The sequence below is a fragment of the Ceratosolen solmsi genome, unplaced genomic scaffold (assembly GCF_000503995.2).
Source record: "Ceratosolen solmsi marchali unplaced genomic scaffold, CerSol_1.0 scaffold35, whole genome shotgun sequence".
Taxonomy (NCBI): domain Eukaryota; kingdom Metazoa; phylum Arthropoda; class Insecta; order Hymenoptera; family Agaonidae; genus Ceratosolen; species Ceratosolen solmsi.
The window spans coordinates 8,550,207-8,694,385 of NW_011948423.1; the positions used below are offsets into that span (position 1 = coordinate 8,550,207).

Below are 144,179 nucleotides of genomic sequence, written 5' to 3' on the forward strand. Positions count from 1 at the left end.
TATAGTATAACCTAAAAAATTAATTAAAATTTGTCTGAAATACACATATTCCAGGCTCGATGTGCATTCATTCACATATAATCAGTGTAGCAAGAACAATGCAATGCATATTCTAACATCTATATTCATTCCAAACGAGTTTGCTTTCTCTAGCTTGTTTATTCTCTTTCGAGCATTATGAATTTCTAGAATCTCATATAAAGGATAAACGATTATAAACATACATAAATTAACAGTATTAACAAGAACGCGCCAACAATACTATTGAAACTTTTCTTATATCACAAAGTGCAAATAAATAATATATATATTATTATATTTTCCTTATATTGCACTGTTTTACTTTCATTTATTCTTAGGTTGTTTATTTATAGAACTAACAATTAGTTTTTATTTTAAGCAAATTATATGCGCATAACATTTTAAATTTAAGTATTTATTTTTCTATATTTTTGATTTATTATTATCTAAAATCAGCAAACGATATTTACAGGTCAAATATAAAATGATGATTCATGAAAATATATTTACTTTCTGGAGACATTTTAATCTAACACTCAGTATATTGCCTTTAATAATTCATAATTAATTTTTAAATATTATTTTTATCAAAACCTGTGATATACTTTATGTTGAAATTGCGGCTCTTTTATTTGCTACGCTCACTCGACTGCAGCTGTTTGTTTCATCGTTAATACTTGCGAAAGATGAGTTAACGTTGTATTGGGCATTATTTCGTTCATTTCCATTCCGTGGCTCAAATGTATATCAGAGTGATCGTATTTTCGAATTATCATTTACTCACCGAAGCCTTTATCGTCATCTATATGCCTTAATCCCTACCATTAGATAACAACAAGTTAAATCAAATATATTGTGTACATGCCAGAATAATATGAGACCTGTAGAATATGCATTGTTTCTATTTATCTAGTCGAAATGACGTAATTTGTTTCAATAAACAAGAGACATAAAAATGCTTAATAAATAGATGCATCAATTCAACATATAACTCTTAAGAAGAAAGCATGTGATGACATGTGCTCATTCTTTCTAGATTTTGAATTTTCGATAATAATACGCGGTTTTTAAGTATTTAGAATGCTGGAGTGTCGGATGTGAAGAATGATCAAATAGATGTATTGAATGTTTATTAGCATTAAAATGTAAACATTCACAAAATCACACATAGACACTCGATCGTAACACAATATTGAAATATTTTTTTTAATTCACATATTTATGGAGTGTAAAAAAGATTCTAAAATACATAAAATAAATAAAGAAAAAATACAAGCATTTTCATGTTTTTAAGAAGTTACGGTGTATTGGATCCATGAAATAATCCTAAGAACTTCTCATCTCAAACACTTGAACAGATTTTTATATGTTCGAGTATAATAATTTATGTTTAATGTGAGTATTATCGGATGAAGCATAATAATTTGTATTTAACATGAAATAACGATGTTTCATTAAAATTGCTCAAATCAAAGCCATCAATAAATGGGGTCCAGCAATGGCAAAAACTTTGGCATAAGCAGCCAATCAAAATGACAATCATACGATTTTCATTTACAACTATTACGAGAGAATTACCATTAGCAAAATGAGTTTGAAGATGATCTAATGAGTCCTTCATACAAATTAAACAATTTGAGATTTTCTATATTTAATTTGAAACGATATGTCCATTATTTTATTGATTAAAAAATCTCTAAACAATTTCTCATAATTTTTATGTATTACAACACGTAAATATTTTAATATTATTATAATTAGATATACTAATTGCACATTAATTCTATCTGTAGTTTGATTTACATAAAATTTGATGTATAATGACATTATATAATATTATATAATACATATATAATTAATACATACAACTGCATCAATATTATACAAAAAATATATATAATTATGTAAACAATGCAAACATGATGTAAACTATATATTCAAATTGTATAAATTCTATTTAATGATTATGAATTTTCTAAGTTGATCTTATATTCATATTACCGTCAACAATGAATAATTATTATTTTCGTTACGTCATAAAACTATCAATTGTATAACGCAAATACGTATGTATCATCATATTTAAAATGATAGACATAACAACAATAATAATTTATTTTAATTAACTTATAGTAGTTTATACTTATATATATTTTTTTTAATTTTAATTTTGTAAGTAAATTAAAAAAAATCTTCTCATCTTTTCTTCTCAATTTTAATTTATCGAAGATACAAATTATTTGGGACAAGAAACGTCTTGTTTGTTTAAATAAAATATTCAAATTCAATAAATAACAGCATTTAAATATTACGTTAACGTTTCTATAAGAAAATTTAAAAAATAATATTAGATAACTTAAAGGAATCCTGGTTATTTCAATAATAAATTTAAATCATTTTACCAACTAAAATATTATTATTGTCACCTGAATCTTGAATGTGTAGAATAATAGTAAGCATAGGAGAATGTGGAATTAGACTGACTACGTGGTTTGGCAGAAACCACTTTAAATTTAATTGCTGGTTTAGAATTTGAAATGATTTTCATGGTTTGAGATAAATTTACTAAAATTACATAAATTATTTGAATTTAATGTACTGTGATATTTAATAATAGAATCATTCGTAACATTATTGTATATTATAGCGAAAATAAATTACATTTTAATAATAATCAGTTATTTTTTATTTAATTATCAAATATCTATATAATTTTCCATAATGCACTAGATAATATTAATTCTAAAGGGACTATAAATTTGTTTCAAGAACATTGTAATTGTTTTTTAAACGTTTCTATAAAAAGTTTTAAAATTTAATTGAATCACAATTCAGTTTCTCCCTCTATCCCTCTCTATCTCTCACTCTCTCACTCTCTCTCTCTCTCTCTCTCTCTCTCTCTCTCTCTCTCTCTCTACATAGATATTACTGCATATACTAGTTGAATTAAATAGGAAAACGCATACATAGTATTTACACACACGCATTTTTCAATAAAATTGATACATTAAATGGAAAAAAAATTATATAAAATTTTAAATATAACTTATTATAGTTTTATAAAAAAAATATAATAAAAACAAAATTAATAGTATGTATATTAGTATATAAATATTTAAATATTAGTACTCCACTTTACCAACTGATATCGTTTTTATAGAAAATACATTCAATAATATTTATCATATTAGTCATATGCTATTATTATTGTATAATTAATTATTATTTTATGGTAATTGATTATTTTTTACGAAAATTTGGGTCAGTATTTACTATATGTATAAATAAAGATTATATAAATATTTGTTTAGAAAATGAAGATGCTAATTATTTAAATAATAACAGAAATTACTGTTTTTTAAGAATACTATGATTCTTGAATATTACAATAAATTACAATAAATATTATAAATTAATTTTTAATACTATATATTAAAGTTAATCATTTGAGGAAGAATTTTATTTTTTACTTTTATTTAATCGAGTTTAATATATTTGATTTTCCTTCACAGTGTATTTAATTATTACAAAATATTATAAATGATTGAAACATTTTAAATTTATATATAAAAATTTAATCAAATGTTTAAGTTTATATATTGTTCTATTTAATAAATGATTTTTGTAATATTAAATTTATAATATTGTTATAATATTATTGATACATTATTTTTATTTTATTTATTAAGATATAATAGATATTACAAGTGCATATAGAATTATATATACATTATAAACAATATTGTAGAAAAAGAATGTATCTTAAATAATGATATAACTTAATTAATAATTTTATTGTAATTTTATTTTTAGTAAACAAAATCTAACAGGTGAAATTAAATTAATGAATTTTGAAGTTGACAATAATTATCCAATAGTAAAAGCTACTTGATGATAAAGTTATTGGAAATTAAAATATTAATAAATATATTAAACATTCATATAAAATAAAATGTAGCACGTAAAATAATTATAAATATGTATAATTTCGAAAAAATCAGTTACCTTATAATTGAATTATTCGACAGTAACTTAAATTCGAATAGCTTGAAAAAGGTAATTACGAAACGATTTAATCTCTTATATTTCTGATTAACATGGACAACATATTTTACTCAAATTCTTCATATATTTATACTCGATATAAAGTGTAAATATATTTAGTTCTTGTATGTAAATTATATGAGCGTATAATTAAGGAATATCGATAATAATATATTATACTTCTTGCCAATTGGACGAAATATTTATATTTATAATATCTATACGTAGTATCCTTAATTTTAACAGCTTTGAGTTTTATTTTATATTTACTTGATGGTTACGCGCCTGTAATTTACTTATTGGTATAATTTTGTTATCGAAAATAAAATTTCTTGGCCTACATTACAATATTTCATTAATTATATTCACCATTTTATATTCTTAATATTAATATTTCAAAAGCAATTTATAATGTAAAATGTCTTTGGTATTAAATTTTTTTTATTTTAACGCCAAGTATTTATTAAAATTTTCAATAAATGTAAAGTCAAATATGTAGATAAGGTCCATTCTCGTATATAGAAAGCTTGAAACTCGCTCGATATCTCCGCATAATGAGTTGGCTTCATCCAATTGAATTTTAGACTCGATGATTGCTCCCACACCCCTGCCAGCTATTCTACGACTATACAATGCAGGCCAGAAGCGATTACAGATGTTGGCTTAATTGTCAAAATACTCTTACTGGGTCAGACCACCGCAGTCATTTGCTTCAAAATGACGTACGTGTAATTTCACAACGTGGATAATTGTACGCAGGCCATTTTCCAGCAACGTACGTGCGCATCCCAATGCAAATTTGATTTCTCTTTTCTCATAATGTTTTAGATTATTGCATAATATTGTTATCGTCTATGCAGATTTATTTCTGAAGGATCTCCCGATGCACTAATGCATTGGATTTATCGAGCTGTGACGATCGGCGCGTTTTTTCAATGATGTGATTGTAAAAACAGACAGCCATTCCGTTGGGAAATTAAAATCGATGCTCTGTTGCTGAAGCAGCACTACATGCAGGATGTAAGTATTGATTGTAGATTCACTGATAATGTTCGCTGATTAATTATACATTGGAAGTTGAGATAATTTAATAATGATTTATCGTGATGAATTCGATACAAGATTTAATGTACATTTCATACGTACAAGATGACTTTCTTTATAGTGCGCTGTTACATCCGATCGTTAGCTTTATCGAATAAAAAAAAGCATTAATTAAATATTTCATAAAACATTCGTTGAATTTAAGAAGAAACAAAATAAAATAAGTCTCTCGAATGCCATTATGAATGCGCTAGTCACTTTTATTTGAAGAATAATTGACAGAATTAATCTGTTGAAACGCAGTAATAATAAACACGTTAAATATTATTAATTAATATGTATTCATTTATTACTACAAATTTTGTAAACATTACTATTGCAGTTCTACTATTACTACAGATAAGTTCATTTGTTTGAATAATTTTATTGATTAGCGTCATTCTGATTTATAAAAGTAATTTGACATTTAAGCTATTATAGCTCGTTAATGTAGAGAATTAGAAAATGGTGATATTATGATAGTAGTAATTACAATCTATTATTATTTTTATATTCATCATTATTATCGATTGTCATTAGATATTGCGTTAAATTTATAAGCAATGAAGAAGGGAGCGTATTATAATAACTGCCTCATAAATCCAATGCTTTTTGTGCTCTGGCAGTTCCATTGATTGGGTTGATCCCTATTTTAAATTTCCACTCAACACATCATGTATTCGAGCATCCGGCAGGTTTAGAAATACATCAGTATTTAGTTGTTCGTCATTTCATGCATTATGAAGCATAAAAGAGCGTATACGTAATAGAGTTCACATATTGTACACTTTACAGATAATCTATTAGCACTATAACTATTGGATGATGCAGCTGTGTAAAGCCAAATAACGGATTTCGACAATAATAATCGAACTAGTAGCTTTCGATAGCGAGTCACTCGAATTGCAGACAAATTAAATGAGTATACGAACAGCCAAATCCGTGAATCCCGGCTTATTTCGGCCTATAGTAATAATGTAATTAGATAAGATTTCTAATATATTAATATAGGTAATTTATCTCATGAATTGTATGTACGCATTCATTTTTTCATATAACTCAGTTATTCCTGTAAATTTCTATTTCTTCATTCTTCTCTATATCCTATATCTACCTCGCCCTTACTTATCTTTATACTACTCTCTGCCTCATTCACTCTATTCCCGTTTACCATTGTTATTTAAAAATATAAAGAGAACCGAATTGTCTAATTCTAATATAATAAATATTTGTTTTAAAAGCAGGCGACAGAGAAATCGCATTTGATCCACTGAAATTCATTCTAAATTGAAAAAGCAGTAAATTATTATAATATTACAATTAATTATTTTATTACAATAGTTTTATATATCGTTAAGTTAAAGTATTTCATGAGTTCAATATATTATATATTTTCATCGAAATATAATTTTTTTTTTTTTGAATTTAAAATTATTACACATATTTTACAATTTCCTTGGGATAGATTTCATTGTATTTTTATATTTCAAAAATAAGATTTGTCTGTAACTATAATATAATAAAATATATTTACATAATTAAATCAATTAATATTTATCGTTTATTAGCATATTTGTAATGCTTCAAACAGAAACTTAATCAATATATTTTTGTCACATCTCTCTCAATGAAATTTGATTTTTTTTTGTTGTAACTATCCCAATATTTGAAATCAGTCCCAATCAGCTATCGATGAGTTCTAAAATATCTAAATATTTTAAATGTATAAACATTTTATAAACATCACTGTAATAAACGTATATAGTAAACAGTAATTATACTATGGAAAAATACTTTCGAAATTAATTATAAGAATACTATGAATTATTTCTGTAGAAATAAAATATTTTGCCGCAAATAATATTTAAATAATACATTTAAATACAATCTGTAAAATTTTATCTATTATTAAGTTTCTTTTATTGATATTCTGGATTTAAATCTAAACAGTGACAGTATACATAACCTTTAATGATTTGTTTCAACAACTCAATTTAATTAACATTACTGTACAGTTATATCAAATAAACTATTTGTTAGTTATACAATTGTGTGAACTAAATCATAGAGTAGATAATTGGTGAAATTTTTTCTTAAAATATAGTATAAATATTTAATCGTTTCAAGTATTATAACTTCCGACTCTGATATAAATTGAATGTGAATAATATTTTTGAAGATTTTGTTATTTATTTAATTTACTTTTAATGGCCTCTATTTCGTTAATTGATCTTATTGGTTATCTGTACTTTATTTGATATTTATGAAATAAAATCTATTCTGTAATCTAATCTTACTATTATTTATAATTGGAGTGTATTTTCTCTCAAGGTACTTGAGAAGATCGTCCATATCAAGTATCAGATCATCTCTTAAGTGAAGTATTCTTGATCCATTTTAAATTGATTTTTGATAGTATTATAGTAGTCAGGAAATCATATTTAAAGATACATAAAAGTTATAAGTTGATGTAGTTGACGAACTGATAAAATTTATCTAAAAAGCTAGTTTACTGTTTCTTTAATAATAATACGGTACGTGATTTACAAAAATGTTGCAAGATAATTACATTTTAATATTATATATATTTTGAATAATAAACTTAATATTGACAAGTATTTGCATAGTATTGATGTTCAGCTTGAAGTAAAGTAATGTATTTTATTTTATTTCAGATCATATTTATTTTTATAAAATTTACTTAAAAGTAATTATTTTTTATAAACGTTATATGTAAATATATTCATTCATTCATTTATAACGTATTAATTTCTAATTAGGTACAGGTAGTAAATAAAATTACTTTATATTTTGTCATATGAATAATCTTTATCAGCATTTACAATACTGACATATATTATGGATAAATTAATGGATTTACAATTAAAAGAAAACAACAAAAAATGTTTTGGCATTACAGTAATGAAAAATAATAATAAAATCATAAGATGTTAAGTTTAAAAAATATTTAAATCTTTAAGATATTATTGTATATTGTATTATTATCGCAATCCATTACGTAATATTCAAAATACAATAACTACACAAATTATGTAAATTTATAAACCTATAATTATTTATAATAATTTTGAATGTAATGATATATTTGTTTATTCAATGATCCTTCATATTTTTTAATTTATCGTTGAAACTACGGTTTTTATTTTATATATAATCTATGTTAAGTTTATGAATATAGAAGTAATATTTAAAAAATCAATATTTAAATATAAATAATAAATGTATTATCATATTGTTTTATATTTTAACGTATTTTATTTCTAGTGTATATTAACTTGGACTTTTGTATAAATATTAAATTTGGTGCTTCTGGCAAAACGTATATTATTATAAAAATGTCTAAGTACATAATCTCGTATATTTTTGAATTATCATTTAATGAAACACTGCATTATTTTTAACGTTTGAATAATCCATTAAAAAAAAAGTAAAACATTATACATTTCAATAATCCGTAATTCCACAAGTGTCCTTCATTTAATATTTATGTATTCAATTTTTTACTGTTAATCTAGCAAAATGAAAGTCGGATTGATTACTTGGAAATTGATTTCCTTGTTCTTTATAGTACTTTATACTATATTCTTTAATGAATATGACAGTCATCGTAGTTTACTTGATAAAACGCCATCAGTAGAAGGTGATGAAGTCGACAATGAGGCAGTCAATGGTTATCATATTGTTTACTTTTCTTTTACTAATCAGTCGATTTTTTAAATATCGTTTATGCATAAGAATAACGTTAGACTAAAATTTTTGAACTTAAGTGTTGATATAGATTTAATAGCCTAGTCAGGAAATTATATAAAAGTGTATGCATTAATTAATAATTTTTCAAAGGGTTGCTAATAACGAACATAGTAAATGAATAATGTAAATTAACATGAATTTAAAGGAAAAAAAAGTATATAATCTTATTTACATATAAATTTAACGAGTTTTGATGCCCAAGATGGATTATTTAATTCTCATGGTTTAAAATTTTTGGTCGTTCATATAATATTATACTTCTATATTCATGAGATACAATGCAGAATAGAGAAGTTCTGACAATGTCGTGTAGTTATTCCATTGTAATATGCTGTGCAAATGCGTAGAGAAGTGAATATACATGCAAAATAATAAAAGCTGTCAACGTCTTGAAGGAAGTTTTCATACTTCGCTAACTTATTTGTTTAATTTAGTATTTTTGTCATAGAATAATGATTGATATTTAAAGTTTCGTTTAAAATAGTAATTAAAATTTTTAGTAGCTTACATCAATTTTTTAAATACATTTTACTTACATTGAATTCTTTGTTACTAATATAATTCCAATTTGATTATTTATCCATATGGTAAAGAAGTTTGGCCATAATATATGTTTAATTTATTAATAACATTTACTTAATATTATTAATTTTTATAATTATTTGTAATACTATGCTGTTCCTACATTACCACTTTAACTGAATTGTTAAATATTTAGTTTGCATTAACATTGAAGTAAACATTCAAAAATATTATATAAATACTTTTTTCATAAATTTATTAGCTTATATTGTATTTCTCTCATCAAAACATAATCATATTTATCATTTTCAATTAATAATCTCTCCGTATCGAATCCTTTTCATCAATTCATAAATGATATTAAATTTAATGACGAAGTATATCTCAGTACGTATGAGCTATATAAGTGCAAACTAAGTATAATTATATATTATAAATATATATATATATATATATATATATATATATAAATAAGATAACATCGAGTTTGTGTTTATATACAGAAAATACGACGTAGTTATATTTTCCTATTTTTATTTCTAAAAGCAACAATTATATTTTAGTAATACAGAATAATATATACTACATACAAATAATACATTATATATTTTTTTTATATTTTATATAATATAATGTTTAATATAAATATTTCGTACATTTATTATCGTCTCTTTATCAATTATGATTCTAAAAATTTAATTAACAAAATTCCAGAAAATGGTTGTTAATAGATCGAAGTGAAATAGATTTTGGTTATAGAAGAAAATTACAAAATTGAAATACAAACGAAAATACATCGAGCAAATGCCACAAATCAATTTTTATGAATTTAAAAAATATTCTAATAATAAAAATATTAATTACAAATTATTAAATAATGAATAGTAAAATTATAAAAAGAACACTGTGAAATAGTATAGTGCAGGCTTAGCCAAAAATTAAAAAATAATAATAATAACTAAAATCAGTAAACTGAAATACTAAATATGAAATAGTATCGTATACAATTTTATAATTTAAATATTATATTTAAATATTATATAGCTAGAGTAATGATTTTTATCAAATAATTAAGTTGTATTGTATTAAGAAATTGAAATTAATTATGATGTGATTGATTTTTTAAAATATATTATAAGAACTAAAAAATAATAGTATTTCGAAAAACTGTTAATCGAATTAAATGAAAATTATCTCAATAGTCATAGTTTTTTAAGTTCAGGAGCATATAAATACTATATGAAAGCAAGTAACCGTTTTTAAAAGTGCGTAATAGTAATTATTATATATATATATATTATATATGTTATAATGTTATATGATATATATTATAAATGTTTATTTTAAATTTATAATATTACATTATTATACAACATTCTTATCCACTACAATTACATATTTATCAATTATTACTATAATATTGATGCAGTTATATAACATTAAAAATTATTATATAGTACAATTTCATATCAACCTTTAAATAATTTATTGTTTATGTAATTTTAATTTGTTAAATTAGTTTCATTGTAATTATTAATACCGAAAAATTTTCAATGAATGATTGATTGATTCTATTCTTATATAAAAATTGAGCTTATAAGTAAGAATAAAAAAACATTATAATTAATTTGGTTTTTATTATATTAGTCGATTATATTAATTAAAACCTATTGTGTTAATTAATAATTATTCTATATCCTGTGAATATAGTAAAACTTTTAACTAATGGCGGTGCTATAATTTCTTTAGAGCGATTCCTTGAGAAAGCGGTAATAGGTAGGAACGGTTTTCAAGTGAGCAATTACTTGATGGCATATTAAAGTTTAAGAGAAGTTTAAGTGATGAAGATGTCATAAACGAGAAAGACTGAATCGTAGAAGAAACTATTCTAGCTTAGGAAGATAGTGCAATTGATATAGAGGTTATTTCTAGAAAACGAAAGTTTTAGGAAGTACAAAATTTTAACTTAAATTTATTATTATCACTGAAAATTATTAAATCATATGATTAGTTTGAAAAAATCAATTGAAACATAATTTTGTTGTATGAAGAATTTTTTTGTTGAAAACATTTAACATAAATATATTTGAACACTGTTCAACAAATTATCAATGTAATATCAAATAATTACAATTGTCGATAAGATAATGAAGAATAGATTTTGTGAACGATAGATTTTTAAATAGTAAAAGTTGTTTAATTAACTATTTCGTATAGCTTGCATAAGGTTCGAATAGAGATTTATTGAAATTAAAAAATTTTGACAATTATTCAGTTAAATTCTTAAAAATTCGAATCCTTTGAAAAATTACATTTTCTGTGTATGCATATTTATGAGGCAGTGTGCGAGCAATCTATCAATTCTTCGAAAACTATTCGAAAGGTCTTCTATTTGGTAAAATGCATTTGGTACTCAAATTCTTAAATTAAATAGCAAGTGCCCATATACAACAAGTGCACACATCAACTTTCACACTGAACGTCGCGCGAATAAAATAAGTACTATGCAGTTGGACGAGGATATATACAATTCGACTGAAGCGTACACTCGTTTCTTTGGACAACTCGATCAACTTTTCTTTAAAAGGACTTATATATATATATATATAATTTCCCCTGAAAACACATATATACATGGTAAATACTCGTCTTTAAGTTTCGGAATTTCAAAACTCGCACGCTCGTCGTCGTCGTTGTCGTCGTCGTCGTCGTCGTCGTCGTCGTCGTCGTCGTCGTCGTCGTCGTCGTCGTCGTCGTCGTCGTCGTCGTCGTCGTCGTCGTCGTCGTCGTCGTCGTCGTCGTCGTCGTCGTCGTCGTCGTCGTCGTCGTCGTCGTCGTCGTCGTCGTCGTCGTCGTCGTCGTCGTCGTCGTCGTCGTCGTCGTCGTCGTCGGCGAGTCTCAGCAGTTCTAACTGAGTTACTTAGGTGGGCTTTACTTGCTCGCGTTCTCTGCGCGCTGAATCGAAACGTTGGCGGCAACACTGAAGAGCTCCACCTATACTACGGGGTTACTGGCGCATGGAAATATTTATTCAAGAAATTTCCGACTTGTCCCTCCTCTTTCTTCTCCTCCTTGACTGAAGTCTTAGTGGCCTAGATTTTTTCTTCGTTCAACTAGAGACGCGCTCATCTTAGCAGCGGAAACATTATGTTCTCGAGACGTTTACTTTACACTCTTCAATAAATCGGCCTCTTATTTTTTCTACTCTGCGAGTCTTCCAAGCGAGAAAAATAACGAAAATTTAAAGTTCGAGTGATTGTTGATTGTGCTGTTTTTTTACTGCTTCTAGCATTTTTAGCGCGTAGTCGGAAATCGATTTATATGAATCAAATGGTACTTCGTTGTTTCTATAAGTTTCGTCTTTTCCCGGAACCAACCAAATTTCTCTCTATCATTCAAACGTTGCTCGGTGAAATATAACTTTTTCTTGATGCTGGCGTATCTTGAGAGAGTAAAAAATTGTTTTTGATATAGCGAAGCCTATCAATTGCGTTTTCCTATTTATTTTTACCTATCGATACATAATATATTACTTTGTGCTTCAGTACCCATGCATATGTGTATAGATGTACATCTGAGTATCTGTGCTTGTAAACGAACGAAATATTTTTGATATGTCAGTACGTATTTGAGTGGAGAATTATTTTGCATGATATCGAATGATGTAATTGTAAGCTTCTTTGACGACAAAATGTTGATTTTAATCAACTACGTTTCACATTCCTCTTTCTGCCGATGTTTTACCTACTGTCGAATTCATTGAATGTTTCATAAAAATGTTTTTATAACAATGAAGATAAAGCTTGTGACGTTAAGTATCAAGAGCTTTAATTTATACGCATAATTATATAAACTTTATATACGGAAGATAGATAACAACATTCATTTTTTATTTTAGTATACCTTTTTTTCTTTTTCTTTTCTTATCAAAAGATAAAAGAGAATCAAAAGCTATTATGTGTAATTAAATTATAATTATGCTTCATTGAAAGTAAATGGCATTAACAGAAGTATCAAGACATCGATGCCTATGTGAATTAAAAGTGTTGTTAGATATTATTTTTTCTTCTTGTTCTCAATCTTACGCATTGTTGATCTATAGGGTAAGTCCGTCATTTCATAAACTAAGTAAAGTCGCATTTTTCAGATCTATTCTTCAAGTCCTTTTATTTTAATGTGTTGGTTGCACAATGACATCCAGCTCAATTTGCTTATTTTAGAAAACTAGAGAGCTCCTTCGCTTTCTTGGTATAATAAAACCTTTCAGTTATTTTTGAAGAAAAGTACCTAGAAGTAAAATTCAGTTTCTTCCGATAAAAGTAAATTTATTATTTTGCTCTGAATTTTAAAAAGCAGAATGAGTTGATTGATTATTTTGTAGATAATTGTAATGATAGAGATACGGGCTCTTTCATATAAATATAAAAGCCAAACCTTATTATTATAATTTATCAATGCTTTCAGATTAAATAGGAAATACGCAGTCGGTTAAGAAATTAGAATAAGGAATTGGCTGTGGCATCCTGTCATCCGACTAACCTTGGATTCGGGTACTTTGTGCTTTGCCCCACTTCTTTATAGAGCTACTGTGCATAACTATACGACAATGTATGCTTCTTTTTTGAAAATCGTTTAATATTTTCTTTACACGCAGCACACGGCAACTTTTGATTGAATATTTATTAATTGCAGATGAGTAACAATATATACATCATTCATTCAGAACATTGACAGGGAAGGCAGGTATAATAAACCAGTGTTAATTATGAGAATTGTAATTTTATCGTTGACTCGACAAGTGAATAAATAATGGGACGCCGTTTGGTTGTCGAGGAATTATTTAAAAATTGCAGACACTAAAGATTACGATGAATTATGTTTAATTTGCAACTTTATGAATATATTGTTAATCTATTTTATTGAGTTCTGTATGGAAATAAAATTTTTTGATATTTACAAATGCATTCATAGACTTGAATAATCTAATCGTAAAAATGAAATAGGATTAGATTTTTATATATGCTATCTGTTTGATATATAAATATATATATATATATATATATATATATATATGTATATATATATATACATATATATATACATATATATACATATATCATGCTAACATAATTTGTATATATCTTTGGTCTATTTAGAAAAGTTTTATAGCTTGAATTAGTAAAAAAAAGTTAATATTATATGATGAAATAGTACGTCATAGACATTTTAGTGTAAAAATATAGTTAAAGTATAAATATATAATTAAAATTTTCTTAAATTATCTTTATAAACTTATTGTTATATCTTTTGTTTTTCATGAAGAAATCACGTATTTGTCAATTTTAGAGGATAAAAAAAATTTTAGAATGTCACTCTTTACCCAGAACTGTAAACTAGTATTTTAATAAATGTAACGTTGGTAAACAAAGTATGCGCTTCTATATTTCAAAACTGCTAAAAAAATTTCTTTATAATATTATTTAAAAGATGATTCAAAAAGTTAATTTAATTTGTTGAGAATTAATTGATAAATGATACTCATTCCCATAATATACTTTATGTTCTCTTCAGCGACAATAATATACTATGATAACAAAAATCTTACCCAAAGAAGCAGTCGAGCCTCTCCATTTTTATTCTCCCAAATATTTCAATTGCGGGATATTTTAATATAAAAAGCATAGCCAGCAAAGACATATACGGCAAACTATGCTATAGAGTAATCGGTAATTGACTTCCGTTTTAACATTGGCTGTCTCATCCTCCTTCCGTTTATTTTGTTTGGCACGCACACTTGGCCACAGTTTTCCTGGCACGCGAGGTCGCGACACGTAATACAACAATATTGGTGCCTTTCGGAGAAACAGCACACGTGCCGGCGCTCTTCTTTTACTCGAGGGTCACGATCAAGGCGCACGACTTTTACCTTTTGCCGAACGCTTTGTGCGAACTATAAAGCCGCTCCGCATACGACCCATTACTCCTCGTAGCGGATAACGCGTGCAGCCTCTCCTCCCCATATGTGCTCCTCTCCTTTATCTACCGGCAACTATGGGCTCATTTTCTTTACGGCACAACAATCGACCTCAATTGCGATGTTCGCGAATTTTCAATTTTCCAGATACGCCGTTTTTTCTTCCTGAAGCACTGCTCCGAGCTGTGTGTGCTCGTATAGATACTCTTTTTACCGACTCAATATGTTTACGTAGCTGTCCTAGCATTGGGTGTTCAGAAGAAAAATGTTTGAAAATAAAGTTGTAATTGGAAAGAGCTTCAAGCTTCCCTTATACTTCTTTTTTAGTTACTGATCAATACACTGCAAAAAAGTATAAATATAAAAAGTGTGCAAAATAATGATTTGGCAAATGTATTTCTCGATTGATCTCACATTTATTAATGAGATACTTCTTATATTATTATCTCTTCCCATATGGTTTAATTATTTAATACAAGTGCTTCTATCGCATACCAATCGCACATATTTCTCTAACGAGGCTTATATATAATCTTTGTAGATATCTTATATTAATTATGAAGTAATATCAAAATATAAAGCATTTTACGTTTGAAAACTTGCAATATAGAATTATGAATACTAGTACATCGTTTATTCACTCTTTATAGATTCTCAAAATATTATTTTTAGGGTTAGAAATGTTCAATTATTGTACATAATATGAAGATACCAATAACAATTTCATTACTGTTTTCATACTGTGAGACATAGATCTCATTGTTTACGTGGTAGATTATTAAATATAATATTATATGTACTCAAACTAATTTCACTATGAATTTTTCCTTTCTCTCATATTTTTAAAATGAGAATAATATTGCAAAATACGGGTTAAATTAATACGCATGAATTATTATTGGCATTAGTAAATAAAAACTAAAAAATGTTCCAATTAACAAAATTATTAATTTGAAATGAAAATTTTAGTCAATTTCACGTTTATAGAAATGTTATAATTATTTTTTAGGAACTTCAATTTTTTATAATTTAAGAGTACAGTCAATAGAAGCTTTCAATTTTAACATTTTTTTTAACGAATTCGTAAGATTAATTAAATAAAAATTAATTAGATAAATTTTATTGAATTTTTCCTCTATTATATATGATTAATCATTATTAATTTTGAATATTACTTTAACATTATTATCGAATTACTTAGTAAACACAATAACATATATTTATAAGAAATAGATAGAAAAAATTGATTGTTTAATTATTAATTCTATTATTGAAGATATTTATAAAAAAAATCTTTTTAGAAATTTTCAATTATTATACATATAATTCTAAGATTTTAATTTCTAAACGATTGAAAATACTATATTAAGCATTGAGTTTAAAAATGTCTAAGTTTCGAATTACGATTTACACTTAATTGTATTGTTTGAAATTTTTTTTATTATTCTTATGATAATTATTCACATATTTACTTTCTGCTGTATTATGTTAACATTTTCAGAGTCTTGTTTTCTGTAAATATTCTTATATTTGAAAAGCTCGCATCATATAATTAAACGTTATGCATTATACAACGACTATTGCCCATTTATTAGTCGTTTTCATTATTTATAATTGATATAAAAAAAACTCAGTTTACGATTTATTATCTATTGCACGTTTCCAAAATTTCGTATAGCTGGATTTACTTTCGCTTTAATCGTAAAGACTATTTTCTATGCGTGTCAAGGGATGAAATTCTGTATTTGTGCTGTTGAATCGGTGAGCGAGAAAACACCGAGAGGATTACAAATGGAGATGAAAGAAAAAAAGTTCTGCATCCTCTATATTTGCTATCGCTCGCAATTTTATTTAATCTTCTACTCCATAACAACAAATAAATCAATACTAACGGGCTGAAAGATGATCTATATATATTATATATATATATATATATATATATATATATGTATAGATATATATATAATTTTATAAATGTATAGAATTATTGCAAATATATGTTTCCATCTCGAAATGATTACGAGCATTATGTAACTAATAGCATACTTCAATTCTGTTAAATTTAAAAAAAAAAAGATATTTTTTTTAGAATATTTAATAATTCATTTCAAATAATAATAATTATTATAAAATTATATAAATAAAAAATTTTTTAGCATAACTGATATTATATAGTTATACTGTTAACGAAATTTAAAACTATTATCTTTGTTAAAATACGTATAAAATAATTAAATAGACCTTTCTTTTATCTCGTATTTTTCAAATAATTTTTTATCATTTTTTTTATCAATATATTTCTATAAAATTCCAAAACTATACAATTTGACATTATTTACTTAAGCTATATAAGGGAGAGATAATTTCGTATTTGATCTTTAGTATTCTATTAACACGTGCTTTGATGTATGTCTACTTTCAATTTTACTCTTCTAAACTTTCTTTTTATGGATATTTTTTACACATCACTTTTTGTCCCACGTATCTCAGTATTCATTGTGCAATATTGTTTACGATATAATTCAAAGACCTTCAAAGTATAAAGAGAGAGTAGAATAATTCAAAATAAGATTACGAGTGGTTGGACTTTTAAAGCTACTTGCCTATCTTTTCGCTTTCTACATTCTTGAGAGATTTTTCTATGAGTATCTCGGAGTGCCGGGATAGATAAAAGAAGTTACTTTGCATCGATGAGAACGTTGGGGGGGGGGGAGGTAACTTTTGAAGTAAAGCGGAAAACGATCAATCGCAGCTATGCACAATTCCTTGGACTACTTTTTTTATTGCCACGTAGAATAGTTCAGACATCTTAAAGTAATTTGTCTTCTATGAAGAGTATTTTATATATTTATAAAAAGTTGATTATTATTGTGTTGATGAATATTTTTCTATATATGTAATAAAGAATTTAAATACGTTGATAAATTGTATTAAAAATTCAATAACTCGTATTATGCATTGTTATCTAGTTAAACCAATTAATATGGTTCCTAATACTTAAAGGCTTGAATTAAAGACTTAAATTATTATAAAAAATAATTAATTCTTACATTTTATATTTATAAGATATGGAATATTTTTTATACATATATTAAACTAAGACTTAAATGCTAAAATAAAAAGAACGAGTAATATTAATATGAGTATTAAAAATTATTTCTTTTCATAAAATTATAATATCTTTAAATTTATATTTATGTTTTCATTATATTTTATATTATAAATGCTTATATTAATATTGTAAAATTCTATAATATTTTTTAAATTATTAAAAATATGTTTAAAAATTTATCATGAATTTTAATGAGAATATTAATCACAATATTAAAAATCATAGAAGGTTATACAGGAAAGTGTATATACTACATATTATGGTTCTGAAATAACTATGTGACCTCGATGTTAAATCTATACAACACTTAAAAGTGTGTTGAATGTGAATTAAAATTCTGAAAAAGTCCATACTATACAAATTATATTATCACTATAAATTAAAATTATTATTAATAAAATTCTGAAAATATTTGAATGAATTTATAACATCAATATTAATCAAAGTTTTTTAATAACTAAATCTTTAATTACTATTCAAACATCATTTTTCTATTATATATATTTTTCTATTAACTAAATGATTCAATAAAAAAATTAATTAAAAAAACACATTAAAATATATATTGAATTGATAAATAATTATTTAAAATGTTTTTAGCTAAAATATTACATTTATTTGAAAATGTAAAAGTAAAATATTTTTATTTTCAATAACCAAATATACTATTGATATTAGATTTTATTTTTAGAGTTTGTAAAATGTATAACTCTATAAGTAATCATATAATCATTTCATTGAATGAGTAATTGGTATTTTTATTGCATAAATATTGTATTTTGTTTTTATGAGAATAATTTTATTTGTTTATTCAAAGAATTTTTTAAAGTATATTATACATTTAAATGGAATATTGAAAATATTTCCAAATATTACATCAAAACATGAAAGTGTTGTTTCGTGTAGCTCTATTTCATTTTATGTCTAATCAAGTTTTATGAAAGATGAAATTAGAGTACAATTTAAACATAAATAATAAATATAATTTTATAATTCTGATTAATTTATGTAATAACTTAAATATTACGTATTATAATTAAAATTCTGATACTATAATTCTAAACAATGTAAGTGAAATGGATAGAAGCATTGTTTGTATAAAAGATAATTAATAATATAATTTACAATAAAAATCGTTATAAAAATTTCCTTGATAATTATAAAAGAGTGTTTTATTTTAAAAAGATTCATATGCTACAATTGAAATTGTATTGGTTGATAAAAAAAATTATAATTATTTATAATTAACTAAATATAAAGAATATAAAAAGGCGACAAAATTATTTATAATGTATTTATCTATAATAATGAGAAATCCGTTAAAATTAACAATAAAATTGAAGTAGTAAAATTTGAATTATTTATTAATTTTGTTATTTATACAAAATATAAAAGTTTTTTATTCATTTAATAAATTAAATTTAATTATCAGTCATTTTAAAACTAATTCCAATTGAATGCATTTGCTTTGAAATTCACCTTTATTAGTAAAGCAATTATGTGAGATTAATGATATTCCACTGATTAGAAAAGTTATAAAATTATAAGGATAGAATTTACTTTAGTTACGATCCATAATAGCATTTATATTAATTTTTTTATAAAACCAGTATTTTTTTCAATAAATTTTACATAAAATATAAAATTCTGACTAGAAATTGACTATTATCATTTTCTTTATTATTATGTGACATGCATTTATTTTACTATTCATAACCCATAGTTGTATTAAAATTGACAAATAATCGATATATTTTTCTCGTTCGAAAAACTATTTTTTTTATGTAGTTCGCTTAATGCGAATGATATATTTTTCAGAAAAATACAAAGATTTACATTTGTTTGAAGAAATAAATAAAATAATTCTTTGTCAACAGAAGAGTAGGGTGAAAAGTTTTAAAAGCTTAAGCATTATTGCAAACAAAGTTCTTCCTTGCTTAGCTTTGTAGTTTGTGTACCCGTTATTTTTATTTGCGAAAAATATTTTTGTCATAAAACAAATGTGATACATTTTAATGTCATCGGATAATAAATAATAATTTGAAAATGGAGAGCCTCTAAAATTTTAATTCGTCGTTGAAAAATGCTCCAGCCGTGTGCTCACGTATGACTGCGCTAAATTCGGAGCAATGAAAGAAAAAGAAATCTGTGCTTGTGGGGTTTCTTCGGCATGAATATATTTTGGAAATTGCTCCTCGAGCTCTGCCGACGTGCGATATTATTATAGTTGAATTTGCTACAAGAGCGAGTAATAGAGAGAGAGAGAGAGAGAGAGAGAGAGAGAAAGAGAAGGAGGGAGAGAACTTGAAACACGGTTCCCGTGTTTACGGAAGTACTAGGGCGGTAGATTCAGTCGCTTATATGTGTGAAGCCAAAGGCGTAGGGTTGGTTAGTAGCCCTAATAGAATTGCTTCCTGCGCACAAATTCTCTTGTCGGTGATGCAGGCTATAGGAAAGTAAGAGAAGGAGAGTTTAGAGAGAAGGAGTGAGAACGCTCAGCCAACTGTTCTAGTAGCCATTAAAGGGCGGCGTGCGTTCTCTTGTATTAATGATTATTCGCACGGAAAGCAAGCTCTTTTTTATTTTCTATCTCTTCTTTGGTGGTACATATCGCACTTGCATCCTCGACTCTTGCTCCGTGCCGTTATTTTATTCCCATTCTTTATTCTTCTTTGTCAATCAAGCTTTGTTTCATAAACGCACATATTTACAGTAAAATTACAGTTATATCGGAGAAAATGCGGAACTATGAATTTTATGCCTAATGTTCAAGCGATAACTGTTCGCGTTTTCACGGAATGGAAGAGCATTTATTTTCACTACTCTTTCTCATTCTGTATTTGACACATTGTGGTTAAAAGTTTCTTTTAGTTTGTAAAATATATTTGCAGCCTTCAAGGCATTTAATATTTAATACTTTTTTAATGCATGGCAAGTGCTTTATTCAATTTTTTTAAAATATAAATCATTTAAATAAATTTATAAGTTTTGGAATATTAAATATTGGTTTGTTCTTATTAATTTAATTTTATAAGATAAAATAAATATAAAATAAGCTTGGCATATTGCACTTTTATCTAAGTAAATATAAAATTAAATTACTTCATTGAATGAAAATCAATATTTTTTCCATTGAGCATTTCAACATTAATCATTGTTTACGATACGTATCGTACATATATATATATATATATATATATATATATATATATATATATATATATATATATAATTATACTTACAGTTCTGTAAAATGTAGAGAGTTGTAACGTAATAAAAATAAAATGAAAATTCTTCAGTTAAAAGTAGTTTTTAAATTAATTATTTGAAGTTTTACCATGTTATAACATTAATCGATATAATTACTTTTTTTTTACCATTACAGGTCTCAGTTGAGATTTAATATTTCTTCGTATTTTTACTGTGGACAATTTAGTTTAGTTAAGGAAACGCCGAATGTTTATAATTATAATTAAATTTTTTTTGTCAATAAGGTCTAAAGTCTTTAATAAAATTATAGTAAAATAAATTATGAAATTTATATATATATATATATAAATATATTGATTCTAAAGTTTTTTTTTAGCCAATACTAGCTGTTATTAATTTTAAACGTTTAAATCATTTAAGTAAAATAAGAATTTTTGAATACCAATTTAATATTTCTGTATAGACGTAAACTTTTATATATAACATGCATATTATCTAGTGTTTATTAAAAATTCAGCCAGTTTCATTAAAAATCAATATTATTTTAAATTGAAATATTACAAGAATTAAATTTTAGTTTCTGACTATTTGTAGGTGATATTTTAATCCCATAATCTTTTAAAATAAAAGCATAGAAAAACTATAATATTATTGTACATTATCAATAGCTTTACTTTACTTTTACATAGTAAGAAATATAAAAGACAAATTAACCTAGAAATTATAAATAAATTTTCTTGGGCCGTGAATAACTTATGATAATTAAGAAAGTATTAAAAAACTTTCTCGGCATTTCTACATAAAAATACCTGTTATTAATATATTCGTATCAAAAAAATTCATTTGCAATGAAGGAAATGCTTGAGTGACAAATGCAAGGAGGAAGGAAGGATAGGGGCGGTATATAGGGCGGTAGTACCAGACGAAGGGAAGAAAGGGATTTGGGAGGGATAACGAGAAAATACATGTATGTAGTTAAGCACTTTCAGTACAGACAGGTCTGCGACTGTTAACGAAACTCCAAGAATTAATTATTGTCCTCACCTCTTGCTATCCTAATTGCATCGTGAGTACTGTCTATTGATCTGAACTTGTACTATTTTTTTAATACTTTATCGCAATCCCCGTTGACCTTAATTAAAAGTCTTTTATTTTCTTTCTTTTTTTTTTTAATAAAAAGGAATAAATAAATAAAATGAAAATACGCGTACAATGTAAGGTCTTAAAAGAATGCTGCTTTGGAATGTAATTAAAATAATGTGTGAAATTTGCATGGTGATCAGGTGTGAACGAATTTGGCTGATTTATTGACACTTACGCAAGTACTTAAAAGGATAGGGTAAGACGAATTATGCCGTCAAATTAAACCTCAGAGATTTCTAAGTTAACTGAAGCTAATCTCTGATTATAATTAATTAATTCATTTATTAAGAGAGATTTACTACGATTAAGTGGAGCTTACGTAAACTGGATTGAAAGGAGATTTACTGCTAAATAGAATGTAAAATCTAGGGTGGAGATCAAGGACATTCAATGTGGGTTACTAAATTGACAGTGCTTCGTTTACCATCACTTTTTATTAACCGGATTCCATTATTTGTTTTTATACCTTTTCTCTTGTCTATCTATTTACATAAATTGTTTTAATCGCAAGTCGCGATCACAAATACACTTTTATTACTAATAAAATCTCTTAAGCGCATGATAACCAGTGTACTACATTAGAATAGTCACATTATTAACGCTTTGCGGTTAGTTTAACTTTACAAATTTCTTAATCACAAGAATTTGTTTCACGTGTTACGTTTGAATACATTAAATAAGTTTTAACGGCTATCTTGGCAGGAATTACGCCACGTTGTCAAATATCGTTTGTCTCGGTCACCTCAGCCCGCTTTATAACGATAAAATTCCTTTGTAATATTTTCGCGCTATATAGATATACACGTGCATTATACAACTTCGTGGTTTTTCTTAAGGCGTATAAAACATTTGCCACTCTCATTACAGTTCCTTATTTTTTACAATGTAAATATATATATATATATATATATATATATATATAATAATAATAATAATAATAATAATAATAATAACCTTAAGCTTAAAAAGAAAAGAAAACGCTTTAGAAAATCAGTCTTCGAGAAATGGATCGTATTCGATACCGTGAATAATCATTAAATTATATAGTGAAAATTTATCGCATCGTTGCTCGTATTTTGTGCACCCTCTTTTATCATCCGATAATTCGAAATTCTTCTCACACTCCGTGCTTATACCAGTCCTTGTCCGCACTTTCCCGACTCATACGACCCTGCCCGCCCGTTTACCGTCAGTCGTATCATCGTTCATCGTTCACTCCGCCCCACTACGCGCCACTCTCTAAACCTTGACAATTCACTTGTCTGTGTCCGAATCAGGCAAAGATGGTCCTACCCGCTGAGACGCTCTTGAGCTCAATGTCCTGCTCGTCATCGCAGGACTCGTTGGGCTTGTGCTACGAATTGAGGGCAGTAGTGCCGATGTTGCTGATAAAGCTCGGGCAGGTGTTGTCCGGGCGATCGCCGCTCTGCAGCGAGAAGTGCCGATAAGACATGTATTCGGGCGGATTTGGAGCTAGAGGTTGCTCCCTTTTGACAGCCGCGCGCTGCTTTTTCATTTTCATGTAGCCGAGCACGGATATAAGCACGACGAATACAACGAAGCCCATGCAGCTGCCAACGATAAGACCGAGGCGTCGGGTGAGGATACTGGCGAGGCTGCCTCTATCGCCTAGAGCCCCATCCTCCACTACTGAACTGGGAGCTTCAAGGGTGCGCACTTCGGTACAGCGACTCATTGCCGAGTTAACCATCACTGGATGTGCCGAACCTTCGATTACGTCGTCCTGCGAAGCGTTCCACTGCCAGTTGTTGATGTCCTCAGGGATGGGCGTGCCCCAGCTGCCGAGGCCCAGCACACAGATAAGATAGCGTGTATCAGGGACGAGCTTCGTCAGCCGCACTGAACGAGCTTTCGGATCCAAGAGCTTCCCGCGCACCTGCAACACATGTTTTTGCAATTTCTCTATAATTCTTCTATTGTTTAATTTGCGTTTCATATGGACGGCAGAAGAAATATATATATGAAAAGCCTATTGATATGAAGCTTTTTTTTTGGAGCGGTATACTCTTTATGCCATGTCTTTCACGTGCGTGAGTGTGTGCGTGTTGTGTCTGAATGGCGATCAATATATTTTGTGTAATTAGTAATAATTACTTCAGCGTGTCTGGATACTTTGATGGCAGAAATTATCATTTAATTCCCATTTCAGATGAAATTCAAGGCTTTTAAGAATTTTTAAAAATATCATTAATGTTATAGTTTTAAAATAACGATAATAATTTTGCTGTCGCTATCATATAAAAAAACATCTTATTTAATATTTTAATTGATTTTTAGCATAATATTGCGATAAATAAAGAAGTTAATGTTAATCGATATATATATATATATATATATATCAATGTAATTCAATGAATACCCGATGAACTTGTAAAAGACACTGGCTCGAGAATGGCTTTATTTTTTAATTTTTTTTCTTTATTTTTTTTGTTTTGAAAAACCAATTTTTGTAGTGGATAAGTTAGTAAAGGCTAAATGAAAAATAAAATTAAAAAGCAAACCAAAACATTACATATAGTATTATTATAAATCGTAAGAGACCATTTTAACGTGTTCGTATAATTGTATTTGATGTATGAGTATTATTAATTTTATGTGAAACAAGTGTTTTTGATTCACTCATAAATCTTGAAAAAAGTTGTATATTATACTTTTCATTATATGAATTTGCATTTTATATATTCATTATATGATGCATAATATATATTTTTCTTTTGTATTGCACGTAGAAAATTGCTTTAAAGCATTTGCTACTTAAAAGCTAATTCTTTATGCATAATCACATTCATTAAAGATGTAATATTTCATGTAGATTTATTTTAACAATAAAAAAATCGGACAGAAATTATACTTTAAAGAAAAGTTCATATGCATTGTGTCAGTGTTGTAAAATTTTATCTTATTAATAAAGTTGATAAAATTACCTATAAAAAATTTTTGAATTATAAAAAGAGAAATAAGGTAAGAAATATTGATGATTGTATCATAAAGATTCGGTACGCTGTAGTTTACATATGGATAATATTGAATAAATTTGAATTATAAATCACAACATTCCTAAAGTTATAAATTACATAATGCATCATATTCTCAGTAGTACAGTTGAATAGAACTTAGTATATTTTATATTCACTTAATCCTAATATAACCTTTATTATAAACTAAAATTTTATTTTTACAAGAAAATAAAACAATCCCAATTCACCGAAAAATAATAGCTTTCAAAAAATAAATATTCACAGAAAAATGAACAATTCTTATTTAAAAATGAAACATTTTTCAATGTTATATGACTATTATATACTCATGTAAAATTTGTATGCTTAGGCAATGTACTTTGAATGATAATTTACTTTTACTGCAGAAAAAATTCTAAAAATATTTTTAATTAACTATAAATAGAAATTTCAACAAACTTTATTTTCATTATTAAATCAAAATATTTGAAAACAAATTATATACTATATAAATATTATATAAACTATCATATAAATTATATGTTATTTTATATAGAATATTTTTAACCAACCGTTCTTAAAAGTAAAAAATAATTTATAAATCAAAATTTTACAAAAAATATAAATCTTTCTTGGGATCATAAATAATAGCTCACGTAGCAGACGTTAATTTTTAAAGAATCACAAAATATACGTTTGGAACAATTGTATTTTTTCTTTTATTTTTTGTAACACTAATTTCGTAGTACTAAATTATGATATATTATAAAAATATCTTTAATTCTTTACAAGATTAATGAGCAAACGCAAGTTACAATTTGAAAATTAATGATAATTTAGAAAATAATTATTTACGATAGTATTTACGGTGATTGTATTATAAATATGGGCACAAACTTTAAATATAAAAGTTACAGTGATTTATATTTAATTTAAAAATTGCATTTTATTATATAATTATATTTTATAATAAAATATTGTAATGTATCTGAATAAATACTAAAATTTATTTTAATTTCTTCAAATTTTTTGCAGCATAGATTTTCACTTAGAGTTAAAATTCTAACTCTAGCTAAATAAAAATATTCATGGACCAATTTTCAAAAATATCGAATGTAACAATTTAATACGTTTTTATTAATGCTGAATTCAATTTAGAACATTATTTGTGCAGAACTCAGTAATTCAAAATTATTGAAAAGAAATGCAAACATTATAATACATTCAACTGGAATGTATTCTTTTAGTTGGTAATGTTTTTCCGTTAATCGTATACAATTATACGCGTCAATTGTATTATAATTATATTATCTATTCAATTATTTAAGATATTGTACTATAAGATACATTCATTTTTTGAAAATATTCCAATTACTTTGTCCATCTAATTAAAAGCCTAAGACAATTCGTGAATTTATAGTTTTGAAACATCACTTACTTCATCTACGTTACCCAAAGCGTGATATGCAACTTGATATCCATGTAACCCAGAATGATTTCTGCTCTGCCAAGAAACGAGAACAGAAAAAGGCTGGATATCTTGAATAGCCAGCTTTAGTACTAATGGCGCTGAGCAGAATGCATGAGGATCCAGATCGAGAAATACTAAACCTCGAAGCTCAGGCGGCTGCTCACATCTTAACAAACCTCCTTCAACATCATTTATTCCTACGCTGCTTTTACCGCGACCTCGACCTACCCCGCCAACTAGTTTCTGATGGTCTCGCAGCCACTCCCAAAGCTCTTGAGATTCGCATCCGCAGTTCAAAGGATTTTCTATAATTGATAAACAAAAATATAAAATATCGAAATATATGAATATAGGTCATGAAAACCTTTTTGTCAATTAAATAATTTTGTTAAAATTTCAAAATAATTTTTAATATTTTTTACGAAACAATCGCTTGTTTTTTTTTATTATTATTATTTTTTTTATATTACTCTATGATAAATTCATTTATCAATTTAAACAGAGTTATCAATATCACAAATTAATCTTTAATGTAATTGATAAAATAATAATTTCATAACAGGTGTTTAACTAAATTCGATATTTATTTATGCATAAGTAAATATTATTACGTAAAAGCACAAAGAGACTTAGATAAAAAAATTTTCTAAAAAAAAAATAAATAAATTATCTATAAGAAGTATTATCCAATGGTTTGTTAACAATGGTTGAAAGTAAAATTAGACTAATGAAGAAAAAAATTAATTAAAAAATATTTCTCCGTCAAAGACGAGAATATATTTTACTTGCCTTCAGCTCGAAGGCTTCGTATCTGTGTCTCTAGAGGTCGAAAAGCATTCAATGGTAGATTCTCCAAGTAATTTCTACTAAGATCAAGGAGTCGAAGTTTCTTCAAAGGACGAAATGCTTCACTCGAAATCGTATTGATCCAGTTTCCATAAAGATGAAGCTCGACTAAATTGACCAAATTCTTGAATGTTACTTTGCCGACTGTACCGATCTGATTGAAAGAGAGATCTAGTATCTGTAATGCTTTTAAGTCCTCTGGAAATTCCTCCAGTTCCTTTAAACGATTATGAGTAAGATTGAGTATGCGCAGATGCTCCAGTCCTTGAAGCCGCTCTTGAGGTAAAATATCAAGAGTATTCATTCCAAGATGAAGGGTTAATAGATTCGGTAGACTACGAAATACGCCAGGTGATACTCGAGAAATACTATTTTGACTTATGAAAAGATACTGAAGCGCAGGAAAAGCTTCGAAATCCTGCGACGTAAGTATGGATAAATTAGTACCTGATATGTGTATCTCTTGTAATAGAGGATACATTGATTCCGAAGGTATTTCGTGTATTTTACTTAAGGGATTTTTTGTTAAATTTAGCCATGTTAATCCGGGGAGATTTTGTCCAGATAGAGCGATGGCAGGAATCTGTTTGAATTTATTTTCTGAGAGATCAATTCGTCGTAACATCGATGAGTGAGTAAAAAAATTTACAGGTAGTGCATTTAAATTATTATGGCTTAAATCGACTGAAAATAAGCGAGAAAGATTCGCCAATGCAAATCCAGACATTGATTCAATTTTATTATGGCTTAAATCAATTTCTCGTAAATTCTTTAATCCTGATAAGCTAGCAACATCTACAGTTGCTATATTATTATGCGATAAGGATAAAATTTCTAAATTCTTCGAACTTGCAAGAGCTGAATATGGAAGACCGATGAGTTTATTATAATCAGCACGCAATTCTCGCAGTGCTAATAAATTATTGAAAATACCAGGTGGTAATGTACGTAGATAGTTATGATTTAAATGAAGTTTTGCCAAGTTCACATTTAAAACGAAAATATTTTCGGACATTTGAGAAATTTGTACATCGTCTAATATAAGCTGCTGCAGCGCGGGTAATCCATTGAAGCTGTGTTCCGACAGCTGACTAAAATTATTTCCAGAAGCTGTAAGAATCTGTAATCCTGAAATTTGAAGTCTTTGAAGAGCTGGGGCGGTTAGCTGATTATTTTCTAAATTAAGATCTATTAGCTCCACGAGACCTAAAAATGCTTCATTCTCTATCGTTTGAATGGAACAGTTTTTTAAATTTAATTTACGAATTGGCAATCCCTTTTGAAATACAGCATCCTGTAAAACTGTTAACTGATTGTTTGCTAAATCTAAGACTTTTAGTTTTTTCAACGCTGTTAAGGAATATGGATCAAGTTTTTGCAAGCCATTATCTTGAAGATACAGTTCTTCAAGCTCATGCAGCTCGGAAAAGGTACGATCTGTCACGTGACTTAATTTATTCATACTTAGCTCAAGAAATTTCAGTGCCTGCATTGGTTGGAATGCAGCATCTTCAATTTTTGATATAGAGTTATTCGTTAAATAAAGACGCTCGACCAGTAACAAATCACGGAACAGTGGTGCTTGCAAATGCGTCAATTTATTATGGCCTAACCACATGATTCTTACAGAAGCTTGGCCGCGCAATGAATTGTTATGTAATATGGCAAATCCATTGCTGTCCAACTGAATAGAGACTAATGAACTACCACTTGATAATGTGTCCGATGACAATTGAAAAACGTCACCTAACACTGTCAGCTGATTTCCTTGGAGATTAACATGTTGTAAGCTGCTCAATGTACTTAATGCACCCGTTTCAATATTAACAATTGCATTATTCTGTAAATGAAGTTCTTGGAGTGCCGGCAGCGGTGAAAATACACCACGTTTTACTTCATTAATTTGATTATCCTGTAATCGTAGCTCTCGTAGTTTTTCTAATTTTGAAAAAGTACCAACATGCAATTCTTGTATCTTATTACCATCTAATGACAAGGAAGTAAGTTTATCACAATATTTGAAGAATTCTGTGGGAATCTTTTCAATGTAATTGTTGGTTAAATGTAATTGCTCAAGCTGATTGAGACTCGCAAGACCTTTTCCATCAATTCTGCGTATTGCATTTTGTTGAAAGTAAGCCACACTCAAACTAATGCTTCCTATAAATGCATCACTTGGAATTTCAAGAATATTATTTTCGGCTAGGTAAAGTTCTCTTAACTCTGGCAGTCCTGCGAAAACTCCACCAATATAATGTATATGATTATGACTAAGTTCAATTGTACGCAGACGTTCGTTGGCTTTAAATGTAGTGGCATCAAGGAATACTATTTTATTATGACTGAGATCAATAGACTCGAGATCTTTCAATGATATGAAAGCATTTTTATCAACATCTTCAATATTATTATAGTAAAGTGACAAAGTTTGTACAATTGGGCATGGCCTAAAACAATTTTCACCGAGTTTATCAAAATTATTACTGCTCAAATCTAAAATAAGTAAGGAGTTTAATAATGAGTATCCATCGTTTGGCAATTCTGATATCTCATTCCAAGCAAGTCTTAATGAATCCAGACTCTCAAGTCGCCTTAATGATGTCATTGGAAAGAGTTTAAGTTTATTCTCCGTGAGATCTAGATCTGTTAAGTAATTCTCAAGTCCAGCGAATGCATACTCTGATATTTTAGAAATTTGATTTCCTTTAAGACTAAGCTTCATTAATTTCAGCCCATAGAAGCAATATGATGAAAGATCCTGGATTATATTAGCCTCGAGATCCAAGGCCGCCAGTTTATGTAGTTCTGCAAGAGCTTTTTGTGGAACTTGAGTCAAACGACCGGAAATTAATGCTAGTGATTCCAAACTATTTTTTAAATTTTTAAAGGCAGATTCACTAATGTCGCGCAGCGACGAATGAGAAATTTGCAGATGCCCGATCTGCGAACCTGCGGGAAATGCACTTTCCTTTAATTCTTCTATAATCTTATCTAGCTCGTAGATACTAAGAGATTGTACAAATGCATCTTCTCCTAAAACAATATAGGTGCGTTAGTATAGTATTATTTGAGCATAATACAAATAAAATAACAAGAAATTTATTATATCTTAATAGAATTATTGAAATTCAAAATTTATAATTATTATTAAAGACTGTTATGTTAATATTTCTTGAACCAAATTTTTTTTTTATATTGTAATTGGATAGAAATTTAATGCAAAATTAAATATTAAATATTATCGTATGAATAATTAATTTTATAAAAGTAAATAAAGTATTTATACATTTATTATAATTGTTATTGAAATAAGTATGGAATCGAAAAAGTATTTATTTGTATTATTTGTATGGTTATTATATAATTAACTCACGATTAACTGCAAGTTTTTAATTTTCATTTAATGAAATTCATATTTTGTTATACGAAAAACTTCATAAAACATTAAAAATAAATATTAATTTTTATCTTTAATTCTGTATAGAATCGTCAATTAATCGTTTATTAATTAGCCAGAATGTTATATATTAAAAGTAAAGAACAATACAAATTTTAATCAATGTTTTATATATTTAATATTTTTATGTTGGAATTAATTTTGTGATTGACAACTTTTAAAAAAACTTAAAAATTCCCCTTAATATTATTTCATTATTAAATATAAATATTTGAAATAATGGTTAGTCATTATTTTTATGAATTATTTATGATTATTTAATAGATACATTTTCGAAGATAATTATCGGTAAATTAAAGAATTCAACTAGCCTGCTGAATTCATAACACCAAGTAGGGTTAATCTCAATGTTTCCTCTGACGCGCCGACGCATTCAAGAAAAAGTCCATCTTCGAAGTTGTAACAGGAGCATCCTGGAATTAACTCGGATGGCGGACATTCTGCTGCTTGGGCGTGAATTTCAGATATGAAGAAGGATGGAATTAAGAGAAGGAAGGATATTACATTAACGAGGCAACGTGCTTTAAAGCACACTCCTTCTCTTTGCAAATGTTGCGTCATCGTAACGTCACATCACATCCAACTCATGTAATAGCGTATCTTCCTTCGAAAGTCAAACCTATAACAGAAAATATACGTAGTCAAGTATTCATGTGATACTATAATATTGACTTCGAAAAAAGGAAGAAAATAATATCTTATTTATCTATCTATATCATTTAAATAGCCAATATAAATTTTATAATTATTCGTTATTAAGCTTAGTTGGATATAAATTATTACAACAAATAGTGTTTTGAAATATTTTCTTATTAAAAGTCTTAACAAATTTTTGTTTCCGATAATACACATAATTAATATATCAGTATTGATAAGCAGCTGTTGCTTAATCTACATCTTTTGGAGATGTAATAGATTCTAAAGCTAATCAGTTCTTATCTCAAAAGGATGCAAACTAAGAGTACATAAAGCAAATATGTAAATATCTAAACACCACCTGCGGCGCAAAAGTGACGTGCCGACAGATCGCTCGTAGCGCTATGTTGATAGGTTCTTGTTTGCAGTACATTCGCTTTTAATACCGAAAGTTGCGGTCTGACGCCCCCATACTATTACTACTACTACTACTACTACTACTACTACTACTACTACTACTACTACTACTACTACTACTACTACTACTACTACTACTACTACTACTACTACTACTACTACTACTACTACTACTACTACTACTACTACTACTACTACTACTACTACTACTACTACTAATACTACTACTAATACTACTACTATTAATATTATTATTATTATTATTATTATAACTAAAGATTATAAGCTAAAGTAGACATCTACTGCTCATGACTGTTGAGAATTAAATTAAATTTCTATATTCCTGTCTATTTAAAAACCGCGAATGTATGAGTGCAATCTTAATGATTTCTTCATCTTCCATTGAATAAGAATTAAACCATTTTTATTAAAAAAAAAAAAAAAATGAAAAAAGTATCACAGATCCTTACAAACTTAAATTCACTGTGGTTTAAAGCAGTAACATGAAATTTCAGATCCTATCTGCGTTTTCTCTGTTCCTTACGGACTTTACTCTTTGTCTTCATTCAGAAGAGATGAAAGAAAGAGGGAGGGTAAAAAAGAGAGATAGATAGATAGATAGAGAGAGAGAGAGAGTTAGTAAACGATTTTGTCAGCGTTCACTGCATTCTTGGCACAACTGCCATAAATGAATTTTATAGTTCTCTCTTCTATCGCACTTTCGTCTTTGTCTGTCTCTTAGCCATTAATAATGTGTTTTTCTACACTCAGATCGTTAACCAACAGTGCATGTGAATTATTGGTCGTTCTTCGAGCATTATTATGTAATGAAATATATGTCATTCATTATTAAATTGTCGAGATTTGTTCAAGTACTTTTATGAAGTGATTTCAAACACTTTTTCGAAAAAAAAACTTATTCTACGTAATTGCCGTAGTCTCATGTTTTAGGTTTTAGGTATATTTATGTTCACTATATCCTTGCGCAAGTACTATACGATGCAACGTCCTCGGAAATGGAAAGCTCTTTTTATTTACGATCATCTAGGATCGTAAGTGGAAATGGGCATAACGTGACTGCGAAACAGAGAAAGCTTCAATTTTGAAGCTTAAAAGACCCGTACGTGAAGCAATTTCTTAATGTTCTTCTCGAACGAGTAAACGAACCCCGCTTATCAAATGTGCCTGTCTTTTATTTTCTATTTTTCTGCTAATTGCTTACTATAAAATCACCATTACTCGTCTTTAATTCTATTTATTATAAATGTTTATATTACTGTATATTGAAATGATGCAAAATTTTATTAAATTCTACAAATAACAGTCTATTTAGAGAAATATCAATTATAAGTAATACAACAGGTGTGCATAATTTATTTGGAATTCTCTTTTAATTTTCTTTACAAATTTAAATATTCTTTAATAACTATTGTATATTTTTATATAATAACTTGATTATTACAACTATACTAATTTATTTGAATAGTTTCATTATAGTCACATATAAGCAGAAAATTTGAAACGATCGAGAACAAAAATGTGTAAAATGATTATTTAGAAAAATTGACGTTACTTATATATTTTTTCGAACTAAGACTAAAATTTCCAATAGTCTATATTATAATAAATATAAAAGAATATATGGCATAAATTATATAAATATCATATAGAATGAATCATGGAATAATGGTAGGCATATTATATTCTGATAAATTAAAATTACATTTATATCGTAATTTCAAAGGTAAATAAATTCTGTAGCATTAAGTATTTATAATTAAATCATTTGATATTAAAATAATTTCATCAATATATAAAAGTATATAAAAAAAACAATACATTTATTCTGTTTATGATATAAAATTATCATCGATGTATTTTACTTAAAGGTTTAGATTATAAAAGTTTTTACATAAAAATATAATTTAACATTAATTATAAATATAAAATATGTTTTATTTCTGTCATTTAATTTATTTAAAAATATATTGGAAACATAATATTGTTATATATGTATTATTATATATAATTTAAAGTATGACCATGTAATAATGACCATAAAATGAAGAACATGAGATATTGAAATACTTTAAGCATTAAAGTAAGAATTGATAATTCAAACATAAAAATCTCCAACACTTACTAAATATTTATCTTTTTTTATACAGAATCAGCACATAATGCGAGAAATACTAATGTACACCTCTAAGTGATTATTATTTTTGGCTTTGAATCAGAATATATTTATAATATTTGGATCTGGTTTTCTTTTTATCCATCTATTCTGACTTAAAATTTTCAACGCTCTTCTTCTTTCCAGTTTCACTCAACATTGTTTTCACAAAATTTTGGTATTCGGGCCATCTGCAGTTTTCAATTAGCTACTAATTACTACTATTGCTTTCGTTTCTTCGGATTCTATCAATTTATAATTCGTTGTTCAATTTTTCATTTTTCTGCGTTGACTGCTGATGTTGCAGCTAATTAGCTATCAAATTTGGCTCGAATATCACATCTTGAGCCGAAAACAATGTGAATTGCGAAAGTCTAGATTTAGGCGAATTACCGTCGTCATTTTTTTTCTATTTCACTTTAACGTTGTGTTTTAACTATTGCCATATTGATAATATATATTTTTTATTCGTATAATATTTTATATTATATTACTTTTTTTTTTATTAATAAATATTTGTAACTTACTAAAGTATATTATAATAATTATTAACTACATATGTCTAGATAATTCAATGTTTATTACATTTTTAATATTTGTTTGAAAAATAAAAAAAGCAATATAAATTACTATACACAATCTTATTGTAATAAATATTTTATGTTAAAAATGGAAGTATAGTAAATAGAATGTTAAATGAATATCATTATAACTTTATAATTTAAATGATATTTGTATTAATTAAATGATGATTTTTTCTATTTTTCACATAAAATCTATTAACCCATAGATTTATGAATATACTAAAATTATTTTAATAAATATTTATCTTAAGATTTATTATTATAATTATGTTATTTATGATAAAATAAAGTATTTTACAATTATAAAAGAAATACTCGATATAAGAAATTAAGATTTCTTTTGGATATATGATATTAATTTTAGATGAGTAAACTTAGAAAGCAGAATAACAATAATTATATACGTATTAATATATAGATCTTTTCAATACAAAAAGATATAACACCTAGCTTTGTAATAATTGTTTATTTTATTGATATTTGTTTATGTATTTATTGATTATGAATTATTTATTAATATTGATTTATGTTATTGAAGAACAAAAAGAAGTCGTTTTACTACACTTTTTATAGAATAATTTCAAACATTAAGTCTTAAGTAATTCAATTTATTAATTATAATAAAGTTAATTATTTAATAATTTTTTGCGCTTAATGTATATCCTATGAGTATATTAATTTTCACTATTTATAACAATGTCAATCAGGTATATAAATTAATATATCCGAATGAAGAAGAAATTATTTCTGAAGTAACTTTAAATCTAATAAATTATTCAATCTATGTTTCAATGCTTCTAATTCGTTTACATGTTTGGTAACATCGGATATTTTATTAATTTATTAGAAACTGAAATAATATAATTAATTACACAAAAGTTAATAATTCTTAATTATTATTAATAATATTAATGATACGAATTATAAATTAAATTATGATCTATTAATTACTTCATTGCAGAACTATATAAAAATAGTGAAACAGTACCGTACCATATTACTTGTATTCTGCATGAAATATTATTTGTTGAATACATTTCGGACAGAGATTATAAATATAGTCTATAAAATCATAACAAAAGAATATTAAACTAATCTAAGTAGTAAATCAAATAGTCACATAACTCCTATTATGAACATTTTTCTCTATCAAACACAATTTTGACATTAATAAACAATGCTGTTCTAAGTTTATAAAAAATTTTACAAACATCCTTTTTTGTTTTATTGACCACGAACAAAGAAAATAATTTGGATGTATCATCATGTTTTAACAAATCACTTACTACAAAGACTATAACCGACAAAAATGTTATGAATTCATTTGTCATACGAGTAATAAGACAATAAATGATTCCATTTTATTTTGATTGCACAGACAAATTTATAAACATATTTCCATTTAATTCTAATAGCGTATATGAAACAATATTACATCTGTACGCCACATAGTAAATTAAACGTTATTTTATACAAATAATTCTACAATTTTAACGCTTACTTATTGACACTATTGTTATGAAAATAGAAATTATTATAAATACACTAATTTAAAAAGTACAATTACATACGAATTATAAATAAGCTTTATAAATTATTGTATGAAAGTTTAAATCCGTTATATTGCGGTGAATTTAAAAGTCTACACTATAAGTCTATCAGATTAAATTGTCTTTGATATACACAGAGAAGCGATGCATGGAAAAAAGTTCTAGCACCGAAAGTGAGTATTTCTAACGACTTTAAAAGCAAGTTAGCTAATTATATTTATCTTGGCTTAGCATTACTGCTATATGATAATCTTAAGCAGTTTATGTTTCCGAGTGCACTAAACCATATGCCGAGTCAGGCCAGGTTATCGTCGACATCGTGACCCTCGCAGCGTATAATTCAGTCTGTTCAACTTTTCAAGCCGTCCCATGGATGCGACGGAGACACGCTATGAGTGGTGTATGTTCGCATGCTCATCGAGATACGTGATTTGAATAGAAGATGTACGTGTTTTCGCGAATGTCGTAAGCTCAATATGAACAAGAACGAGAGATAGGCACACTGCAGTTGCATACGGAAGTTCTGTATTTTCACACTGTCGCAGAAAGTTTTTGTAATCACCTCGATTCCTCTATCTCTTATTCCTTTGTTTCTTGTCCTTCATTTTTTACGTGGAAAACATTTTTTTATCCCAAAGCAGAAATCTTTTTTCATTTCTTTTCTTTATTCCTTCTCTCTTTGTACATACATCTATGCATACATACCCACGTACGTACATACATCTATACAAAATATGCACGCGCGCGCGCGTAAACGTATTTTAGAATTAAGATTATGAATTTCTACCAGATTCGTATAATTTTCATCTTGTTACATAATAAAATAAATGTCTATTTTGTATTTTTTAATAAGTAAGCCTATTAAACTCTCGAACTTTCTATTTTGTGTTGAATCACTTTCAAAATTAATAAATACTTTGATAAATTTTAACCTGGAAATCCCATACTATCGAATGCGTTTTAGAAGCTGTAAGTGTAGGTATAATATAAAAGGAAACTACTACTAAATGAATTAAATTGTAAACCCCATTCATTATTTAGATGTAAAAACTACTTATTAATAAATAATAAATTAATAAAGTTTCTCACAATACAACAAATATATATAATAGATTTCTAATAATATTCGATATTGAAATGTATTGATTAATTTTAAAAAATTCATATTTTTTACAAATGACAAAATTTTTTAATGTATTACGAATTTCAATATTTGTTTTATAGCTTCTGAAAGTAATCTTTTCACGCATACACAAAATATAAAAAGTAAAATATGTAATGTTATCAATAAAGGAATTATAATTTTTTTAATTATCACATATTATTCTATAAAATTTATTATATTACAAAATTTTAAAACATACTATTTATTTTACTATCTCTACTCTGTTATAAAACTAATTAATAAATGTTTATTTTGTGAGATAATAAATAGTCAAAGAAATTTAATTCTCTTATAGTGATAATGTTTATAATTGTACAGAACATGAAATTTCCAGTTTTTATTTTTCAAACAATAATAAAATTACCATTATCGTGTCTATATAAAAATATTCAACGAACAAATTATTTAATATTTATATATAGTTCGTCAATGCTTTTTTTAAATACTTATATATAAATAGAATGTATTAAAATTACAGTATTATGAAATTTTATCCGAATTTTATCATGTCAGTAAGTAGGTAATATAATTTACATATTAAATTATAATTATATATTCTTTATTAAACTCAATGATTACGTCGTTTATATTAAAATTGTACATTTAAAATTTATTGACATGAAAAATAGTCACTTAACATAAATTCACTCGGTTTCAATTATATAAATATTATTTAGCCATAAAAATACTCTTGTACTCATAGAGTGACAATAAAGTCAATAATTCTTAAAGAAATATAAATTAAAAATTTACAATGTTTCGACTGTAGGTGAGAAAAATATTAAGTGATTTTTATGTAAATTTCTAAATAGAAATATACTTTAGTAAATCAGACACTAATGAAATGCCCCGATAAATAAGATGGAAAGAAGGTTTTTATTTAATATTTACATTGAATATTTCGAAATATAGAGAATAAGAGCAGCTGATTAAATTTAAGTATGAATTTATCTGATAAAAATTCAAATAATATCCATACGTATTACATCTCTTATATCTAAATGAAGCACACTGTAAATATTTTATTTTGTCAATAAATATAAAAATATGTATATTTTTGTATATACACATAATCAATTATTTTTAATCTAACACGTAAAAATGTATTGTATAGGATAATAGTAAAATAGAGTAAACTATTTTTTCTGTCCTAAAGGAAATATTCTGAAGTACTTTCTTATTAGGTTTAAAAATTTTAACTTTTTTACTCTTTTTATAACAAATGCACATTTATTCCAATAAAATAAAAGTACACTGAATACAAATTCACAAATATATTTCTATATGAATTTCTTAATGTATTAAACAGATTAATTATTTACTTCTTGAAAAATATGAATTATATTGAATTATTAGATATTATAAATATTATTTATACATTACAAAATTTAATTATTAGCACTAGTATTTATTTATTTAATACGCAATACATATGTAAAAGCAATAGTCGTATTTTTAATTATTATAGTAAACGCAAAGAATTAGTTATTTTTCTTTTAATATATTATATTTATATGTTCTTTGTTACATATAATATTTTTATTATTATTTATAAATCAGTTTACTCCGGCAAATGAAAATTTATAACTTTAATGATAATATTTTCTTCTGCGTTTTATGTAAAATTTATTTTAAATATTTAATCATTCCGCAGTTTGCTTAAATCCAATTTAAATTCTTTCTTTTTTGTTAAATCTTACTATTCTATAATTTGCAGTTCACTTTCTCAAATTTTAAATTATTTTCTTGCCATTTCATCTACATGTGTAACTAATCTTTATTTACATGGTGTAATAATATTCATAATATCTTCTTTATTTTTAAATATTAGCTTTACTACGACAATAATATAATAATTGAAATAAAATGAAACAAAAAAAAAAACATAAAAATAACCTACTTATAAATTTATTATTTATACGAAAGAACAATTTTAATACTTCTAAGAATAATCTTGCCTTTTATATTATACTCAATATAAATTGAAGTAGAGTCACAACTATATGAAAATATAGATGATTAAGTAATTTTTTTGGATACGTGAAAGTATGAATTAATATCCATATATGTGCTTATTAATGTGCAAATGGGCAAAAAAACTATGCTTGTTATATAAGGCTGTGCATCGTTGTCAAGGGGTGTGGCCTGATCTACCCGTTGCTAGGCGAGAATTATAGTCTAAATTCATGTAGTTTAGTGCTTGAGATTTTTAAGCATGGTAATACTTGTTTTTAATTTTGTTTCTTGAATAAAGAGGTGTTTCAACGAGAACATTAAAAATGCGATAGTCAAATTTGTAGATAAAGGAATAAATCATATATGTGGATAATAAAAACTAAAACTAATACTGCACAGTTAAATTAAAAAACGTTCTTTTGAAAATCATTTTACTGTAATAATATAATAATAATAAAGCATTTAGGAATCAGGAGTTGGTTTGAACAAAGATACACAAGGCCTTACTCATTCCTCAATTAACTTGTTCATACTTGTTCCATTTCTTAAAATTATTTTCCGATTGCATAAATACATACTGATAATAATAAACATCAGTGCCATTAAATAGCTTTAATAAGTGAAAATATTTTAACCGAAACTGTATTTTTATTGTCTTCAAGATTTCATTATTAGTGTAATAGAGTAAAGAAAGGTACATTGTTTTATAAACGAGCGTCATCAATGTATGTAATAATTAGAATTGAAATTTTGAAAAACTATTGGTGTTTAAAAATAATAGACAATAATTATTCTCCAACGTTGAGATTATTGTCATATTCATCTAAATTATATGAAACATAATTCATTCAATATTTGGAACATATTAATAATTCAGATGATCTTACCGACATTCTGATGCATAAATGTTTAATATACTTTATTTATTTCGTCATTATTGAAAATATTTTTTTATAATTATAAAGTTTAAAATAAAAATAGTTTATTATATTTTTGGAATTATTGAATGAAGTTTTAGATTAAATTTTTATGTTAAATAATATAAAAGTAAAATACGATCACGTTTAGACACACTACGGCATCTGTTTTAATATACTCGCACTTTCTTCTATTAATTAATTAACGCATCCTGTTTACTCTAAAGTTCAAACTTCATAGTAACCAAAAAATTAACGTATTAGTGGCGGCATCAAATACAAGACTATATCAACTAAGAATAAATAAATTTTTTTAGATAAGGAATAAAAATTATAGTAATACGACTATATACTATATATAATCATAAAATATATAATATGTTGTTAATGATGAAAGTAAAGATGATATATTGTTTCTAAATATAAATGTTTTATTTAATGTTCGACTTAAAAATTGTAAAATTTATAATTTATTGAAATTGTATCAGAATCTTTTAAAACGATAAACTTTTTTATAAGTAAATATACTTGCATGTAATTTATAATAGATTTAATCATGATATTTATATTACATTATATACATTTATGCGATTGTACCTTTACGTTTATATTTTAATTAGTGGTAAAACAAAATGAAAATTATTATTTAATATCAATTGATCAATGTAAACAACTTTATTTAATATATTATTCGTTTTTTCTCAAGGGGAATTAGAGTTATGTACACAGCGTTCAGCCTTTAGATTAATTATCCTCGGCAATTGTCATCGGGAAATGTAATTTGAGCTCCACCGATTAGAGGCGACTCAATCGATTGCCAGAAAACAAATGTGGCACATCAGCGGTTCAAGCTTCCAAGCTTTTCATCACTAGACATGGCACGCAAGCTTGAAGTCCAGGGTATAAGTATTGACACATGCTTTTATAGATAGTGGATCGCAAGTCTTATTTGTACAAATACAGCGATCATTAGGACCAGAGATACTTCTTCCGACCGCGTGAGATTTATTCTTATCCTTTTCTCAATTAAATACTCGACATCCTAAATTAAATGTTATTTTTTACGAAAGATGAATTAGAAAAATTCAGGTTTGAAACTAACAATGTAAGCTTCAAGGTTTTTGTATGATTTTTTCATTTTATATCTGTTTAATATATCATCGATTGAATTTTAAGTTAAGATATTAAACTGTATATGCATTAAATATGGAAGAAATCCATATTTCAAAAAGAAAGTATTTATGTTAAATAAACTTCGATTATATATTTTGAATAGAACCTTGAGTGTAATAAATATTTTATAATTATATATTATATGTAATATTAAAATTTAATAAGATTGTGATTCATAATTTGTATTCAAGAAAATTTTAATGTATTTACAAAGTATATGTATTTTTTATATTACTCCGACATAATGTTCCTATAGTAATTATAAAGATTAGGAAGAAGTTAGCTAAAAATTTTTTGAATATTTTAATTACAAAGAATAACTGAATTAATACATTGTATGAATAAGTAAAAGAATTAAAACATTTTACATTTAATTAATACTTTCATTTAAATAATTAGTATGTTCCTAAAGATGTGAATTATCCGAATAATAGATAACACATCTTCTACGGCCAATTAATATTTAAATAAAATAATATTTCTTATCAGAGATTTAATTTGGAAAGGTTAAAAAAAAATTATTTGAAATAATTAAAATTTCAAATATCATCTATTTATATTATATTTATTTAATTAAGAATATTTGTTCAAACTTTTTTAAATTAATAGAAAATTTATCTTTATTATTGTAATTTAATGAATTGAATATATGACTTTGAAATATTCTGTGAAAATATTCTATATATATAAATAAATATATGAACAAGCACATATTTACATAATTATAATCTATAGCTACAATTATTATATATAATAATATATAAACATATTAATATTGAACAGTACAAATGTGTTTTATTTGTATAAAAATTTTTTCATCCTGCAATTTATTCATGAAATTTAGTTCAAAAACAAATATATAAATTTGATATATGTATTCTCATGTTTACATTAAAGCACGTATAAATTAAAATAAAATAGATTTAGTGTATCATAAAATAAAATATTCTCAAAATTAATTAAAAGTTAAGAATAAAAATAGAATGAATAATATATAAAATTATACGATAGTACATAGATTAATTAAATATACTTGAAATTGTAAGGATAAACAAATCACTGAATTTAAAACGGATAAAGTATATAGCTTAGATAAGCATAAAAGTAGCATATCAGACTTCCAAAGAAAACTGTTGAGGTCAAGACAAAAATAAAAAGATAATATAAAATTCGCATTAAAAGATGCAGAAAATAAGTAAATATCTTAAGTAGAATTAATAGAGTAGAAGAAAAAATTCATTCTTGTTTAAAAGTCAATAATTATTATATGTATAAAACGTATTAAAATATCAATTTATAATTGATAATTTATAATTTTTATTTGTGAATTTGATATTTTCACTTAATTTTATTTAAATTATTTTAAAAACCTAATAACAATGATAATAACAATAATAATAATAATAATAATAATAATAATAATAATAATAATAATAGTAATAATAATAATAATAATAATAATAAATGATAAATAGTACATAATTATTGATAAGAATTATCAGTATTTAGCAGTAATGAGATAAGTCGCAAATTAATTTTATTATCTTGTTATATATCAAAGTACGTAATATATAATATTTTACTATATGCTTTTATGTGGTGTAAAAAAGTCTATTATAATGAGAATTTAAAGATATACTTCACTTTTATAAAATTATATTAATTAGAAAAAATAAAAATTTAATTAATAGTTGTTATTTATGTTGCAATATTTAACAAATTCATGTTATTAAAAAATAACTAATCTTTTAATACATCAATGATGCATTTTATAAAAAATATTAAACAATAATACAACCGGAATTATTCACTTCACAATATCAGCATAAATGGTGAAGTTCTCAAACAAAGTGGATAGAACCAAGTTTTTGCTGAAAATCATCTGCTTAAGCGTGGGCACTCGTATAACTTCATTCGGAAGGATCATTATTCGAAGCTCTATTATAAAGTTTTGCGAGCAGGACTACAATATTGAATGAGATGTTTATTGCCAATTACACTTTTTTATAATTTTTTTACATTTAAATTTTCTAAGTGAAATGTTCAGTTGAAAATTTGTTGATTTCCATATCGAAAGTGAAAATAAATATAATTAAAATTGACCTTTATTAAACAACTTTTAAATTAAATTGATAAGTAAAATCTTAAATATATTTTAACGAGTTATTAAAAAAAAAAACTGTTATTGATAAAACATACGTTCGGCATTTAACATTTTTGCAAATGCGTTATTTAAGTTTTTAAAGAATATTCTCTGTAATACTTTATTGTTTTTTTAGCAAAAAAAATATTTAAAAAAGTAATTAGTTACTTTCATGTATATATTTGAAAGTCAAGTAGCGTTTTCAGTTATAGTTTTACGTAATGGGTATTGTAGAGTAATATTCTTACACATAAACTAGGTGCGTCACGTTTAGACAAATGTAGATAGGCCGAACGCCCAAGGAATGAGCGCTTAAGAAGAAAAGTATCATTTATTACTATATCGTAGTCAGTGTCTTTTGAGCCGGTTTATTACTACGCTGATTGCTATCATTATATTATATAATATGATTTGCGAAAGTCCCATCGAAAGCAAAGAATAAAATCACATATCACATTTTATAACACATACGCGTATACAACGCTGTGCTTGAAAAATCTAACGGGCGTTACTATACTACACTTTCAAATGCGAATTTTAGGCGTTCTGGAACAGTTGCAAGGAGGAAAATCTGGGGAAGGGGTTTTGCGATTTTAATCTTCTCTGTCTGAAAGATATATTTGAACGGCATATTTGTATGCCCATATTTAGAGGAAAATAGTGAGCAAACCTGTTAATGACTGAGTAAACGAGAAATGGCACTTTGGAATTATGCAACGTACTTCTATAAAGAGCCTTATTATTGTTACTATTTATGGTAATGATAATAAGTTAATTGTGATAATTAATTGTATGTTGTATTTTTCTACGATTATTGTTTATCGTGGATAACTCAATTTAAGGTTAATGTTTGCTCACTTGTTTGAAATTCAGTAGCTTTATTACATTTTATTTTATACATACATTGTTTCTGTATAAATTCTTAAACTTTAGCTTTACTTATTTTCAATATTCTTTAGGTAAAAATAAAATTAAAATTAAAGTTAAAATTAAAAATATTACTATATTTTCATTAAATATTTGATTTTAATATATATTTTCAAACATATTTAGCTTTTATATTCTTTATATTTGAAACGGATTTATGTTTATTTTAATAAATCAAATTTGTTTATTAAAGATTTTTTTTTGAGAAACTTAGTTTAATCAAGAAATAATATAAAATACTCTGGATTGTTTGAGCAGTAATTTAAAACTTACAGATAAATTTTAAACTATTGTATAATTCACCTTAAAGTTTATGATTTCAAAATGTCATAATTATTCTATATTAAAAATAGAATATAAATATTGTAGCTAATCAAGTATATTCTTACCTAAGATGCTATAAACAAATTAGAATATTCATTAAACTAAATTGATTACACTTTTGCGAAGAAAATCTTAATTAATTCCACTACTACTTATTCTAAACTAATAATTAAAGTAAAATTGCATAATTAAAGAATAAAATTAATTCTTATTATTAAACGGATATAATCTCTATTAGCAAATATAATCTATTTAAGTTCATTAATTATCGAAATTACTGATGTTACTAAAAGTTTATCGAAGTTTTAAAGCATCCCTTTTCTTAAATTCAAATTGTAATTCAAGTATATTAAATCATTGTCAAATACTGATAATGACAGGATAAAGTCTTGATTGAATGATTGCAGACAGTAATGTTTGAGATGAACATACACTTGATATTCAGATTCTAGATCATCTGTAATTTTTTCGAATAATTATGATGTAAGATTGCAGTTATGGTCGATATCAATTACTTGAAAAACTTAAAACAGCATTGAGTCGAACATACTTTTAATATTTAAAAGACAATTATTTAAACCTTGAGCGTTTAATATCGTATACATATAAAAAATATTCAAAATATTATACTGAATACAAAAATAATAAAAAAAAAATGTAATTTTGCGTATTACTGGCACCTGTAATTACAATCGTCATTTGCATTTTTGTACACTTCCATGATTCGAAACTAGTAGCCTTAAAAAAATCTCAACAATTCAGCAGATTATTTAACTTTATATCGTATAAAAACAATATTAAAAATCAAAAACATTCAGACAGCAGGCACATAAAATACTCACTAATGGAATTTCATTAACATTATCTTAAATCGCCATTAACCTTTTTTTATCAATAATGATCGTCTAAAAAATTCTCGTTAAATGTAAAGCAAATACAAAGCGAGCAGCATGACGGATAATCAAGGGATTCTACAAAAGAGAAAATAGGGCTACAGCTAGAGAACGCGGATGGGAATGAAAGGGCGCGCTCGACTTGCTTCAGATATTGATTTCGAAACAAATTCGTCGGTGTGCACCACGCAATCCGCACGAAACGTTACGCTCGGACGCACTAGAGAGTCGCGACTCCGTCCGAAAGAGCGCGCGTCGCTACTCATCCGTTAATGCTGAAAAATTTCGCTCCTCCCGTCCCACCTCATTGTCATTCCTACCTATTCCCACCCTCACTCGTTTTCAAGAATCCAATGATATTCTCATTTTAAAGCATATTCTTTAGTAACTATAGGTGAACTACAACGAAGTTCCATTCTTTGAAATGCAGTTTCATTATCTCTTTTCTGTATTGTGTACACCGATTTTTCATAACTCTTTCCTCAAATTTTCATTATTATTCCCTATCATAATGAACATTTATAAAGAGGGTTTTTGATCATTGCGATCTCAAACGGAAAATGATCAAATCTGTGATATTGTATATGTATTGAAGAATATATATATATATATATATATATATATATATATATATATACATATATATAGTTAAGCTCATATTTATTATGGCAAAGTATTATAATGTGAAATATATTTCACGCTAGTTGGACAGAATTGTTTGAAAATTTAAGTATGATTACACGTCCCTTTATAGATATAAGCGTATTATTTGACTTATGACGAATTACTATACAATACTATACAGTGTTTTAGCCCCTAAATGCTTCTAAATTTAGTTTCTAATATATTTGTAATGAGAATTGTGGGTGTGTCGGTACGTAAATTAATCGTAGTGAAAGTTGTTATGGTACCCGGAGAAACTTCAATTTTCGTTTTTTTTGCATCTGTTCGGCATATGCGCTGAGTTGATTGGACCATTGAAAAGTTCTACGATCTCATAGAAAATTTTTTACAAAATAAATGTTTTGTTCATTAAAATGTATTACTCTGATTGACTAGGGATGATATTTCCAATTTAACCTTTTCTTCATCATAATATACCTAAACAATGTTCTGATATTTATATTCGTAAATAATTAGACATAATTAAGACTTCAGAGGAGCCACGACGACTTGTGAAAATTCAGGAAGGAAAAACAACAAAAAATCCGGACTTTAAATGAATTATTAGCTAAAATAAAATTTATGCATATATTTATATATGTATAGGACGAGGGAAATTCGCAGGCTGTAGTCGCCTTTGCAGTTCATTTAATACAGGGGGAGATCCATCCGCCCTCCGACGCTTAATGTCGTTAGCCGCGAGATACACCAAACGCACCGACCGTTCAATATTCAAGCATCGCGGTACGCGACTAACGATTCCCACCCATCAAAATATCTCTATAGATCTTATATTTTCACCTCTTCTTTCACATATTCTCTCTCTCTCTCTCTCTCTCTCTCTCTCTCTCGATCTACGTACACATGTATATATGTATATCGTACCTATCGATATATCTAACTAACTGCCCTTCTGTTGTCTAGCCCTTTATACATCAATTTACTAATCTATCTATCTATCGTTCGATCAAACTAATGTTGATATACCATTTTTTCGATTGTGGTACACATTATGAAGGCTTAGACGCACATATACATTTACTACCAAATATATGTACAATTATAAGCTTTATCAAATCTGTTGATGAATTCTGGGCAAGATTGTTTTTTAATTATATTTAGGTAAAAACTTGATTTTGCAGATGTAGGCACTAAAAAAATATTTTATCAAAAAATACAAAAGTTTCATGCAAAAGTAATTTATTAAATTTAAAATGTATATTTTCTATTTAATGTATCAGAAATTTCTTCAAATTTACTTTGTGATTATATATTTAAAGTACTAAATTCTTAAAATATTACTATATAGTTACTACTACTATACTACTACTATACAGGACTATATAAAAAAAACATCAATATCTTTCTAGATGGAATTAAACAATACTTTATTAAATCGGAACAATATTCAATAGTTATGAATTAAAAAATTTTACAAATAAAACCTTATCAATCATTCGTTCATTACTCATTGTTTATTTTAAAAATTGTTTCTGCCCATTGAACATTTACGATACTTGTAAATGTGAACCATACTATACACATGCAAGATTAGTAAATGAAAAATTATATTTCACACTAATATTTATAGCAATTTTAACATGGTATTTATTATTTAATGATTAAAAATACTTATTGACTGTATTAGGAAACTTAAACATTAACTTAATAGTTAAAATTCAAATTTTAATAGGCAATGTAATAAGTACTATTATATTTTCATAATACAATGTTAATACAATTCCTCTGATAAATTGATTAAAAATCAATGATTTTAGTATTTAAACGCTATTATTTTAAATATTAATACATCAAATATAGATATGAAAATTCTTGTATTTAATAACTTTCGTATATTTATTTTATTAATTATATTATTATTACATTAAATTAAATATGATTAATAATTAACAATTTCTTTAATTACAAAATCAGTATTTTTTCATAAAATCTATACATTTATATAAAAATATATATTATCCGATTTAAAAACTGTAATTTATGAAATATAAAATAAAACATTTTATTCACATAAATGCTATGAAAATTAATTCTAGTACGTTTAAAAATTCTAAGATATGTTTATATCTATACAATTCAATACTTTCACATAGGATAGAATTGTTAAAATTTGTCAGACTTTCAGAAGACTTCAGTTAGATTACAGAATGGCGTTAAAACTACAATTCCGTAAATCGTGAAACGACTATAGATTGAGTTAACAGTTAAGTGCTCAAGCAAAATTATCGATATTTAATATATGTCAATTATCAAATTATAGTGTGTCATTGAATTATTTTATATTTTCATATTATTGTTATATATATATATATTTTTTTTTTTTATTGCTATAGACATTGAAGTTTAAATAACGTAGAAGAATATTTTTAATAATCTGTTTGAAAATTGTTGATAGAAAATTAAATATTTCCTTTCTTTATTTTTTTTATTGTAAGCGATAAGTCAAACTATTTTGTATACTAAATATGTTAATAGTATCAAGTAATGAAACGTAAATTACAAAAACAAGATACTTTTTTTGTAACCCTAGCATATAGTTTTAAAGCGTCTGTGGATTGAATCGTCACGTAATTAGTCATAAATCTCACGCTTAAAGCTTACTGGTATCAACATTTTTCCAAGAGAAATTAGCTTTATCTATTTTATCGATTGGAAGCATTAATAATAACTGTGTGCAAGCCATTTGAATTTCAACTTACCTGAGAAACGATTATATTTTTATGTGAACGTATGAAAAGGAAGGAATTTTATTTCATTGAAGCATTATAAGTGAAAATTTTAGCAACTAAAATTTATCAATGATTTAATATTTTACATATTTAATATTTAATGTATTCAATAGTATAACTATTATGAGGAATATATGAAGAAATACCGAAAGATTTTGTAATTTACACTGTAAGCGGCGACTAATTACAATATCAATACTACTGCTGCATTAACATTCACGATATTATTTTTGCTTCCATCTTACTATCCTTATCTTACCGTGATACTTATAAAAATTAACTATTCAATAGTAAAAATTAATCCAACAGGATGGGGGAAGTTCTGAATGATTTAGGTAGATTTTGTTAAACCTTAGTGTAAACGGAATATATACCATAGTATAATACCCATACCATGGTGAACGATATTACTTTTTCTAAAAAAAAATTTTAATCTAACTTTTTTTAGCCTAATTATAATCGGCTTGCAAAGCTTACGTAATATAAAGAACTACTATAGTAATATAAGCAACTAATTTCACGATACTTTCGAAATTTATTTTATTGTATAAGCGTACAACACTCATAGAAATTCATACGAGCTTTAGTAAGCGTGAAAAAATTTAAATCGCTTCTTTAAAATAAAATAAAATAATTATTAATTTTCAAACGAAATTCTAGCTTAACTTCGTCTAAATAAATAATAACAAGCCTCGAGTGTGTCCTTATCGCTCCAGCGTCAGCCTTGGAACGCCCTTCCATTATATCCTGACTACGACGTATCGCTGTCTCTAACAAAAGCGGCTCTCGCCCATCTAAATGTTCAAATGTCTCTTTAATGCAACTGTCAGCGAACGGTTATTATATGAGATCCTTTGTTTTCCTCGGCATGCTTTGTGATAGATACCGATGAGTGCCGCGGAATAAAAGTCGCCGGACCGGCAGTGTGCATAACTGCCATTGTGTAGCGCCCTACAGGATCATATCCGCAAAATAAATGTATCCGGAGATTGTGATATCAAAAAGTTCGAATAGCCCGAGAAATCGGCGTATAGAGAAAAAGGAGATTGAGGCGAAAATAAAGAGGGTGATAGTAATATTGGAGGGACGGCGCTGACCCTGCCAAGATACATACAAGCATTCCTTTAAAAATTTCACGAGAGCTTTCTGAGATTAGCACCCATTGCCTCTAAAACGTATTATTCATCGAAGGAGCGAGGATTCGAATCTTGGAAGTAGGGCTCCTTTGAGCATTTTCAAATAAACGGTTGAGGGCCTCTCCGCTGCTGCGCGAAACTGTTAAAGGAGCTGCGGCGATTCTTTATACGTATAGAGGCGCTACGCACGCAAGCAGCAAATTTTTGAATTTCTATAGTAACTTTGAACGTGAATATGAATGCCCGGAATTTTTGCGAAGCCGAAAGACGGAACAGACATTAAATGCGCATAGTGTCTTCGATGAAACGCCCGCAACCACGAATTTGATCTCTTATTTCTGAGGAGCCAACGCTTCATGGTGGTTGTGCATAATGTACATAAACATGTCGGTGTCTGGTACATTGCTCTCTGATACCGGAGGTCTTATCTTCATGAAAATTGTGGTCCCGGTAAAAACATTTTTCTCCACGTCAGACCTTAGATGTCGCGCTCAAACCCACGGTATTTCGATAATATACTTTAATGTAGCTTTAAAGATTTCCTGCCTCGCATAGTTCTCCATGTATGTAGATTGGGCTGGATGAGAGGAAAACAGGCGCACCTTCTCAAAGCGTACAAGCTCTCTCACTCAATCTTTTCCCCCTCATTTCTCTTACGTGCCTTCCGCGTTATAAAGCGGGTATGCAATTTTTGTATACGCCGTTTATAAGCGGACGGCGCGCGAGTCAAGACTCTACTTTATCTGCTTATGGGAAGCGAGAAATTTCTTATCCCTCCGCTGATCTCCGAGCGGATCGAGAAAACTATCTCATTCTAGTTTCCGCTTTCGCCCTCCACGCTCGATTTTCGTCCGTCTTGCGATTTCACGACGCCCTCGTATTATCGTCGTTTACACGTTGACGTTCCCAACTCCCTACATCTTTTATCGAGTCTTCCATTCACCCCGAAATGCGCAGTTGCTCCCTTCACATACCGACCCCTTTCCTATTTCCACGTAAAATGAAATTTTCATCCTCGTCTGCTTTTATCTTGTGTGTATTTTTCTTGAGAGTACGACGCTTCGAGCCAACTAATTTCGAACGTCCATTTAAGAAGACAGCGTGTCTCGAATCAACAGAAAATCAAACAACACATAAATAATAATGGGACAATCTTATTGAAAAGTGTCTGATTAAAGATAATGAAAATTAAATTGACCTAGCATATCAGGAGCATGATTATAAAAAAAAGTTTTCCTCATTTTATGGCGCGAGGAGAGGTAAATGCGATCATTATTAGCACCGTGAATTATTATTGACGTAAATATGCAGTCATCGTCCTTTGCTTCTCGCGTCGCGTTTTGCAATAGCCGTAATACTGCAGCCGCTAGTAATTGCGTACTCGTCCGGCTAAAGAGATAGAGACTAACTACGTACGTGTATGCGATTGTGTGCGTATAAGCTTAGGCCTGTAAAGATTAGTGCCACGCGAACAAGCTCGAAACGACTGAAATTGCAGCAACATGGCGTCGCAATAATCATGTGCTGATGGGAACATGCTCCCCTCCCCCCTTTCTCACACTATATCTCTATATCTTAAACTATATGCACAGAGCGCGAAATGTGCACATTTGTATATGTAAGAGCTGGGATTAACCCACTTGATCTGTTCATGTACTCTGAATCGGGGAATGCGACAGATTCGTAGATATCATAAATTTTATTTCGATTTTTACAATACTATGTACAATATCAAGTACATTTATTAATATTTAAGTTATCGTTTTCATTAGAATTCGTAATATTCATGTAATTATACCGTTACAAGTTATAAACTATATTTTAGTGTAAAAATTTAGTCGAAAATTTCTAAACAGTATGCAATAGTTATTGTTCATCATACTTAATGTTTATTTATAATTTATATACATATATTATTATTTACACAAAGGAGATTTAATAAATTTATTAATAAAAATTTTCTTAATTTAGCCATAATTAATCACTACATTCTTTTTTCTTTTTAGTATTTAAATAAAGTTTTAGTAAATATATTATCTATTAATAAAATTAATTAGAAATGTCTTACTTGACGTACATGAAAATAATCATTGATAACATAATAAAAAAAATTAATGGTTTTAATAATGTTTCTCTCTTTATTTGATTTTTATCAAACCTATGTTTTATCCTTTAAAGTATTATAATAAGCACAAAATGATAAGATATTATATATGAAGAACATTGTGTATTATAAGTCTTTATAAAACTTAATAAAACGTCATTTTTTAAGTCATAATAAACAATCGATATACTTCTAAACGTAGTATACAATAAAGTAAGAGTTTATGAAAATTTCCATTTGATTTTTAATACACTTTAACAAGTAAAATTTCTTGAAGATAAGATTAGAATATTTCTGTCAAATTATACAGTAAATAGAATGGAAAATTATATTCATTAATTTATTAATATATCATTAAAATAAAAATATTATAATAAATGATTAAATATATAAAATCATTAAAATATCTAAATAATATATAACAAAATTCATCTAATTTTTAATCTTAAAAAACGTTTAAAATTTTTATAATAAATTTATTTTTAAGCTGGACAATTAAAAAAAAAGAGAGAATACTTTAAAAATATTTTAATTACTTTTCAATCGTACATATATACTGTTAAAAATGCTATTAGAAAAATATGATAAAAATATTATTTTAGCACACTAGGCAGATAGAAAAACCTATTTAATGTAAATTTATTAAATTTCAACAAAGAAAAAAAGTTCAAATTTATAAGATTTAAAATATATTTATCAAGATATAATTAAAGTTTTTTATATTATGAGCTTGTATTTGTAATATAAATTGTAAAACTTTTGTATGCAATTAAAAAGTTTGTAGCAACTTACATATTATTGCATTGATTTCTTATTTAGAGGCTGTTAGTTTCATAGTGTTGTGATTAAATAAAAATGATTCTATTGAAAACCCATTAAACCTTTGTAGAATCTCATAGTATAAGATTATTTGAACTATTTTTAAAACAATATCAATACAATTAATAAATTCATATTTGCAGTACAATAAAAATTGTTTAATATTTAATTTTTATGATTTAAAAAATTGTTTTTTTGTGAAAGATGTATAATAGATATTTTAAAATATTTTTAGGTGAATATCGTTGAAATTAATTAAGTGTAAAACGTTTTCTATCGTTTAAATAATGTTTATAACATTACAATAAATATTTATAGTGGATAAATATATTTTATTTAAATGTATTAAGTCTACATTATAAACATATTTATTGGAACGTTTAAACATAATTAATGATAAATATTATTATTAATAGGCATTATTTTTAACATTTAATTTGAAAATAATAGATAACTGTCCAGTGAATTTAAGTCTTCCCGACTATTGTTTAACAGCTATCGCTTCACATAATTAAAATAAAATAAAGATCCTCAGGAAGTAAACGATTTTGAAATAATTTCGTTTCTTTGAGACATTACTCAAGAACTGTTTTATATGATTTAAAATTCAAGCAAGTTTAATTTATTGTTATTCTTAATTGTAAAATAATTTTTAAAATAATATATATCAATACATATAAATAAATTAATTAGGATATTTCATAATAAAATTGTACATTGAAATAATTAATTTTTAAAATTTCTTTAGAATCTCATTTTTACTTAATTGATTGTTCAATAAGTTGTATATATCAATTTCACTTTGAAAAGTTCATTTCGACTATTAGGATATTGAACAAAACATTTTGAAAGTATAAGAATATACGTTTAAAATTTGTTTATACATATATATATATATATATATATATATATATATATATATATTATTTCAATTTGCATAAGCTTAAATTCACTTCAAATTATATTTGATACATTAATATATTCGTGTAATAACTTCGTTATTTTAAATAAAATACACGTATAAATAATTATTCCATAGAATTAAATTTTCATTAATATTAAACAAGCGGAATTTTATTGTATGTTTTACAGAGCTTTATTTTCATTTTTAATATAGGATAATGAAGAAGTAGCATTTTTCATTAATTTTTGTATTCCAAATTTTAAATCGAATATTGATATTAATAATTAGTTAATTAACTGTTAAAATTAGAATAGCAAATTTTTAAAGTAATACCATTTCATGAAAATAGAAATATCTTGTGCTTTTTAATATCTATTTTTAAGTGTTAAATGAAAAAAAATTGTAATAAAGCTTCAAGGCTGCATAAATTTTAAAGTTCACAAAAAAGTCATAACCACAAAGAGTGCAGAATTATACAAGGGATGAAACGAGCCGTTTTTGTCATTTTCATAAGGGATGATAAGAGAAGTAAGTCAGAGTGAAAAAGGAATATGCAGAGAAAAAAATGTAGAAACAAGAAATAACCACAAGGCATGTGATGTAACAACGAGAATTGAAAAGGAGAGTGAAAGATAATGAGAAATAAATAGATGGATAGATAGATAGATAGATTGTCACACACACACACACACACACACATATGTATATAAAGAGCGCGAGAGAGAGAGAAGGTTTAAAGTCTAAAAGAAAAGCTAATACGATAGTAATCAGGACGTCACAGTTACGCTGGCTGATGTTGCGTTTGTCTGCTTTCGTACCATGATACCAGTGGACTAGATTCCACAGGGGACATTGAAAATTTATTAGAGTTGTCTTCCCTTCATCCTCTATCCATCTTGAGCAGGAAACAGCATCTACCGCTGGCCCTCCAGTAAACCTCCTTTCTTTGCATCTTATCTTAATAATCCTTTCTCTTTCATTCTTCCGTTCTCCCCTTTATTCGTCTAGAATTCTTGTCTTTTTATCGATATACTTTTATTTATTCGTTGCGGTGAGGAAGAAAAACAATGACAGTGAATTCGCTATATTGGCGAATGAGGCTAAAGAGTGGGAGTAGCAAACACGAAATGGCGTTATACTAGCGACTGAATCCTCAGAATCGCAGGGAAATATTAGTGCAGTAAAAATGGTCATAAAAGTATGGTGAAGCGGAAAGTCACGGTGGATTGTACTACTACTTCTTCTCTGTCTATCTCGCGGGCATATTCTCGTATTTCAGCAATAGCCGCAGGGATCAGCAAGCGATAGAATGAGGAAACGGTCCCTACTTCTCGTCTTTTTATTCTCTGTACAGTAAAAATATACCTATATATACATAAGAAAGCTGAGATGGAGTGAATTGCTTCCCTAAAAATTCCTGTCCTTGTATGTCCATCTCTCTCTCTCTCTCTCTCTCTCTCTATATATATATATTTATTGTCATTTCGTACTCTTTCTTTTCGATGGTCGCCAGATCCTATACATAGCCAAGAAATCGCATTACTATACGACTTTTCTCATAAAATATCTTGGGCCGATCTGTGCACGATCGGCCTGAGATTACAAAGGCATTTGGTACCCCCCTCGATTTAAAAGTGACATTTGAAAAAGGGGGATGAAGAGAGGGAGCATAATCATGCCTCTCTCTCTCTCTCTCTCTTTCGGAATGAAACGAACACTCAATGACATCGTGTTGAAAGCAAGAAAAGCGAGATAGTAGATAATACGAGCTCGCTCTTCTCGACGTCGACTTTGGGAAAGTCATTTCAGTTGAGCTCTCGTCTATGTATGTATATAGTCAATAAAATTTCTCTACTTTTCCACTTTTTCTCTTCTCCTCCATGTTCTTTTTCATACGAAATGGCTAAAGCCTTATATAATATCCTTCCCAGTTTTGTCTCGCATATAACGTTTGATTAAAATTTACATTTTTTATCTATAGTGAGGGAATATTTAAGACTATTATTTTTTCCATTTAGCTGGGTTGTAATAGCTATAAGGCTTGTTGTTTTATTTTAAGGACTTTTTCTATAAGCATTTTTTAATTTTATCTGAATATAGTATTTGTAAACATAAAGTATTATCATAAATTAAGAATGACTAAAATATTTCAAATAATTTGGAATTATCAAATGGAAGTAATATTTATTATTTTTCATTTAAATTAGGCAATTTATCTTTAACAATTGTTTTTATCAATATTAAAATTTCAATGGTATGTATGTATTTGATTGCATTAAAATGGATATATCATAATAGGTGATAATATTTTTTTACTGCATACATATATATATATATATATATATATATATATATATATATATACAATTAATAATTATGATATTAAATGTTATAAAAGTGCATGTATAAAATAGTTTCTCTTTATACTGTAGAACGTAAAATATTTACATTATTTTATATCTTAGGTAATATAAAAAATTAGATACATATTTTATGTATAATATTATAGAATTAATTTGCATACAAATAAATAGTATAATAGATATATTGTAGTTAATATAAGAAATCAAAATATGTAAAAATATCCGTTTGAACCATTGAGATTAATTTATTAAGTACATGATAATCTCGTTTTTCAGTAAGAATGACATATATTAATTTTCTAATATTATATTAATCAGAAAAGCAATTAATATATACTGTATAGAAAAGAGGATAGAAATTTTTTTAATATCTTTAATATATTAGTTATATATGTATATAAATATATTTATTTATTTATAATGATTTTAATATACAAAATGCAATTTTATTTAAAATATCTTTAGTTATATTATTTCTTCATAAATATTAAATTATATAAATGTTCACATTTAATTTTATATGATCAGTTATATTATGATTTATTTAAGAATTTGTATTGACTCATAATAATTATCTGTATATACAATATTGTGGCATATAATGGAGCTTGTATGCATCAATTATCATTATCAATATTTTTACAAATGAAAATACATTTATATTTAGTCCTAATTCTCCTAAGATATTCTGCCTAGATAAAGCTTTGAAAAATGTTTTTCTTTAGTTAATATATATCACGTTATGAATAAAAAATATCTTATATTTTGTATGTTTCAACTGTATGAAGATTTCTAATATTAAATAAAATTTGAATTTGTTTTAAATATGAGTTTTATAATATGGAAATTAATGACCATCTAGTGGAAAAATATGAACTTAATAAGTACATGAAACATTTTTATATAAATTTTTTAATTTCAAATATAGATGTATTAAGAATTTGGATTATAGTTGGTGATTATTGTAATTTTATTAATATTAAAATACTGCATATCTTGAATAAATCAATATAAAAAAAATTATAGGCGAATTTCAATAAGCATATCGGATAATTGTATGTGAAACATAAAATTTATTCGGATAAATCAATGTGTATATCTTAAAATAATACTATAATACAGATGATTAGATTACGATGTATATAATAAATATAATATATAATTATATAATATATAATTTATATAATATATAATTTATATAATATATAATATATAATATATAATATATATATAATATATACGACGTATAAAATACCAATAAATATTTCATAAATCTACAACAATAGCAATAATTAATAGTTTGTCATTGATAATATCACTTTTTATCTTTCTAGTAAGAAAGTATAAAGATGTATTTTTAACTTTATAATAATTTAACATTACTTGCATCACGAGCAAACTACCGTATTAGCATTAGTTATATATGGGGAATAAATTTTGTTAGACAGTGACTTATGAGGATATTCTATTCAAATTTTATCAATACATAAACATCGTGCTGACTTCTAAATTTAAAGATGCAGTAAAAATATTCGAATTATTCGATTCATATTCTTTTTTTTATTTTGGATGTTGAACACTAATCTTATAATCGATTTTCCAAAAAGCAATGTTATTCTGAATTGTTAAAATATGTTTGATTACAAATTCTTCATGTATAAGTTTCATATATAAGATCACTTACAATTGCGAAGAAACCGAATGATCGGAGCTAATGAATAGGAAAAGAACAGGAAAATTAATTTACCTACGAACTCACCTTCGTATGAATTACGATTGAAATTTATTGTTCAACAAAAAACAACATAAAAAGTCAATTCATTTGAGATATAATCGGATGAAACTTTTCAAATAATTCTAAGCGGCATGGCTTAACTAAAACTACGAGAGGAAATGCGAGGCAACTCAAATAATAATGTAATACGTAACGATTTACAAATACTCGTGTGAATTTGCCCATTTCATAGAATACAGTGAGAGAATTGCGATATGGGAGCGATTTGCGTATGTCTAGCATCGAAAACAAAAAAGTTAATGAGGTTTCTTGATTCTATAGTGAGAGAGTTGGTGCATCCAACATTGCAAATGCGTACTACGTGCATATTCGAGAATGTAGATCTGATGGTGTACATACAACACGAGACGTATATATCGCCAGGAGGCGTGTACGCGTCGGTTCCGCGTAATGAAATTGCGATCGTTACACGCAACCTTAACGACGTCCTCGGGTGCCGGGATCTCACCCGATTCAACTGCGCTGTCTAGTCTATAAGCTGGCTGTCGCCTTCATTTCTCCCAAGGTGCGCAACTTTTTCGAGAAGGAAACCACAGTTCGTCTTAAAATCCGCTTGTGATTTCAGTCACAGTGCAACCTGAACATAATCACCCCCAACGCAAGGCCGTGGAAGATGAAAATTTAGTATCAAGCTACAAGGAAAGCTCTGCGATTTAATTTACATTAAAGGAATTACATTCATCGATTTTACCTTAGACTTTTTATCGTACTTTATACTCTACCATCTTCGATGACTCCAATAAGTTAAATAATAAATTTAAAAGCTAACATTTTCAATATTCAAATAGTTAATTTACTTTTTGACTTGTGCGTAAATATATACATATTTAATTTTTTTATAAAGACAAATAATAATTTTAATTTTTTTTAAAATATTGTTTAATTTAATGACAAACAAAATTTTTTTTAAAAAGAATATTCTATATTAGTTCATTCTTCCCTTTTGTATTCAGCGAATTGAGAGCTTGTATCATTCAAGAAATTTACTATTTGTTTTCATGTAAATATAATTAAATAGTAGTAAAGCAATAATGTACAAAAAATGACAATTTAAAGAAAATTGGAAACGCCCTATAAAATATACAAGTCTAATTTTATAAAAATAACCGTCAATGAGTAAGTAAATCTTATTGCGTATACAATAATTGAATTATTTTATATATTTTACATTTTATTTATTTTTTTATTTATATTTGTTCCTCGGTAGCATTAATTTTTATTTATATATCTTATATTTTTAATATCAAATCTTATAAAAGTGAATAATAAAAAAATATTATGTTAAAAATATTTTACTTGTATTTTCGTTATTTTATTTTATTCGATTTTATCACTTCAAACAATTTTTATATGATAATCTCTGATTATTATTATCACGATTATACAGAATTATTATTTTATTGTTTATAATGCTAAAACGATATTGCAAATAATAATCGATTAAATAACAATAACACGACCAATGATTGAAAATATTTTATTCCATTACATAGTCGTGCATCGATAGCTATTGACCTGCTAGCGAGTCTGATTATTTTTTTGTGGAAAAACCATTAACGTTTTAAAAATTGTACAATGGTTCATATGAGTAGCTTTCAAAGGATTAGGTGGGTATTTAATCTTAAGAAGGGCTACAATACATACACTATATGTCCGTATACCGCTTAGGGCAATTCTGTGAAAACTCTCTACCTCCTGTTGGTTCCGGAAATGAATGCCCGAACGTACCCACCTCTCACGCTCTCTCTTTTACACGCACTCTCTCTCTCTCTCTCTCTCTCCCCCCACCCAGCGCTGTCTCACTCTCGTTCTGTATCCGCTCGTTATGTATAGTAAGGGTCAGCGTGGGTGCAAATATACTGTCTGCTGACTTTGATGACCAGACGGAACGACGGAGTGGCTAACGTCTGCTAAACATATGCGAATGCCCCCGAGAAAATCATCTGGACAGACAAAGTCACAATTTTCTAGGTGCGCGCTGTCTATGCTTTGGAAGGATGTGGCCCGCGGCTCAGCAAACGTTTATTTGACTCACACTCGCCCTGACCTTACACAGGCCTGTCTACTTCTGTTATATTATCTCTGCTTATTACGCATTTGCTGCGTGGCCTCGGTTATACTGAGAACAAGAGAAAGAGTGAGAACAAGCGAGCTGAGACTAACTGGCAGCTGAGAATAAGTGAGAATACCGGAGAAAGCAGACTGTCCATTTTTTCTCTACGTGAATTATCCAGAAAATTTTACTTTTTATTAACAAACATTACTAAATCCCCATATGATTCTACGTTAATATTCTCTTTTGTTTTCTTTCAATCAACAGTGATAAAGTATTTCAAAAGCAAAACAGATCCCATAATCCTGAGAATTATAAAACGATTTCTACTGTAGCAATTTATTTAATCGTATATTTTTAATATTTATTTATTATATAAATTTATTATTATGATATTTTATTTTATATTTAATTGGTTTTTAAAAATGATTTTTTAAATAATTCTTCAAATGTTGCATTTGATTTTTCGATATTATAATATTATTATTATTATATAATATTATTCGATAAACCATTAGCAAACAATAATAAATTAATATTTAATTTCAATTAATTATAATATTTTATTATAGTTGTAAAGCAATATATTGAAAGAAGCATATTTATAATTTTTTATTTTCTGAATAAAAACTTGTAAAAACAAATATATTAGAATAAACTTTAATTCACTAATTTTCAATGGACAAAATAAGGAGATAAATTACTCTTCAAGTCTAAAAATTACAGCATTTAATATATAACGATATTTATGGCAAAAGAAAATATTTATTCAATTAAAATATTTAATTAATTAATATAATTTATGAGAATAAAATATTGTTGATATATTTCAATTGTAAATAATCAAATATAAGTTTTGTTAATATTTAATACTTTATAAATAACTTTTTCTGTAATTTATAGTAATATAAAAATATAATAAATATTGTGTTATATTTTTTTTTTTGACCTTCTTATATATTTTAGATTCCAAATAAAAGATACAAGTTTAGATAGGTAAGTACAGATATAAAATATTCTAAGACACAATATCTATATAACAAAACAGTTTGTGCATCTATCTACATTAGACATTTTTTAGAGCAAAGTGTATTGAGTTTGAGATGGATTAGGCAGACAATCTGTAAATAACTTTTGTTTTGCCTGATCTTATTGAATAATTCTCTTATATGCCATGCTATTTTTAAAAGATCTATTCAATGTGAACATTTTCCAGTGCCTTTTAGATGAATTTCAATAAAAATATTTTACTTGAAAAGCGTTTATTGTGCAAATACAATTAAATTAACGATCCTTAAATATATAAGTAATAATTTATAATAAATTACGATTAAAAATATAAATAGTTGAGTAGCCATTAAATTAAAGTTTCGTCAATGCTACTTTTCTTTCGTGATTTAACGACTAATATCAAAAATATTACTTTTTTTATATACATTTCTTTACACCTTATATAAATTTGAAGAAGCAAAAGAGTAATAAATCACTAGACTTTAGAACAAAATGATAAACCGTACATTATAAGTTTTACATTCATCTTATTTTTTGATTCTTAAGTAAAATCTTAGCAAAGTAATAATATGTCGTTAAAGAATTTCTTAAAACAATGTAATTGTAAGTATTGCTACAATATGTGTGGTAGATGTATATAAAAAAAGTTAATTACTTAAAGGTAAATTAATTATAGAATAATAAGATTTATTATAAATAGAAATAGGTATTGAAATGCCATTTTTAAGTAAAGCATAATAAGTAATATATAGACATTAATAATTCTTTATGTATAAGTTTAGAATTCGACGCTAACGAACATATTTGTTAAATTTGACTTTTATTTACGGTTAGGTAACTTTAAACGTTTATAAAAACGAGCAAATTACTATTAATAAAAGTAGCATCGGAGTATAATCGGATTACTTTAAGACGGGAAGTAGTTGAAAAGAAAAATGGCTCATTTCAACAAAAACTGTGGTGACGTTGATGGGCTTACTAAGTGGTGAATCTCTCCTATCAATGTAGAAAATGATCATTAATTTAAACGTCGAGTTTCATTCTTTCTCCTCGCGTTTTTATGAGAATAATAGTTATCGGCAAGTTAAAATGAGCGCACGAAATACCGACAGTGCAGAGTGCGTAAAAGCGATATGATATATCGGCTGAAAGTTATTTTGGTTGGCTAAAATAAAGTGAGTGTGCAGCGTATGCGTAGCCTCATTGTCGACAAAATCAATTGCTCAACCCTTAATCTCTCTCACTTCGATGCCTTTCTTTGCACTAGTACTTTTCTTGGTAGCCAGCGACCAAACAAGAGCATCCTGCCATTACTGTCATCCGAAACGCAGAACCAGAGACAAAGACGAAGAGCGGCGATTTTCACGAGGCCGAAACTCACGTCGAATGCCGTTGACGGTGGTGGTATTCCCCTTTAGAGGCCCAAATTGGATCATTAATTCCTTGTTGGATAATAAATCGTAGCTACTTTACTGGTTCGATCGATGTATTCGTATCTGCAAGCATAGGCGTGCACTCGTTTAACGACCCACGAGTTTGCCTTCGTTTTCCGGCGCCTTTGAAGCTCAGCAGCACGCACCACCATGGAGCTCCAATCGATTTTTGGACGTACTTACGACGACCTTTCACGCATATGGTATAATCGTGCCTGTGTATAGCTTGGACGCTATTACCAGGAAATCAACGTACGTCCCTTGTAGAGTTGGAAGCGTATTTGTAAGAAATATATTCCTAATAGGTCATGCTTACGATTAGCTGTAATAATTTTTCGGTAAAATTTCTTCTTGGAAAAATACGTTTAAGAAGGAGGGGAAATATCATTAAATATAGCATCGCGACTTTTTGACATAACCATTACTGAAGAAATATTTAATAAAATTGTAAGTATTCAAATTTTATGTAAATTGATAAGAAACACCAATATATTATCTTTTTATAATATATTGTTATTATCATATTGTACAACGAATGAGATCGAAGTATCACATTTTAAAGAATTTTACTTGTATCTATTTGTTTCTGTTTATTTATTTTATTAATTTTATTTGTATTTTATAGTGTGTACAACAAATGAAAATTGGAAACTTTGATTATATTTGATTTTAATAGTGATACAATTTAATGAATTAAATAACAATTGTACATTTGCACATAAGTTTTATAGTTTAATCTTAACCTTTGTAATAAAATAAAAATATGAATATTTGATTTCTATCATCGAATTACATATTTAACTGAAGATTCGAACGCGGCCGAATGCTTTATACATGTAATTTCACTGAGTCGGCTTGACCTCCTTAGCAATTAATTAATGACTATGTAATTAATCTGCTTCAATTTCTTTATACAAAGCCACCTAGACTTATTTTATGTAGTTTTTCTCACCTCTTTCTCGACGCTTTATTCGATCGGTTCAAATTAAAATAATGATCCATTTTTGCGATCTTTTTTTCTTTCATACTTTATAAAAAGTGCCGAATTATGCAGTGGCCAATTTAATACTTTGAAATAAGTGTACCACATTTAGTTTTCCTTTAACGAGAATTCTGTAGTGAACGTTCTTGATTGACTAATAAACTCTGCCAAACAAAGTTTTATTTTGTATCTACAGTGAACAGTTTCGCATTCTATTACTTAATATTTATTACTACTTTGAACAACAATTGTGCTCGTCAGAAGTTTATAACTTATTTTATTCTTCTTTTTATGTGTCCAGATTTTTTTTCAATCATAATATCAACGATGCCAAAAATGAGGACGAATACAACGAAAAAGTTTGAGGAAAGCACTTCTTCACTTTTCTTTTACGTCTATTTGGCCAAGTGGAATGCACGCGGGTCACTTTTCGATTACAATCCATATCACGTTACTTGTCTACTTTTCTCCCACGCCCTACATTTCCTCGCACATTTTCTCTCAGGATCGCCAGAACCTCCACATGCAATGCCTTTGACAATCATCTCGTTTTAGTCAAGTATCGTGATTCTAAAAGAGTAGCTTCTTCACACTGGATCTGTAAGTATAGTCTTTGATGTATTTCTTTGACGCCCAAGTAATGAATAATTCGATTGGGTCGTAGGAAAGAGAGCATTGTTCATTTAAAATATAGAATTAATAGTTTACAGCCGAGGGAGTTTTAAAGATTTTGAATAACCAGTGTCTAAAAATTTTTATGGATAAAAATTAATTTTATGCATTAATTAAAAAGGAAATAAATAAAATAATGAAATGGTTACTCGAATTTATGTGGTAAATGCTAAAGCAGCTCAGTGAATATTATTAATACTTTAAAAAATAGAATTGCTCATGGAATTCTGTTGGCAAACGCAGAATATTTGTGAATCATACGGTCACTGCATGGAATTGTACAATTGCAGAATGCAGGCGGTGTGCACACGAAGAGCGGAGCTTACGAAATTTCATCACGCGAAAATTGAAAGAACATTACTTGTATTGAACGTATACACTGATCTAAGGGCCTCATGTATGATTCGATTCGCCAGAAGTCTTTCGACCGTTCTTATTGAAGTCCGTGGGTAGTTTTCAATCGAAACTCCTAGCATCCACTCTGCATCAAGAAAAACAAATGTTAGTTCTATAAGCATTAATGTAAGATGGGCGCATTGAAAGCGCGATAAAAATTGGCCATCGGGTCAATAAATAAGGTTCGCACGAGTGTGAAAAAGAGGCGGGGTACTATGAAAATTCATCGACCCTCGCGGCGGAAGTTTTCTTCAGCTGGCTCGTGAATCATCGGAGCTCATAAATCGTCCGGCCCGGGTAGGAAGGATGTGCGCGTCTGACCCCGCGGTTGTGATAAAGCAGCCGTGTCATCGAAAGGCGAGACGGGCATTATGTTAGGTCCTGACCAACTGCTAATAACTTTGACCAGCTGTATAGCAAATCGTAGCAATATCTTAATTCATGAAGAAAGCTGCTATAAACTTGCATGAACCGATTGTTCGTATATTTATTATCGCGGACCGGTTTTATGCAGCATTTTTTCAGGTCCGCTAATTCTTGCTGCTCTCTGTCCAATCTCATTCGTCCTTATAGATCCGCGGTTTCCGTATTCCCCTGCCGAGAAGCTATCAATTCTGCTCCTTTTGCAAGTGTTTGGAAATATTGCTCAGTGTGTCTGTAATGATACATGGCCTTTGAGACGAAGGGAATTTCACAGCTGTTATCGTTACTTGCTCTCTAGACGTTATCCTTCATACAATAGTTCTACAGTTATCGTTTTACATTATTTTTCAAGACTTTTTATTTATCTGCGCCATGGGTACGATCTCATTTTATTCTATTTGTCTTATTGAATGTAGATATATTAAAAAATATTAATAAACGGCATAGTAAATCTAGTTGAATTTATAATGCTCATAACTGGTACAAATTATTACTGGCGAGGAGGATCGTTATGAATTTAAATATATTGAATGTTTATCGGTCGAATTTTAATTACATTAAGAGTAGCACATATTATTTAAGATGATAAATAAATTTAAAAAATATTTTTAATTAAATTTTTTACTTTAAAAAAACCGAGCACGTAGGTAGTAATGAATTACGTTTTCATATTAAATGTTATTGATTTTCATTATTATTCACATTTGAAAATTTTCACGTACTTCAAGAATATAAACTTATCGGAAAACATGAAAATATAAAAATATTTGAAACTAAAACTTCAATATTGATGATGAAGAGCATAATATAAATCTCCGGTATCACTTGAAATAATCAGTATTACATAAACTTATATGTTTGAAGAAGTTATAAATTTATAACTCTGGTTTTATCGAAGTAATACTAATAATAAAATATTGTATATTGCTTCGAAAATAGAAGAAAACATTGGTTTTTATGTTATAAAATTTGAATATTTTTAATGAAACAGTACATTTTTTTTGTTATTATAAAATATTATTTGTCTACTTGTTTGTTATTAATTTTTTATTTACTTATTAAGCTATATATAAATCATTCCCCGTATTCTTTATATTTTAATGATATATGTTTCTCTTTAATGATCTCTCTCTCTCTCTCTCTCTCTCTCTCTCTCTCTCTCTCTCTCTCTCTCGCACGTGCATTATATACATCTATATATATTTATTAATTTCTATTTATATATATATATATATATATATATATATATATATATATATATATATATATATATATATATTTATTTATTTATTTATTTATGTGTACAGATGAAAAATGGAATTGTTGGTGCCGAATATCCTGCTACTTTTAAATACAATACTCTTCCTAAGTAATTGCACATTAATAAGTAATCTCATAAACTTGTCGAATATATTGTATTAATTAAGTCTCGTCAAATTTATTATTCTATTGTTAAAGAATATAATAAATTTTACGAATTCATTTGAAATGCATATACTTACTCATACTTTCTCCTCAAATTTTTCGAATAATGGCAAATAAATTTAAGCATTGCAACAGATTCATTCGACAATAATTTTCCACTTCCCATCGTTCTCCTTCCTCCCATTCTCTTGGGATCGCATCTTCGCAAGCTCCACGCACATCAGAGCATATACATTTGTATATCTACACATTGTACTCTCTTTCGTGTTCACGGGATGGCGACGGTGGGCCATAAAGGTCGTGCGCACGGAGAGGGATGTTGATCCATATATTTCATGCCTTGTGCATTGTACCAATGGAATTGTATAAAGAAAATAAATTATACACACCACATATACGAATACGCGAAGAGATATCGCTATGAGAGTTTTATATCTAGTCAGCATCCACATTTTCGAAAACTTTTTTTATCTTAGCCTGTTAAAACTTCTACAATGATGATAGCCATAATGTATCTCTATATCATTTGCACAACTAATATTTTATTTTTCATAATAAAATGACACATACTTCATCAGATTTTCAAGGTATTTATGAATATTTATTAGCTTTAAAATATAACATTCTCATCATTTTTCATTTTTAAATTATAGCCACTTACTTCTTTCCTGAACTTATGGTCGTTCACAAATGCAACCAATAACATACATTTATCTTCACAAAAAAGGATTATTTATTTTGTAAAAATAAGTTGGAAAATGAGAGACATTTTTAACGTGCATGAATTTTACAAAGAGTATTGAAATTTAAAAAACAAAAAAAAAGAAGAACGTTTCAATTTCTATGAGCGATGATTTAGAGGTTCTTTTATCTTCTTCTTTTTTTTAATTCTAAAGCTATAAATTTGTAGTTTATCGTTTTATTAAAAATACTGACACAAGTGTAGAGTATATTACTATTGAATAAAAGAAGTTTTAAAGAATTCATATTGAACTGTTCTTACTTATCGAACCCCCTGAAACTTAGACACAAGTGTGCGATTTCTAAATCTGATAAAGTTTTTTTATTAGGCTAGTTCCACTTGAAATTCCCTTCTTTTACAATTCATAAAATAAAAGCCTTAACTCTATGTAGTTTGGAATATTTAGCCAAATAAATAAATATTATGCTCGGAAGTTTTGCAGGCCACGGTAGCCACTTAGAATCACAATTCCAAAGTTTCAATTCAAAATAGCTTCGGCAGTTCATTTTTATTAAAACTTTTGCACATTATTATTTAATTAGGCAAAAGGGGGCGCGCGCGCGCGCGTATATTAAATAGTTCGTATTCGAGTTCCAAAAAGTTTTTTCCACGCTAGGGCACACGCGTATAACTCGACGCAGAGCAACATTATGCAGTGCACGCAGACAAAAAGAAAAAGAAAAAAGCAGCAGCAGCAGCAGTAGCAGTAGCAGCGGCACATGGCCCTGCGAAAGCGCCTTGGATATTCAAGATATCTCAGCCAGGCGCTATGCTCGAGCTGAAAATCCCCAAAGTTTTGATCCGCGCCCTGCTAGTCTATAGCTTCCACGTCGGTCGGCTGCTTAGTGTTCAAGGCGACTCCAAGTTGCAGCAGAACCACGTACGTTATAGCCACGCGTCCCCTTGTTATACCTATTTTTACTTCCTTCCGTTCGCATTGCGAGTATGAACCGCCCAAGGAGCAGCGCCGGCGGTAACAACAGTCGCTCCAGCACCAACTTCCAAAGTACCACGCACTTGAGAACTTTTTGGTTTACTGTTTCGCTGCGGATGTTTGTTTTCGCTTGGCGGTCAAGGGAGAGGGCAGCGCGAACGTTTATTTATTAATACGGTAGCTTATCTAATCTATCTAAAACTGCACCGCCACTCATTAGCCTCTCACAAATATTGTATTTTCCCATGATTTTTATTCGTTTTCTGCGTCTTTCGCTTTTACGATAAAGTTATTAAAGTTCGGCAATGAAACTCGATTTATAGCAATGTTTCTACGTGCGAATTTTTAATATAACATTTATAGTTTGAAACGGCAATACAAAGCTTAAATATAGTTTAACTAAGTTAACAAAACTTTGATCTTAAACTACTTTGTGTGTGTGTGCGCGCGCGCGTATAGACATTTATTTAAGATTAAAAGATATATAGCTTGCGACATGTAGATGATGTGTCAATTAATACTATATAGATAGAATACACGTAGTTCATTAAATATTTATAATTTCATAATTTATTAGATATTTATAATAAGCTCTAAAACATCGTAGTAGAGCAGAACCTAAATTTTCTAACTATACTTATTACCAATTCTTTTATTAATTGAAGAAAAATTAATAAAAACCAATTAACAATAAATTATAATCTATTTTTGCAAAAACGTATTTTCAACATTGTGGTCATTATATTACTTTAATTTCATCATATATGAAATACATTTCAGTCTATTTAATTGCAATTAATTGATATTAAAATTAATTTTTCAATAACAATATAATGAAAAAAAAATTATTATTTTTTCTGTTTATCTCTATTGCTTAAATATAGTTAATTAATTTTCGTTTTCCACTGTATATTATAATATGATTGATATAATACTATAAACTTTATAATATACTTTCAATTACATTTTCAATATTTATTAATTTTAAATTCATGTAATGATTGAAAAATAAATTATGCTGTAAATACAACTTTTTAATTTCTATATTTTCTGTTATGCAATCTTGTGACATTTTGATGAAGTGGTCTCCAACAGTAACAAATATATATTTATTTATAAATCAACACTTGTAATTTCATCATCCCATTAAATAAAATATAACATTGAATTGTTTTTTTAAATTGTTAAATAATATTTTAATATTATACATTAGAGTTCATTAATGCTCTGATAAAAGGAAAATCAGCCATTAATAGTGTCTAAAAATTACTTTTAAAAAGTATTGAAACAATCACTACATGTTCATATAAATTTTCACCTCTGTATACGGTGCTGAGAGTTTAAAAGAGATTATTTTGCCTCTGTTATTTTCAAAGTAATCCTTTCATTTTTGCGTATGTCCCTGAGCTTTCCTGCACTCGTCAACGCTCTCCCCTCCTCCCGCCCCATTCTCTCGTTCCGCTACCCGCATTCAAAAAGCACTCGTAAACGCGCCTGTCCAATTCGCTGATCTTTTTGGCTCCTATTTCCTCGTATGTGTTTTTTTTTATCTCTACGTCACTCCCGTGCCTCTTTCGAACGTTCCAACAGCGAAGCGAGAATAGACCAAAGAGAGGAGCAATAGAGCAAGTGCGTGTGTGCGAATTAAACTCAATTGCTGCAATCGTGGTGGATTCATGATTTCACGCACCGACACGCTATGGTAGTGATCACGATCGGAAGGAATAAATTTCGCTCAAAGAAATTTTCGGTTTATATATATATATAATTCGGAGTGTATATTTTCATGATAGATATTGTTAGATCGATGTAAGATTTTTATGTGTCAGTTGACAAGAAAAAGAAATTTCCAAAATCCGGCTATATCTGTGCCTCTCTCTCTCTCTCTCTCTCTCTCTCTCTCTCTGAGAGGCAGGAAGGAGGGAGGAAGAACAGATTAAACTATTATAGAAGCGAAATGGAGATTACTTTTTCAAATGGTCCTTGTAAAAATTCGTACCGCTCTTTTGTTTATGTCAAATCTATAGAAAACGTAAAAGAGTAGAATAAGAATAGCGATAAAGTCAATGTAGCTCATTTCGTTGAGCGAAGCTTCAATTTCACTGAAAAGCGCACTCTCTTTCCTTTGTGCTTCCCTGAATGAAAAAAAAGGAGACATTAAATCCTAACGATCACGAGATGGGTGAAGGAAAGTGCCTCTCACTCTCGACAATAAACGCCGCTCCGAATTACTTGCCCTTGCTACATTCGGGCTGCAGCCGAGGCACGGTGGGATTCTTGGCAGTCCTGCACTTAGAATAACGAGCCACTGTGGCCTGCTTATCCGAGTTGTAGTGGCATTTCTCTCGAAAATGGAGTGGCTTTTCAATAGTCCGACAGTGTACTGCACTTCTTGCTCCCATTTAATGACAAATTTAGTAGAAGTTCACGACATATGGATTTGGAATCTACATTCTATGAATAAGTGTGAGCAAGCATAGAGGTAGAAATGTCTCAATAAATTAGATTTTACATTTTAGATGTACAACATACAATTAAATATTTTAACAATTGCTCAGTAACTCTTATGCCTGAGTTAGATACATTCTAGAACGTACATTCTAGGAAGTTTTTACGATATCTAAGGTTATTATGATATTTCTTATTAACATATAATATTTACAATATTTCTCTGTGAAGAATTCTTAAGCTTAAACACCTTAAAAAAAATTTTAAATCTCCAAATGTGAACACTTTTATTAATAATGAACATTTCCTATATCGATAAGTGACTAATATATAACGATGTTCAAAAAATAGTTAAATTATAACGTTAAAGTTCTTTGCTTGAGCAGATAGTCGATAAAAAGACCTTATCTTTGAGAAAGTCTTGGTCACCGATTTAATGAACCTAAACGTTATTTATTAAGACGTTAGCGGCTATTTTTCCCCTTTTTAATTTTATTCCACATGCATGATATAATTCGTTGTCATGCACGACCAATGAACGAAGTATAATGTTTGATAAAGAATTTGTGAGTAATTAAATTTTCGCACTATTTTTCTCAGAATAACAATTTCTACTCTGAAGTCTGTATACTTATGTGCACGCTCGCACTTTGTCAAATATAATAAGGAAAAATACCGAGAACCATAAAATAATTACATATACTTCATATATTTTGTTTTTCCATAATCATCATTGAAAGTTTAGTGATTCTTTCACCATGCCTTTTCTCTGTACTTTACAACTATTAAATTGAAATTTTGGAAATGAATTTTGCCTCTTACATATATTTCAATTGTTATTATTTTCTTTTTATATAGATTTCAAGTCATTTTCCGATATAATTACGATAACTAAATCTTAATGTAGAGGTTTTATTCTCATGAATTATATATGTATATGCTTTATACGCAGCTCTATATATGTATATAGACGGATAAAAGTTTTTATTACCTCTATTACTATCTAATAATTTGAGCTACGTCATAAAAATTGGAATAAAAAATTTCACTCCATTATATTAATATTACCTTATTTTAAAATATTAAAAATTATAAAATTTTCAGATATTAAAAGAAACAGGTTTAATATCGTATATTTTTTCTATTTTTACTATAGCAGTTATAAGATGATATCCCATAAAAAAATCACAAATCACAATTTAACGTATAAAATTGAAATATTGAATCGTACGCTATATTTTATAATCATTTTTATTCAAAATTAAAAGTATAGATCATTAAATAAAAAAATTTTTGAAGAAAAAAATTTCAATGGTAAAATTAAATTATTTTATTATTTCAGAAACTATTCGAAATTCTATATTTCCTGAATAATGTATCTATTGATTAGCAAAGTTAAAACTTACGATGTACGAAGTTTGAGAAGAGTTTTAATAACGTCAAGTCGAGGCAATGAGACTTTTACTATAAAAACATGTCTTGCGAAAATTGGCGAGAGTAATCGGTCGACTCAATCACTCTTTTTTTTCTGTCATCCGAATAAGTGTGTGCAATATATTCCCACACAGCAATAAGAACTTGTTAGGAATGCCATACGAGCCATCAAAGCATCGATATCAAGCTAAGTGATAGGATCATTAATCGTTTGAAAAAGCTTTCTAAATTCAAATCCAGCGAATTCGATTATCCGATAAGTTACGAGGTGAAATAGACTATTCGCATATCAGCTTAACTGGAAATGACAGCAAGAAGTGCAGATGTGGCTGAGAATCGTTTCATCGCGTCATCTGCACAACGATTCTCTTTAAAAAGAGTGATATCTCGTTTTGGCTCATTGAGCGATCGATATCGGTGTGAGTCGCATCGCAAGAAGTGAGGGCTAATGTTTGATTTGCGACATACGTGTAGTCACTGGCGGAAGTTTGCGCCTCAGCTAACGAGCCACTTCATTACGGTGTTTGATCGTTTGCTGTCGCGGCACTATGTTGCTAAATGTATAGTTTTCATCATTTAGATATTACCTGGCAGTTTAACACGTCTCTTTTTCGACAAAACTGATTCGTTAATAATTCTAATTTAAGCGTGACTTCCTCTCATCTTAAATCGTTGCCCACTAATATTTCAAAATATACCATCCCACGTTCTATCGAAATTTAAAAATTTCTTATCGTTATGAGGGCCTTTTTATTTTCAGAGTATACAGCAGTTATAGACTGCTGACATTGTTATCGCTTATATTGCTCACATTTCCCGTAATCAAAGCATTTACATTTATAAAATCTATTATTTTACAGATAAATATTAAAAATATTTACATATATATTGACAAGTATGGAATTTTAATGAACTATTAATAATTTACCATTTTCTTATCATCTGAGTCACATCGCTGTACTTGGTGTATGACTTTTCTATTAAAAGCAATATTTATTCGTAATTTTCATAATGTTAAAAGGTATGTCTTAATAAAATTGTTATGATTTATATACAAAATTAATATTTTTAAATTCACATATTTGTCACATATTTTTTCAATCAAACTAAAGTATGAAATGAAATGAAATTAATGATAATATTATAAAAGTCTACTACTTAATTGCGATTATTATGAGATAACATTTTATAGTTCTGTGAATTGCATAACTCAATTTCAGAAAATTGTTTATAAATTATTGAGTAAATTGAAGGGATAGCATCTGATGGTTTTGTCGCATCGATTAGTTTTTCTTTAGCAAATTGTATCACAAAACGAGAAACTTTCATTTGAAATAAAACTCACTTATTAAAAACATAAGTGTTCAATCTTTACTTTAATTAATCCCATTTGAAACTTATCACCTTGCACTTGATATTTTAAAAACATATTACATTTTTCAATATGTCTATTAAAATCTAAAATATAAATTCTATCTAATACGAATATTACATATTATTTCTTCATTCGTTTAAACTATTTTAATTTTTTTCGTCTACAGAAAGATTATGAGATATTTTAATTATAGATAATTTTTTTTACATTAATAGTTCATTAAAACTATTTCTTGCACAAGTATATGATAATTTATGTGAGAATGTATTATTTAGTATAATATAATATAATAAAAAATGTTCATAAATAATGATTAAAACAATTATAGAAAATAATCAAATTTTTATTAAATGATTTTGCATATTTGGAATTCGTCAAAATGCATTTTATTGCATATTATCAAGTCTATAAATATTGAAAATAATTTTATTGGTTATTAAAATGATTCAAAATTTTGGTTAGAAAGAAATTTGTAATTAATTCATTTGTATTTTGTATGTAATGATAATAAAAGTGGTTACACGAAGTTTCGTAAGTTTCATATAACAGAAATTACATGGAAAAATGAAAAAAAATAAAAATAAAAAAAAAATTTTACTATTTATTATCTCAATTATTTATATTATTTAAAATAAATAAAATAATAGAATAAATATAAATATCAATATTTTTTTAATTATTCGTATTTAATTTATAGGTTAATTACTTAATAAATAATTTTAAGCCAGCAATAATATTATGTTTCTTAAACTTAATTTGAATACAGGCTTGAATCATTTTTAAAATTTATTGCGATATTAAACGCAATATTTAAGCGAATGTGATGATTCCTCGTAAAAGCGCTAATTCGTAAAAAAATTGTTTCGTGCCGGAGATCAGATATTTTAGTGATTTGGTTTCAAATTATGTTATATTACGTTAATATTATATTTAATTTTACTTTTCTCATAAAATGAATATTATAGTTAGAATGGTGATAATTATATTGTGGTTTTATCTATAGAGAAACACTGGTATATATTAGATAGTTTATTATACTACCTGTCTATAAATAAACATTTTTTATTGTAATAATATATATTAGATATTATCTGTTCGAGACTTTTGACCCCTTTGGAACTTGATAAAGAAGCAGTTTCATAGCGTGAAATGTATATGGTAGTTATGATGCTGTTAAAAAGATACAAAAACCTCGTTCTTCAAAAAATTTGAACAACAATCAAGACATTCTTGATAATACATTGTTGGAATACTCTAGAGAAAAATTGAAAAGTACGTTCACTTATAATTGTTTGCATATATAAAAATCCAGTGTGTCTTTATATTTATCATAATAATAATTCTAAAAGAAACGGAATAAAAAGATTTATAATATAAATTTTCATATCTGTCCCATTCTTTGTATTTAAATTAGTTTATTATATATATTGTAAAGTCAGAACAATTTACGTAATAATAGAAATAAAAAAATTTATTGAGTTTGAAGTCTGTTTGTATTATTAGACTTAAATATTTATAACAATCTTTATAATTGCTATTCCAAAATAGCCCTTTAAAATGTAGTAGGAACTTAAACATTAATATGCAATTCTATTTTTGTAAAAACTTACTAATATACATAAATTATGCAATTGCTGGAAAATAAAACTAAAAATGATATTCATACAAAATAGCCTGCTTCGTTATTCGGTTATTTTTTATTAGAATATCTGCTATTAATGATAATATTATTACGACATTAATTGTTTATATTTTCTATCCGAATTATATTGACAAACATTAAAATGTAGCTTATTTAATGACAATAAGAAGCCAAATGATTGCAAATATTATACTAAATAAAGATAATATTAATATTAAAAAATTTTTTAAAAACAAATTTTTTTAAGTATATTTTTAAATAAAAACAAATAATTTAATATTATTCTAATACAAAAAAAATGAAATAGTTTACAATATCATAGAATTTTGTATATAATTATAAATTCTTCGATTATTATTTTCAATAAATCAAAGTAAAATATGAAAAATAATTTTATTAGATACTATTTAAGATAGAATTGTGTTGGAACTCAAACTTACTATTTAATTCTATTTACTTCAAAATAAGTCTGTTGATATTATCATTATAAACAAAAATCGAGTATAAATGTAGCATATGTGCTTATACAGACATATGACATTTATAATTTGGAAAATCAAAAATATTATAAGTGATAAATTATTTTCAATAATTATACTATTTATTTTCAATTTAAAATCATAAATACATTAATATAATATTACTATAATAAAAAAACATTATTAATTATTGGTGAGAGTAAATGTATGTATGAGATTATGTCATTTGCTAATATAGTAAATTGGAGATTTGTGCACACATCGAAATTTTTACAATTTTTTTACAAAAATTCATAAATAAAAAAGATTTTTGTAAAATAAAAATTAAAAAATTAATAAATTCTGGACTAAAATAACTCACAAGTTGTTTCATTTTTCTCAAATAATAAATTATATTACCTATGGATTTCGTTAAAATTACTTTTTACCCTATCTATGATGTATTTATTTAGATTTATTTATTATTAAAATTATACATTTATTTTCATATATACCTACGATATTGACAATACTTTAAGATATGTAGTTATATTTCTTTAATTTGATATTATTAAGAAAAAGTATTTCACATATACATAAAAGAATTTAATAATCTTTATTTTAAAAGACTGCATCAAAATTAGAATAAAATAATTACAATTTAAATGAATATTTAATATTCTTAATTACATCATGTAGCACAATAAACAAATTAATTATACATTAATATTCAATAGAATATAAAGCTTGAGCAAATACAATAAATTATTGACAAATACTAATTTAATTACTGAAAACTTAAACGATAATATGTAGCTTAGACTGATGACAGTAGGAAAGAAAAGCTGGCAAAAGCAGTAATAAAATTTAAGGGAAAAATAGAAACGTGAACATTGTCTGAGTATGTTGAGCTGAGAGGGAACATAAAGAATAGCAATGAAACAGATAATTGAAGAACTTGTAAGTAAAGGTGAGAAAGAAGAGTCCCGCTTCAAGCATAAGCTAAACTCTAATGGATGCACAAGCATATTGACGAAAGGTCACTTGGTTGCTCGCGCGCGACAGTGCTATCAAGTTTTGCTGAACACGTACAAGCTACACATGAGTGGTTGCAAAGAGAGGGGGAGGGATAGATATATAGATAGAGAGAGAGAGAGAGAGAGAGAGATATAGAGAGAGAGAGAGAGAGAGAGTATAGTACACGGGGTTGAAGAAGATAGAAGGGGGATGTGCTAGCGTACGTGCCGCGACGCCATTGACTTGTAGTCACGGCTAATGGGGACTACGGGGCCTACCGCTTATCAAACAAAGTGGTCGAGCATTAACTGTCCTCTAAGTCCCCGTCCCCCTGCCCAATGGATACAACCCCATTTCTTTCTGCGCAAGCTCGAGTACCACGGCTTCAATCTCGAAACGTGCACTGTCCAACTATTCGTGCTCAACCGACAGTACTTTACGATTCTTTGATTTCTTCATTAATTTTTGTTACTTCGATTGCCCCTCGAATGTACCAAGAAAGGATGGTGCATTTTAGCAAGGAAGAAATTCATCTGTGGTAATTGTAAAAAATATTTTCTTAGTGATAGGCCTATTTTTACAGGATTGAGTTAAATATAATACAAATTTTTTTACACATCTTAAATGTACCACTACCTTGTATAAATCTAAATTAAAAAAATATTTATGCCAGATAATGGATTATTGTCAGTTTTTAATAATTTAATATTTCGTATTAGATCTTATTCGAATAAACATATTTAAAATTTATAAATTACTTAAAAAATATACTGCTATTATTTAAATATCAAAGAAATTTTATATGTATATAGGCAAATTTCATACATTTTCCTTTTCTTGGAATAATTAACGTTATGTATAATTAAATCTATAATGCTGAATCTTATTGTTGAATATTAAAATTAATGTAATGATAATTCGACAACTATTATTCCTTTGATTTAATTTAATATTGATTTACTTTGTTAGCAATCTGTACTCTATAATTATATGACAAAATCACAATAAGCAAATTAAAATTATGAATTTAGACTCGAATCAAGTACAGATGTAAGAATTAAATAATTAATCAATATAAGTTATCAAAATAAAGATAAATATTTTTCCATTTATGAACATTCGAGATAAACGTTATTTTATGCACATTCGAATGGATAAGAATTAGATAACTGCTTTATTGGCTTTTATTAAATAAATACTTTTATTTTAATTTTAGTATTAAATCAGAAGAACAGTAGCCAATGCATCCATAAAAAGCTTCGTAAAATCGTACCAACTTACTTAATTATCGCTGTTTCAACGAAAGTACTCATTGCGCTCTGCAACAAGAGCTCTCATACTTACCCGCGTTCCCTCCTTATTTTCTTTCCTCTTCTTTTTTATTCGATCGTAAAGTTTTGCTCCAAAGCTTGGCAAGCAAAAGCTTTTCATTAAAACCAAGTATTTTCTGTTAGCAATAATGCATGGAAAATTATTAGTTTTTAGTATACCCCCCCCCCCCCCGTATTCTATCTCTACCCCTTTCTCTGCGTCTATGACTGTTTTTATCATTTTTCTTTGCTCTTAGCTATAAAAGCATTTCGAATACGTGTTTGCATGCATCTGCAATTGAATTTTTTTTATTTTCCATAAGAAGTAATTATTCATGCACGATTTTATATCATCAATACTATTATTACTTATATATATATATATATATATATATATATATATATACATAAATTTGGTTAAAATGTATAAATTCAGTTTTTTTAACTATTATTATACTATCATTATATTTTAACTTTTTATTTACAGAACAAACTAAAAAAATTAATTGAAGGCGTTGATAAAATTAAAAGACCTTAGTTTTAGCATCTTTTTTCATTGAAAAATAAAAAAAAAGTATTAGTACATCATTTTGCAAATATTTCATAATGATGAAAAGGTTGTTGAATTACATTCGAATCAATGTAAAATATAATCACGCGCGCGTGCATGTGTGCACATAGACCAACACAAAAGCATATAAACGTATAAATTTACCGAGGAAATAATAGATTCCTAGAAATAAGTACAGGATAATTCAAAACGAAACTTTCATTTGAAATTAAGTAATTATGAATATAAATATTGAATTTTTAAAAAGTCAATGTACATTATAATCTATTTTTATGTTATTGTGAATGTTTTGAATGAATTCTTTAATTATTAATATTTTCAAACTAAAAAAATCATAAATTATAAAATTTTTATTTAACCCGAAGTTTTTGATAGTAATATTAAGAATACACTTGAGAGCAAGGAAATTTTTTATTTAATTTTATTATTCAATTAATTAAAATTTAGCTTTCAGTTAAATTTTTAAATTTTTCATTCCTCAGTCATTACTATTGTATCGATTATTGTGACTATTATAATAAATTTCGATATATTCATACAAATATTATTAATACATGATTTAAAACTATTATCTTTCTATAAATTAAAATTGAATTTAATATATTAAATCAGTTTAATCGATATATATATATTCACATTATTCAAAATTGGATGTAATGAAACTAGTATATAATTCTTGGGTGAATGATAAATAAAAATGCATGTATAAAATAAAAATAATATATCGATATATTATATAATTTGCTTAATCAGACGATAAGATTACAAAACATCCTCCGTAATAATAGTGTATATTTTCACTTTATTTAAAAACAAATGCAAAGAATTATAACATCATCATATAATAAAATTAATTTTAATAATTGATTAAATATACATTAATAAATCACTTATATAACTTACTATACAGACAAATGTGTACATACGTTTACTGTACTAAACAAGCAAAAAATTATTAAAAAATGTTGATTGAATGTACATAAAAATAAAACTGAAGTTATATTATGCACATAAGAGTTTATAATTAGAACATATTATTATTTTCAAGATAATAAAAAAACTATAATTTTAATTAATAAATAATAAATTATTTTAAAATTAATTTAGAATGTTTTATACTTTAAATAAAAAAAATTTTTAGTTAAATATTTTATGAACCAAATTATATATATACACTTTTAAGAAAATTCATCAAATCTTGTAAAATGTATAAATATAAAAAATAATATATAAGATAAAAAAAAACAATAAATTCGAAGATGAGTAAGATAATTTGCAATGGTATTTGCATTATGGTTACTAATTTTTTAGTTAAAATTTTATTTTATTATCATATATTCATTTTTTTAATAAAAAAAATATAATACTCTTTTTATATTATTGTAATAATTGCACGAATTATAAACATTAAAAACATTAAATGGTGCAATAATGATAGTATGCAGAGGACAACATTCAGGATGTAACCGATCATCTTGATAAAAAAAGGACTAAATTGAAAATAAATTTACTACATATATTGAATTTTTAGTTATGCAATTAATAAATCTATAGAAATATTATTAATAGAGTTTTAAATATGCATAAAAATTTGCTTCAATTAGTTAAAATTGTATGTATTATTAATCTATAAAAGTTATAAAATAATTTATATTTCGAAAAATATCAAGATTTACGTGTAAATTTATCTATAAATAATCGTTTTGGTTAATGTTTTTGACTTGTTACTGCTTAACTACAAAACATCGGTAAATACTATTTAACAATTTCATATTTTTCGGCATTAATACTATTATTTATATATATTTACATTAAGTGGATTGTATCCTTAATTTTTAATAAGGCGATAAGGCTTAAATTGTTTATTATTTATAAAGAAATGTACTAAAAATATTTCTGTTTTTAACGTTTACGGTAGCAAATATCTGAACGTGAAATCAGTAATGAAAAAAAATGGTAAAAAATATTGGACTTGATATATATTTCTTCAGTGCTTCCAACTTAATGATTTTTAATATCCACGTAAAATAAAGTCAGCGTGTAAGTTTCGGGTAAACTTATAAAACAGGTTAAAAATTATAGCAGTCCGAGTTTTGCGCTTTCGAAATTGATTTCAACAGAGCATAAAGAACTTTTTTATTTACCATCAGAAAGCGTCTCCGGTAAAGATGCAAAATGAATTTAAAAAGTTTGGGCAGTCATCGGAAAGGCTTGAAAAAAGATGACATTCAGCTCGAAATTCCAATTTTTCAAGACAAATGAACAAAACTATAGAATCGTTGAAATTCTTTGTAATAAAAGTGACTTAACAGATTAATAAGAACGTAAAACGTAGGCATTAAAAGCTCCGAGCATTTTCGGAATCCAAATGTTTGGGGCTTTAATATTTATGCCCAGGGGCCAGGGCATCGTCCCTCTTTTTATGATTAAGCGCATGGATGAGAAGGGTAAGAAGGGCGGGAAGGGTGAGAAGAGTGAGAAGGGTGAGAATCAGCGCGCGTGGTTGGCACAGCCAGTGAAAAGGGTTGACTTCCGTTTCTGGCACGAGGGTTGGAGGGCCCTTAGTTGAAATTTCAGAAACGCACGAGGCTCTTTCTACGCGCAGTCTTTGAGCTACCGAGCAGCGGCTTATTCCCCGGGTTATTAAATCCCTCGCTTCTTCTAGCTTCTTTGTTCCGTTGAGTTTCAGGCAACGTCGCGACGCCTGGATGCTCGTAAAGACCACTCGTTCGCATGCACGATCGCTCTTTTCGGCCGCACTTTATGGTCTCGGTGTTGTACGACCGGACCTTCTTGTTTTTCCAAGACGTCTCTACTTTTTCGACTGCTTGAGGCAAATATTCGTTCTTAGGGCATTAAGAAAATTTGTCGACTGCCGCAAATTTTACTTTAATCTTAAATGTCTGTTCATGTTTTTTACTTTGTGAATAGATAATGCTATGCATTTGATATCTGAAGCGGACGACTGATTTTCTGATTACTTTATTTTTATTATTTTTTTTTTTTCATTAATTTTTCGTGTTTAGCATCAATTTCGGTTGGAATTCGTTTACTATTACTTCGAATACATTTTGCGAATACATTATCGAGTGTTTTGAAATGCTTAAAATTGTAAATATTGTATGAGCATTTAGGGAGCTGAAACTTTACGTTCGTAAAAGGCGAATCCAAGCACTCATAAAAGTGTTTTTTAAAAAAAAAATTTTTATTTTAATTTAAGATCATTATAAATAACTGACGTTAAATATAATAAGAAATTACATTGAAACCTAAGTTAAATTAAATAATACGAAAAATTTTATTTAATCGTTCAATTTTAATATATTTGCCTGCAAGTTCCTAGTTCTCATATTTACTCAATACACTCATTAATATTTATTCTTCGAGATTATAATTTCATTTTCATCATTTTAATCGTGGTACTTTATTCGAAATGAAATTTATATTTTATACTCTTTTTTTAAAGTAATTAATATACAGTTAAATAAAAAAACTTAAGCATTCTGAGTAAACGAATGCTTTATTAATTTATATTTTCTAGAGTAAGTTTTAAGATTTGTCCTAACTAACATAAAAAAATTCGTTTTATTTAAATTTCATAAATTGCTAATAATCTACATTGTTGCAAAATTTCGCGAAAATTTAGGTATACATTTTATTAGGCAAAGATATTTATTAGGCAAAGAAAAATCGTATACGTTATCAAGTTTTGGATGGACAAATGAATATCGAGCCAATCTTTGCAAGTTCGTATGTATATTAAGCAAAATATTTATATAATTTTAACACGATAATCCGCGATATATACAAAAGTTATACTCAATATAAACAAATGGTATTTAATGTTCTTATGATTGGATATATACCCTCTAGCGTTCTTATAACTAGGTTTCAATGAGTAACGAGCTCGAGATTTATGGTGATTAGCATTCGTTACGATATTTATTAGAATTAAGGAGAATATATAAAGCAATGTTACAGCTGATAACTCTAAGTAAATTACGAATTGACTTTTTCCTTTATATTTAATAAATTGCATTTTATCATTGAGTCTATATATTACTTGTATATAATTAATATCATTACACATGCATGCACGTATGCTTAAATTCAAATGGTATTACTTTTAATTTAATTTGGAATACAATTTCTAGCTTCCTTAAATCTGTTTATGTAATATTCGCCCTATTACATATGACATTACAATTTAGAAGTTAAAATATTTATATAGTCTATACAACTATAACTGATTAGTGATTCAATGAATATTATTGGAATAATATATAAACTTAATTTTATTATAAATGTTTCCTATTTCTCAGACAATATTTTACAAGAAATTATTATGAATTTAAAAGATGATGCAGTGTATCGATTTTGTCGTAAAGCCTTAGTTAATTAATAGTTAATAAGTTGGATACATATTTGCTTGATAATTATAGAAAAAATAATTATTATACTAATTAGATTCAAAAAAATAAAAAAGTATAGCAGTCGTACGAAAAAATAAGAAGAATACAATGCAATAGCGAGAACTAGAGGATCGAGAGGATAATGCAATGCGATATACAGTACTTCCTTTAGTGCGATGCTATTTCTTCCAATTTAGTATTTAATGCACGCTCTAGCAGTTGTCGACTCTTTTCCAATTTCATTTGCGCCGTCATGGGAGGGGGGGGGGAGACGCGTGTTGCACTTACAATTGCATTTTAACAGGTTTATGAAGTTCAGCCTTATGACTCTCCGATTAATTAGCATATTTCCAAAGATATTTTAGCCCGTATATTGCAATACTCGGAAAAGCTTACACCGATCTTTTTTAATTTTCTTCAAATGTAAATGATTTGAGTACCATAAATGGAGGTCATTGAACTAGCTCATATAGTTATATAGTTATGCACTTGATCGAGAGGACGATTAATTTCCGAGATTAAGCTCGAGATCGGCCTTGCGGAGGAATTTTTAGGATGATTGAATGCGCTTTTCGCTCCTGTCTCTTTCTCTCTCGTTGCCGTTATTCTTGTAGCTTTTGAATTATTCATGACGTATTAAAACTCCACTGCGAGCGTACATTGTTATTATTTCCATTTTTCTATTTATATTTATATTTTTATTATATATTTTTACGAGTGCTGCGTTTGTTGTTTCCGCACAATAATACGGGTAAAGAGCACCGCGGTTCGTTACTAACCTGCAGTACAAGCAGAATGATGAATTGTTGATAATCGAAATAAATGTTAACAAAAGCCGTAGGGCTGCGTGCATACGAGTTAAAAAAGGCAATGTGTATTCATTGTGCACTGGAGCAAGGCATGTAATTGCTCGCACGCGCGCGAATTAAAGTGCCTCGTATTTCCAGGGCGCTAATAACGTTCGATGTAATATTTCAATTGGAATAATATGCACTGATTATTCAACCACCAGTCTTCATTAAACGCCCTGTCAACTACACAACGAGCTTCGGATACTATTATATTTTATATTGAATGCAGATTTTATTGACGAAAAATAGTCCACTCATTTTACTCAAGAATTTGTTGAAATATAATTTAAATAATTTACATTGTCATTAAATTTGTTATATTTTAATGCTTTATGATATTATAGCAATAATTAAATATTGTAAAAGTTGAGGCATAAATATGTATTTATATACAAGAATGTTATGCATATTATAATATATGTACATTAAGTCTTTTAATGTCTAATTATTTTATCTCTGATAATATACGAGTAGATGAAGGCTCTTGTGAAAAATGAATTTATAGCTAAATAGTTGGATATTATCCAAGAGGATAGAACATTACGTCATTGTACTCTGCACTCAACAATTAGTGCTACAAGATCTCCATATACAGCTGTGTATATCTACAAGCTGCAAATAAAATTTACGAAGCTGTAACTTTACTTATTATTCTTCGAGGCTCGATTAATTTGTTTTATTCAATAAACTAATTTTTACCTTTTCATAATGAACATTATACAGTTTTAGGCTTACAAAATTATGAAAATTATTTCTTTGTGCAATTCAAGGGGTATCGTTACCCTAGAATTATCTATGCACAGAGAATACAATGTAGCATGCATTCCACATTTTTTATCTTCAAAATAATATTATGTCTTTTCAAAATAAACTATATAATTAATTATCGCGAATAAAATCATTTTTCCTTGAATTTGTTTAAGCAATAGTTATATGTTCTTTATGGAAATAAATTCAAATATGATTGCCTTAAATTATTTTTTCAAAAATAACCATAAATTATGGGAAAAACTTATGAATATAATTAAAATTTTACCTAACTCTTTAGATTAATATTTTTTATAATAAAGTTTTTCATGGAAATTTTTTTAAAAAAAAAATTGTCAGTAACTTCCAATTTTCAGAAGCACATGACTTATAAAAAACTTTTTATTACAAATTTGTGTATAATTTTCGCGTGAAACTAAAAAATATTTAATTTTCTATCCAAGGTCAAAAATTAAGTTGCATGTTTATAATTTATGAGCTCATTTTACAAATGTTTCATTTAAAATAATGTTATTCCACAAAAAATATTTAAAAATATACATACTAACAATGTATGAATATTATTTATTGTATAGTTAAAAAAAATTATTTTCAAATTTAAGTCGCCAAAGGAATACCACTCAACAACTTTAAATATAAGTACGTACTGCCTCTAAGTACAATAATTTAAGACTTATTTTCATTTGTATTTTAATGATATTTTACTCTTAATTTTTCTTCAACGACGAATTAAAAATGATATAATTATTATAAAAAAAATGATATAATATGTATACATTATTTACTTTATTAAATAATTTTTAAAAACTTTTTATTAAATTATTTTCATTAAATTATAATGATAAATCTATTGGTTGAATAATTTTTAATTTAATGCATAATGATAAAATTACAATTACTATCTTATAAAAAATCTTATAACGTTGAAAAATTATAAATATTGAGACATTTTCAGATTAATTTTTTTAATATAACTTATAATTTTTAACGATACATAGTAATATGAACTTGTAATAAACGAATATGTCATTAATTGTAAATAAATATTATGCAAGTAAAATACACATAGTAATTTTACTTTTTTCTTATATTATTCATTCATTTAAATTAACGTTTCTACTATAAAGCAATTAGTCAACTATATTATAATATTATATACAAAATGGTTTCTCAACTAATATTTGCTTGGCTCACTTAACATACTTATTTAAATAAAATGTCTATAAAATCATTAATTTTATTAATTGTAAATTACATAAATTAATTTAAACAAAATTTTATTGATTCTAATTTCAAGCAATACGTTATTCGTCAATCAAGTTATATGTTAATTTCATCTGTGTAATTATATAGCAAATTTCTATATAAATAAACAATTTTATATTAAAAACAGTCTGCAATATGGGCGTTGTTTCATTATTCCATTAAATCAATACGTATATAACATCCATAAACTTCGAAATTATTGCGTGCTAGGTTTCAACATATTTACGCATTAACGAATGACTCTACTATGGCTCGTTCCGTTTGGCTGTAAAACAGTGATACTTATTTTATAGCTAATAATTTTATTCATCATATCGTTTCAGCCACTCATATATTTGATAGTCACTAATACGTTCTTATCAGTATTACACAAACATTACCTAGTTGTTTATCCAATTCCTTGAAATCATTATTAATTTTATTTATGGTAATACAGGTAATAAGCGCTCTATTAATTATGGGTAGACATGATTATAATTATTACAAACCAGAACAATCTTCAAATATGCTTATATAATAAAATCAAAAACTATTCATTAATAAATAGCTAATATTTTTGCAGTACCATTTATTTTATTAAAAAAAAAATTATTTTCTAGTGCTATACTAATAATTTCGATTAAATAAATGAAAAATATATATATAATTAATAAGTCTAAATGAATACTTTTACAAATTCAACGAAATTAATTATAATTGAAGCAATATTTATTTAATAAAATATATTATGTCATTAAAATGTATATTTTATTTCTGGTTGTGAAAATGAACTTTATTTTAATATATATTTATTAAATACTCCATTTAATGCCAAAAGTCAAACAAATCGTAATTTTTTAAAGTGTCTGAACAATTTTTCTTTCTTCAAATGAAATTGATTTAAATTATTAATTTATTTAATTGAATGTAAGATCATTAACTTAACATCATTATTTAATTTATCATAATTACATCTTCACGAGTTTTTTTGTTATTAATATAATGCATATATTGATAAAACATATACTCTTATTCTGAATACAATTAATATAATTGCACGGATATTTAATATTCCAGAAAGAAAACATTCGTTTATTTAATAAGCTTTAAGGAAAGCGAGAAACTAAACGTAATAAATATAATAGGAGATTATTAGTTTCAAAACAATTTATTTACATTAAATCGTAATATATTCAAAATAAAAAAATACAGATGAAATAGAACGTATTATTTATGTTGGTGAATACCCAAGTATATATATATATATATATATATATATATATATATATATATATCGATAGTTTTTCACAAAATTACAAGACTGTAATCATAAAGAGAAGAATGTAAATATTTTTAAATTTCCAGACATTTTATTTAAATTGATCCAGGCCTCAAAGCTTTTAAATGTCAACATCAAATCGTATGTTATTTTCACAATTGTATGTTTGGCTAAAGTAACCTAATACGGGAAAATCCATGCATTTGTTTGCATGCGGATTTAGCACGATGGCCCTCCAATCGCAAACTTTATTTGTAGTTCTGAGATGCAGAGGATGGTCTTATCTTAGAAGCCATTATACTATACATACGCAATGATTTTATTCGTTCTTTACAGATTTTTTGCTAAACGCCACGCGTCCCTTACTTATATACATACACGGGACGAGTGCACTGCCCTCCGGTACGCTGCCAACATCGTTTTCGTCGTCGTCGCTCCCCCCTCGAAGGATATTCATAGAAGAGGAGGGCTTTACTGGAAGTCACGCGCTATTCGTAGTTTCCCCCCATAAAGGTATATAGGCGCATAGTGAGGGAATCGCGATGGAGGAAACGCGGCGGACATGAGCTTTATTTTTAAACCAGTCCAAGCTAGGTCGCTCCGTGTGAAAAGGCCCCAACCTTTATTTATAGGCCTTTTAGTTACCCGCACAAGTGCAATCTTTCGTTTTGTCTCTCATGGTAGACACTTCTCCTTCTGCTCTGCATTAAGTATCCATGTACCGTTAACATTTTCGGGTGATCGTGTCGATAATGGAAATTTACGAAAATACGTCCGAGCGAACTAAATTCAAAAGTGCATATATGAAGAATTTATTATTTATTTATTCGGGTTTGAAGAAAAACTTGCACAAGTCGGCAATGCTCAATTTAAGTTAGACGCAAGAGACGAGACGCGGAAATTCGAAAATAGGATCTCTCTGCTTGCTTTTCCGTGTTTCTGTATTTTCACCCGCAGGACTGAGAACTAGACTTAAAGCACCATTTTATAAACAAACCTCGAGTTTTCAGGGTGTAAATATCCCCGAGAAGCTCGAAAGTTGTCCCGCCAGTATTTAGAAGTGGGAGGTCTCTAATCTGTCGAGTCAAGAGAACGAGCATTCATTGTAAGCTGTATAAACAAGAATTGCTGAGCTTAATTCTGCCTTTCCTTGTTTAGGCAAAATTTTTGACAAATATAATTAATTGAAATCTTATTTCAGAATTTGAAAGACTTTATTATTTATAGACATTTCATTGTTTAGAGATGCTTTTAATAATATATAATCTTAATTAATGATTAAGATAATATTACGACTCAAAGAGTTTTCCATCCGTTATCAGTAATCCCCATTTTGACTTAGATATTCATATTTAAATAAATAATCATTTTGACTGAGTTTTAGACTAAGTTAACTTCTACAACTTCGCAATATAATATAATCCGTAATCCTTGGATCCTCAAATCCACCACTGCAATCGTTTGGACGTTTCCGCGCATTTTGTCTCTTCGCTGTCGTGGCACATAATACACGTACGTGACTGTCCGTCTTCGCTAGCTCGTGACCCGGTGAGAAGAGAGGAAGCAAAGTTTGCCAGTTTGCTTTGGAGTTTCGGCATACAGCCTACTTAGTTATCCACGATGCGACGTCACGAGCGTGGCGCGCACTTTCGAGCAATTCTCTGCCCTTCTTGCGCTCTTCCATCCATCCGGATTATATCTTTCACGCACGACTGAAGGAACGAATCTCCGAGGCGAATTGTAAAGCGTAAAACGCGCGCATGCGCCCCGTGTCTAACAATAGAGATCGTTGAGGTACTTGCTTAATGAATATCTCGAATAAGGGCAATATTAAATTGACAATGCCAATAGCTAAAGTTTATTTTATCTTTGTAGCACCTCTCTATTACACTGCAACTTTTTAACTTCGCCATTGAAGTTGTTGATTTTCGAAAAAGGACATTTTGCAATTATAAAGAAGCAATAGATCGTTTTGTCGATCTTTCAATTAAAATATTACTTATAACCTTTGAGATTCTATATCTCAATTATCTAAAACTCATTTTTATTGAGTTTCATTGATATATTTCTTTTCTTTGAAATAATTTTAGAATACTTTATGAGTAATATGAAGAAAATTTTTATATTGATCTAAATAATGTTTTTCGTAATTTATATTAAAAAAAATAAAATTGAATATCAACTTCGAACGTAATAGATATAAACTTCGTTTATTATTTAGAAAACAGTTTTATTCTGCAAGAATTTAAAAAAATCTATAATGTTAAAATTTATAATCATTACGATGCTTCAAGAAACTTAAAATTGTTACAAAAGAAATTATTTACGAGAATTTCAATTTTTTGTTCTATATTATAAAATAATTATATTATTTAAAATATTACGATGACTCTGTATTTTTCCAGATTCAATGCTATCAAATAAAGGCTTTAGAGCATTCAATTTAATAAACAAGCATTTTTCAAAGAAAAAGTAAAAGATAGATGAGTTCTTTAAGTAAACCAATACTTTCAATATGGATTAATATTATTTGATATATTATAATATAATTAAAAATTTAATGCAAAATTAATGTTAATATAAATGGCAAGACTTATATATTATGTATTACATATTCAATTTATTATTCAGTTAGCATTAGTGAACAAAGTAAGTTCTATGCGATTGGAAATCAATGCCATTATTTATTTAGCTTGAATTTTGAAAGGGAAACAAATTAAAGACATTTACTAGAATAGAGTCAAATAATAAGATAAATTATACTATATGTTATATCGTTGCAAAAAAAAAAAATCACCCATATTACACGACTTTGTTGTTTTTTATTATAATTAGCATTGTATTTCAAATTTAATTAAATAACGCTGATGAAATCATCAAATCAACGAGATGACTATGTACTTGAATTTCCATCTTCAAAATATTTGCACGCCTTATTACCCGCACTTATAAGGAGAAGATTATTTTAGACATTTAGCTTATGTGGGAATATGGGTAAACTTTTATTACAACTTTGGTCGCTTTTGCGTTCATTTTCGCCCATTTTCCTTTTTATTCTTCGTCTCTGTACAGTGAAACCTGGAAAGTTTTTATTTTTCTTGGTACTCACGGGCTGTCGCACACTTAACTCGAATCCGCGCGTAATGTCTTCTACGGGTGATATCGTATAGGGATGTACTTCGTCGAAAAGTAAACTTGTTAACTACCGCTGCTACGACTGCAACGCCGGAAGTCAAGTAGTGGGCGAGGATCATTCTCGTCGCGACTGCTACTTCAACACTGGCAGCAGCGGTGGGATAGAATGGTACGCGATAGTTAAGAAGTTAAGCAAAGAAAAATTGAGTTCTCTTACTTTGCTTTACTCTTCGCCTCAACACGACCTAAGTTAGTTTAGCAGGCTTCGTCGTCCTACGTTCCTTTTTTCTTTACCTTAGCCGCCTTTGCTGGATAAAGATGTAAAAAGGATAGAGAGACTTAATGAAATTTTTTTTTGCTTCTGCGATACTTAATTGAACGGAGTAACGAATATATTATTCATTTAATCAGTTATAACGCATAATAATATACTGTCATTATAATTATATCGTAGTAACGTAACAGTCTATTCATATAGTATTTCATTTTTTTTTTTTAATTATATTTACATCAAATTTATTTGCATTATTATGATTTATTATGAAATATATGCTATAAAAAAGATTTTGGACCTCGTTATCAGTTTAGATAAAAATTTTACCTAACAATTTTTATGAAATAACGTTATTGATAAATTTGTGAATGTTAAATTTAAGAAAATATCTGTCAATGGAAGATTTTCCTGTTGTTAAAGAATCATAGAAAAAGAGTCACAAGCCGTAATAGATACTTAAGAGAATAAAAAAGTAAATTAATTATAATTCGATTAAAATGACAATGTACGTTCTATCATGACATACCCGCGTATTTTGTAGTTTTGGTCGCGTGTTGAAATTTATATGGTAGAGGAAGGTTGGAGGGACGGAGGTAGCATATGGGCGCATCGGCAAGTCTGCCAAAGAACATTTAATTAGCTCGATTGGTTAATTACGTTTATTGAAGCGATGGTTGAGAGTCAATTGTCCTAGAATCCTATTCTTTGGACGGTTATACGTACACATTTACTGGATGACGACACAAGGAGGAACGTACAGAAGGGAGGAAGATGTGCTAACCGTGTGCAACGTCGATTTCTAGAAATTGTGGGGAGAAAACAAAATAAATGCTGTACGAATTGAGATGTCCGCACATTCATGATTGGTTAGATTCGCTTCTTCACGATGACTTGTCGATCACACATTGACTTTCATTGGCACTGTCATATTTATTTTTCCTCTTATCACCATGATGAAACTTTTAACTTTTAATTGGTCATTGGACACGACATTCGTTGCCCAATTTATGATAATGACATTTTCAACGTTTGACGTTGAAATCAAGGCTGCTCTAGGAACTGTGTGAACTTAGAATACGAAATGCGTAAAACTCTATTCCCGCATTCGGTCAAATTCAACAAAACAACAAATATTCACGATCGAATAAATAAAATTAATTTTCAAAACAAAACATATAATTCAATTTTATAGATGTATCATTGATATAAATATTATCTTTATAATGCAAATAAATGTTTATTTTCCACTCATTTTAACCATAATCACTTACTACTTACCATTACTGGTCTTAAAACTAATATTTAAAATTCTATTCAAAGTTACTTCACTGAAAAAATAATTTATATCTATTATGATAAAATATCTATTTTGGTCAAATTAACATTGTTGGGTTAAATCTGTTTTCATAAATTTAATGAGCTAACAATAGTTGTTAGATTTTAAGTTAAGAAACTAAATTTATGAAATTAAAAGTATTATTACATGAACACGACACGAAACTAGAGATATTAATGATTATATTAAACAACTTTTTATTAATTTATTAAATAAAATTTTTTTAATTGAATTTTGCAATATGTATCGTTTATGATTTATTTATTATTACTCAAATGTAATAATAAAACAAATAATTAAACGCGATTAACGCTCTTATAAGTTAAAAAATTAATTATATATATATAAATATATTTATCATACTTCTTTATTGCATTTTTATGTAAGCATCTTGATAATTCTGTAAAATACTGTCATCGATAGATTAAATTTAAGAATAATATATAAGATTGAAACATTACTTATATAAATTTAAGTTAAATACTATAGTTTGATATTCATTATATAAGAAATTTTATTTGCATTTATGAAAGGAAAGAGTTTATGGACAAATAAAGGAATATTATTTTAGTATTTTTATCCGTATATGATAGTTAATTTTGAAATTAGTATATTTAGTCAGCATCAAACATCAGTTAAGCTGTAGTTAAGCATAGTCAACCAAAGCTGGAAGCTATCTCTTTTAATTTTAAAATAATTTAAAAAATGCAAAAAAAAACATTGAATGATTGGTAAATGTATGTGTGGCTAAAATAAGTGATGCATATTTTTGATTATGTATATAAGAAATGTAAAACATTGTGGATTATGAGCTTTTTAGGTAAGTAAGAAATAATCATTCTTTTATTTTAAAATGTCCATTTAGCTTTAATGTTAACTTTTGAGGAGCCATTATTGTTATAAAAAGATCAGCATAAAAAGTGATGTTTATTTATTTTTAAAATTTATTATAAAATATTTATGTAATATATAATTAATATAATTATATTTACAATTATATTTAAAATAAAGTACTGTAAAATACATTGCTTATGTGGTATAATTTTTCCCACTTTGAAAAAAAATATTTATTTTCAAATAATATTTTCTTGATAGAAAGCAAAAATGTTTATAGAAATTTATCATATATATATATATATATATATATATATATATATATATATATATATGAATTAAATTTAATTTCTATCGTAAATGAGAACATTTTAGGAAACATCATCAATTTCCATTATTCCATAAAATTTTATTAATAAATTTAATAATAAATAAATAAATATATATATATATATATATATATATATTAATTATCGTTATCATTATCATTTCGTTATGTTTTGTAATCTTATTTTAACAACTATTATTAGACAGACAAGTGGAAATTATTCGATCAAATATAATTATATGCGGACGAGAAGCAATATATTCGTGGACCTTTTATTACGTCTATGATCCACGATACAGTTACACAATAATAATTTCAAGTAACCTAGGAAGAAAGATTAAGTACTACGACAACAATAGTAGATTTACATATCTTTAAAATGGAATAGTAGCAAAGATTATAAAGTTAATTGGCGGATCGGTAGTGCTTTGGAAAAGTCAGGTGGGTTTGGAAGTTGGCCGTAGAAGCAGTAGTCGTCGATTAAAGCGTAAGGCTTGAGCCGACTCATCATCCTGCTATGGTCGAGCCACATGCAAACTTCTCCTGATTCGAAGAACTTGAAGAACAAGCGCTCCTCTATCGCAGTAGCCTCGCTGACTATAAATTTAGCTTGTGGTTGGAACGCAATCTCATCTCTCCCCGGGCGACTCTAACCCCGTATACGTAAATGGACGCATGGCTCGAATTGATGAAGTACACCAACCGTGGCTCCTCCACTCCCTCGATCCCACTCACATTCAATCAGCGATGTAATTCATCACGGACTCTGCAAATATTTTTATCATAGCGCGATTGCATTGTTTACCTGGTATCCATCTACTCGCAGTACAGGTCTTGAATATAACACATCAATGAGATTCCAGAGAAGTTTTCGTTTCAAACGATATACTTCACTATATACGTGTGTGTGTGTGTGTGTGTGTGTGTGTGTGTGTGTGTGTGTGTGTGTGTGTGTGTGTGTGTATTATTTTATTAAACGTTCAAAAATGCTCAACTATCAGATGTTTAATTTTACTTAGTGTGAAATATAAAGAATTTGCTAACATCAATTAAGAAATCATAAAACTACCAAACTAATAGCGAAACTAGTATATTTAGGTACATAGACGATTAAATACGATATAAAGAAATTAAAAATTTTAACTAGTTAGTATGCAAATTTCATTTTAAATTTAATTATATAAAATATTACGCTAATGTGTATAATATAACACTGCACGTTATTTCACTATTCTGAATTGATCAAATATACTAAGCCGAATAACTTATCTTCTGTAAAATATTTTTACAGCTGCAATTTATTATAATTTTCATGTATGTTATTCAAGAATTTGAAATATATGAATTAAAAATCTTTTCTATTAATACTGTCAATAAAGTATGATTAACAAATTTTGTATAATTATTAAGAGCATTTCGAATACCTCAAAGGAACTATTATCAAAGCCTTTGCTTCTTGCTCTTCAAAGTGTTAATTGATAGTTTAGATTTTGATAATTGCCATTCGAGTATGAGCAGTTGTCTTTAATTTTCATACAACCAATCAAATACAGACTCCACTACTAATAATTAAACATCGCTTCGTTGAAAATTATAGTATTCATCATATCTAAATTACTCGTAACTATATCTGATAATCGAGTATATTATTTTATGAGAAATGTTATCTTATAAAATGAAAGGAAATTTATATATTTAAAAAGAAATATTAATTTTCATAATAAGTAATCATTGAATTTTTATATTTAATTATAGTCTGAAATTGTAAAACATTCTTTATTTAATAACTCAGTAATTTAAGTCACTTTCGTTATAGTAACATTTCCTTAGGGATAATATTAATTCATTTTTTAACTGAATTCTTTACGTGTGTGATTTTAATACAATTAATACAATTAAATTTTAATAAAATTATAGTTCTTTTCGATTAAATTGTTCTCGACCATATGATATTTCTTAAGTTTATAAAGAATGTATGCTCATATATATCCCTGTCTATAAGTATGTATGAATGTGTGATTGCATCAATACGGAGAAACGTGTTATGTGTATATAATAATTTGTGTATAAAAAAGTTACCTATATTATATTAATAAAAAATTGTTTCGCTAAAGTAAATAAATAAAATTATTAAAGCTTACTTTACGCATTTAATTATATTTAAAAAATAAAATTCCAATTTAAGTTATTTAGATGGCTTAGCTGTGATAACAAATAATATTGTGTTTAGCATTATCATTGTGTGAATACGATCATAAGTGTTCATGCATCTACATGGATTACACACATATTTTGGAGCTCTTACGTATCAAAATTCTTGTCAATGAAGAGTTAAGATGAGCTGGAAAAAAATGACAGTAAGGATGAAATCTACTTTTTCGCTAGTCATCGAACGGATCATCGTCTGGGAAATTTGACATGATATCTCAAACTTTTCAAATAAAAGTTAGCGAACTCTCCCTCTTTCTGTATCTCGAGTTGCACCCTCTTTAAGTATTGTTATTATATGCCTACAAGAAACTCTCTCCTCCCCTCCCCCCTCCCTCGTTTCTATCGACACTCAGTGGAATGTATTGTAAAGTGGCGTAGGTTGACGAGATAAAACATAATAGATGCACAATAATTAATTAATCGAAAGGCAGAGATATCGAAGGGGAGAACGTATTTCGAAATTCTCATAAAGTGAGCTATTAACGAATTTTTCAAACGATTTGTCGTCAACCGCAAAATCCTACCTCTGCTACACAAATTCGATCGACTCGAGTGGCGGTGAGTGTGTGCAGTGGAAATGGAGGAAGCGATGAAACGCTGTAATTAAAGTCGTAATTGTCAGAGAATCGGTGCACGTCGCTCACGGGCAATCGTGCTAATTACCCGCAAGCGGGTTCATTATGAGAATTTAGGAATGGCTGATAGAGCGTAACTTTTAGATTTTCTTCTGATGACTGCAACCTCGCTATTTTACTCATGTTAGAAATTAATACCAATATATCATCAAAAGTATTGTGATAATTATACTCAGTGCGTAAGTTATGGTTTAAATATTCAATTATATTTTAATTTATTTTGCATTATTATTTTACTAATTGGAAAATTTTATTTACATTTCATTATCAAATTTAAATTATATAAAAATATTTGTGTATATTTTAGTTGACGTCCAACGTCCAACTATAAGGATAAGGTTTTTCATTATCATTATTATTAATATTTAATTTATATTCGTTTTTTAATATTATATGAATTTGATAACTTCGTAAAAAGGAGAAAAGTTGAAAAAAACTTTGTATTTTTAATCCTACTAGTCAGAAGTCTGATTAAACGGATTTCCTTATTAAGGGTGTATATCGTGATATTGCCACTCAAAAGTTAATTCAGTCAAAAGCTCGTGGTGAAATATACTTTGTAGACACGAACGTGATTAAAAATGACATTTATAGACTGCAATAAATAACTATCGTTTGTTTCTAAAAATTACAAATTTGTAAACTAAAATTTATAAATATCGTTCATAATCAAGGTACTTATACATGGTAAAAACACAGCATATAAAAATTAGTTAAATGAATTACATTTTCCGTGTGCTAAATTACTAGAAATTATTTACGTAAATGAATGAATTATTTATTTCAATTACATATACAAATTAATATTCAATAAATAATTCGATAAACAATTTGTTTGTTCAAATTTTAATTTTTATTTCGAAAATATAGTTACAATACATTCAACTTGAAGTTTTACAATGCTTTACATTTCATTGCTACTAGTAACAAGTACTTTTCTTTTCATGATATTAAATTTAAAATTTCGAAAAAATTTTTTGACGTTAATTAGTGGAGTTTTAAAATTTATTTTTAAATAGTCTTTTAAAACTATATATGATCGTATAACAATTAACATTATTTCTGAAAATTAAATTTAAAAAAAAAATAAAAAAAATTCGGCTAGTTTTGTTTACGTAGAAAGACTTTCTATAATATTTGCATAATTTCAGTCTCAAATGTATCCAAATATACTGTAACTGAATATAAATAAAATATTTTCGTAAGCAATAAAAATTCAAATGAAGAAGATGTTCACTTTAAATAATAGAACGAAAAATACTTCCATAACTCTAGTTTATAATAATGAAATCATTCTAGAAGAATAACTTACCATAGGATAGTATTGAGGAAGCAAAGTTATTGCTCGGAAGACGAAATTTTTTTCTACATGATTCAAGCTACAAGTTATAGCGTATCGTGCTTGTTGCAGTGAGCTCTTAATCTTACCAATAGCCATCTGTTTCATCTATTCGCTGTCAGGAATATAGTGACACCAGCAGCAATGGCGATCCATCAATTATGTGATGATCGGGCGTATCAACGACATGTATCTATATGAAACATCTGTTACCGCGTTGACGACCCAGCACAGAAAAAGATAAATTCACAGAGTATTGCTCAAAATGCTTCTCAACATTGCGTTTAACGCCATTTTCACATGGTTAGTATAATTCCTCAAATTGCAAAACAGGTCCGATGTCTTTACATACACGAGACAGATTTATTCGAAGAGCTTAAATGTGAAATAAAGAAGGAAAATTCAGCCTACTGGTCAAGGTAAAACGAGTAAAGTGAGTTAACTAGCGATTTATTATAATTAGTAAGAAAAACATGGAAAACATTGCAATTTTTCATTCAGGATCTGGTGCATTTTCGGTATTCTACTGAAGGCTGTAAAACATTTTAGGCACTTCAAGCAATGAAATACCAAGATCCTTTCTTTCCTTTCTGTCTTCATTTTTACACTTATTTTCAAATTGTACAGGAGATTTGAAAAAATACGAGATTCATTATAATTGCATGAAAGTTAAGCGTCATATAGTTTCTTCAAGTACGAAGATAAAATATATTCATTAGTTTCTTTTTTTTTTAAATACTTGAGTGTAATTTAGTTCTTTCAATTATATCATATTTTCTTTATTCGTTCTACATTCGTTATATTATTAATAATAATGCATTGTGTGCATGCATATATATATATATATATATATATATATATATATATATACATGCACACAATGTATTATTATTAATATTTTTTTTTCAATATATCAGATTATCGAAGGTGATATAGTATATAGATGACAAAAAATAAAGAAGCGCTCATTTCTATGCAAAGGTTGGTTTGTATATGATATTTGACATTAGTGAACATTTGTATTCTCCACTGGCATTTCGTTGGAAATTGTAACAATTTTTATATAATCATATCTTTATTTTATTTAACATATGTATGTAGTAAAAGAAACATATCAATATTTGAATATATTCTAGTTGATAATAACTTTTGGATTATTCATAAATATGAAAGTGATATTTTTACAAATTAAAAGGAAACATATAATTAATTTTTTGTAATGATAGCCAAACTAAAAATTCAAAAGATCGTAACGGCCTTTTAAAATAATTTTTAAGTATTTTGTTTTCGTTTAATTATATTTACACTTAAAAAACTACCGAGATTAATAATATACATTTTATTACTCAAAAATACATTTTGTATCACTATTTATACAAACTTAATACATAAGTTTTGGAATGATAATTTTTAATTAAAGCAAATAGCTTGAATTAAAGACGATTACGAAAGCTTCATAATCGAAAAACTGGAACTAGCTCACTAAATTTTTGCCTCTCCTCGCTCTCTCTCTCTCTCTCTCTCTCACTCTCGTAAATTGCATTTTTCAGTAATCAGTGCAGTTTGTTCAAGATTTTGAAAATTGACAAAAAAGTATAGTTTTATTAAATATCGTATAATAAATAATAGCCACCTCGTAGTGGTATTGTTGACTTTCCATATGTTAATATACATATAGAATTTCCTTATAGTATTCCTTTCCTACATGTATATAGAAATTATTGATACGAATTTTTCAACTGTTATAAGATTTTTTGATATTTACGTTCAATGTTTATATTTAAAAAATTTTCAAATAATAAAGAATATTATGGAATACTTCGTTAAAAGAATATTTCGTTAATTTAAAATTTGCAAATGTCTAGGAATCAAACTATTACTTTTCTTAATTATAATATGTATTTCAAAATTTAGGGAAGTAATATTAAAATATAATTATACTTAATATTCAGATACATTTAGAACTTTAAATTTAAATCCATTATATATACATACACTATTATTAAATGTAAAAAATAAAGAATTAAATATAATTGCTTACAAAAAAAAATGCATATTTCAATAAAATAAAATATATGAACATATATAAAATAAGAAAATCAAACAATTCCAAGCACATGATTATTGATCAAGAATTGCCTACGATCAGTTTCTGTTTAATGAATTTAATTTAAAAAATTTATTCGCGTGAAATATTGTAATAATAAAAATGATGTAGAGGAGAAATTTCATCTTTATAAACCGTAATAAAGACATCGATAATAGATCGCTTAAATTTTCACTCGATGACAGTCGGATGTATATTACGCACACGAAGAGTCAGCTCATCAAGACTGAGTAAATGATTTATTATGCAATAAAGAAATTTAACAGTGTATAATAACTCCCTTCTCGATAATCATTATACGCGTGAATAAATTAGTGCTCGTAACGTCTGAAGTGAGGAATAAAAGAGCAGGGGATGTGACACAAGGCGCGGCGGATGCGATGGGCAGGGAAGGGAGGGGACGAAACGAAGTATCAGGCGCTAGTCAATTTTAGCTACTGCGTACGGGAAGAGTTCAAGGGAGCGAGAACAGGAAGATAATGGCTCGACGGGAGCAGATGGTTAATATATGGCGGTCGCTAGTGTCAGAAGCAGTGCGTCCACACTGCGTCGCGGCCTTGTTAATCAAACGACCTCCAGGCACACCCGTGGCTGCAAAGCGCACTGGGGCCGATGCGACTACTCTTGTAATTCCGCTCAGACTTCGATGTAGCGGAATTGGCATCGATTGGTGTGATCGGTCGCCACACGTTACATACAGGCTGATCGATGCTCGGAATCGAGAGCCGCTGGCACCGCTTTGAGAACAGAGGTTCCCACTTTTGCTTTTTTACGTCGATCTGTTATCGATGATATTTGTGAAACGTGTTTCTGAAAATCTCTGTACATGTATCGGTCATCTATGAACAATTGTTCACGCTCTCTTGGTTAACTATCTATTCCTCGGACTATCCGTACCCACTCAGTCTACGTTTCTGCATTAAAAATTGAAGGAATGAAAAACAAAATTTCGATTAAATTCAATCAACGTTTAATTACATTGAAATTAATAATGAAAAAAGTTTTTACATAATCGGCAAAGTAAACATTGTCAAGTATTTTGACGAGAGACTCATTACATAAATAAATTCCTTTCACATAATCATAATTTTTTATAGACAGCTTTCCATACTCGATGCTTAAGTGATTACGATAATTGCCGGTAATTTCAATTGACATCTAGATGTTTATTTATAAGTACTATAAAATTGACTATTAATTATTATAATTATTTACTCCAAAAAGCTATGGCGTATTGAATTTTATATTATGAACGATCTATCGAATAATTGAATTTAGTCGAGTATTTCATATTAGCATTCGATAACATAATGTATCTGAAAGATATTTATTAATAAATCTATATAAAATATACATTAATATGTACCTATCTATAAAATAAATAATTTTGAAAAGTTTATCAATATTCTTTCCGAAAAACAATATATTTTTCGGAAACTGACTATGCAACATCCCACCGAATTGTCAGAAATTTTTTCAATTTGGTATTCATTATATTTAATTTTGTTTTACTACCATAAGTAATTGCGGAGATATAGTATTACTTTGTAATTTCTTTTATTATAATAACATTAATGTGTAAATGAATGGACGCGCCCGCGCGTGTTCGTCAACTCACTGATGCGCTTACATACGTACTCGCGCGCATTCATCTTTTTTATATAATTTTTTTAGATAATTGCACAATTGTAGTGAAAAAGTATATGTTTATACATATATTATATAAAGCAGAAAAAATTTGTAATTTGGTAAAAACCATTAAAAAAAAAGAACTATTGCTTTCAATATTTTACAAAATATCTTATGAAAAACTTATTCAAAAAATTATTGAAAGAAATGAATTGTACATTAGTAATTAATGAAAAAAATTTAGAAAAGAATATCAGATGCTTAAGAATAGAATAATTTTGGTTAAAAATAATTGTAAGAATTAGTGAACGTAATGTGAAGATTAGTAAAAAAAAAAGGATTAGGCAAAACCATTACACATCTTGCGTGACAGAATATTATTTAATAAGCAATATCGATAATGAATATTAACATGGATAAGTGCATTATTGCACTAGAGGAAGGTAAGAGATACAAATTCATAAAGAAAAGCTAGCGGAACAAAATATTTAATTTAGCAAAGTTATTAATTCTAGAAAATTTTAAAATCAAAGAGGATTAAGTTATGCAAAATTCGATAAATTGTTTAAAGTATAATTGTAAATAATTGATTGGAAGTTACCATGCAAGTTTGCCCATGGTTTTATGTTTTTGCCCCAAATTTTTATTTATATAATTTTTCAATAATTTAGTATTATAATACTTTAGCATTTGTAAGAAAATAAACATTTTTAAAAACAAGAATTTTGAATCAATAATGAGTATGTAAAATTAGTATTAATGAATATGTAAAATTGTATTGAGTAACATAAATTATTTTCTAAAATCGGTAATAATTTTATAATTTAATTGTAAATATACTCAAAAATTTGTTTTTCAATAAATAAGTATCAATGAATTTTCAAAACTTATCATGCAATAAGAAAACTGTTGAAAGACGATTAATTATTAATAATTCTAAAAAAAAATAGATAATATTCTGAGATTGGACAATTAGCTTTACGTTCTCGTAGGAATTTTGATGATTCTCCTGGCATATGAATTTTGTCACAAACTCGATTATATATAAAAATGCAATGACTTCCAAGATAAATTTTATATATCGACACTTTACAATGCATGTCAAATATTAAACGAAATTTCATTTTGAAATTTGCCTTGATATATATTAATTTGTTTACTAGCTGTAAAACAATAAAAATATGAAATCACATGACAAAGTTTACAAAAATTTAATTCTTATAAGTAGATTAAAGCATACTTTTACTTTTTTTTAATTATAGAGTAGTATTTTTCACATAAAATGATAAAGCACCTCTTTAATACCCTCAACAGAATATTAATTATAAAAATATTATTTAAATTCAAATTAATTTAAGTACCTAATTTGGTTATAAGATAAAATATTATGAACAATGCTTTACATTTTCACAGTTAAGATAGATGATTTCAGTGTACAAGCATTTCAGAATGTTAATTTCATAAGCATATAGTAAATTGCATAAAAGTATTGTTATTATCCTAAGGCAAATATACAATAATTTTGTTTACATTTATACAGGTATATTTTTTAGATTTTCTGTTTTGTTAATTGAATTAGTACAATAATTTTTCCTTAACATAATTGATTCTGAAATATACTTTGTATCCGTTATGAATACGAATTTCAAATACAATTTTATAAATGTTAACTTCAGTAATTGAACCTAACTTGAACCGCAAAATATGAATAGAGAATATCTTTAAATTATCTTCTAAAATAATTTAAAGATTGTAAAGTGAAACAAGTTTTTAATAAATTTATTCAACAAAGTCAATATAAAAGAACTATTTTTTATTTTCTAATACGGTTAAAGATAAAAGAAATTAATGTAAGTGCGAATAATGTAATGTTTAATGAGAACAATTTTAAAAAGTTAATATTACTATAATTTCATTACATTATAAGCTCGATATAAAATTTTTGAAAACTAAAATAAACGGTAATTTCTATTTATTTTAGGACAAAATAATATTGAAATATTTTCAAATACTTTTTCAACGACGGCATAAACAAAAAAAAATACTTTCAAAAAGATTGGAGGACCTTGTCATTTCGAACCACAGGGAATTGGCATATGTGAACGTACATTTTTTCCTCTTCCTATGTCTGTCCGCTCGTCTCCCTACTGCTCAACGTCACTTTTATTTTGACGTATTTTCCAAGTTCGTTAATCATGATCGACGAGCTCTTGCATTAAAAAGCTACTATGGTTGATGCGTACTTGAAGCATGCGATGCGCTATGGAAAATACTCCTAGTGCTCATTTTTTTCTCATCGATGAACTATATTGTAATCGGATGACGAAAAGATAAGAGTCCTAATTGTGTTACTAGCTATAAGATGGTAGGCGAGGCATTACGTGCTTTGGCAATAACCGGCTTTTCACACTTTTCCTACCCTTTGTGGTAAACTACGAGACAGTTTTAAAGACCCCTGGCAGTCACGCCCTCGAGCATGTATGCGCTATACCTTGAGCTTTCAGCCTAATACACTTGTTTCTTTATGTTGTATTAAAGATTCGTTATTAGCTTTTTATATTCGTTCGCTTGTATTAAGATCAATAAATGTATGACTCTCTTTTAATAGAAATACTTGGTTGATTCTCTCTTTTTTAATTTATTCAAACACGGTTTTATATACATTTCACTTTATACATGTTGAAAAATCATCATAATTAATATTATTTTTAATATTTATTATTTAAGGTAGAAATATACTATGAACTTTATATTAAATATCTATTTAAGCAGTAGTAATGCAACGTACATTACATGGTAATCAATTATAATATTATGTTAATAATTTTCTAATTTATAATGATATACATATATTATTTAATTATTCAATGCATTTATGGCATAGTATATGTGTTACGATATTCGTTCAAAAGTATAATAAAATTTATGAATATTTACTCTCAATATAGTTTCAAATATTCAAAGAATAGAATAGTTGAAATTTACAATAATAAAATCTCAACGACTATTTTAATATGTTTTTATAGAAAGTTTATTTTTTAATTATTTTTGTATTCGAGATTTGTGATTCATTATAATAAATTATGCATTATTAAAACATAAGAACATGAGGCATTTATTAGCATAGAAAAAAACTTTACTTTCTTTCCCATATATTAAAAAGTTAAAATATATATTTTTAAGTTAATAAATAAATAAATACATGCTGTTCGGTAGCACAATCAAATTTATTTTATGAATTTTACTTTATTTAATTTACTAAACATTTTTAATTAAATTCATATATGTTATAAATAATAAGTGAAAAGATTTATAATAATTTAGAATTTAATTATTAAAAACTTCTCTAAATATGAATTATTAAAGTAAGAAAATGTAGGAAAAAAATGTAAAAAATTCAATATTCGTGATGCATGTTTTTTGAAACAGTACATTATCAAATACATTTATGAGTGAGATTGTATATCTTGATATATATATATATATATATATATATATATATATATATATATATATATATATATATATATATATATATATATATATATATATATATATATATATATATATAGTGTGCGTGTGTGTGCGTGTGTGTGCGCGCGCGCGCGTGTGTATGTGTAGATATATATATATACCACTCGATGCAGGTGGCATATTTCATGTATTCTAAAATCTGACTTTTAATATACCTCAATTTATTTTTTGTTTTGATATCTGAAATATGTATGTATAAAAATGTGTTATGGAGGTATGCATGTATATCGCATTTTTGCTATAGTCAAACGCTATTCGTACTGTATACTATGCGTAAAGTAATTTCCTCATCCTATCAAAATCATTTGAAACATCTGTGTCTAGTAACTGGTTCCCGGAAAAGAATATATACGTGCATTTATTTGTACATACAAAGTTATATTTTGCTTATGAGAGCGAAATGACAATTTAGAGAAAAAAAATAATGTATATATTAAATTCACATCTGATAATAATTTAAATGTTAATAAATACATTAACGAATTAGTATGAATATATATATATATATATATATATATATATATATATATATTTCTATATATACAATACAAAACATAATTTACATATACATAATATATGAAATTTAGTACACATTTTTTCTACTCATATAATTTAATTATTTATTACTTGTTTATACTCCCATAATGCGTTACTACATAAAGTGTACAGTAACAGAATCACAGTATGTGCAAATTAAAATATATTTTGAATAAATATATTCTTTAGAGCAATATCGATTGTATAAATGATCAACTAAGAAACATTTGATTTTGTAAATGTATATATACGTTGTATAAGCAGAAAAAGTATGCACGATATTTAAAATATTTTTTATAAAGTAAATCTATATTGCTCAAAAACTGCACTCCCATCATACCTTGCTGTATCACGTGCATTGTAAAACGATAATCTTTTTTTAACAAAAAAAAAATACGACGAGACATTATGAAACTATAATCTTTATAGAAATAAATAATAGGGAATTTAAAAACAAAATAAAAGATAAAAGCTTATCAAGGAGGTAGAAAAGGCAAAAGGGCTAGTTTCTAGAATTCGAATTACTTCGCAGCGGTACATTCTTATTTTATCTTTTCTACATTCGTTGCTTAAAAGTCACTAGCTTTATTCTTGGCACGCACGAAGTCACGACGATGTCTTATTATTTAGCGTTGTCAAGTCGAACGGAAATACGTGTCTTACGTTATTTAATGGCTATCGTAACGCCTACACTGTAATTATCGATTTATCTTTTTACATATTTAAATATTAAATATATATTAGTCATATGATAGATTTGTTTAAACACCAATAATCTCTTTATATTAATAAGTTCCTAATTTTAAAGGGACAAAAATTATAATTTATAAATTATAATTTGTATTAGTGCATAAATTCGGGTAATTATATTAGAAAGTGGAAATTAATCAGATCACATGTGAAAAATGAAAATACCCATAATATAAAATATAAATAATATAAAATTTAACATAAAATATAAAATTTTAATATAAAATTTTTAATTTTAATTTTCTATCTTTCGATTGGAAATTTTCATATATTTCATGAAAATTTAAAAATAAAGATAATATTAAAGAATATTACCTATCCTTAAATCGTATAATACATCTGTCAAATTAATATAAGTTCTGAATTATGCGATCGAACTTATAATATACAGGTTAACACTTGAAACATTTATGTCTCTAATAAGTATGACAAAATTAAAATTTAATTTACAATTATATAAACGGCCTTACTTTAAATACGGTATCATTATAATTATTGCTTCTCATGTGTGCGGTTCTCATGCCTCGGTTTTGCAGGTATGCAATTTTGGTGGTTTTGTTTTATCATTTGTACATATATAATTTTTCGATTACATTAAAGTTCTAAGATGTGTTTACATCTGATAATTCATGATCCCGAGACGGCAATGACCTTGGAGATAATAACATCATTCTTTTTTTCCTTCAGATTGTATTCGCCGTATGCGTTCGTTTACAGGTTATGGGCGTTTCCTCGATTTTGTTGTTGTATGTTGATATTGTATTTCCGCCTTCTTCGTTCTAACTGTTTTTGAGTACGTATAGCATTGTTTTCATTGTTTTACTTGCAGCGTTGATGCGTTTTAATTATGGTCTGTAAACACGTATGTAAGCTGTCAAGTTCATCGATAAGGAAGCTGTTGCTCAATGGTGTCATATTACACATGTTTCATTCTGGGAATAACTTATTGACCTTCTCACTTTATATGGATTGTCTGGTAAATTATAGTTACTATATTCATTATTTTTTCCAAAAGTTTATAAAATTTTAAAATAATCGATCTTATAAAACTAAAAAATTATAATATAATCCATTAAATTAATAAATAATTTAAATATTTTCTTAACTGTGAATTTGAATATAATATAATAATTTTTATTCTAGGAATGATAGAAATTCTTTTCATTCGATTACATTTTTATTCAATACATTCAATACATTTACTACATTTTTATACAATACATTCAATACATTTACTACAAATTTTGAAGATATGTAATATTACCGCCGATACTTTTTTTTTTATTGTATTAATAAATATTCAATTTATAAAAAAAGTGTGTAAAGTAATAATTCGTGTGTGTAGTTCAATGGAAACGGTTTTTATGTAAAAACTAATAGTAAAATAAAACGAATGGTATATTTAAATTGTTTAAATTTAATCAGGTATGTGTATGTTTTAATATATGTTATTAAGCTATTTATTTTTTGTAAATATTATTAATGTCATAAATTGTAATTTTTCGTTATAATATTATAAAATATTTAATTAAAATTTCTTGATTTACGTAATGATTTTAATAATAACGTAGATATATTTTTTTTGTTAGTTTTATGAATAAAAGTAATGTCAAGCAAACAATTAAGTTTAATATAAAATTAAAAAAAAAAACAAAATATTTTATGGTTTATATAAGTCTTTTTAAATGAACATATTTGTATTATTCATTTTTTAACCTATCTTTTTCTTAATTGCATATTGTTTTGGAATTTGTATTATTATTTCATAAAATTGAAGATTATTAAAGATACAAGTCATAAATTAAATTTAGATTTATACATTCCATTATGAGTTTAAAAATCATATATATATATATATATATATTATTGTATGGTACAATTTTAGTCGGTATTGAATTGATCTTTGAACGCTACTAAAATTACTGCAATATTCATTATTTCAATTTCCACATAGAAGTTTACGCAGAAGCGGAGAATGCGATTAGATTTATATATCTTCCTAAGCGATAATCCTTATTATTTAATAGAATTTTACAAATGATTAGCCAAGTATGTAATTTTTCCATATTTGAATATATATATATATATATATATATATATATATATATGCTTTCGCGTAAATATTTCTATTTGCAATGAACGTTTTTTACAGTGTTATTACGGCATTTTTAAAAAAGTTTTTACTTTCACATAGATATAAAATTAAAATTTACTTAAATTTACAAAATTTAATTAAAAAATAAACGGCATACTGTGAATTAATAATTAATTGTGTTTTCATAGTAATATTAATATAATACTTAATATTATTATTTTTCTGTAATGATTCTGTTAATCTTGATTATTCGATAAAAATACATAAATAGTGAATTAGATATTCTAACTATTTAAGTTTTTCCCTCGCGGTAATATAACTTGGGAACATTTTATATAAAAACTAGAATTTAACAAAATTTATAATTAATGTTGAAATCAAGCAAATTATTAAAACTATAGTTAATTCATTTCAAAGTTTAAGACTTTATTTTTCTAAACAATTCTAGAGACTTATAAAAAAATTTCTTGAATTCAAGAGAATATATTAAGTTATTAGATTAAAAGTTCTTACATTGAATCTAAAGTTTATGTAGAATAATCTATTAAAACTTCAAAATCTTTGGAAAATTTATTTATTTCTTTAAAATCATGTAATTAACGTATGCTGCATGATTTATATTAATAATTTCTCGATATTCCTTGGGAAATTAAAGATAGATATACATGGTTATTGTATCAATTATTATATAGTTAGGAATTATATTAAGCAATAATTATCAATTTCTCGATTTCATTAGAAAAAATTATTTTTCCTTTACGAACAATTGTGGGATTCATTCAGTAATTATAGAACTAAAAATATAAAGTATGAATCAAACCATAATATAACCTAGATATAATGATTAACATAAGGATTTGTAATCATTCAAGCGATACGAAAATACATTTAATATATATCATATATTAACTTTTTTGAACATCAATCTTATAATATTATGTCTTAATAAAATTATGGATGCTGACTACAGCTTTAAGCTATTTAGCATAAGCTCTAACATCTTTAGCTATAAGATTCAATGAATATTATAAAAAATAATTTAAAATTATACTATAATATTATTATAAAGCTTGTAATTTATTCTATATGTTATAATCGATGTATATAACTTGAAAAATATCATCAGGTAACATTTTAATAAACCATCTAAATTTCAAGAGCTGGTAGTTTTTATATTATATATTTATGTTAAGATAAATATTAATCTTTTACATATTATTTTTATTATATTATATCTTATCTTTAATTAAGTATATGTTTGAAATGACATTTTGTTATCTCTACAAAAGGAAAAAATATCTTGCAATTTTTTGATTTGTGTTATATTACATTGTATTGTATTCGATATATTATGACATTTCCATTTAATTTATAATTTTATTTTATTTATCTGTAAAGTTACATAAAGATTACTTTTCTTTATTTTAATTATTAATATCAGCCTTTGGAACATTAACGATACTTGCCGTTCTTCATTGTAGCATCTCTAATTTACTCCCTCTTTGATTACGATAGTACGACTTTTTAAATGCCATTTTGTAAAATAAAATATGATTAAAAAAACATAATAGACGCGCTAAAATTGAGCTCGATATACTTTTATAAATTAAGAGTTTTTCAAAGTTGTATCAAAACAATCTCGCGTCATATGGAAAAGATTTTTTTTAATTTTTAAACGATAGATGGGGATGTTTCCGTTGTTCTCAAATTTCCGTTTTTAAATAATTATCCAAGAATTATCTTATATTTTAATGATTAAATGCGTAAAACGCGTACATATTGTAATAATTTGATTAGCTCAATATATAATTAGAAATATTTTACCTATCATACATAGTGGATGTAGAGACAATGAATAAAATAAAAGAATCTTAAATATTTATTTACTTAATTCATATTTAATTTTCTAGAAATTTTTGTATTTTTTAGAAATTTTGTATTTCAATTTTTATGTTTGATAAAGTTTTTATTTTATGTTTTATGCTTTTATGCTATCATTACTTTTATAAATCCTATAAAATAAAAAAAAAATAATAAAATCAGCTTTATAATTTTTGTATAAGAAGTAAACAGTGGTATTTATAGTGATATTTACTACGATAAGGACAGGATATTTTATTTTAATAACCTATTTGAGAATCTAACATAACTCATCAATGAAGACATATTTATATGCCTATTCAGTATATAAAACTAAAATAAGAGTTAACAGATATCTAAGTTTTATTCCACTCCGTATTTGCCTGTAATATTCTCACACATAAAATAAAAGAGAGAGAGAGAGAGAGAGAGAGAGAAAGACAAGAAAAAAATTAAAAAATATATACAAATAGTTATAAGTATGTTATATAATTCTTTTCTTTAAGTCATTCTGTGTGATACCTTTTGCGAATAATAAAAAAATATTTTAAAAGGTCAGTTTTTAGAATGAACTTATTGAAAATATTTACTATTTATTAAAACAGAAATTTTTAGTCAAGATACTTCGACCATACGTAATTCATAGTTTACATGTTTTTATCTCTACATTTTGTATATTCCATTAAGAAATATTGTTTAAATAGATTGATATTTAACACATAAATATCGATTATAAATATTTTATTATAATCTTTTATCAATTGACTAATCTAATTTTTAAAGCTACTTTCAATATGTAAAGTTTTATCACTTATGCTTATATTTGATTCTATTTGTAATTGCCAGTATTAAAAGCCAATTATAAATCATTGTCGCATTCATCGACGATAAAATCGTATGATAAGAAATGCTAATGACACAACACATAGAACTAAAAGTGCAGATTTTATTAAAAATAATTGTAAACTGTGGTAATTATTTATACACGTATTGATTATAGTATTGACATTTTTGAAGAATTATGATACATATAAAGCGAAATCTAATTGTGTTAAATCTTTGATGGCAAAAATGATAAGAAACCATTTATTATTATATTCTGGGCTTTTAATAATGAGTATCAGATTGCGAACGATTTATACACCATATTTTATATCGTCATTTATATCAATAAATTCTTCCATCATGTACTCCCGGGTTCGCCGACGATTCTGTTAAGAACTTTAAGCAAGGTCGAGGGTTGCACCCATACCCAGGGGAAGCCCATGATGTTCCGCAGTATCAACGGGAGGAGCACTTACCTATTTGCAGCGAGACGTAGACGAGCAGACTCCCGAGCTCGATGGCGCCGCCGGCCGTCGACCTTAATCTTCGAATATTTCTCTCGTGTCGCGCGCACACACACACGGGCAACCGCACAAAACATACACAAACAAAGAGAAATAGCAGTCGAAAGAGATCGGTGGCAGTCACAGGAGTCACAAGAGGACGGTATCTCGTTGTCGGGGGTGGAGTCACTCTCACTTTTAAAACACCAATCGACTCAACATATCGGTATTGTACTCGAAGCTGCCGCGCCTAACATTATCCTTCGTCCTTTGATTACGAGTTTGGGTAGACTCAGTCTGTACCGCGGTTGGCCCGAGGCATCTTTGCCACACGAAGACGACTGCTCTACTTTCGTCTGGCACAAAGGGCTACACGTGCTCTCACCGTTATGCGCGCGTACAACTCGAGAACGCGGGCGTGAAGCACGCACCACTTCCTTGCTCGATAGTCGCCGGCAGACAACTGAGGTATAAACGTCGTTGGGTCGCGATCGTCGGGTGTGAGTGGCTGCTACTATGCGCATCGAGGGAGATGGCGGCGGCGGCGGCGACGGCGGCAATGGCGCCGGTGAAGGAGAGGCTGCGCCGAGGGTGGATCAGAACGCGACGGCGACGCAACTCTTGTCTTTTTTTTTCGACACTCGCTTCAATGTTTCAATTGCGTGCTGTACGTAACACTTGAAACCGACAACTATTTAAAAAGTGCGGAACGAAATTGATAAATGCTTGATCTCCTGTCAATATCTATTTTTGCCAATGCTATAAAGCCGCTCGTATATATTATGCCGAATTCGCAATTGAGATTTCGAGTGAATAATTGTTCTTATGATTATTATATAGGCATATGTGGCCTTTTCAGTCATTTAATAACAATGAGCAATTTAATAACAATAATAATAGAATTTTTCACATTCAATTAAATTGAATGAACACAATGTCTATTTACTTATTCTATTTGCTTTTTCAGATCACTTCAACTTAACTTCTTGAGATTGTTTCGTTAAAATTTTAATTTATCCACATAATTAATTAATAGTTAATTGGGCCAAATAAATAATTATAGAGGGATGATTTTTTGTTTTGTTGCTTTATTGTGAAAGATGTAAATAATATTATATTTATATACAATATTTCGTGGATCGAAAGTATATATAACATGAAGTTATAAAATAATATAGATTTAGAAAGTTTTCTAATACATCAAATTTATAAAAATGATATTATATATTAAATGTGTAAAAATTATTTTGAGAAAAATAACTAATATCTTTTCTATATGAATATTTTTTTGAAAAGGATGGAGCATGATTATTTTTCTGATACGGTAAATAATTATATTTTCCATATTTTCTATATCAATACATTTACAATTCATTTATGCATTTTTATATATACACAACTATTTTTTATTGAATACCAACTTATAACTCTAATTCAAAAGGATTTAGTTTCTAAAATAATAATGACAAATTATCAAAAATTACAAGTCAGTGTGAATTAATTATTATAAAAGTAGAATATTAAAATTATGTATAAAACAAAAAAAAATTTCAGTAAATTGATAATGTTAAGTTCGTGATCATGGAGGATAATAGTTTACATAATTTATAAACGTACCTCATTAGAGAAATTATTTTTTAAATTTTATTTGCTAAAATTTTGTTTATAATTTATGAATTATTTAATTCATAAAAATATAAATTTCTGTTCAACGCCTTTTAACTAAAATTAAAAAAAAAAAGCTACGCATAAAAGTATAATTATTTAGAATCCAATTATTTAGACTAACCAGATAGTAAAAAGAGTTGAAAAAAAAGTTTATATAAACAAATGTAATATCATGTTATGTGATAATGTACATATAACATAATATTCATGAAAATAATAAAGTGAATGTAAAGATTATATGAAATAGTTAGTTTACTAATTTTTTCTTGATTTTTGGAGTTAAAATTTGTAGGGACAACATTCTGTGGAACTGCATTATCAAATGTTTTAATGCTTTTGACTTTTCACTTCTGGTCAATGTCAGTTTGAACCAATGTTTTTATTCTTTTATCGCCTTTTTCTTCAGTTTCTCTGCTTTTTCTCTCCGTTTCCTTGATTACATTGGTACGCGTTTAGATGTATACTTATATTCATATATAATATTATTTATATTATATTGAATGTGCTACGTCTTTTGCCGTAAATATATTTATCTAATGAGACTTATTCAAATAAAAGTCATACAAACAGAAAGAAATTCGTCTTATTATCTGAGGATCAGCAGACATTTCAAGAAATAATTTGTAGAAGCTATTATCCAGAAACTTCTCGAGATTTTTCATTACATATTTATATGTTATGTGCTTCAGTGGATGTATATGTAGATATGTCATCAAGAAATGCAAGAGGAAAAGAAACAGAAATTGAGGATTCATAACGACTAATGTGGATAAAGTGTTTAGTTTAAGTGAGGAAACTACAACATATGAAATTCTAGCTAAAATACATGTCGCCATGGTAACTGCGTATAAAAATAGAGCTTGAATGAGTTTTTCTTGTACAAAGAAACTAGAAAAACTATCTTCATGCATATTCTTACGAATTTCTTATGTATATAGAGGAAAAGGGTGTTTTTCTCTCTTCCTCTTGCAATTTCTTCCCACCCTTCTTATATCTTTTATTTTTTCTCTGACGACAAGATAATATTTTCAGAAGAAAGCCATTCTCAAAACACCAGCCGCCAGAATTTGCATGCATTTTTAAATGTAAAACAGTACAAGCGAAATTTCGGTGAGATGGATTCAGCGCGATTATACGGTAGTTTATTTTTTAGAGTTTATTGTGTGGCTTTAGATTTAGGATCCCCTGTAAAGGCGCTAACATACAAAAATATCAATGCTTATAAGCTTTTCATGTAAGATTTTGTAGGTAAATTTACTTGCGTATAATATTACTTTATATTTATAAATTTTACGTGCAGTAGCATACTTTTGCCAATGTATAGTATCATTATAATTATTTATTAAGTTACTTTTCTAAACAAAATTATCTGAATTAAATTTGTTTACATTGTATAAATGTTTATTCATACGATTTTAATAAATCAATGTAGGGCAAATAGTATTTTCTAATTTAAATGAATATATCTTTAGTTATTCTTTATTTATTATATTTAAGATATTTTCTTATTTTCAATTTATATAGCATTTGGAAAATATCCATGTAAATTCATAATCAAGTATTGTTTAGCGTTATGAATATGGTTGTTGATATCATTAAGATCAGTGTATTGTATCCACAATTATGTCCAAATGGTGTAAAATATATATAAAATGTAATGGAATAGAACTTATTGTTGATACGTTCATGCAATATACGTCAACAATCATAGATAATTAATTCAGTTTTCCGATACTTTCAGAATTTCTTTTAAATAAATATATTCAGTTTAACTACATAAATTTAGCTCTTATCTCACAGCTCGATATATTAAAAATTATAAAACGTGTTTAATTATTCCATAAACTTTCACGTAAATTTAACTTAAAATGAAATTCCTTCAACTATTATAGTATGCAGTACCTTTTTAAAACTAAATTAAATTTTGTAATTTTAAGTTGATAAAAATAATAAAGTAAAAATTACTATCTTGTTCTCTAAAGAGAAAACAATGTTAGTGATCTATCTAAACTTACGAATTGATATTTTAATTTATTATATTCTAGAGAAGAACTGCAATTAGGTCTTATAGGAATCACAAAAAATGAAGATATAATCTTGCAAGTTTCAAACAAATATCGTAACTAGAGACAATATTATAAAGTTTCTATTTTAAATTAGAAATAGATTTAGAAAATTTGGATTCTCAAATTTGAAAATGAATAATAATATTTTAGGATTTTAAATTTTGATTATTTAGTAATTTTCTAATTTTATTTAGTGATTTTCAGATAATTTTATAATTTTTAAACTTAACAATATCTTGAAAAGTGCTCCTTTAATAAAAATATGTTTTTCATTAAAAATTGATTTTGATTTAATGATTTTAATTATAAATGGAATATAATAAAAGAACAGATTACGTATTATACAAATACAACAGAATAATAAAATATAATACAAATTACACAATATAATATAAATTACAATTTAATAAAAGAAAAATTATCCTATTGTATTTCATATTTTGAATGCATAATATGACCTACAATAAATGCATTTTCAAAATTTAATAGATAATATGCGCGAAACTATACATTTTTTCCTCTCATCGTAATTATTCTTTTAGATTAAAGAAATATAATATATGATAAGCGGCATAAGTAATACAGAAAGTTATCGAACTTAATCTTATTAATAAATATAAATTAAGTGTTGAAGTGAATAGAAAATAGTAAATTCTATTTGTAAATAAATAATCATTGTCAACAAAATTCTAAGAGCAAATATGCTTAATTTTATTTTATTAATTAAATATAAAAAATTGTTTTTACTATTTATAAGTTGCGATGTAAGAAAATTAATTTATATAATGTCAATTTAGATAGCAATACTGAATATAAAACTTTTATAATTATAGTTTATTGATGTTTTACACTAAAATTATTAATTGAAATTTATTAGTGTTTCATATTAAAATTAAATTATCTACATGCTATGCTGTAGTAAGTTATGCATTATAGTCAAAATAATTATTCTTTTTCTACAATCTATAAGATATTTTCACATTGTAAATATTAAAAATTAATTTGCGTATCATTAACGATGACTACTATTAAATAACATACGAACAATTATAATCCAACAACTTCTGCTATACAACGAAGATCAATTTATAATCGTGCTCACAACTGTGTTCAACTTCGTCTCAACAGTATCCGCAAAATGTTCTTTGATTTGTCAGCATTATTACCTATATGCCAAATATAGGTAATGAATGATAATATTTATCCATGGCCACAAATTCTACGAGCTCGGTACTCGTAGCTTAGTAGTTTGTTTATATAGTGTTTTACATAACTCATGCTTTACGTTGTTTTTTCGGGTTTTCGAAACGTTCAGTGTGTTATTTTTGCAAAAGAATGAAAGTTAGCTAGAAAATATACTTTACAAGTGACAGCATTTATTCTTTCCATTACAGCTTTTACAAACTTACCGATTAATCAGACTTGTGAAACAACAATGTATTTCTCTACGTTATAAACGCTTGTCTTGAAATAATCTTTTTCCAGTAGTGTCTTTTTACTTTCTCACTGTCTTAACGAACGAGTATTCTTTGCAAATATTTTAAAAATTTCTATCGAAATAATGGCAAAGGGACTCGGAAGGAGGGGGGATAATAGAGCGTAGAAATTCGAACATCAAGTACGCGCGTTAAGTTCATTTCAACATAGGGAGTACATTCACACTCGTGCGTAGTTATGTTATATTCGAGAATGTATTTGGCCGGCGATTGTTTGAGCAAAATGCCGATGGCAGATTCTTATTAAGGCACAACGACGCGACAAATCATCGCTATCCTCCGAGAGCGATATGAATTCTGCAGTTTTTTTATCCATTCTTTCTTCTTGTATTCTTACTTGACTTAACTGTCTTTTTTGTGTAGACGGGCAACGAATCAAAAAATGTATTTCACTTCGCACAGAATATGTTGACTATTTTTATATATATCAAATTTTATAAATTTACAATGTATACATTGAATCTAATATATCTTTATTTTTTGTAAACTTAGTACAAAAGCGATAGTAAATTTTATCAAAATCTTGGATTATATTCGGAAGCACATTGCCATCTTATAAACGTTCGGCAGCTATCGACTTGGCTATTTGTACACTTATGACATTATTATTCTTTTATTTCAAGTTTATGGATTTTGCAGTAATTATTATTGTAATATTTAGTTAACGATATCCATCGGTTAATTTTTTTGACCGATTATTTTTACATACTGACGGGCTTACATATTGTTTTATCTTTCAGAATTAAGTATTAAAAATGAAGTATTACCGTACGTCCATAAGCAATAGTAAAGGATTCATAAAAACTTTTTAAATACTCAAGCATGATAATTTAAGATACATATATACTTAATTTAGGAATTAATACTGAATGGTGAACATTGATTTAGAGAACGCGTAGTTCACGCAAATCTTTTGAATATTAAATTTCCGTTTTACCACTAAATTTATAAAAATTTAATTACTTTAATTACATTAGAAAATATAATGACATTAAAAAGAATATCATAAGTTTAATCAACATATATAATAAAGCATTTAAATAGGGGAGAATATTATGAAATAAGTGTCTATAAACATAGATTTAAGCCTAGTAAACATGCATAGAATTTCAGTGTTTCGCTTGAATAGATACTACAAACAACTTTTTAAATAGATATTTAATCTAATAATATTGTGTTTTTATGATGATGAATTGCATTGATTATCGTTATGAAATATCACTTAAACAAAGGAATTATAGTTGCATATTCATAAATAAATTAATATTAATAAAAAACGATATTTAAAAGATAAATTAAAATTTTAAGTACAGCATTTTGATTCTTCAGTATATATATATATACTGAAGAAATATATATATATATATATATTTCATTTTATCAAATCATACATTTCTTTCAAAAGCAATTCATCTTTATAAAAGAACACATTTTAATTTAAAACTTCATAAATATTTATTTTTTAATAATACAGGTTGATGAAACTGTATATGATTTTTTTTTATTATATTAAAAATTTTACGTTTTATTTAAATCTTTACATATCTTGTGAAATATCTTATTACAGTTTTTTAGCATAGTCGAATTATTTGTGTTTGAATCATTTAATTAAAATGTATAAAATCATAACAAAATATTTAACCGGAAATAAACAACAAATGATAAATATTTTAGTCAAATATTTTTGAGAGATCATAGTAAATAATTATTATATTTAAATATAAACAAATAAATTGGACTATTTGATATTTTGGATCGTATTTCAATACTTAGTGATTTTCATTATTGTATAGTTCGATAATATAATACATATTGTAATATTATTCTTGAAAGAACGAAAAAATTCATTTTCAATTAACTAAAGATTTTGTAAAGAAAATATGTGGTTTCTTTCACTGTGTTATACCTTGATTTGCTCATTCAATATGGAATGATTACTTCGCACTAAAGACTAGATAACTACAGGAAGTATCTATTTGATATATCCTGCTTTTAACTGCTATTGACCAAATAAAAAAATTCTAAAGATATTTAATGAATAATAGCGATTATAATGAATGTTATTCTTATTTTAATGAAATCATGTTTCTCTATGTAAAAATATTGTATTATAAGTATAATCTTTGTAATACACGTATGCACATATTTATTTATAAATAAATCATTTTGTATTATGTATTTATAAATAATCATGTTTGATTTTAAGTTTCAGTATGTATTTTAGACATAATTTTTATAAAAAACATTTATCGACAAATAATCATAAGTTGTGAATACAAAAATTTTAAGCTGATAGTGTTTTATATGAAAGTAAGTATAAATTCTGATAAAAGAAGTTACAATAATTGTTAATGTTTACTTTGAAAATATAGAAATTTTATCATTTATGATCATTTACATAATTTGACGAAAATTCATCAAATTACATGATTAGAGTTTTAAAGTTTCCTATAAGTATATGATAAAAAAGTTTACAAGGTGACATATGTATAGAGAATACGACAATCATCCTATGCTAGCACGGATTACATTATTACTGTCAATCGAAGAGAATGGCATAGGGACAATGGTCTTGTAGATAACAATGCATGATGCGAGCTCTCCCTCTCTTCAAGCTCCGTCCGCTATGTTACCGAAGCCTTTCCTCACCCTATTTCTCCGTCGTACCGCAAACAATGCTTCCGATGCTACGGCTCGTTCGGTAAATGCTGTCGCATAATGTGCTCCATTGTGAAAACGAGTTAATTTATACGAAATTATTCTCCGTGCATACTCTATTGCCCACGCTTATATTGTTGACTCTATGTTGCCGTGGTGTATCCAGTAAAACTCAGTCTCTTACGGCTTACGGAGTATCTGTTAAGAAAAAGTCTTAATACCCTGCATTTTCACTCTTAATCTTATGAATTAAAATTTTTATTCTGTATACATCTTTTTCAACTCGGCAATAATATATGTACGTATAGAGATTGATTTTTATGACTTTATCTACTCCTAAAATATTATATTAAGAATATTAATTTTTAATTTTAAATAAGGACATTTGCAATGCGCTGATCTAGGTATATAAACCACCAAAATTTGAAAGAACAAATAAATGTAAAAGAAATAAAAGAGTATATAAATATATATATATATATATATAATATACACAAACATAATATGAACATTATTCAAAATTTTTTTAATAATATATAAGGAACTCGTAATTTTTAAGCAAAAATAAACATTTAATTAACAATTAATAACGAATTCATGATCAATAATTTTTATTTCAAATATTCCGCAATAGTATTTTAATTTATTATTTTGAAAATACACTAAGAGAAAGATATATAAAAAAAAACAAAAAAAAATAAATAAATTGAGGGAAGTCTATAATGTATTATACTGATTATCTTAACTCTCGAACAAAGCCACCAAAAACCTATAGTTATAAAATAGTCCTAACTATAAGTTTATAAAATTCATTAAATTTGTTATAAATAGTAATAAAAAGTAGAAAGCTTTGTTTTCATTGATATACACACGTAACAGCAGACAAAATATAAAAATTGATCATACAGAATACTCACCGCAAATGAAAAAGAAAGTCCGTTATCGGGCTTTTGCCGTTCATAAACTCAACTTGAAAGTAAAAGGCGCATAATATTTGGTTCATAGATAAAATTTCCAGAGTCGCAATACACGGAGTGCGTGGCAGGAAGAGAAGAGAGGGTGAGGAAGTTCACCACTTCCTGTGTAATAACTCTTCTCTTGGCTCCCGAGTCTGGCTACAATTAGCGGTTAGCTGTTTGCTTGTACACTGAGCACGTTCTTGTAAATGCTTTATAAAGTGTGCGATATTACGCCATACGTTGTTAGACACTGAGCCTATATATGATCATCTTTATCTATCGAATGGTACCTATTTACATTATAAAAGAAGAAATATTGCCCCGTTTATACTTAATATTTTACAAAATATATTTTTTTAATTAATTTTCTAAACGATTCTATAATTGACATTTATTTATATATATATACAGCGTTATATATTATGTAAATAGTACAATTTCTACTATTGAGTTGAATGTTAAGAGCCAGAATTCCTAAAATTAAAAATAAAAACCATAAAATTCATTGTTGTATTCGTATAGAAAAATTCTTTTTAATATGTATTTAATTAAAATTTTTTTATTCGACTAAAATTTTAATAATTTTATTAGCACTTCTATAAAATATTCTTACTTATTTTGTTAACAATAATTGAACTCCTATCCTAATATTCCTTTATTCAGAAAAAATAACACTTTCGTTTTTATTTCACGTATGTAATTAATAGAATTATATAATATTTGGAAAATTTGAAAAGATAAAATTAGAAATAAACTTATTTTAAATTTTGGATAAAACTTATTTAATTATATTATTCAATTATGAAAGTAACAAATAAGAATTATTGTAACAGCTATAATACTAATGTGTACAATAATAATATATATTAATTATTTCATTTACATTTAAAGAGTAATAATAATTTAATTATAATGGATTATATATATTACTAATCATTATTCATTTAATCATAATTTAATAACGAAAAATATATTTTATAAATAGAAAATTCTTTATACGATCGATTTAATAAATGCAAATGTTTTGTGATTAGAGAGTAAGAAGAAAGGTTACATATGACAATTTCATTTATGTACATTATGTTTAATGATGCATATAAAATTTAATATATGATATAAAAAATAATTCCATACATTTTATAATAATATTGTTTTTATACTTCACTAATATTTTAATATATTCATTGTTGATTAATATGTTCTCTTGACCTTTCTTTTTGTCGATTGATGCGAATAATCAGTTTTTAATGAAGTATATCAAGAACTGATTTATGGTATTATTATTGTTTGATCTTGAATTATTAGATAGGAGTCTTTATTTGATAATGTAATTACTGAATAATATACATTTGCAGAAAATTTAACTTATACGTTCCCTTTATATTATAGTTACGTTATGTCTAACGTAGTATTCAGTTTAAAATAGCATAATTTTATGTATGATTTATCAACATCTACTTAATGAATTGATAAGTACATTTTTATTTTTAGTTTTCATTTTTAATAATTGTACAGTTGTTATATAATGATATATCAAACGAATTTAATAAATCAATACAATTAAAATGATAAATATTGATTTATATAACAATATTATGATATTATAAACAAATTTATATTTTGTTAATGCTTATTTGACAATTATATGTAATGTAAAAATCACTTTTCGTTTGTACAACTCTGTTTGCTCGTATATTTTTATACAAGTTGTAAATTATTATTACACTATATATATATATATATATATATATATATATATATATTAACCTAAAATTAAAAATTTTTCTCGATTTTTAAAACATATTAAATTTTTTATTTCAAATTTCGTCAACTTTCTAACTTATACGTTAAAAACGTATATTTTATACTTAAGAATGAATGTTTCATCAAAATCAATTAATTCCGTTTAGAGTATTTTATACATAATTATAGTTTTATATTGAAAATAGCATAATTTTACAAAAAAAGTATAATAATTCGAGAAAAGGAAATTAGAGCAAAAAAAATCTTACAGAATACAATTTTATTAAATAATATGCAATATAATGTGCTGTTATTTCTAAAAAATCTAGAGAATCACTAGCGCTTTATTTCAATAGCCCAGTAGATACACGCTTTTTCACATAGAGGTGGCAAAGTTAAGGAAAACTTTGTTAAATATATATATATATATATATATATATATATATATATTTATTTATATATATATGCGTATTCGTTGTGCATGGCGTGTTTGAGTCACTTTACTCATTTTATAGTTGGCGCGTCACGCTTGCGATGGCAATATGCTCCGTATGCACATGTGACCAAGCTCCTTTACATGAAGTTGAGGAAGATGTTTTCTTGACTTGCCAGTCAAGATTCTGTAGGAATTATCATTTTAAATGATTTGACTTTGTTGCGCTTATATTATTATGTCTACTCTAAAGTTAATAAAGTTTAATTTATTGACATAGGAAATATTACTGAAAGATCATGTTTTTTCTATTTAAATTTAAAGCCTGGATATTTAATTGATTTAGATTGCTTCAATTGATTCAAAGATTGTTTTATATTTATAATATATATTTAAAAAGAGTATATTATTAATGAAAAATATTAGATATACCCGATAGAGCCTTATTAAATTGAATGACAATTTAATGTATATTTAAGTTCATATTTCATTTATGATACTCTTTCACTTTATACTCTTAATATAATATAAATTTATTTTTATTGTTTATTTTCATATATTGGTTGTGTCTAAAGTTTTATAGAACATCTTCCCTTTAATATAAATTTAAATTAAGTATTAATAAAAGTCTACTCATTTCCGTATTGTATATAAATACTTTAAAATGCGTAAACATAAAACTATACATTAAGAAAACGTTAAAAATTATAAATCTTGTAAGCGAATCATTTAAAAAAATTGTAGGGATTTTATTGCTCACTAAAGTATTTATTATTTAATGAATAAATAAATAATGAACTTGTAAAATTATTTAAATAATTTACAAAATAACTTTAACAGTTTGTAGTGTTAATTATTATATAAATATTGTATTCATTCTTTTAGTTTTAATAATTATTATTTGTAATAATGTATTAGTAACATGGAAGTTAATCATTTTAAAAGAATATTATTTTAAAACTTTATACATAGAATAGAAATTTATTTTCTAATTTTAAAGTGATGTGACATTAAATTAATTTCTTATCTTAAAACTATTATGACCACTATTTCTTTATATAAAGAAAAGGAAAAAAAAAGATAAAAATCAGGAAAATATTAATGATGTTTTATTTGTAATTGTTACACTTATCGATAACTAATTGGCTCTAGGTAATTGAGATATTTATCTAGTTATTGTGAGAACTTCCGTTTTTCTATACTTGTTTTTAATATTTTTGTAATTTAAACTTTTTTTCTCAAACTCTTATAAGTGAATGAATGAATATTTCGAAAACATAGTAATCTGTAGCTTCCTTTCAAGATAAAACATTTTCTATTAGCATAAAGAAAATAATAGCTATTTTGGGTTATTTAAATTTTTTCTTTAACTTTTTATACAGTCGAATTGAAAAAATATATAAGACAATCAAGCAATTGTTAGATACAAACATTTAATGGTTTTTAAAGTAAATAATTAATTTGTAAAAAAATTTAATTATTTAAATATGATTATTTCACTTATGAAATAAGAGCATTGATTTTCAATTTATCAATTATAAAGTTAAGACAGTTATTATTATATTTTGGTAGATTATGTAAAATATAGTTTTTTTAAATGTTTTTTTTTTGTAAATGAAATTTTTTTTTTCATATGTAAATAAAAAATCTATTTTTATGATTATTCGTTATTTTTCATTGACAAGATTTTGACCTGAAACGTCATAAAATGATTTTTTATATTTTATTCAAATATAACTTATTAAAAAAATTGAAAATTATTAAATAAATAAAAATTATGAATTTCGTTAACGGTGTCGTTAGATAATTCGTAGTAGTTCATCTTTATTATTATTGTGCTCATTTGGGATTATTTTTATAAAAATAAGAAAAAAATGAAACATAATCGACCATCAAATCATTAAATATAGTACTCGTTCTCATTATATTGAATAATATTTTAATAAAAAGTTCTAAAAATAAAATTGTACAACCTGAACAGATTTGAATATAATTTTAAATGTTTTAATGGTAGTTCGGATAATTTACAGAATGCTTTTTTATATGAATAATTCTTTTACTATGTTCATAATAGGATACTACTAAATATTAATTTATTAAATAAAAAAAGTTTATTAATGAATTTTATTGATAATATATATAGTAATCAACTATTTTATAAGAAATATTTTAAGATAATTATTATATATAATTATTATATATAATTAAGCAATATTTAAAAAATAATTTTCACGAACTGATTTAATTTAAAATTTTGAAAAGTGTATAATTTATCATTACTTTTTTGATATACTGTAGTTTACAAATAAATTTCATTTTCAATACATTTTCATGATGATTCTAATAAAGGTCAGCACGGATAGTTTATTACACAATGAAGTAAAAGCTTTTGTATATAATTTATATATCATTTATATATAATTTTATTATCATTTATAAATAAGAAGAATGCCCGGTGTATTTTTTTAATAATTAATTCTAAATTATTTTACAATAATATAATACATATAATACATATTGATATTATCTGAGTATCAATAAGTATAACCATTATAATTATATATGTTTATTTATTCATTAAGAAAATGAATTAATATTCATATATTATAATTTATAATGTTAAAAATTAATATAAATTGTTATTAAGTGTAAGTAAATTATTATTAGTGAATATTATTTAAAGAGATAGTTGTTGTTTTAAACACAAGGCCGTTTCTTTAATAATCAACAGCATGTATGGCAAAGAGATATATGCAAATTATGACTGTATATTAACAAAGTATATTTATTTTATTCTTATTGACATTTAAGTATCTTGTTATGTTTTAATATTTTAATTATTTTTTATTGAAATTAATTAACAAATTAAGATTATTTTTAGAAAACTTATGAAGTTATGTGATCTGCAACAAAGTGAAGTATTTATTAATTTTCCTTTATTTATTAGATAACCTTCTAGACTAACTTCACAACTTATCTAATAATTACTTTCGATATATGTCAGTATAAACAATACGGACCTGAGAGAAGGGTATGTTGTTGGTTTTACTTAACATTCGTGCACCGATAAATCAAACAAGAGTGTTAAATTTTATTTGTAGTTATAATATATACGATTGTGAAAATGAGATATATTCTATTATCATACATGTTTTAGTTAAAAATATATTCTTTACAGTAAAAATGTAAATTGTATTTATAATTTTCACAATAAAACTTATATCTATATTTTTATTACTATATTCTAAAACTTTTCTTGCTTTTGTTTCATATTTCTTTAAGTGAAATATTCTATAAAATGAATAAATTGTTTAAACTTTTCTACCTTCATAAAATCCTGATATTTGCATTTAAGATTTTGATTTTAATAACTTGGTTAGAGATATACAATAAAAATTAATTTTCTATATGAAAATATTCTATTTTCATTCGTAATAACTTGTTTTAAAAACTAGATGTTTTTGGAATATAATGAAATAACCAATAAAAAAACTATTAATGATTAAATAAAATCAATTAAATATATTTATTTTGAATATATGATTCGAAAATTTATTAATATTCTCAGTCATAAAAGTGTAATAAAAGTATTGATTGTTCCACTCCATATAGGTCACAAGTACTTTTAAGAACTTTATGAATAAAACATTAAAATTAAACTCACTCTGAGTTTTCTACAGTTACAAATTTCCTCACAGAAGTTCTGTGACCGCATCAGTTCATTCTTATACGTTTTTACTCAATTACATTTAAAATCCCAAAGCTGGTTGGGATGTGCAGTGGTGTAGAAGTCATTGCATGGTTTTCTTTGTAAGTTCAATTTTCTTTGAGATAAAGAAATTTGACAGAGATCATTTTAAATATCGTATTTTACTATGGTCACAAGCATTTCTAAGAGATAAAAATTAATTTCTTTAATATTCATATTATTTTCTATTTAAATAATATTGTATTTATATTTCTTCATATAATATTCTATATAAATTTCTTTTTATTAACGCATTGATTAAATACGCATTTGTAGTGTTTTGCATTTTTATAATTTTATATCAGTATGAAATGTCTGAAATATAATTAAAGAATAAATAAATATATTTTATATTTGACATTAGTTTAATGTTTATAAATGTATAAATACAGAAAGTGAATATTACGTGAGGTACACTTCAATTTAAGTAACCCAAATATCCAAATATTTTTTGTGCATATTTCATAGGGTTTAATATTCTATATTAATTACATTAATTTTTAAATGCTATATAATCAGAATTAAAATAACCACGAATACAGCAATAAAGAAAAATCTAATATTGTTTTATTGCCCAGAATCAAATGATTATATTTGGGGAGGAGGATAAAATAAAATAAGAATAAACAATACGTTAGCCACATTCAGAAAATACAATTAATTTTAAATACACATTTATTGTATAAAAAAAAACATAAAGTTGAAAAATAAAAAAGGATAAAACGAACAGGAAAGAAAAGTAACAAAACGGTCGACAATTTTAAAGATCACCGGCATCGTGCAATTTTATATATACGCATTCCCGATAAAACTCGATGCTTGCGTAACCTAGAATTGCGTGTCATAATTAAATACCTCGGTTCGTCAGACCGAAGAGCAATTTTCGTGGATCGCAATCAGGCCGTATATAGTTCGGCGCTAACAGAGTTGAACTGCGTAGCGGTCCTTCGAGATTCATCGGACATGATGTCTGGGTCTGGCTGTCGCTGGCGTTGCAAAAAACCGGCAGATTTGTCAAAGAATCGATTTGTCGGGGAACGTCGAAGCGGTGCTCGACGCTCTCTCCCGGCCTTTTTTCGTCCTGGAGAATGTCGTCGAGTGGCCTCCTGAGCTGTCCCTGAAGCAAAAAGACAAACTGGCTTTCAGTTGTAATAGCACCGAGCTCGGCAACTTTGACCCACCTTCTCATCTTCGCTTTTTCAAACTTACGCAGCTTCGATATCGGCCAATCGTATTTGCTATCGGATTATCACCACGACAAATAAATAGGGGATACGATGCTGTCTATTTGACTCGATACTTTATCGCAAAATTTAGATTTTAGGAAATAAATATTTCTCATTATCATTATATTATAATGCTCCAAAAGTTATAATTGAAGCATTATATATTCCGTTTCCTTTGATTTGTTAAATTGATGTTCTTAAAATGATATAGTTTTATAGTTGATTTTGATCAATTGCTTACAACAATCTTTTGAGACGTTTGCTCGATTAAAAATCATGACGTAACTATTGCAGAGTTGATTTATCGATTTTACCACAAGTGGAAAGTTTTGATATTTTTTTATATAGTTTTTAAGCCATGTACATTCCAGTATTATTAACAATTAAGTCATTTTTTATCAATTAATATCATATGTGTCACAATTTTGAATAAAACTATTTTCGATTCAAGAAACTATTTGCAAATATTTTAAAAAATGGGCTAGAATGATATATATATATATATATGTGTGTGTGTGTGTAGAAAACTGTTAATAAGATTTTTTTGTCGTTTAAACTTTTGGGCACGTAATGTGATGAAATGCTTTTATTCGATATTTTATGGCTACAATAAAAAAAGTTTAAGTTAAGCTTCAGAAAGTGCAATGTCCACTGTAAAAAAATATTTTACTTTATATGTATGTATCTTATTATACATATTATTGACATTATATAAATATTATATATTATATAAATTATTTTTTAATGATTTAAACTTTATTGATGACATTCATTTATAAAGTATCAAAAAACTGTTAATTTTTTCATATACTTACGCTTTGTGATTAATTAAATATTTTTTGGATTTAACAAAGTATTTAGAGGCCTTTTCACGAAAAATTTTGATCTCATAAATTTATGATTATTTTTATATAATAAAGATTTAATTGAAAGCATTTATTTCAAAACATTTTTTTTATATACCATTATAAAATTATAATAAATGCTTTTATAAATAAATTTATTAATTCAAATTCAAATTGTAATGCAGATAAAAAATATTGGAGAATAAATTTTAAATAATTAAAGAAAATTAAAATACTAAAAATTTAGTCTGACTAAATTGGTTTAGTATCTACTTATATTTATATACTTCTCTTATACATGCGTAATATTGTTAATAACATTTTCATATTGTGTAAAATTTAATTTTATTATTTTACACTTTTCTTTTTATGAAGAATAAATATTTTTTGTAAATATATTGCTAAGGATCAAATATCTAAATGCACATGAAAAATCATTCTTATTATGTTATCTGAACAAGTATTGAAGAAATTAATTAAAAAATTTAATTATTCAGAAAAAATTCATATAGTAAGTATAACGAAATATTAATAAATTTCATATTAAACATGAAAATTTTTTTTATATAAGAAAATTAAATTTTTCTATAAAATATTTTTATGTTCAATTTGTTATTAAATTTATGAAATATCATTATTTTTGTTATTATTTTCATTATTATCTTGAAATATCAGTATTATAATAATCTATAACGAGTGAATGGTTATTAATCTATTTTTCGATGAAATTTGTCTTTTACCGAAGGTATTTCAAAACGTAGAAATTGGCAATTAAATTTATATTAATGCAGATACAAATTAGTAAGTTGCTAAGCGATTGACGTTGAATTGACGATTAAATTGACAATTAAACTAAGTCCGAAGAATACGAGCTAAAAGTATAGAACCACAGAGGCTGCATCTGCGATCTGAATTGTCAAGTTGACATCTCCTTGAACGTAAGGATGTCGAGTCACGTACGGACATGAAAGACGTCAGCAGCAACCATTGCGTTGGCATGCTTCTACGGGAGAGTCGTACACTTATTTGGACATTTCCGTGGGAAAACGGAAGTCCCCGTAGTGTCATAACGGTTGTACCTGGCGAGCAGTCCAATCGGTTACAAACCATGTTGTTACTTGCTAATTGCAAAACGACGAGCTACCTCTTGCAAAACTCAATAGGATTGCAATTAACAAAATTTGCAAGTTTTATATGTTTTTATTTATTAACTTTTAAATAGTCTATATGAAAATTTTCACTATGTAATAGAAGAGTTATTACGATTAAAATTAGAACCAACGTTAAAAATGCATTTAAAAATTGATATATTTGAGTTCAGCTGTATTAATTTATCGCTTTAAGCGAGTATTCAAAATTTTTAATTACTTTCAATGACTTGTTTGTATAAAATATTTTAATTTCTTTTCTTAATAAGTGACTTACGAATTATATGAAGAACAGACAAATGTTTTGGGAATTCAGAGTATTATAATGTAGTTGGTTGGTTAAATTGATGCAGTATAAAGCCATAAAAATAATACATTACCTCCCAAAAAGTATATATGAACATATAAATTCAACGTTTCAACATTGTATAGTACAAAATATATAATAAAAGATCGATGATAGAAGTATAATTACATGACTTAATTATAATTTTTACGTAATAATATTTCGTGCTACATTTCTTAGTAGTATACGTTTTATTTATACTGTTACATGTAATATTATAAATGTTTATACATATACTTTATTCAAATGAAGCAATATTTTAATAAAAATTTTCAAATTAATAATAAGTTGAGGGATTATTATATGAATCAACTTGTAAAATTCTCTCAAGTTTTATTAATATATTAATCAACTATTTGAAAAATTAATTGATATTTAGGCAATAGTCTTTATTTACAATATTTAGTAAATTATCAAATATATATTATGTATCACTAATTATTTATGTTACTAAATATTACTATACTAAATATTTATTAAATATTAATGTCTATTCCATTGTAGAATATAATAATCCTTGGAATCTCATTTCTCCACTGTCCTATAGGTAAACTTATCAGAGGAAGGCTTCGTATGTACGGGTTGTTAATTTAAGTAAGCTAAGTGCTGTTATAATATAATCAGTGCCTTATCGTAGATGAAGGTCAGTGTAGTTTGAGTAGTAGAGTAGTAGAGTAGTAGAGGGACTTAGGACACGAGTTCATTCTTTCTTCTTCTAACTGAAATTCATTAGACTCTATAACTAAAAATCTTTACATACATTATTCTTCAAAGGAATATAATGATCATGTTCACTTAATTTATACTAAACCTATTTAAACTTATTTAATTTAATTACATCAATTTTATCTCTTTTATTTATTCTTTACTCTTCAAAGTTCTGCATCCTTTCGTCTCTTTCTTTATTAACTTATCTATCTATATTTTCTATTCCGTTTTATAATTTATATTTCTATTTGTCTCCCGGAATTTGTAAGTTGCACAGCGACAAAACAAGTAAGAAAATTTCTTTATTCATACTAGGATGTGTGCGGTCCTTGCTTATAAATTTTCTACTCATTATCTGTATCTTTAATGTCGATTCCGATTATCTATTAATAGAGAAATAGCGCTTTTTACTAATTTGTGTTTCCAACCACCAATGATCATCCAATTCCTTTCTTTCATAATTTCACTTTATAATTCATTTAAGAATTTTATTTTCTCTGTATTTCAGACACAGACGAAAATGTTTATGATGTTATTTGTTTGAATGCCTGACTTGACGTGCATAGTGCGTGAGAATTCTGGTCGCTTGCTGATTATATGGACAATTTCGTCGGTTGAAGACATATGGTAAATTCAATCCTACCTCAATACTCATCATCCGAGTTTAATGGAAATACAATTTCGAAAATTGATTTAAAATTTTTCTAGATTACTAAGATTATATCGTTTTAATTTTCTTTTTCTTTATCATTTCCCGGGAAACAGCAAGTTAGCAATACCGGTTTAGGTTATGAATTTAAAGTGAAAAAGAAAGATTACGAAATGAGATAATGGAAATGAGAAGGAATCAAATTTAATAAGCTGAACTAGATGAGTATCGAGATTGAATTTGATGTCCGCTCTATAGAACAAATTACCGTTCCTCGTTCGTAATACGCTGCTTCTCGCATCGCATATAAAACGTGAATATTTCCTTTCCACTTGGCAACGTTTTCTTTATGAATATTTGCGCATACACATGTGCTTCGGCAGGGCGAACAAATCCGTTAAATTTACATACAGTGGGAAAGCTTTATGCAAAAAAGAGCATAAGTACAATTTAGGGATCTAAAGTGACTATTCTTTACGTTTCTTATTTCGTTACTTAGAAGTATCAATAGTTCTACACAATATTTAAAAGCCCTTTCCTTGTTATTTTTTTCATTAAGGAATAGGTACTGCGATTATTGGCAGCTAGTTAATGGGATCTTCCTAAGGCACTGTAGGACTCTTATTTAATTAATATGAATCATTCCAATCGACATAATACACGTTTATATAAAATTCAATTCTTTTATTATATTTATTATAAGGCATATGGCCATTAACATTTAAAGTAATTTGTATTTGCATTATCGAGATTTTCATACTAAATTTCACCACTTATCTTAAAATTTATTTTTATGTTTAATTACATGCATATAAATTCTGATAGAAATTTTATATTATAAAAAAGAAAAAATTGGCTTCTTTATTCATTTGTATATTCTATAAAATTTTAAATTATAAATATATGCTAATAATCTAGCTAATATATGAAAATCTTTCATCGTAATTTAAGAATTATAGTAATATAATTAGAAGGAAGATTAAATTAATGTAGATAGTAATAGCTTTAGCCTCGAACTTACTAAGAATTCAAAGCCTTATTTGATCTAAATCTTGACATTGGAAGTTATACATAATTGTAAGGATTTCCATACAAAACGGAAAAATTAAAAAAAAAAATTACAAGATCTTTGTGCATTTGTGTTTATGAAATTTATTTCTTCTATTCTAAAACATAGTAATTAAATTTCAAAATTTATTTTATTTTATAATATAACACTTTTAACAAAAACTAATTTTAATATTATGTAATAAATAAAATAATATAAAGTGTTATTAGTTCTTTATTAGTTTTATTAATTCATTGTTTGATAAATTTGAATTGTTCTAATCAATAAAAAAATTTTTTTTCTTTTAGTATTGTATGAGTCAAGACTAATAATTTTTATTTTACCATAATAATAAATAATAATGATTTTTATAAATATTAATATTTCAAAAACATTCGACACTTATTTTTCAATTTATTATTTATTTCAATAATTAAAATATACTATATACACATTAATAAAAATTTTACTACCATCTCTTTTAATCAACATAGAACCTTTATAGCATCAATAATATTAAAAATATGAATATATTTTCTATATTCAATATATTTAAATATTCACTGTAATTCTACTATGTTTTAGAAAAATTTAATATTAGATTTTCAATTTTCTTCTCCAGCTTTACTAGATTATATTAAAATACAAATACTCATCTTGAAAATGAAATATAATGTATGACATATAACATTACATATTATAATAATATTATTATATATGATAATAACAAAAACATCAGATTCATTGCATAATTTAATCAAAATTTTAGTTCAGGATAGTTGATATTCTTTTTAGTAGCACGGGAATGTACATAAAAACTCTTGATATTATTTTCATGAATAAAAAAATATAGTATTCCCAAATTCTTTTTGTTACATCGTAGGTAACTAACCATTCTTCTTTAAAAGAAATCAAATATTAACGTATATAAATTTCAAAGATTAGTCGATTTTTAAAAGAATTTGGAAGTAATGCACTTTCCCTTTATAAGATAAAAATATTAAAAAAATAAAATTTCACATAGTGTTTAAATATTGAACAATTTAAATATTTTAAAAATATTATTTAAAAAATATTAATTTAAAGAATATATCCTAATTTATTTTTTAACAATTTTATATAACTGTTTTACTAATATTGATTTAATTATTATAATAATTTGTTCATGTTATTGTATACTAAGTAATGTGTTAAAATTTTTGTTCGAACATGAAATTATCTAGTAAAATAAAGATTTTTACTCTAGAGAATTTGTGGCTAAATCTCAGATATTCCATTCTATTGGTATAGAAATTGAATATTCTTAAGGAAAATTGTGAAAATATAAAAGTTTTCCCGTAAAATCGTGAAATTTCAAAGATACGTAATTTTATAAGAAAATATAAAAATAATGTTTAACCGTAGTAAATGATTTCTCTATAAATGAGATGTATTTTTGTATTTCATAAATATTAATTGTATGGAAATTAACGATGAATCAATGAAATTTATCTTTTTAGATTAATTTTACATATGTCTAAAATTGTTATTTAATGTTGTACAAATTTTTCTTTAAATTGTAAATAAAATTATTCGAATTAAAAAATGAAATTTAAAAAATATAATAGAATCTGATTGATCTGTTAAAAATGTATATTATTGGTATTATAATTAATTTGATAAATTTATATTTTATTCTTACGCTTATTGTATTATATTAGACGAGAATGATTTTAAAATAATTAAAAATCATGAGTAACTATAAAAAATTAATTTTCAAAAAGATTTTATATTTTCTAATAATTAATTTTTATAACTATAGATTAACCTATATTTTTGTGAATGATTTCATTTTAGAAATAATTATGCATTCTGGCAGCAAATGAACAAAAGACAAAAGAAACCTAAGTTGAAAATGTTGAATAAGGTTGTTGGATTTTCTTAAAAATGCATGTCAATCATAAATGGACATAATAATCTATCGATATATCACATATATTAGAGAATCAAAATTTATAATTTATTTTAATTTCAATTCAGGTACTTTATTCGGATCGTTAATGATATAAACTAATTTCATAAATCAGTTACATTTTGTGTAAGTTTATTTATTTTCACATCAATATAATTTATAATTTACTTTAATATTTATAGTTTAGTTCAATATTTATTTATACGCAATAAAGTGTAAAAATTTCATATATTTTCATTTAATATATGTAATACGTAAATATGCTATTTAATAATTAAATAAATTATTATACCATTATTATTTATATCGAATAGATTTGATGAATAATTGTAATAATTACTATTATATCGTATATCAAAAGTAATAATAATAAAAAGTAATATGAAAAGTAATAAATAATTGTTAAATCATTTGAAAACTCTTTGCTTTTCTATTCTTAGAGTATATGCAATTTTTTTCAAATAAATAAAAAGGGGACGGAAAGGAAAAAAGATCCTGATTTTAATTTACGCTACTCTGTTGGACATCGATGAGCGTTCAGGCTTAGTTGCTTGTATAATTAATATTCATAGCAAGCGTACCTTTGGACAAATACATGGAAGAGCAAAAGAGCATATTGATCATTATTCTAGAAGCAATTGAAAACAAAAGTGGCGAATACAATATGAAATGTGTATCGATCTTTTAATGATTATTAAATGTGCCAGTTTGACATCATTCGTCTCTATAAACACAATTCATATTTTACTTTATCTTTTTACTCTTTAAAATTTATAAGGCTTTTTAGAATTTCATTACTTATTATAATTCTTTCGATCATATTATGTTTAGCTTATAAGTACTAGTCTTATTAAAAGGAGAGCCAAAGAACGATATCTTTTAATCGGCAGACTTTACGAAATTACTAGATTGATCATATCCATCGGATCCATCGGATGATAATATACAATAACACAAGGGAAACACTTTAATGCTATAAGTTTTCTGACTATTAACTTTCGAAGAATTTCTTCTTACATCTAATGGGTTATTTTTTTCTATTAATCTTTATTCCTCTTATATTTATTGTTTGTTTCATTACTCAACACGTCACAATCGCTTTAGTACTTTTTATTAGTTATTAAGTAAAATTATAAAACGTTTTATTTATTTTTCATAGCAAAGCTATGTTTTCTCGTAATTAAGGGTCCTTTAAAAGCTGATTTCTTATTAAATAGAAAATTAGTAATTTCGTTAACAATATAATCTTTATAATCATGGAGAATGCGAGTAACATATTTTTAATAATAATTTTATTTTAAATTGCGTAGTTTTCTAGTAGGAAAATAAGAAAATTTTCATTTGCTTAAATGTTTTATTGGCAATATAAGTTGTGAAGTTCAAGACTATTCATTAAAATCACATAAAATGCTAAAAGTATTATATAACCATCGACGTAAATAAATTTTAATTTGATTAAAATATATCTATCCCTGTATTTATTTAATTTTGTTATAAAATAAGAAATATTATTTTTGTTACAATACCAAAAATTCATATTTATTGTAATAACTATGTTTTCTTTTAATAACTTTAATATTGAAAAATAATGAAACTTTAATTTTCTATCCTTCTAAAATTTCCAATAATATTAACTACACGGGAAAATAAAGTTTTTTCACATGCCGATAGAGTATTCTACATTCAAACTAAAACGAGTTAAAGATCGTCAGATATTTGATATTGTGTATGAAGGTAGATATATGCATACAATTGTATGCATATATATATGCTACCTATGCTACAGAATATTGAAATTACTATAGAATTTATAAACAATAGATGTTCTATCATTATAGCAAAATATCAGCATAAATGCTTGCCTATTCGAAAGTAGCATATTGTTTCATCTTGAAATGCTTTTTATGTAAATAAAAATATGGTAAAAAAAATCAGGTTCAAAGGTGCGATATTCAGTTGCCGTGTACACCTTATAATTCAAATGACGCGTGCTTGCAAGTACAGAGGTAAAAGTAGGAGTACTAATGAAATATTGAATAGGGCAGGACACGAAGATGAGTCAAAATGAAGAAAAAGGAAAATAAACAAGAAGAGAAAGATAAAGGAGCGAAGAAGGATACGGCAGAGAAGAAGTAGAAGAAGAAGTAGAGGAGACGAAAAGAAGACGATAAAGAACAAAGGTTGAGTATTCCTTGGAATGTGAGATAGGTGTTTAGTTTATGGCTGCTTCGTGAGTGGAATTCACTCCTTGTTCTCGTGCCAGAGAGATTGTACCTCTTTTTTCTCTCTTTTGGATTGTTCGCCAGAGTTGTTGCCACAGTATGTGTTGTCGTCCATGACGTACATTGTGAGAATTTACAGGACCACCAATGCGATAGAGCACATCAATGGTGCATATTATCAGGCTTGTACAAAAATATCATACAGAGAGAAATAGTCATTGTTTTGCATGAAAAAACTGACAAAGTCCTAAGAAATATTTAAAGATAATGATGGAATTTTTTAAGATGATAATTCCAATCTTTCGAAGAAACCAATCTTCTGTCCTCAATTCTATGATCAATCAACATGACCCTCAAATGATTTTCTATTATTTTTGAATATCATTTGATTATAAAGGATAACAAATCGAGTAGAATATCAGCTGTGTGCTTGTCATCTTAGATTATTATTGTAATCATTTTTACTTTTACAAAATTCTTTTACAAGTGTAAAAGATGCACTGGTAGCCGAAGATTTCTTCTGTTTAACGAGTTTAAAGAACCAGAATGAAAAGGAGTTGAAATTAAATTTACATATGACCTATTTTATCGTATTTTCTTCAGTAATTTATAGTGTGTAATCGGAGACAACGTTAGCTTTTTGTAAATAGAAAAAAAGCGTTCAATATAGCATTAATTTCCTACAATTTATCGTATAATAATAATACAGAAAAATTGCTATAATTTAATTTATTATTGTAAACTACCAAAGTAATAACATTTATTACCAAATTTTTAGAAGGTTTGAAGAGGTATTGGTCTAGAAAATATATTGTATACAATATCTGTTTTATATAACTTTTGCACATCCTATATCATCTTTTTTAATATAAATTATTGTATTGGAATATAGCTTAATCTATTCCAATTGTTTAATTATAAATTAAATAATTATTAAATATTAACATAATATTGCACATGAATTAATATATATTTTTAATTTTTTATAAAGATTAATTAGCTAAATAATAGTTAAAAATATTTTTATTTTAAACACATATAAAAACGTATATATGTATATACATAAACTTCTTTATATCATGAGATTTTTTAAACAATGTAGACTCAAAAACTAAATACAAAGTTTTTGATAATGAATCTAGTACTGATCGTAACTTTAGAGAGATTGAAAGTGACATATAGAAAGGAAGGAGTAAAAGAGCAAGATATTAAGATATCGAGAGATAGATAGATAGATTGATAGATAGAGAGATAGATAGATAGATAGATAGATAGATTGATTGATTGATAGATATAGAGGGGGGGGGGTGAGTCAGTGAGTGAGTAAGAGTGAGAGAGAGAGAGAGAGAGAGAGAGAGAGAGAGATTGAGAGAAACGGGAAGAGAAAGAAGAAAACTATGGAAAGAGTTGTAGAGAGAAAGGGAATCGCATATTCAATCGCAGGCGAAAAAAGTGTCTTTTGTCGGCAGCTACTGCAGATCTCGTGCTCACATTGAATTGGCATTCCGTTTGAGCAGCGGTAGCAGCAGGAACTCTTCTTTGCCTCTTTCCATCTTTCTCTTGGCCCAACCTCGCTTTCTGTTCTCTCTTCTATCAATACATATAGATTGTACTACGCTGATTCTACCATTTTCCATCCATTTAAAGTCGATCGTTCAGTGACCTAAGATTAAAGAAGCGCTAACGCTAAGGAGTTTTCTTATATTTTAGTTCGCCCCAACACTGTAGATGTCATCTATATGCAAATGATATATGTATATATGACATGCATATATATTTTTTTGCCATTAGTAAGTTAAATATGATCTGTCAAACTTTAAGAGTTTTATGTTGTTTCCGACCTTGTATTTAAGAACTATATTACATAAAATTAACATTAATTTAGTACTAAATTCAATTATAAAATTGATGGATCATATATAAAAAAAAGAATGAATTAAAAATAATCCTAAGCTTTCATTTGTTCATTCTTCTATATACTAATCGTTTATAAAAATATCAACAGATTATAAAGTTACCATAATAATAAATGTTTAAGAAAACAGTTAATTTAATATAAATAAAAGTATTATATTTATCGGAATAACTTTATGGATAATTAAGAAATTTACAGTTAGCAAACATTAATTCTTTTACAAGATAAAAATGTAAAAGGGAACTTGAAAAATAAAATAAATAGTAATAAAATCGTCTGACTAGGCCAGTTTATTTCTACTTCGAAAAAAAATTTATTTTTATCGACATTAATTGATATTATGAGAATTTAAGAATTTTATTTGCACATCCTACTTTTCTACTCATTCTACTAATTTACATTAACTTTGTATTGTTTATTTCAATCAATATCTATTACAAAATCTATTAACGGTTTAGTATAGTTTAGAATTTAGTATACAATAGATTGGCATTTAATTCTTTTCTATATAGTCTAGTTTATGTATTTATAACGACTCTTCATAATGTTTTTATGTAGATATAGATATTTATCTAATTTGGCTAACAATTACATTTTAAGATTTTTTTAAAGATTCTTATCATAATTATTTATACATTTAAGAAAATAAAATACCGTTGAATATTTTTTGAATGTACATCTTGACTTCAATTGAAAATCAGTTGAGTAATTGTTACAATTTTATGAATACTTATAATAAGAATATAGAAATAAATTAAATGAGATATATAAATTCATTTGGGAATCTATATTCATTATAAAAATTCATTACTATGTATTTTGTAGTTATTAATGCAAATAAGTTTATATATCTCATTTAATTTATTTTACATTAACTTTGTTTAATGTAATGTTAATACAATTATAAAACAGAAAATTAATCTTTTTTATTATTTTATATAGTCTGCGAATAGGTTGTAAGTAGATTTTTATGCATTTACATAGGATTTTATATGTTATACCTAATTCATAGGCTATCGAATTACATTTTTTTCTTTACACAAAATTAACAGTTTAAAACTATTACTTGTCATTCCATATTCATTTTTTATATTATTTGTTGCTATTAGATATTTTGTAAAAATTTTATAAAATTATATTATAAAGAGTATTATGAAAAAATATTATATTATTCAAATATTGACCTTTTTTAGAAATATAAAATTGATTTAAATCAATTGATTAAATTCCATTAGAAAATTTGATTTCATATTTTTTATTACTATTAAGTTCTTTATATTTTTTTCTTTCTTACAAATACGATATTATATCTAAATTCGAGACGTATATACATATGCGACAGAACTTTAATAATTTTAAACTATTTACATGTTATTTTTAGTACATTATTTTTATAAAGTAAAGAAAACAATTAATATATAATATAGAAAGAAAGAGAGAGAGAGAGAGAGAGAGAGAGCGAAATAATTAAATTTTCTTAAATATAATACAATACGCACAAGATTCTTTATTTTCATTAATACTCTTCAACGTTATTTAAATATTAATGTAACAATCTTCTACATTAATACGAGAGCAGCTATGATCATAAGAGTATGATCGTTTAAATTCTGTATATATATATATTTATTTATTTATATACGAATACAGATTATAGTATTCTAAAATCACTCCAAATTATTTTAAAAATTGAAATTATTAAAAATATTGAAAATTATTGAAAAACGAAATTGAAATAATTCTAAAGTTAAATGAGTGTTTGCTTATTTATATAATAATGCTTATAGTTAAAATAAGTAATATAGAACAATGGAAAGGATAGAGTAAGACAATAAGATGGTAAAAGAGAAAAAGAGTTGGTGAAGAGATGAAAGAGAGAAACAAGGTGTAAGAGGAGGGGAGACTGAATAAGCAGGATAAAATAAGAGAGAGAGAGAGAGAGAGAGAGAGAGAGAGAGAGAGAGAGAGAGAGAGACAGAGAAAGTAATTGAGAGATAAAGAAGAAAAGACAGAATCTGCTTTTGATTATAAGAACAACTCCAACCGGATCAAATTTGCAAAAGAATACTTGTCTGGTAATATACGTAACGAACATAAAGAAGAACTGAAGAAGTCACGAGCAATTACTAAGATAGATCTTACTTGACGTCGAGCAAAGTAAATTATTTTTAAACGCTCGTTACTTATACTGTGCTTGTACTGCAAGTTATTTCTTGGGTTGACTTTGCATGAACGATAAAAAGGTCTATACTTTAAATTCTACGAACTAAGATCTTACGTAAGTTGTTATAGAGAATTAGATTTTTTCTTAAGATTCCTCATCGAACTATTACATAATTTAACTTGTAATGTAAACATACAAGCATTCGAACGTAGATAAATAAAATCCTTAATATTTCCATATATCTCAATTCTATAATAAATTTTCATTCAACTATATTTTACATTATATTTTAAATAATATTTCACTTGAATTATGTATTAAGATTTTATTATAAAAATTTTAGTATTTCTATAATTTGAACTATCAAAAAAATTACCCATTATATGATTATAATTATATCATTTTTATAAATAATTTAAGCAGTTTAATCTTTATTTGATTATTATAATTATTGAAATTCTTCATTTACCATATAATTTTATCAATCTAATTGGAAAAATTTTCTTTTTAATTATTAGAAGGTTGATTTTTTTTATTATTTTAATATATAATCTTAGTAATCTATCTAGTATAAAATTTAATAATACCTGAATACTTTGGTTACCTATGTAACTTTAATAGTTTAATGATCCTCCTCCCATACAGAGAATGGATTAAATACTAGGAATTGTCATGGCGAGCATGAAATCTATTTTAAACATATTATACAATATATAAAAATAAAGAAAGTTTTTTGTTGAATTTTAATTAGAGTATAATAGCACTATAAGAAACATTATACTAGATTAAGCAGAAACTCTACCATCTTTATTTAATGTTAGGAGTACAATGTAAGATCAGTTCCATCATTTAAATCTATTAGATATGTATTAATGTGCATCATTAATAAAAAGTGTTGTATGCGTACATTGCTCGACAAATCTATAAATAGTTCGCTTACATAAATGTAAATTTTTTAGCACTATTTATTTTTTCCTTCATAGATCATTCGTAATTAATGTCGATGTCTGTTTAAATAAATACAAATGAATATGAATGTGTAATACAAATCACATTCTGCCTGTATAATAGATTTTTTTGTACGAATCTTGGGGCTCTTTTTTTCTTCCTTTCTTCACGTTATTCAGGGTTATTTTTCATAGTCTTTAGATTTGTCGTCCTTTTCATATGCCAACTCCTTGCAAGGATCATGCATTGTGCAGTTGTTGAAAAAGGTGACTTACAGTTGAAAGAATGGCTGCCCTTTCCTTCGGACATTTTTGCGAAAAAGAACCAAAACGCAAAGTGAACCATAAAGTGATGAAGAGGGGGAGGACGTGAGTCCCAAGCTCAATGCTCCTCATTTGTCCATGTCTCCCTGGCTACAAGTATCTGGATAATTTCTTCCGCCGCAATTCACAATTTTGTAGCTCCTTCATCGCTCCTTTTTATCTCCGCCCATGTCTTTCGTGACCACTGTGAAGCATTTTTATTGTACATTCCTATTTTGTTTTTTTGTCGCGCTTCCACCGGCTTTGATCTGCTACCCTGTTTCTTCTCGATTACACAGCGACTCGTTCCATATATAGAATTTCAATAAGTATACGTTTAATAAAATTTTACATTTTTTCTTTTGTTTTATTAGAGTAATTAAAAGGAGCTTGTTATTATTAAACCGAATGGATTTTAATATAAATGATATAAATTTTTTCATATTTAATTTGTAAAATTAATAAAAAATCTAAATTGAGTCACCTAACATTATAATTATAGTAACTCATATATATATATATATATATTATAACAATTGTAAGTAAATTAAATATAACCTAAAAGACTATCGCATCACTGATAAAAATTAAAAATATTTCAGAGAACAATGCTAATAAGATTAACAACTTATAAAAACCTATTCAAAATTATTTAAATGTTCATACAAATGTGCATATATAGTAATATGATGATTATTATTATTAAATCAGTTAATAGAAATAATCTTGGTACATGATGTAATGATGTAGCGCTGTAAAAAAGTATTTTGACAGCGCTCATTATTAGAACGATGAAGGCTATATTTGATGCATTTGAGTAAGCAACTTTTTGAAATGCGTTTTCAATTTCGTAAAAAGCGTGTGTTAAGTCAGCAAAGCATTTGTATGAAACAGTGCGATTTAGCTACCGTTTAAACCCTCTCAGCATCAGTGAAAGGAATGGCTAAAACAACTAGCAGCCTTCGTTACGTGAGTTACGCAAATTGCTGCTATTGCTAAAGTTGGGAGTTAAAACTTCCAATACATCCGCCGGTAAGCGACTACGTGCACGTTGTGCTTTCGCGCTTTTTTGAAGTTTCTGGGCACGTGAACCTTAACTGCCCTCTCGCTCGACATTACCAGTAACTGCGTGTGACGATGTCGACCGTGACTGTTTGCAAGTCGTACAAAGCAATCATCGTATTCTCCCTTTTTCTCTCATTCCGCAACAAAACCTTATGCTTGCGTGTATCAGTTTGCATGCCTATATGCATGCATGCTTGTATACTTATGCGATTGTTTGTTTATCCGCAAACGCACGCATGCTTGCATGTGTAAAGTATTTACTGCTTGGGACCCTCTAGAGTCTCGTCTGTTTTGTCGTCTTGCCATATGTACATGGAATATAAACAGTTATTATTTTTCAAAACTAATGGCCTGTTAAATAAATTGCTTTAACGTGTCATTCAATCACTTAATTACAACTAATTCTTTTTCTATGACCATTTCCAAATCTAACTTATAATTCATCTCCTCAGCTTTTTTTCTATCTCTTGGCTGTATACTACTAGTATTCTAAATCATTTTATATAAATGTTCCAATAAATTATAATGTATACGATATTATATATAATTTCATTACAAACATATTCTATTAAATGTAACTGCGGTCCTAATTATAAAATTCATTAAATTTTTTTTAGTAAAGAAGTAATTGAGTAAAAAATTTCATTTAAGTTTCATTATTAATTATGAAATATAATTTTAATTTTCACTTAACTGTTATGTAACTATATATACTATAATTCCATAATTAAATAAAATACAATAATATTTTTCATGTTTCGATACTTTTAGAATAAATATTTAAAAATTATTGTGTAAATAATTTTTTATCTTTCTTACTAATTATAATTATTATTTTATTAATTGTTAATTTTATTATGGCATAAAGTAACATAATATGCAAGTATATAATATTTTTATTTTAAAAGAAAATATAATGGAAAATTGCAATATTATGAAAACATTATAAACTTCTCATTCCTATAATGATTATATCAAAATCATTGATGTAAAAGACCAATTATTATACATTGTTTATTGGATATTTAGTTATT

At 26.5% G+C, this 144,179-nt stretch overlaps 1 protein-coding gene across 1 annotated transcript; it reads right to left on the bottom strand.

Annotated features, from left to right (window-relative positions):
* Positions 1 to 24,139: 24,139 nt before the first annotated feature.
* Positions 24,140 to 112,286, bottom strand: LOC105362343 (slit homolog 3 protein-like). Its single transcript, XM_011499771.1, has 5 exons — positions 111,811 to 112,286; positions 31,944 to 32,251; positions 28,119 to 31,208; positions 27,297 to 27,634; positions 24,140 to 24,777 (listed from the first exon to the last, which is right to left on the bottom strand). The coding sequence occupies exons 2-5, from the start codon at positions 32,191 to 32,193 to the stop codon at positions 24,235 to 24,237; spliced, it is 4,221 nt and encodes a 1,406-aa protein (XP_011498073.1). The 5' UTR covers positions 32,194 to 32,251; positions 111,811 to 112,286; the 3' UTR covers positions 24,140 to 24,234.
* Positions 112,287 to 144,179: the final 31,893 nt, after the last annotated feature.

Bases quoted from the DNA above. Each gene is read 5' to 3' on its own strand.
- LOC105362343 (XM_011499771.1), bottom strand. From the start codon at position 32,193: ATGACGCAACATTTGCAAAGAGAAGGAGTGTGCTTTAAAGCACGTTGC. The intron at 31,209-31,943 runs GCTAGTTGAATT...ATATTGTTTTAG, and splicing joins TGGTGTTATGAATTCAGCAG to GAGAAGATGCATTTGTACAA. The intron at 24,778-27,296 runs GTAAGTGATGTT...CATGTGTTGCAG, and splicing joins CTTTGGGTAACGTAGATGAA to GTGCGCGGGAAGCTCTTGGA.